The 129710-nt window shown below is 39.2% G+C and overlaps 5 protein-coding genes across 10 annotated transcripts; 1 reads left to right on the top strand and 4 right to left on the bottom strand.

Moving 5' to 3' along the window:
• The first annotated feature begins 20291 nt into the window (after nt 1–20291).
• tpk1 (thiamin pyrophosphokinase 1) lies at nt 20292–99390 on the top strand. 4 transcript variants are annotated; one of them, XM_006794676.3, is made up of 10 exons: nt 20307–20343; nt 20876–20906; nt 21680–21840; nt 27936–28010; nt 39914–39983; nt 51421–51493; nt 54834–54929; nt 63507–63653; nt 68751–68859; nt 98452–99390. In XM_006794676.3, exons 3-10 carry the CDS (start codon nt 21732–21734, stop codon nt 98595–98597), a joined length of 825 nt encoding a protein of 274 aa, XP_006794739.1. In that variant the 5' UTR covers nt 20307–20343; nt 20876–20906; nt 21680–21731; the 3' UTR covers nt 98598–99390. The 4 variants fall into 4 exon arrangements, with proteins under 4 accessions (XP_006794740.1, XP_006794739.1, XP_006794743.1 ...); XM_035909441.2 differs by having other exon boundaries at nt 20325–20343; nt 20876–20920; XM_006794677.3 differs by lacking the exon at nt 20876–20906 and having other exon boundaries at nt 20292–20343.
• On the bottom strand, nt 99183–100939 carry sec61g (SEC61 translocon subunit gamma). Of its 2 annotated transcripts, XM_035909442.2 has the most exons (4): nt 100816–100939; nt 100330–100433; nt 100035–100137; nt 99183–99354 (listed from the first exon to the last, which is right to left on the bottom strand). In XM_035909442.2, exons 2-4 carry the CDS (start codon nt 100421–100423, stop codon nt 99345–99347), a joined length of 207 nt encoding a protein of 68 aa, XP_035765335.1. In that variant the 5' UTR covers nt 100424–100433; nt 100816–100939; the 3' UTR covers nt 99183–99344. The 2 variants fall into 2 exon arrangements, with proteins under 2 accessions (XP_035765335.1, XP_087702215.1); XM_087846089.1 differs by lacking the exon at nt 99183–99354 and having other exon boundaries at nt 100031–100137.
• Nucleotides 100940–101196: 257 nt separating this feature from the next.
• Nucleotides 101197–107860, bottom strand: LOC102788822 (retinol dehydrogenase 12). Of its 2 annotated transcripts, XM_087846086.1 has the most exons (7): nt 107625–107860; nt 107106–107221; nt 104974–105129; nt 104580–104684; nt 103219–103428; nt 102431–102623; nt 101197–102240 (listed from the first exon to the last, which is right to left on the bottom strand). In XM_087846086.1, the coding sequence occupies exons 1-7, from the start codon at nt 107633–107635 to the stop codon at nt 102138–102140; spliced, it is 894 nt and encodes a 297-aa protein (XP_087702212.1). In that variant the 5' UTR covers nt 107636–107860; the 3' UTR covers nt 101197–102137. The 2 variants fall into 2 exon arrangements, with proteins under 2 accessions (XP_087702212.1, XP_087702213.1); XM_087846087.1 differs by lacking the exon at nt 107106–107221.
• Nucleotides 107861–108086: 226 nt separating this feature from the next.
• si:dkey-73n8.3 (retinol dehydrogenase 12) lies at nt 108087–111114 on the bottom strand. The gene is made up of 7 exons (XM_006794681.3): nt 110984–111114; nt 110755–110870; nt 110211–110366; nt 110003–110107; nt 109617–109826; nt 109024–109216; nt 108087–108257 (listed from the first exon to the last, which is right to left on the bottom strand). The coding sequence occupies exons 1-7, from the start codon at nt 110995–110997 to the stop codon at nt 108155–108157; spliced, it is 897 nt and encodes a 298-aa protein (XP_006794744.2). The 5' UTR covers nt 110998–111114; the 3' UTR covers nt 108087–108154.
• Nucleotides 111115–113732: 2618 nt separating this feature from the next.
• On the bottom strand, nt 113733–126379 carry tnfrsf11a (tumor necrosis factor receptor superfamily, member 11a, NFKB activator). Its single transcript, XM_006794682.3, has 10 exons — nt 126176–126379; nt 122356–122431; nt 121828–121953; nt 120594–120740; nt 120416–120497; nt 119956–120023; nt 119685–119804; nt 119487–119536; nt 118355–119279; nt 113733–115727 (listed from the first exon to the last, which is right to left on the bottom strand). The coding sequence occupies exons 1-10, from the start codon at nt 126248–126250 to the stop codon at nt 115444–115446; spliced, it is 1953 nt and encodes a 650-aa protein (XP_006794745.2). The 5' UTR covers nt 126251–126379; the 3' UTR covers nt 113733–115443.
• Nucleotides 126380–129710: the final 3331 nt, after the last annotated feature.

The following is a 129710-nucleotide window of genomic DNA, read 5'->3' as shown; positions in this document are numbered from 1 at the left end:
TACTAGAAAACATCTTCAATGCTCCACTTGCAACACCTCAACTGCTGATTTTAGATTTGACGTGTCCCAATTGCCATTCACTGAGGCGAGTCATAACTCTGCCTAAGAGCACTCATTGAGGGCTGGGGGATGGAAATGGGCTCATATATATGCAAAAGTCAAAGGTGTGAATAGCATTTAAATTACCAAACACATCAGATTTTGTCCTTGTAAACACAACAATCACGGGTGATTGCTAATAGAGTGAGTTTGTGGTCAGTGCTGGGAGGAGGAAGAGGCGATTTGTGGCTAAGCAGGTGTTAATCTCAGCTCTGCTCATGTTATCTGGTCCTGATTACTCAATTACAGCGGACACGGGTGCAGAAGTAACCTTTTGATGTATGTGAGAATAATCTGTTCCAAATGAGTTTGTGGGAGGGAGCACATAGCATGTAGCATCAAGATATGGCACATACCACCTTGTTAAGTTTACAGGGCACCTCACTTCTGCTGCACTGCCTGTGTTTCCCATCGTTTGATGGCAGAAGACTGCATCCTTAACTAAAGTTCAACTTCAACTCTGCTGGAAATTCCATTTTAAGCCTCACACACTTCTATGAATTTATTTTTCGTGATTAAACGCAATAATCCTAATTTGTGGTAATCAAAACTCTGCATGCTCTGTATTAGACTATTTTATCTTCATAACAATTTTGATACATGTCCACCTCCATCATGCCAGCCCCACTTTCACTAATCCCTTTCTCAGTGAAAAGCCTCAAAGATAGCTGTGCTGTATGTAAACCTTCATTTCTTATCGCCTACTATTCCCCCTCTCGCTTAATACTTTTTAATACGCTGCCATTTCCTCGTGGAGGGCTACATGCTGTCTCAGCAGCGGACAGACAAAAGCATCAAGAAACATGGAAAGACATTCAAGGGCTTAGTGTCTATGGAAGGATGACCCTATATTGTTCCAAATGCATAAGGGACTAAAACGAAAACCCTTAGACTTAGTGCGTAATGCATAAAATGAATTTCTAACCCACCTCTATCAGTTTGGCATTCAGTTTAATTCCTCCCTTTTCATTGCCTCCCTCACTTCCATATGTTGTCCCTCTTCATTTTGATTGCGCCGCTCAAAGAAAGATGAATGTCAAAGCAAGATCACATGCATATGATCAAAGTAGTGATAAATTAAAAAAGGAAAAAAAACTTGATTGTGAAAAAAGAGTCTAAGAGTAGAAAGAACAAATTTATAAGTGTGCATGATAGAGAGTAGGTAATTGTGTGTGTAAGGTCTTTGTGTGTGACAGAAAGAGATGGTGTCCCAGGTTTTAAAGGCAGGTATGGATGCAGAACGCTGAGCGCAGTTAGCTTTTCTCTCGGTAATTGCTCCTCGCTGTAAATGCTAATTTGGTGTCATGACTGCTTGACTGAGTCCCAGATGGGATTTTAAAAGTACCCAGCCTCTGTCTAATTTCATTCTGTTTAACCCGCCCATCCACAGGCTCTTTGTGCATGCAATTTAATGTGTGTATGAGCCTCAGCTTAAACCATCCTTTCTGTTTGTGATTTAACGGTTTGTAAAACGCCCGTGGTCCCCCTCACTTTTCTCTGTTTAAATGACTCTATTGTTGTTCTTTAAAGCCAAAACTCCCCAGAGTGTACAATCTGGAATTGAAAAATAAAATCTGAAATATAAGCAATGCAGGACACCATATTTTTTCTGTAAGGCCTAAAGGCTTAAAAGAGTCTGTGTGAATGTTGGAACTATAGGGAATCTGTTGGATATCTATTTCCCCCCAGTTCTTACAGTAAAAAAGAATGTGAAGATGTGAAGCACTGTATGATTGATGCCATGTTGCTGTACTGCTACTGAGTGCCTCAAAGCTAAGCAATTTAAATGAGTTATAAGCTTGAGTTGAAAAGAGAAATAGTTTTTCTTTGCTAATACAAGAGACTGAAAGAGGTTAAAGTAGAAACTGTTATTACTGGCTTAACCTGCAAATCAGGAGATATCATTTTTTAGATTTGTTCTGGGTGCATTGTGTGTGTGTGTGTGTGTGTGTGGGTGTGTGTGTGTGTGTGTGTGTGTGTGTGCATGATCAGACAACTTTGGAACTTTGAGTGTGTCAGAGAGATGTTTTCTTAGTTTTTCTTTCATAAAGTCAGCCTAACGGCTCTACTTTTTGCTCTTTCTCTCTCTGACACTCTCTGTCTTTACTCATTCATTTGCATTAAATGTATAGGCTTGTGCATGTCTGTGGATTTTCCTACATGTTCTCCTAGCTTGAACCTATTTTTACTGGCTGGGTTTCCACCCTTAGGGCGCATGCTGAGCACAGCAATGTTGCTTTGCAAATACACACCTTTGTGGTAACGGGGAAGTAATGGCATTAAGCCTAAAGAACTCCGTATGGATTAGGTTTGAAACTGACAAGTGACTGGTTCATAAACATCCTCTTCCCGTATCTGTTGATGTCATGAAGAGGTTATTAACACACTCCTCCAACGTTATAAAAAAAAAGCAGGGTTTAAACACTCTCCCTGGATGTTAAAAGTTGTGGTGCGAAACATATTTAAGGATGTAAAATTTGCCCCTCTTCTAAACTGTTGTTGAAAAAGTCCTCATCAAATATGAATATTAGTTTTTGCCTAAATCTGAATAACTGGAGAGTTGTGTGTTTATTTTGCAAACTGTAACAAGCTCTCTCCCACCAGAATATAACTGACACATGAAAAGAAAAGGGAAACGTGTTTTTATGCAAAACTAAAATCATCTAAATTACTACTGAAATGTATATGAGCACAAATTCACAAAATGACTCCGTTTCAACAACTATTTACAGTATACTAAAATCAATTCTCAACAATAGGTTTCTACTGTCACGTGATAAAAATTGTATGAATTTTCTCCTTTTTCAGATATAATAAAACATCTACACAGTAAATCTACTTAAACAAGTCTCAATGCAGATAACCTAAATAATGATTTTAAACCCTTTAGATCTCATTTGAACCAGATTGTCTAAAGAACTGCAACATGTTTCAGTTTGAGCTTCTTTCTATATTCAACTATAACAGGCCTGTGGTTAAGGAAATGCTTGTTAACAAACAAGAGGTCAGCTAACCACCTGATCACCTGAAAAACAGTCAGTCAGTGGGTGGGTATTTAAAACATCAAGTGCAATCGTGGCCTCTGAAAAACCTGAACATGAAGATGAACTTGTTTCAGATCATGCTGAATGTCAGATGGCAAAAGAGAAGAGTCCTCTGACAAAAAATGAATCAACTGTTCTGATTCTTTCTTTTTCCATTTTCCAGAAAAATGCAGGAGGCTGTAACGCATCATTAGCTCAAGGATGTACATGGATGACCCAAGTAAGCAAGTGGACTACAGAAAAGATGGAAGACTTCCCAGAGAGAGAGAGAGAGATGGTGGATTGAAAGATTAGGTTTTGGTGCATCAGTGCAGGGGGGTTTGGGGAAATTGTCTTCTGATATCTATCTATCTATCTATCTATCTATCTATCTATCTATCTATCTATCTATCTATCTATCTCCACCTTATGTGCCATTGCGGGTAGACATTGTAGACTTTTCTGCAGGAAATAGTACTATCTATATTGAGACAAAAAAATCCTTCTGACTTCTGTCTTTGCAGTGAAGGGTATGGGTTCATATATATGTCATTCAGCAGGATGGGCTATATTATTAAGATTGGCATTAGAGGTTTTCTATGACAAGATTTGTTTCCAGGGAGAAGGAACTGTGCACTCTGAGGGAGACTTCTCAGATCAGCTACTGCTATTATCCCTGGGATCATATGCACATAGTCTGCTGAATATCACCATATCAAGTCTTGTCATTTCAGTTTTTTCTCCCTGCTTACTTACTTTCCATCTTCACTTTCTTCCACATCTCTTTTACATCTGATAAATGGAAATCTGGCAAACTGTTATCTTGTGAGTGCTCTCAAATGTTTTCTGGGGCCAATTTTTAGAGGCAAAAAAGTCATGAAATGGTTTTGAAAAGGGCTTAAATAACTGTTGTCAGCGTTAAACATTTATATTTCTATGAGAATACATTAACTTGTAGCAAGATATAGGTTTAGCGTATCCTAAATGGGGCAATGCTTTGTGTTTTAAACTCTCTAAATCATGCATGCATATTGTATATTTTGCTCTATAATTGCATATTGAATTCTCCATATGTGGAGTCAGAGGAGAGCAACCATCCCGTGCTTTTATCTTTCATCTTCCAAGTATTCTAATGATCTCCCACTATTTTCGCTACTGGGCAACGATGATGATGCATATCAAGTTTAGAGCTTTGCAGAAATGCAAAAACCCCAAGTAAATTATAAGGCGCTGCAGAAATGATCATTTTGTGTGTGGGGAGTCAATATCTCAGCAGTAGGCAATGAGAAACTATACAGTTGCTGAGAGACTAGAATGATGTAGCTTCTCATGCAGAGATATTGTTCTTTTGAATTGAACCCATGGAATCTCACTATCGCTTTTTTCTGCATAATTCCCATCCCGTAGCAATGATTTGTGTGCACACTAAAACAAACAGATTAACATTCACTTGCTCTCACTTACTTGTATTACGCTGTGCTGCTGCTGCCTTGCTCCTTAGCTGGAAAGAATCAATAAATGTGTTGGCTGGCAGGCAGACTTTCAGGCAGACTAGCTGAGGAATTCAGCATGATAAGGCCAAGATGTTCCACCCCAAAGGTCTTCAATAATATTTATTGACCACATGAGAGCAAGGCAGCAGCGACTTTGCACGATCAACCTGAAAAACCTCCTACATTGTTCATTTCCCTTTTCAAAAAATAGATAAATGTATTTTCTTGTGAACTTTTTACAACCGCCTGTACAAAGTTTGTGGCTCTTGGCATCGGGGTCAGGAGAAGAACAGATTTTTTTGAGTTCTCACAGTTGATCATCAAATGACTTCTTCTTTCTAACAGCTAGCCAGCCTTCAAACTAAACAATGATTTAACCAGCGCAGGTTGTCCAAACCTGTGTATCCCATTGGCATGTTCAGTTATTCTTTTTACACCTGCTGGCTGACTCCCGTCATTCTTTTTATTTCAAAAGACTGTTGGAAGAAAAAAAATCTGCCTCTACTTCATTAATGCTGGCACAGGCATCTCAGTCTCAGTACCATCTAATCCAAAGCACTGGCAAATTCTTCTCATATTTATTTGTGTGTGTGTGTGTAGGGGGGGGGGCTTTTCTCTAAGAATAACCAAATAAAGCAAAAACAAAAAAGAGGTGATGTTTTTAATCACATTACAGCCACATATCAAGTTTAATAGTAGTTCTAAAATATATTCTTTATCATTAAAGTGAACAGGGCTGTATAGCTAACGGTGCAGGTGACTGACAGATCAAACCATATCAACCTGAAACCCTGCACAGGGTTGCTAGAAGGAAGATTTTAATATTTAACAAGATATCATCTGATATCTGCCCTTTCAATACAACATCAACTAATAAATTGGTTAAAGTGACATTTCTTTCTCCCACAAACAAACATGGATATGCGTCTGTGTGATTAAAACTTGTTCATGAAAATATTAATCAGATGTTACGTTTACACAAAGTGAACTAGAAATTAAAAAACAAGAGGTACTGCAATAATTCTAAAAGCAGTTACCCTCAAAATTACAGCAGGTCAGGTCACTAGCTCACTAGCTCTGAATTCCTTCTGAATGCATATAAATGACTCCCGAAAACTGACTATTAGCCTCCGGGCTAAAGAGTACCTTAGATGGCACAGTGGTAGCATCATAGCTTTGAGTGCCCAAGCTCATAGTTTTGTGTCTCATCCCTGCTAAGTCCTTCTCTTTGACATTGCATCACTACTTTGTCATGGTGCCTCTTTTCAGGAAGATCTTTTCATTATCGCTCTCATAGTTTTATGTTTAATTATTCTTGTAAGTGTAACATGACTCAAGAGAAGAAAGAGAAAAAAACCAATCCATACCTGTTATAATACTTTAAAACCTACCTTTTATTCACACCTCTCCATAGCTATTGATTTTTCTCCCAGTAGAGGCCATTGTAATTCTTTTGCTGCTGGCACATCGCCTCAGCAGTCAGTCGGTCAGCAATGCAGGCAAGCCTGTCAATCAAGACGATCTGCCAGCCAACGAAGCTTCCCACCTGCAAATCAGTCAATCACCAGCTATGCCAGGAGTCTGAAAACCAGACAGCTATCCGCTCAAACGCTTTCTCGCATCATTGTTTTTCTAATTAATATCATATAGCAGACATTCGACGGCATCTGTTGCACTACAGGAAAGAAAATCCTGTGTGATCTGGTGTGTGTATGTGCGTGTGTGAGAGTGAGAGTGCATGATGTTGTTCTAAACACCTTCACAGTGAAGTCATGAAATACGTGCTGAAAGGATGCTGAAACAAGTAACTGTAATGCAGCATGGCATTACATTTCACTAAAAATGCCAGTTTTTTCTATTTCTTTTTCTAGGTAGAAGAAAAGAAAAACACTTTTGACATATTCCAATAGTAAGTCCAAAAAAAATTTAAATTAAATGTTGTATAAATCCTGAGTGTCCTTAGAATTCCACAGTGGACAACAAAGCATCTGTTCGTAGCAGCCATATATTTCTCTCTAAGAAAGGACTGCAACATTATACTAACAAGGGCAAAAAGCAAAATGCAGGTGAAAAATCAATAGCTGAATATGGGGTTCAGCAACATTAACAAAAAATCCATAGGTATTACATTTCCTTTATGTACAATAGAAAAAAGATGTCAAGATGGGCTGAAAAATAGGTAAGATTTATGTGTCTTATTTGACTTGGACCAAGCTTTAGTTGGAAGCCTCTTGGGAAAATGCTTACTGACAGGGGGAATCATGGTCCTAAAATGATAGTCTTATCATGTTTGGTGCTTCAGTTTCTATTGATTCTCACAGAAAGTGCCCAGATATCACCACTCTGTTACAGTGTCAGAATTCATCCCAGTATTACTATGTTTTCAGCTCCAACAAGACAGCGATAAGCACATGTAATCATGCTGTAAACATTTGAACAGCGAAGAATGTGTTTTAACCCATAAAAACCAGCAGTGACACAACTGTCACCGCTCCTTTACACATGGAAAAAAGTTCCTGTTAAAGTTTTAAAACTGACTCCCCCAAAGATTTCCAAATGCTATTAGACAACTTTAGGCGTAAAAGCCAGCAAAATTACATAGTACCAACATCTGCAAAGGCTGATTAGTCTAAATAAGTTTTTTTAAATGTTTTTTTTAACTGTTTTACAAAACATCTGTCCAGTGACGTCCCTTCTGATGTAGGAACTGAAAGAGGGCAGTTCATATTATAAGATCAGAAAATAATATGTGAGCCCTAAGGTCTTATTCCACAAGATGTACTGTCTTTAAGAGAGAATGTGAGAATATGTGTAAGTGTAATATGAGAAGTTGGAAGGCAGCCGAGTGAATGAGGGTGTATGTGTGAGTTTTTGCATTTGTGAGATCGAAAGCATACAAGAGAGAAGCGAAAGACCGAGAGCAGAGACTGTGTGTGGTATGTTGTTCTGAGGGATGAAAGGCTTGCCCCAAGAGACTGCAGAGCAGCATACCACACACACACAGAATGCAGACACTCTCCAGGAAGATTGCTTGTAGGTTAAATCTAGCCCCAACAGCAGCTCTTGAGGGATAATGTATTCCACTCTGTATCTGACAAAAGAAATCTTTTTTCTTCTCTCCTTCCGTTCCTTTCTCCCTTTCTTCCATCTTTTCTTAATCTCTATTTTTCCCCTCTTATCTGCTACAAAAACATGAATTGAACTAAAAGAAAATTCCAATTTTAGCTCTGAACTTCAGTGTAAAGTTCAGGACAAGCAAAACAACATCACTTCAAGTATCTTGGTTGTGTCCTGAATCAAGGCTCTTGCGTCTTTTCTGCATCTTTTCTACCATCTGTTCTATGCTTGACTTTTTAAACTGCCCCGATGCTTGTCTGAAAAAAGCTGATTAGTCTGAATATTGCTAGTTTTCAAATTTACTCCCCCAAGCTTTTCAAACCAGATCTTTTTTTAAAAAAACCTTGGATATCAACAAATCCAATAAAATTCCTTGCGTGTTATTTCCTTTGTGCTTTACCCTGTAAATACCTGTTATTACCGGGTTAAGCGTGGACCTCGAACCAGCACAGCCAACTAAAAAGCAAATCTGAATTGCCTCCCCTACCGATGCTGACAAAGCACTGCTGAGGTGAACACACTGAATAAACCCAAGTAATCCTTTGCTCTCTGTAATGATGTCATCAAGAGTCCCGATTTAAGCCAGAGGGTCTTATTGAGTAGAGGAAGAAATAACCTTTATATCCTTTTCAAACAACGGCAGATTAAAAATTTCAGTATGTGGCTCTGTGCATCTTCCAGCTTGCACAAATGCTTTCTCTAGAGTGTATGCGCATCGCCAAAAAGAGGCACGCAGTTATTTAATGAGTGCATGACGGTGAAATAAATACTTTTTTTTTTGCTTTATCATAAATACCATAGACATTGCAGACGTACTTTTTTTCCTGAAAAGACAAACGTTCATTGCCTGCGTCTTAAACTCTTTAAATTTAGGCTCAAAACACTTCTTTCTTTTTTTCTCTCTCTGACAGTATATTTAGTTTGCAGCAAAAGCCACATCCAACATACCACTAGCAGTGTTGGGAAGGTTACTTTTAAAATGTATTCCATTACAGAATACAGAATACATGCCCCAAAATGTATTCTGTAACGTATTCCGTTACGTTACTCAATGAGAGTAACGTATTCTGAATACTTTGGATTACTTAATATATTATCATGCTGTTTACAACTACATGAATGTACTATTGCTGTGATTTATTACTGTTACTGAAGGTCCGCGGCTCTGAACCGTAGTAAAGGGACCTCTGGCTAATACGGTGGGTTCTGTGTCGGGCTCGTAGCCGAAAACTAGCTTTACTTTGTTGTGTGGGTCAACTTTGCTAGTGAGAGACAGAGAGAGGCTTTAAAAGGCTGCTCCAACGGAACTTATTGTTTTTGGAGGAAAACACGAACAAAGTGTACAGTCGAGTCTTAATAGCTTACTTACAACTGGGCTCGTCAGGCACTCTTGTTGGCTGCAGTGGTTATTATTATATTTACATGCTTCCAGCTCCCGTTTTTGCTCGATGACAGCTCCTACTTTTCCTTTTTCTCCCTCCCTCGCTCACAGACACATAACGTGTATGGCAGTCCATTCTCCCTGCAGCACGGACTACACTGCCTATGATGCTACATTCTTTAGAGCTATACCGGTAGCATTCTGCCTATTAGCTTAGCACAACAACAACAAAAAGGCCTCTCTCACCCAGGAAACACGCAGAGCGAGAGCGTCACCCTGTAACCATGGCAACCGTAACGCTGCCACCTGGAACAACAGAACATAGCTGTCAAACAAAACCCAAACAGGCCTGACCCGCGACAATATGAAACAGGGAAGTACCGCCGTGTAATCCATTTATTTCAACAAAGTAACTGTATTCTAAATACCACCTTTTTAAACGGTAACTGTAACGGAATACAGTTACTCATATTTTGTATTTTAAATACGTAACGGTGGTACATGTATTCCGTTACTCCCCAACACTGACCACTAGTATAATATTTTACCAGCAAGAGGTGGGGTGCAGGTAAATTCGATTTAAGGCTCCATAGAAGCTGAGATTCAAACCAACGTAATCACAGGCACCTCCTACACTTAAACTAGAAAGTCTTCAAATTATACTTTGCTGAGTTTGGAGCTGAAGCTGTGTGTCCACATACCAATTGAAGATTTATGCCATAGCTGGAGGAAATATTTTATGATGAGAAGTTATTCCATTGCTGTTCTGTCACAAGTTCTTCCTTGCTGGGATGGAAAGAGGATTTCTCAGGTCCCCGCTCTTTTACCCTGACACTTTCTCCACATAAATTCAGGCAGCACTAACCAGAAGATTAGAGACCCGAGCTCAGGACCACAAGATTACCCATTTGAATCCCTGAACAAGCTGTGAAAATCTGGACAGGGAAGAGGAGAGGCATTTCTTTATTCTACCTTGAAAAAGGTGTCATTTAAAGAGTCTCCTTGGGCAAGGTACTTGATCCTCATCTGTTCCACTCAGGTTCGAATAGTAAAAGTCTGTTCTGTGTGTATACTTAACACCCTCTTGTATGACTGGGTGGAATGAGTGTGAGTATGCAGCAGAGCAAAGTTTCACACACTGTGTGAAAAAGAAGGATTTTCAGAGTTTCAGCTAACAGACTCAGAGATCCGTCTATCCCGTGTTCTGAAATGTAATCCAGACCTGGAACTGTTGGAAAATCTTTTAATTAACTTTTACTTAAGGTTTCCTGGTGCGCAACTGTGACTGAGGATTTGGTTTTAGGGAAATCAAATGGTTCCATTATGCCACAGAAAATCATCTTGCTTTGGGAACCCAGCTAATAAGAACAGTGTAACCCAGATCCAACCCAGAATAGATACCAATATGAGAGTGAAGAACGCAACATCTCAGTAAACTGAGACAAAAAGTTGATAGGCCAAGTCAGCGTTTTATTTTATGAGTCTCGCTTTCACATGAGGTCTACATTTCTTTAGTCCTCTCTTTCTTTTGTCTTTTTAGTGATTTTATTGTACATCTACAGCGACTATGTTATAAGATCTGAAAGGGAAGCAACATGTAAGTGTCTTTTTTTCTCTCTCTCTCTCAAATACTTGTGAATTTCCCACAGAGCATTAATACAAACGCATACAAATAATAAAAAAGCAGCCTCTCCTGAGATTATAGTGCTTCACTCAGTGTGACAGGAAAGAAATAATGATCTTTTATGCTCCCTTCACCCATGAAAGAGGGCAGAAAAGTTAAGAAAAATAAGAAACTCATCCTCCCTGGAGGACAGAAACATGGTGTCAGGAGGTTTGTTGTCACATTTTTGTTTGACTATTTGAATACTTGATAATGAAGATGCCAAAGCGATACACTCCACGGTAATTATCCATCACTCAAGCTTTGACTAAGATGACAAATTTAGTTCAATAGTGATAAGCAGACAGGCAACAGTGAGTAATTTCATGGCTTTGAAAGTAAAAAACTTTTTTTCCTTTTCCAGGCCGCTGGGGAAATAGAGCCGTCAACAATGGGTGTTGTTGATGAAGTCAATTGTTGCTAATAACCAAATAATGTTGATGGCTAAATTTAACCAGACAGTCAGTGACAAGAAAACATCAGTCAGTGTGTAAAAATAATGGTCCAGCAATGAACCCGGCGTGCATCGCTGCCACCTCCTCCTCCTCCTAGGGTGGACTCTGTGACTCAAACTAGAAGCCCTACAGTTCGTGTCCATGAACACAACTAGATTTAACTTTATGAATATTTAACAAACTGCCGTGAGGTTGTATTGCAGATGCATTTTGTGACTGTGTAAATGAAAAAAAGGAAAACTAGTGTCCCTAGAGACCAATCAGTTGGTTAAATGTTCTTAGAATTTCACAAACTTTGTTGACTCTGTTGGCATTCACTTCAAATGTTGTCATCTAACCTCCAGCTGAGTTTGTGCTGTCAGCAACAATCTCTAATGTCAGGGTATACCCTTTATGTGTATGTTCACCGTCCCACAAATGCACCCTCCTACGGGGACACAAACTGTATAGTTTCCCATAGTCTTCCTCGATACCTTGCTGTGCTTTCCAGTGAAATCACTGAGGATTTCTGAAGTGGATCTTTCTCACACTTTTAGACATGACCTCCATCTGAAGTCTGGGCTTATAGTTTGCATTTTGTATTTCTTATTTGTTTTACATGACCATACTAGAGCTGCCGAGTAAAATGCAGTAAAGAACTGCTTAACGTCCTCTAATAACTAGTAGATTATCAGAATTCACACAAATCTTTAAATAACTTTATATATTTGATCCTGCTTAGATGGATGGAAGTGTTTGTACATGAAAAACAAACAATGTGGTCTTCTTCTTTTCTTCCTGCATGGCAGCTCCATCTTTAGCATCCTTTTTCTAGTATATCCGCTAACCCGTTTCTGCACATGTCCAAACTGCTTCATCCCTGCCTCTCTGACTTTGTCTCCAAACCGCTCAACCTGTCCGTCTAATATACACATTTCAAATCCTGTCCCTCCTGGCACTCCCAAAGAAAACCTTAGATTCTTCAACTCTGCCACCTCCAGCTCAGCCTCCTGTCAATTTGCCACTGCCACTGTCTTCAAATTATAAATTACAGCAGGTCTTGCTACCATGCTGTATACCTTCCTTTTCACTCTTGCTGCCATCCTTCTGTTGGAAATCACCCGACACTTGTCTCCATCCACTCATTTGTGCACTGACCATTGCTTTGGATAGGCGGCCCAAGGTTTTTGAACTCATCCACCTTCATTACCTCTGCTCCTCGCATCTTCCTCTTTCCACTTGCCCCCTCTAATTCACTCACATGTAATCTTTCTTGCTTCTACTGACTTTCTTCTTTCCTCCCTCCAACTCTCCAGGGTTTCTTCTCCCTACTCTCAATACAGATCACAGTGTCATCTGCAAATATTGTTCATAGAGATTCCTGCCTGACTTCACCCGTTTGCCAGTGCACCAAAAACATTTCCTATGATTGCTGAAGATTGCAACTAGCAGGTTGCCATGGCCACACATAATTTGCATGAAAGATGCTGACTTTTTTGAAAAGACTGCGGAGAATGGCCTTGTCTGGTCAACACACATTTTGAAGGATGTAACTTTTACTTTGAAAGGAAACAATCTCCTTTCCCACTGCTAGCAGAGTAGCTGGCAAAAGTCTGCAAACAAGTCAGCATCTTTCATACAGACTACAAGTAGCTGTAGCAATCAGCTAGCAACCAAAGCAATCACAAGGTTTTCAGTCCAGAAATGTATATCTTTTTGTGACCAGTTTCACTGGCAATATTCTTAAGCAACCACTTGGCAAACAGTCAGAAAATGCACGATTTTTTCCCAAGAGACCGGTGGTTCCTGACTGCTCTTGATGGCCTAATTTTCTACCTTCACTTACTGAACCCATAAGGTAAGTGGGCATTAGCAGTAAAAAAAAAATACTGTAGACCTACTTCAATATTTTCATACCACTTGTGGAGGTTTGTGTTGGTGAGAAATGTGCTCAAGGACAGGTGGTCTTTTCTCCTTAAAAAATGCATTTGTCTGAGGTATTTTTGGATCTGTTCAAAGAGAAGGTTGAAAATTAAGAAGGACAATGCCAGAGCAGGAAGGGTTGTGCAAATAGTCCTTCAGAAGAATGGCAACAGAGAGACGAGGACAGTTCATTCATTAAACTGATTGATTCATTGTCAGAGTTTCAGTTGGTCTGTGTGTTTAGACAACACAGAACCCAAGAGACTGGGCAGGCAAGAGAGAGAAAGATCAATTGTGCTATAGAGAAAGAATGAAGTAGGAAGGGGAAAAGAGAAAACACTACGGAAATAAGATAAATAGAGTGTGTGAGGGAAAGTGATATGGGTGGAAGCATCCATAGAGAAATACTGATGAATTTTTGTGAAATAAACAGCAAGAACACAATGAAACGTGTACACTTTGCATCAACTCAAAAATGCCTGTACAAATGTAAATCACATGGAGGGAAAAACAGTTTAACCAGATAAATCAAGCAAAATGCAAACACACACACAGAAAATGCCCCAAATCCACAATGTTAGAAGAAGCAGCACTGGCAATGAAATGTTGGACCTTGTCTCAGTATATATTATACATGAATTCATTTCACAACCTGCAAAAGTATTCTCCCTGTGACAGTATAATTTTAAGTGTAAAAAATATATCTTCACCCTTAGGGAAGCTGAGACCATCTCTTTGAGCACAGCCCCAGACCTAAACACTCATCCTTATCGTGTGCATCACCCAAGGGGGCAACTTGGCCTAGCAACAGAAAATTCAATAGAAGACTTTGGTCTTTTTACATGGAGAACACAGTACATGTGCCTGATGATGCCTACAAAGTTTACCTCCAGCCTATCACACTAAGCACTGAGCAAGTACAAATACATGTAACCTGCAGGCAGTCAAGCTACACAGTTAAACTGTGCAACACTTTTCAGCTATTTTCTGAAATTACAGCCGTGTGCAAGTTTTTTGACCTCCGAAGGAGAGCTGGTGCCCTCCTGCCACTGGTGGTCCATGCAAGGTGTTTAACTTATAACATATTGACAAACATTAACTTTACTTTCAGTTAGGGAAAATAATAAAGAAATGTCAATATTAGATATTTTGTATGTGTAGCAATTTTGACACAGTATTAAAAGGTGTTTGTTGCAAACACAGGTTTTGCTATGAACCTTTAATCAAGACCAATGTGCCTTCACAACCCTAACACATGCTGTGGAGAAACCCTGTCCTCTGCATCTGTCTGAAATAACCCATGCACTCAGAGTTTGCCTCCATTACCCTGTGCCAAACCCCAGTTTCAACTGGTATTTGCACTGCAGGGAGTTCAGAAATCTCCTCCCCCGTGGCATCGCCAGACACCATCTGCATCATTTCTCACAGCACCTGGCAAAGCCCTCAGAAGCTCCCCTGTGAGCACCTCCAGAAGTTTCTGGGAGGTCAGTCCAAACGTGGTCATCTCTGTTTTTTGTTTGTTTTCTAACCCTTAGGCGACAGATGATGTGCTCTGACTGTGATATCGACCTTTGCAGAAGTCTGTCTCAGTCTGTGTAAGTGAAAATATAAATTTTTCAGATGATAGACTTCTACTGCCCTTTTCCTCTTTAAACCTCACTGTACATATTACACCACGAGCTCATGTATACCTCAGTGGGTACCATCCCCTCAGGGCAGATGTGTAGAATCAGAGGCATGAGTTATTAATAACTCTGGGCGGTCATTTTTGGCTTTACATGTGGAAAAAAAATGTACACACTCAGACGTCAGTCCCAGTACTCACTAAGAGCACACATATTGGCTTGCTCAAAACATATGAGTTTATAGCTGCTGGAATGATGCCACCTCATGCTTGGTCTTTATCCGTGCTGCTTCTGAACAGGCAGGTGAGAGACACCAGCCCTTAGGCAATGATATTGTGACAAAAAAGATGGGGAAAAAGTCTTCCCCTGGATATATGATAGGAAGCCTCTGTGGGATTAAGTACAGCAAGGTGATGCCAGAGGGAAGAAGCTGCCAAGTAGTCGATAATACCCACCCTGCCCATGTAAGAGCAGCCAGTCACCTGTAATATGCCCTCCTTGTTCTCAGTGACCCATTCCTCAGAGCTCGGGTGTACCTCAAGTAATTTAGACTCAGTCTTTTTCCACTAGGGGATATTTATTAGCTTTAGGAGAGTAATTCATCCAAGAGAGATGCAGTGAACTGTGTTGTTTTTTCACCTTTGTTGACCATGGCATCAGATTCCACAATAGGCACAAGTGGAAAAAAAAGTCTGTCCTGCATCACTCTATCTTGTTCATTTCTAACAAAAAAAATGGGTCATCATAATTGGCAGATAAAGATGAAATATGGCCTACTTAGCCCTAATTCAGATGCACATTTCTCCTACAACTTCATCAACAGTAGCCAGTATGTGAGGAGTTGACCCCAAACTGAGCAAAGCTGTAATATCCCTTGAGTAACCTGAACTTTCTTGTTTGAGTTGTTATCTGCCATAAAAAAGAAATCATTATAGGTGAAGTAAAATGTTGCATGAGTACAAAACCCCACAGCAGGACAGAAAAGGAGCAGATAGGCACAATGAAGTGAAGTAAAGCTGAAAGCAAAGGAAGAGACAAAAGAGAGCCGGCAAAGGAAAAAGGCAGCTGGGATATGAGGTTAAGACAGATAAAAAGGAATAAAAGAGAGACAGAGAGAAAGCATATTATTGAAGAAAAAAGAACAAGCGAAAGAAAAATGACAGAAAGAAGTAAAGGTAATGATAGGGAATATTAAAGGAAGAGAGAGTGCCTGCGAGGGGGAGAGAGTCTGGATTTGCATGTCAGTTAGTGTCTCTCCTTTTCAGTTTCATTATCTGCTAGAATAACAGGTGTTTTCTGCCGAGGGGCAAAGGGGCATTATTATGACCCATGTATCCACTGATAAGAGATATTAAATTGAACTAAAGACAAACACAGTCTCTTCAGCATGATGTGACCTCGAGGAGAAAATGAAATCAGAAAGTCCACAGCAGTTCCTCACCATAATATCTGAAAGCAGGCAATAATTTGAGAGAAGAATGACAGAGCATGCTCGTTTCTGCTTCGGCAGCCATCACGGGCGTTTTACAACCAAACGTTGCCTCGCTCGGTTTTGCAGGTGAGAAACTGTCAACAGCGCTCTTTGCCGGATAGTTGGAAGAAAACCAATATGTTGTTAAAAAAAAAAAAAAAAAAAAAAAAACCACGCAAATGGGCTCAGCAAAGTGATGATTAAAATGCATGTGACACAAGATTTTGATATTCGCCTGCCTTACAAAGTAGCAGAAAGAAAATCATAGGGATTCTTAGCCAGTTGTGCCAGCTGTGAGCTTCGTGCTGTAAATGAATCAGTTATATCTTCATCTACAGCTAAAGGACTCTGTGATGTCACATGTCAACATATAGAAAACTACAGATTACTTAATCTGCATCCTTCTCCTATTTCCTACCCCTCCCCCAGAAATGGTGTAACATTTCATTCAGAAATCATTCATGTAATTTAAGTAAATAAATAAGATGTCCTCACATTTGATAATAATGATACTCAGAGGAGTTCATTGTTGACTCAATCACTATAAGGATCCCAGGTCCTTTGGCTACAAAACATGTTCAGATAATCAGCCCTCCACCAGCCTGCGTGACACTTGGCACATGCTGTTTATGCTGATATGAATTTTTTGGTCTCTAAGTGTGGGACTGTGCATTACACCCAAACATTTCCACTATATGGTCTCATTTGTCCAAAAGACATTGCTCCACAAGTCTTGTGGTTTGTTCAGATGCAAATTTGCCATCTTCTTTTAGAGCGAAGAGGCTTCTTGGCAACAGTCCCAAAAACACCATACTTGTTCAGTCTTTTCCTAATTTTACTGTCATGAACTTTAACATTTAACACGCTAACTGAGGCCTTTAGAGAGTGAAATGTAGCTCTTGGGTTTTTTACTGTTTCTCTGAGCATTGCTCAGAGAAAAGTCTGCCCTTGGTGTGAATGTGCTGGGGCATCCACTCCTGAGAAGATTAGCGACTGTTTTGAATGTTTTCCATTTGCGAATAATCTTTCCTACTATAAAATGATGAACTTCAAATGTGTGGACATGGTCTTATAACCCTCCCCAGACTGCTGGAGAGTAACAATCGCTTCTCTAAGATCTGTCTTTCCTCCTAAACACATTCAAACAAGCAATATAGTTAATCTGTGATCGTATTAACCCAACTTCAAGATCTGTGAAGGACTGGGTTATTATTATTTTTGAGTGATGTTTTGATGTGTAAAATCTCAGAATAGCAGGGACATCGGTCGGGAGCTGCATGTGAAATCTGTCTTACTTAAGTCATTCTCTTAAGTATTGAAAATTGGTTGCCATCATGCCAAGAGCTAAATAACCCTCTGGGACAAGTAAGAGATTTCAAAAGATATTTTTCTACAATAAAAAAAAAGATCTAAAAGAGCTCTCAATTTTAAGCAAATGCCAATTTGCCAAAGAATGGCTGTCCCAGGAAATTAACTCAAAGAGCTTCCTGTCAGATGCAACATAATTCTCCAAGAAACCCAAATCTTTAGGTCAGTTGTGCAGCTGTAGCCATTAAACTACTGGGGAATGCAGTTAGTTTGCTAATGAACAAAAGCATGGTTTTTGGAATAATGTGCTCTAAACAGTGTGTTTAGCCACACTAACAATAGAAAAGTGTGTTGCAAGCCAAATATAGCTTACACCAACTGTTAAGCATGGTGGTGGAAATTTTATGTTTCGGGGTTGCATTACTGCCTCGGGGACTGGGCAGCTTGCTGTCATTGGCTCAATAATGAATTTTTCATTGTATCAAAAAGTGTGTGAAGATAATGTGAGGCCATCTGTCCAAGAGCTGATGCTGAGCTGGAAGGAGACCTTTTCAGCAGAATAATGATCCTACAAGCGCTGGCACATTTACCAAGCATGCTTCAAAAAGAAGAAATTGAGGGTTACAAAATGGACTGGTCGAAGTCTAGATTAAAAATCTTATTAAATATTGTATATGAAACAAGAAGTACAAGGAAACCAAGAGATGAAATGATGAGGGTACTCAGAAGAATACATCTGTTCATATTTCTGTTGTATAAATTATAGATGGGGCTAATTTTCTTTGTATGTCGTTTTAAACTGTAGTCACTGAATGGAGTGTTTGCTCATTTAAAAATGTTTCATGAATTTTCTTACAATGCAGGTGGAGCTTCTCAATATTTACAATTTGCACAATGCAAAGGAAGCCATTGCATTAAACGTTTCTTCAAAATCCAGAAAAAAACTGATTTATTTGCCATCACTGGAAATCCTGAGATTGGCAGTCAACTTTGAAATACACTTTAAAGAATGCAATCCCTGCCTTCTTTACAACCTGAGCTAAGAGTGCCGGGTTGGTGACATGCTGAGTTTCTAATGACTGACAGAAAAGTTGTCAGTGTAGCGTCAGCTGTTAAATATTCAGCGTCCATCAATCACTTGTTTCATTATAGCCGCGCACCTCAACTGCTCATGAGAAAGTGGCTGCATTGTCATCTTTATCTAGTTCACCACTGACCCACATTTTGTTACTACCTACAAATAGTCAAGCTGAAAAAAATATCAGGGAATTCTAAGCAGTAAAAGTGTTTCAGAGGGGGAAGTGTAGGGTCAAAAAAAAAGTTTAAACAGGAAAAAAAAAAAAGCTAAACGAGAAAGGAAGGGAAATAGTAGTAAATATTGGAAAGACTGATGTCCAAGAACGAGGCGGATTGGTTAGATGGATGCACTGTGAAAGAGAAATCTGATCAAACATTCAGTGGGTGTAGGCTTGTAAAAGAAATCCTTTCCAATGAAGAATGCACTGAGCCAGGAATTTATTCATAGATGCATTTATAATGCATGCCCACAGAATGAATGACTTCCCGTAGCACATGTGTGCACGTGCGTGTGACTTACACATACATGTTTGTGCAAAACTTCGAGTGTGTACATTGCATGTGCAGCGTGTCAGGGAGATAGAACAACTGCTGATTGATGAGACAACGTTTGTTTTAACGAGCCTCTGGAGTGGCTTCACCTTGAGAAAGATTTGGTTGCTCACTTTACAGTGCTTCTACTGTCGTCTGGAGATATCTGAGGCATACACCATCAGTCTATTGCTCGCATTCGTGTGTGTATGTGTGCTTGTTTTGTGTGTTTACCTTTCTGTGTTTTGCTTGTGCATTTTTTTTGTACAGCAAGTGTGAGATTTGGTGCCCCTGTCTACGAGAACAGCAGAGGGAAAGCTAAGTGATAGGGTGTGGGTGTAACTGGGTGCTATAAATTAACGTTGAAGCATTATTTCAATTATCCTGACCTACTTAACCACTAAACCAATAAATCTACATGTCTAAGAAACCTTAACAGCCAAAAAACAACCGAAAAAACAGAAATGTTTTATCATATCTTGCTATACATCTCATAAAGACATGAGAACTGATGTAAATGTTTCAAATTTTCAAAATCATTCATATCTACCTTTGAATGGCAGCATGATAAAGACACTGGGATACGGGTTAATCCACCACCTTGCTGTACTTTCTTAAAGCAGGACCACACCTGCTAAATCAATGAAGCATGTAAATGTCAGACTATTAATGCTTCATTAAACTAAAGCACGGGTCATTGACAACAGTGCAGATTTGCTTCCTGACATTTTAACATTTTTAAATTTTACATATAACGCCACATGTAAACACAATATGACAGCACAGCAAGCTTTTGAATGTGATTTGTTTTGCCATCTTTAATGAAAAACACAGCTTTTTTGTTGCGTAGTTATTAAATTTGACATCTTTTCGCTGCCCTTATAGCATGGATAGTGCAGGTAAACTTAAAGGAGAGAGAACAGCAGTTATTTCCTCTTATATAGTAAAAAAAAAAGAAAAAAAAAAGAAATAAATCAAACTGTCAGGTTAAATTATTTATAATTGTTCAGATTTCCTTAAGAAACCCTGGGACTACCTTGGAGAATTCCCATTTGGGAGCACAAAGAAGCGCCATTTCCACGCTTGGCCTCTAGGGGTCACCATAACAAACACGAGCCGCTGATCATTCCCCTCTCTGCACGCATCCTTCCCTCTCGTTGACTGTTTACTCCATCAATGGCGGAAGCGGCTTAAGTCTGTGAGTGTATAAAGGATTTCTTTCAAAGTAAAGCACTGATAGCTTCACAGTGTGAAGTCAGAGTGTTTATGTGTCGCTTTTGTTGAAGTCGGACTGTTGTGTCTGTGACGGGAGGACTTCTCTTCGTCACGTGTTGCACGTGAAGTGGGAGAAATGCTTGTGAAAATGAATGAACGATCTTTAGGTCGAGCACTTAAGAGAAGGGCTGTGTTAATATGTGACAAGAGCTAATTTTCTTTGTCGGTTAGTATTAAAGAAGCAACGAGACGATGCAATGTACTTTCATTCAGTCCAGAGTGTGTATGGAGTATTAAAGAGAGAGAGAAATGAGGGAGAAAGACAGGAAAACTTCCCACTATTAAACAACAAATCTATTTTAGAAAGAGAAAATAAAAAACTGCCTGCACTATATCTTTGAGAGTCCACCGTGAGGGGAGGGTCTGATCGTTATCGAGGGCTAGCTGTTAAAGGTTCAGCTGAGTTCAGAGTACTATAATGATCATTAAACCCTGCTGCACTTTTTTTTTCGTAGTTTGCTCTGCTTCGGTTGCTAAAGCTGGAAGGTGAGCAGATTCAGGTGAAGTATGTATTTGTTTTAGTGCTGTCATCAGCTGGTTCGTGAGGTTTTAGGAGTATTTAGCCTTTTTGGGCTTTTATATGCCCTGGTTATCTACAGGGTTGTTACTTTCTTTTTTCATATAAGGTACGGTTTACAGAGTCACAGCTTTTAATTTTCCTTTAATGAATCTGTCATATATTATGACCTTCAAACATTCCAGCCTGCCCAAAAGATATTCAGTTTGCTGTCACATCAGATATGCAAAAGCCACACATTTGAGAAAAAAGGTTGGGTGTTAAGATTTCTGTTAACAGATTAGTCAATCAATAACTACCTGGGCTCCATTTTTAACTTTAGTTCCTCTTTAGTACAGATGGTGTTATATTTTTCACAGGTATTGTGCTTGATTAATTGATTAAATTAATCAGAAAGTGAATTAAAAAAAAATTCACATCAGTTTGTCATTGTTGCTAAACCAGAAGATTATTGACATAAACAAGAAGACTGAGGCAAATTTGCTGAAATGCAGCCAAGTCCACATGACCCATCAGTCAAAGAAGACAGATATATTAGCAAAGAAAAATAATTATTAGTTGCAACCCTGTTGTGTCGGTATTGTGTGTTGAAACATGCGTGTAAACCTTGAAGTTGCATAGCTTCCATGTGGATGTTTGTATTTTTAATCAGTTTGCTTGTTTTAGGGAGAATTAATAGTTCAGTACAAGCCTGGTCAGAGGTAGACATTTAAATGACTTTCTTTCTTTGTTGGCTTACAAGCAAAGAATAAAAGTAGAAAACAGACGGACAAAAGGAAGAATAGCAGCAACATATGCCCTGTTCTCCTCAAGTCCAAGTGAGTCGACTGATTGAAGACAGGCTGCTGTGGATCCTAGCCATGGATGAAAAGATGACACCTTTGGACTGCCTGCTGCCCTCAGGTACTGCCTTTCAAACTCACATTCCCTCACCAGAAAAACACATGCACACAATCAATCAAATCTGAAGGTTCATGCACAGATGCATACGTCTTTTTTTTTTTCCAGTTGTTGTTGTTTTGTCATACACAAACTATACTCTTGTGTGGGGCACCCACCCACACACAGACGATCGCAATGCATCTGATCAAAATTCACGCTTACTCGCATCACTGTCACACTTGTCTTCCTCCCTCTGCTTCTCCCACTCACTCCGACACACCGTCTTTGGGGAATTAGAACTCAAAAACAAATCACTTGCACTTTCATGACAACAGTGTACATATGTATGAGACATGCCTTCCCTTCTCTTTTGCTGAAAGGGGTTTTTGATGTTTTTGCTTTAAAGGGGTGGTTTAATTAAGTTTGATCTTTCTAAAATCGAATAATCTTTCTTGCGTCTGAATGAAATGCCTGACATCACATAAATTCTCCTTGTTCCAACAAAACATTTTAGATCCATATTAAATATGTCTAAGTTCAGTACATAGCACATTTATTATCTCATTTCCAAAGGCATGCTAACACGTTACAATAGAATCCATTACCCTAATGATAATCTGACACATTCTGTGCCCAGTGATGCTCCTAAAAAAGAAACTCTCCAGATGGCTGGCTGCCCTACAGACCTGAGAAGGAAGCTGGTTATATCTGCCTTTAGCCACTGCTCTCAGGTCAAGGTTTATGTGAGCTCTCTGGTGGTATGAGCTTCGAGGAAGGAAAGCTGATGTGAGCCGAAGGGCAGGTTATTACCAGACCTGTAAAGGTCAACGGGATCGTACAACAATTTGGCCTGTAGAACAGACAGCAGACACTTGTACTTTCCTCAGGCTCGAGTTACATTTATTAGTTCCATGTAATTCCTGACAACTGTACTCATTTTATTAGCTAAAATCTAATGCAGTCAGCTGCAACAGCTCTACCGTGAATTCCACTGTTAATACCGTGCTTTGACCTAACCAGGAACACAAAGTAGAATAATCCACCTTACTGACCACATGAACAGAAATGGAAAAGAAGCTTTGCAAAAGTTCGGTACTGTGCAAAAGTCTCGAGGGTTCCCCTCATTTCTTCATGTTTTGCATCCAAGGAGCCAACCATTTTTTTTTGTTACCTACCTAAAGAATGAATCAGTGTTGTGTCTACACATAACACACACATTTGTTTCCATTTGTTTAGTTCAGTCCATGAAAAATGCCAAAGATAACTCAGTTTGACAGACATAAAATAATATTTTTGCCTTAACAAGGTGAATTCCAAAAAGCTATGGAACATAAACTTGGCATATTACAGCATGGTGTGCGGTTTGCTCTTAAAAAGTTTAAGGAAACTGAACAACTGAAAGCCAAAATTAAGAATTGTCATGGCTCTGTCATGGTTTGAGCTGCCTTTCAGTCAGTAGTGTTGAAGATCTTGTCGAAACTGATGGAAATAGGGATGTACAGTCAGATAACATACAATACCCAATGGAAAATATGTTATGAAGAAGCCGGGACCTCAAAATTATTGGAGCAGTGTGGGATCACCTTGACAGAGCAGAATAAAAGCCTTTTGAAACAACCTTCAAGAAGCCTGGAGAAAGATTCACGAAGACTACTTAAAGAAGAAAGCTTGCCTAAGAGAGTTCAGGCTGTTTTGAAGAATAAAAGTCATCATGGCAAATATCAACTTTCAAGTTAGTTTGAGTTGTATTCACCTTATACTGTGTTTCAATAAATGTTTGCTGCATCTGTTTCAGTGAACCACCGATTACTTTATAAAGCAACGTATAACATAATGGAGTAGAAGAGTATATTTCAGGTCATTGGTGGTGAGTTAATACATTTTATGAAAATTTGACCCAGGTTAGAAATATTATTCTTCAACTAAAAGATATGATAAAATGTTAAATCCACGGTATGCTGAGCACTGTCTGAGGTCTGGCTTTTCTCACGCTTTCTGGATTCCTTGGCATCTAACTATCACAGGTACACACTGTGTGTAGTTTTACTGATAAGATATAGATGAATCTGAGGTCTGAGTCCTAGAAAAATTGTCCTTTTAATCAGTCTTGGTGCTCTGTGGCATTCGTTGCATTCTTGAAGTCATTTCTTGAAGTGTTGTCATTTTTTTATAACCACCCTACTTCAACCTGCTACTGTTTGGATAGCTATACTGCTGATCTCTCTTCTTGTGTATGCCTCACAGTTCCTAGAGTGGAATGTTACTGGGTTTATTTTGTATGAACGTGAAATTCTTAGCAATAAAGTAAGAAACAGAAGGAAATGAAGGTTTAACTGAAAATGGGAACATTTTGGGAACAGTTTGCTATAAATAGGCTGATATTAATTGAATAAAGCAACAACAACAACAACAACAACAAACTTGTTTGCTTGCCTCTGTTCATCAGTTAATGTGTTGGCTCTAGGCTGAGCATTTATTAATGCTAATGTTACGATTAAGCTGCATGCTTATAGTTTGTCTCTCAGTTATATTGAGAGTGAGCTAAATATAGGGATTTAAATCAGATCATAAAGTATAATCACAATCTAAAGCTTGTACTCAATTGAGCTAAAGTAATTAGTAAATTAACTTTAATTGACTTGAGTATGACTGAAAACAACAATTATGATATTTACAGAAGTTGTTTTAAAAGTGTCTTATGATAAAGAGCTGTGCACTCACAAGCCACTTCATTAGGTACACCTCACTAGTACCAGATTGGACCCCCTTTTGGATTCAGAAATGCTTTAATTTTTCAGATTTCTCATCCTTGATGTCAATCTCCTGTTCCACCACATCCCTTAGGTGCTCTATTCGACTGAGATATGGTAAATGGCCTGTATTTGTATAGCGCTTTTACTAGTCCCCCCTAGGGACCCCAAAGCGCTTTACACACCCAGTCATCCACCCATTCACACACACATTCACACACTGGTGGAGGCAAGCTACAGTTGTAGCCACAGCTGCCCTGGGGCAGACTGACAGAAGCGAGGCTGCCATATCGCACCAGATCTGATGATTGTGGAGGCCATTTGAGTAGAGTTGAGTTTTGTGACAGGATGTCTTATCCTGTTGGAAGCATCCATCAGAAGATCGGTATACACTGGTTATTAAGGGATGGACTTGGTCGGCAACAATATGAGTCTGTGGTGTTTAAACAATGTTTGCTTGATACTAAGGAGTGATCAGGCGTCTCATCAGACCCAGACCAGGCAGTGTTTTTCTGAACTTCTACTGTCCAAACTCCCTTCAGTCACCTTTCTTCTTTATTCTGATGTTCAGTTTGAACTTCTGCAGGTCATCACGAATGCCTGACTTGATTAGCTGATTCAATATTCATGTTAAGAAGCTAATATAGTGGGCAATGAGTGCATATTCTCAGCTTTCTGCCTTTCAGCACATACTCGCTGTTTCTCTCCATTAAACTGACCCAGTTTGTAGTTTTGCCATTGACATACGAAATAAATAATTTGAAGGCACTCTTTCAACTTGTGATGGTCTCCAATGAATTATCTAGCATATTTTATCAAAAATATTTATTACATTAAAGCACATTTGAGTCACATCTCATTTATTGTTGTCTAAAGCACTACAATCATCTTGTTCAACTGCAGAGGCGTACTTTTGCTGCATGCTTGTGTGCACAGGGTATGTTTGTATGTACTTGACATTCTCACACACGTGCATTATTTGTCCATAGATAGAACTGCTGTTGATTTTCTATTTGTGTACAGCTTGAAAGTCAGTAACGCACGGAGACCGACATCAGTCAAGAGACACTCACTCATGTCAGGAAGCTATCAGCAGTTTTGAAGCATTCATTGAAACAAATGTTTACTCAAGCATGTTAGATCAGCGTTACAGGCTGCAATGTTGCATTTGCTCACTGTACAAATCCAAGATTTACGCTAGAGATTCTCCGGGTGTGCAAATAATCCGCAGAATGATGCAGAAGCAACCAAATCACATACACTCCCGGTGTTATAATTTTGTGGATAAATTTGTCACTTGCTATTAAAGGTGTAAGTTTTTTTTACCCAAGTGCACAGTATAGCGATACACTTTTAGAATATATTTATATGGCTTCCTTAGTTTAATCTCTTGGAGGAAATACTTATCTAGACTCTCTGAGGAGGATATAAGAACAGCCCCTGGATGTCTGCATTTTAAAATCCCTAGTGTGCACAGTTAGCCTTTTAAATTTCATCATTTTAATTATAAATACTTATTTCTGGAATATCTTTGTGCCAGCTTATGTGTTTTGGATACTCCGTACGTGTGTGCGCGCGTGTGCACGCGTGTTTGTAGTATTTATGCTGTCTGGCACTTTTAAGAGAATCCCAAGGTGACATTTCTTTGAAACGGAGTGCAGGAAAGGCCACGCGCCTCCTCTTGTGTGTGTCTGTTTGTGTGTGGGGGGTGGGGTGGGAAGGTGAGTGTTTGTGTGTCGAAGGGTTATCTGAAAAGTCACGGCTGGTTGAGTTTGCCTTTTGTTCTCTGTACACCTCCAGCCAATTAAGAGACAAGACTGACAAATCTTCTCCTCCTCTTTCTCCACCTCACCTACCCCCGCCCGTGCATCGTGCTCTCTTTTCCCCCTCCTTTGTGTCGCCTCTTTATCCTCTCTTCCTTTCCTCGACTTTTTTACCACAGCCGGCTGGGGTTTGGCTTTTGGATTGGAAATGACCTTCTAGTGATGTGAACTTTTTAACAACATCAAGCCCACTGCTGCAACAAAGTCACAAACCCAAAGGACATTTTATTTCTCCACACTTTCTCAGCCAAGCCTAAATGCACTTTTTACACCCGAGGGTCCAAAATCCCCCCCCAAAAAAGAGCTTTTTTTCCCCAGGTGATGCACATTTTGCTGTGAGAAATTGATGATGAAACCTGAAGTATATATTTTTTTTCTTTCTATGCTTTTGCATTTTTTCCTCCATACTGGGGAAACTGGGAGGGATACAGGCTTTACTGGATATTTCTTGTTTCGCAGTTATGGAATTTACATAAATTTGCTTTAGGAGAGAGTAATCGCAAGGTGGTGTTTCAAGTTGCAGATAGCATTTTGGATTTGTTATAAAAGAAAGCCTTAAACATTGATGGGAAAGCATTTATAAGAGCAGACATGAGAGCGAAAGATAAATGAGCATGAAAAGTGCGATGGTGAGGGGAAGAAAGGTTGTGCTTTAGTCTTTGGTCCATTAAAGCTTTTCTAGCAGCTCTGTTTTTACATTGTCAATGAATGTTTCCATTTTTTCCCATTTCCTGCAGATAGATAAATGACAATTCTAAAGTATTAGTCAGGGGATCTGCATTAGCAGCAGAGCAAAGAAAAGCTAAAAGCGAGATTGATGGGAGCTTCAGGGAAGAAATGGGTTTATGAAAAGCAGCACCATGAGAGAGACTTTGACAAAGAAACGCAGAGGTACACTGATAAGAAAGAGATGAGGATGACAGAAAAGGTTTAGCTTTGTTTTCATGTGTGATATGTAACTAAGGTTAAAGATTTTAAATGGCAAAAAATGAAATGCGTGCAAGTGTGGGTACTGATTTTCTTTATTTTTCTTTAACAAATGGTAGGTATCCAGACATTGATTGTGACCCTGATTAAAGAGATTAAAGGCAGTATAATCAAGGGAAATCACTGTCTGAGCTGGATGCACACTGTCCATAGTGGTGTTAGGCTTTGTTATCTTCTACTGTTGCAAACAAACCCTTTGCAGCTTAATTGGATCGAGTGGGAACCAATTTTGATTTCTCAAGAAACCAAGACTTGCTTGAAATGAATTCATTTTTTAATCTTCTCTCTTATTTTCTTCTTTCCTTTGTGGAGCCTTATAATAACCTTGTTATTGCTGCTTTGTTTTTTATTCTTTTTTTTAAAAAATATATTCCATGCGACAAACAGTCTCCAGTCTGGATTTAAAGGTATTAATTTGAACTTGCAAGTAATGACATGTTCTAGCGTTGCCATTTTGCTACGTGTTACTGATTATGCTCCATCAGTCGTCTGTGTTTTCTATCTGATTGTTTATTATTTACACATTTCCCCTTTTCCTTGTGTCTGTTCCTTTCAGGCAAACAGAGGATCTGTCTGATCATACTGAACCAGCCGCTGGATAAGGACCACCTACATATCCTCTGGAGTAAAGGTACATTTCTCACACATGACAAATATAGATCAGACAACAGACAAGCCCCTTTTACAGCACTTATATCACATTTGCATTGATTTGCACCGAACATGTATTCCCCAGTTGTTTTTTGTCATACTGTGCTCTCTAGTCTGTGTGGCCTTCACTCTGCCATGTCACTGAAAGTGCTCCTTCCCCACTCTCTGCCTACCTTTTCCTTTTCCTTTCTGCTTTCTGCATTGGTACAAATTTTATTTATTGTTTTGATTGCTTCTTTAGCTGAATGAGTTTAACAGTTATTACAATCAAAACAAAATTTGTTTTTTAAAAAAGGGCATTTCCATTATGAATGAACTGGTGGACGGTAAATTATTAAAAAATAAATTAAAATATTGTTAATTTCAGTAATGTAATTTCTGGTTTCTTGATTTGTGTCTGACTGCCTTTGTGTCTGCTGTTCTCGCCTGTCTCGCTGTCTGTTTGCATTAGAGTGAGGCTGTGCTCTTCAGACACACACAGGGTAACTTGAGAGCAGAAAAGCAATACAGACTTTACCGTATAACTTCCTTGAGCTGAAGACTATTATGCTCACTATCGCTAAGTACTACAATGGCTGTCATTTCTTAAATACCTGTGGTCAAACAAGAACATATGCGCATCAGCCACAACACCTGCCTAACCTTGTGATGGTATCTAGCTTGGTCTGGTGGAGCCCTCAAATTTGGTGGCTGGCTTGATAATGCCTTGGACTCTGGCATGGATTTTTGTCTGGTGCTCTATGCAAGATCTTGCATAGAGGTGGTAGATCAGCCCAAAACAGGCAGAGCTTGGAAGCAGTTGGGACCAGAGTCACCAAGAACATCACTGATCATAAACAATGCTAATGGATTGAAACCATTGACTGTAGAAAACATGGATGAAGCGACAGCACCCCAAAAATGAAGCCAAAACGTCTCTATCGCCCCCTGGTGTCTGGCTGCAGTATAGGTCATAAACTACTGGGACTGGAGTCAGACTAAAATAAATTTATTCTCCTCAGATAATTTTTTTCCAAAGATTCTTTCTTTTATTTTCAATAGTTCTCATCACATTGATTGCTGTCCAAGAGGTCTCCTTTCCCATAAGTTTGATTCTAATTCCTACCAATTCCTGCTGAAGATTTCCCTGTGAGGGAGCTGCTGGTGAAGATCATGAGTCCTGCTTGATCAATGCCATGAGCTTCAGTCTTCCTGGTGTTTCTTAAATGATGCCTCTTGCAGTGGGTCAACAGAACTTCTGGCACAGGACAGATGATGAAAGAAAGGCAAGAAGTTTCTCCAAACCTCTGGACCCAGGAAACCCAGCTTGGTCCTGATGGTCTCCCTCACTAGTTTCTCTCCAGGGTGAATGTAGCTGTTGATATAATATGGACTCTATTATTAAATGAAAAGAACAAATTAGACTACACTACTGAAACCTTGTGCTGCTGTTTTTAAAGTCTCCATGTTACCAGGGTGTAGAGATTTAAACAGTTTTAGATCCATTACACTCACAGTCTTAAATGTTAAAATCTCAAAGGACAGCATTATATTTTTGATATTAACAGTAACTCTGGGCCACTGTGGAGTGTGCAGATGATCTCATCGCTGTCTAAAAATGGATAAAAAAACATAAGGAGTGCTGAATCCTTCAATAATACAGACTATTAGAGTAACAAGTGTGTAGCATCGCTAACTAGCTAGCAACAAGCCTCCAACACAGTGCGTATGCTAGCGGCTAATCTAGCAAAAGATTTAATAACAGAGTGATTTTAGATGTTTTAGATAAGATAAGATGATAAGCTGCGTGTTTTTTTTTTTTTTTTATTTTATAACAGTGACATGGTTGTATTTACCTTAATTAAACGAGTCGTCAGTCGCTGTAAACCAGCAAAAAACTCGAGCTGGCAGGCTAAGTAAAAAGTGTAAAGGGGCGTGTTTGCGGTCATGTCCAGCGGGTGTGTGGGTGGGAGCGTTACACAGTCGCTCCACCTCAAGTCACTACTGCGCAGACTCTGGCTCCAAATTTGCAAGATGGCAGCCTCCACAAGCGGGATATTTTGGCTTCATTTTTGCACAATGGTAGGAGGCACTGTCGCGTCGTCCATCTTTTCTACAGTCAATGATTGAAACTTACAGCACCTGGAAGTCCCCCCTGCTCAAGAAGTCTTTGGAGCAGGAGAAATGCCAAGTATGACTCAAAGAGCACAATCCCCAATTTTAACTGTATGCTTCAACCTTCTACGTAACCTGAAGTGCTCCTCTGATAAAATGTAACTACACATCAGGTCCACGGATACCTTGTCTTGAATGGGGTGGAAGATTGCAGTGTAGGGATGGCAGGAGTTTCTGGTTAATACAGTGGCTTGCAAAAGTCCCCCTTGAACTTTGCCACTTTATTGGACTTCCACGTGAAAGACCAATACAAAGTGGTGTACACACAATCGAGAATCTGTGGCAAGATCTGAAAACTGCTGTTCACAAACGCTGTCCATCTAATCTGACTGAGCTGGAGCTGTTCTGCAAAGAAGAATGGGCAAGGATTTCAGTCTCTAGATGTGCAAAGCTGGTAGAGACATACTCTAAAAGACTGGCAGCTGTAATTGGAGCAAAAGGTGGTTCCACAAAGTATTGATTCAGGGAGCTGAATAATTATGCACACCCCACTTTTCAGTTATTTATTTGTGAAAAATGTTTGGAATCATGTATGATTTTTGTTCCACTTCTCACGTGTGCACCACTTTTTATTGGTCTTTCACGTGGAATTCCAATAAAATTGATTCATGTTTGTGGCTGTAATGTGACAAAATGTGGAAAAGTTCAAGGGGGCCGAATACTTTTACAAGCCACTGTATGCAAGTCAGGACGTAAATTTCCCTTAGAAGTCTAAATCAAACTTTACAATGACCCAAAAGCCACACAACAAAGGAGTGACTAAAGAAGTGCAATTAGATCATAGAGTGGCCTAGCCAGTCTCCAGACATCAGTCCTGTAGAAAACCTGTGGAGATACCAAGAACTTCAAATTGCCAAGCAGCAGCCAAGAAACCTAAAAGATTTAGAGAAATTATGCAAAGAGGAGTGGGCCTAAATCCATCCTGAAATTGAGACAGTTACCAACTGCAAGAAACATCTCACATCTGTTTGCCAACAAAGGGTTTTCCACCAAGTACTAAGACTTGTTTTTCTTGGGGATAAAATCTTTTTTTCAGTCACATGCAAATCCATTTGTAACTTATATGTAATGTATTTTTTCCCCCTGGATTCTCGGTTGATATTCCATATGCCTCCATTAAAATTAAACTACAGTAAAAATTAGAGATCGTGTCTTTGGAAGTAAGCAAACATAGAAAGTCAGCAGAGGAATAAATAAGTATTTCCCAACTACATACTCATAACCAAAGACCAGGATACCACTTGGAAACTCCAAGTAGGCTAGATACTCTGAAGTGTTGCTTGGTGCATACGTACACATACAGCCAGAGCCTTACCCTGTACATTATACGGGCTTATTAAAAGGCAAATAAGCTCTGGGTATTTGTCTGTACAGTCCAGACTCTAAATTACAAAGAAATGGGTGAAAGGCAGGTACACCCTGGATTGGTCGCCAGTCTATCAGAAAATTTAATGCAGAATTGGCTGTACAATCGTAGTTGCACAGTACAAGCTCACTGAATGGCTCCACTTTAGCACACTCAGAAAAGCAGTTATGGCCAAGGGCATTTTGATCGTTGTTGTTGAAGATGAGTAGAATTGTGCTCAGTCACTTTCACATCAGCAACCTGCTGGTCACAAGTTTGCTGGTAGTTTATGGACCAAGGAAATCTCTTAGATTCTAGGCACTTCCTTGTGGTAACTAGGGGGCATGCAAGAACTCCATGAATAGTCTGAGTCACTTTATCAGAGTATAAAACAAAAAGAAACTCAGAAAATATGTGTGTAAGACTAGTTGTTAAAAGATTAAAAATAGATTAAAAATAGATTTTTGAACAAAAGTAGAGCTTCAGACTCCCTAAGGTGTTGTTTATTAGATGCATTGATGCATGGAGTTATGCTAGCTGACTGTGATGTATTAAATATATAAACCAGGCAGTGTCATGATAACCTACATTCTATAGCTTTGTTTATTTATTTTTCTTTTTAATCACTGATCAAAAACAGCACCGCTCTGAACTAGAATAACTTTAAAATTCTCATTTATTTGACCTGGATCACTGGTTTTCCCTCAGTTTTGATGATCACCTGAAAATACAATAAAACTGTACGCTAATATATGAAATATGATGTATGTAATTAGCAAACTTATCCAGTCATGGAGGAAGGTTAGTAAACAAAATAACTTTGAAGGCAAACGTGGGATTGAAACCACTTCAGGTGGAATTTTAATGAATGTGGCTTTGATATTCTTATCAACTTAGCAAAAAAGAGGCACCTCCGCTTTATCCATCGCACAGCAGCTGTATAGTAACAAATATGTTGCTCACTTGATTTTTGCTTTTGCATAAGAGAACCAGTGAAAAGTGTTTAATAACACAAGACAAACCAATCTTCCTGATGAGATTTCACACCAAAACCTGCCTGCTACCCAACATGATGAAGATTGCTTTTCTTTTCTTTTTGTTATGTCTATAGTTCTATATAATTGTATAAAGAAAAAATATACATATGAGTGCATATATACCCAAAAAGCTGTCTGTCCCATTAAATTTTCATTAATCCGTTGAATGTCTTGAGAGAATTTTCTTCACACTTCTGATTACATTTTGATGGCCAGAGTTTTTTAATTACTGGAAAATGTAACACAAATAGAGGGATTAAATAGTATAGCAATGACCGCATCTTCACTGCACTCTGTTTTCCTGTAACCTAGGAGAACATGCTGACACTAATCTTTGGTGTCCATCTAATAGGTAGGTTCAGGGTCTTGACTATATAAGTCATTAGACTGACTGACATGTGTTTAAACTACAGCCTCACCTGGTGGGGCACACAGCTGCAATGTGACAATTTTGTTAGTTATCACGTTCAATTCGCTGCTGTATGACGGACGCAAGAATCATAAAAATCATCAAACAGAGCAAGTGCACCATTTGGCAGCAGCTGAAAACATGATGCGGCTTGATTGTGTCATGCGATGATTTGTGCATTTGGCTGTGCTAAGACAGTGTTACTTTGATGAAAAAAGTGATTTTGGCTGCTTTCTGAAGTGCCAAAACAATGCTGTGGTTTTGATGTCAAATTGCGAGGCTCTCTTGAACACAAAAAGAGTTTTGATCAGTTTTGGTCTTGGCAGCAGTGCACACTGGGACTTCAAGAAGTTTTGACAAGATGATGATTGTGTGTGAGTGGCGCTTCTCAGATCTCTCATGGTTCAATGGTAAACACAGTTGTGGCAAGTTTATCATCCCATGCTTGATGTGCGATGCATTTTTAATTTTGTTTTTGGCTAAGCAGATGCCTGCGTGTGCATGAGCGTGTCTGAGTGCGAGCCACTCTCCAAATGGTTGTTCACCTGGAGGCATCATAGCCAGGTCTCCACCCTTACATAGACAAACATCTGGAGTATCTCACAAACATGCACACACTTTCAGGTCCTCTGATCTGGTGCCCCTGGGGCCCCCCACCCCTCATTACCTGTGGGAGAGGTAGAGCAGCAGGGAGCACAGCGGTGATGGAGGCTACAAGAGCGCAAAGCTGATCAAAGGGGAAACTCATTTACTGGTGCCAAGTGTAATGTTGTGAAGTGAGATCAACCTGCTTATCTCACCAACCCAACCTTTCACTCATCATCAGTCACCCGCTCACTCATTCACTCAGTCACGCATTTACTTGCTTTGAGATTCCTCACTTGCTCATTGAACAGCAACACAAACAAGCAGTTTAGCAAATCAAGGTGATTCAGTGAAGGTGACCCTGTCTGCAAAACAAAACTGACCTGAGTTGGCTACAAGTGCATCAATCAGTCATTTGATGACGTTGAGCAGCTTGCTAAAGTTGAAGGTTGCAAACATCACCCATCAGGAATATCAGCCTTGCCAGTAAGAAGCATTTATGAACACATCAGATGGAGCTAATAGGTATGTGGAGAATTCAAAGAGAGAAGCCATTAGCAAGGTTGGAGCTCCAAAAATTCCAACAAGACTTTCAAAGACGGATGGGGAGAAAAAGATTTGAAAATTTACCACCTAGAGTAATAAAGGGAAGGCTAGAGTAGTGTAAGAAGTATCAGAGTTGAGTTATAGAAAATGAGATGGTTGTGCAGGGAATCAATCATATTTGAGGAAAGGTGTGGGGTGCGTAGTGGATCTGAGGACAGGGTGAAATATGGAGGGGGGAGGTGGTATGATAGATGAAGTGAGGGTGTCGAGGCATCATAATAAGGATAATAATCTTTTCACCACTCGTCGTGACCGTTTGCCCTCTCCTGTACAGAGCTAAAGCCCCAACCTGACAGGTATTAATCTTCCTAGCAAAAACCCATCAATACAGGCTTTCTGTATGTACAATATAACAATATATAAATATACATTTATAGCACAGTCACACATGAGCATATGTGGGTGTTTCCACATCATACCTAAAGCAGCATCACAGTTTGTCAAAAACTGGTAAAATTACAGGTTTAGTTACGTGTGTGTGGAAGTGCAGAGTGAATGACAAGTCAGGATGTCTTGGAAGCCTGCAGGGAGGGATTAGAGTCAGTAGTTTATTTACAAGGTCATCTCCTCTTCATTTCTTCTGCTGTCCCCACTCAGCTCACATCATATTGCCATCAGGAATGATGAGAGATCTACAGTGGCATCCAGACGTTTGGGTCCCTAGCATTTTTCTTACTGCGAGTCTGAGCGAGTCAAAGGTGGCCTGATTTCCAAATGGAATTCTTTAATATTTTAATTGTTCTTATTTTTTTTCTTCATATTTTTTTTTTATTTCTGGCTTTCACAGTTTGAAATAATAAAAAATACAAAGAATCCCCCCCCCCAAAAAAACCTTAAAGCAAACGTTTTTTCACAGCACATTGCGAGTATACAATAACTTCCTTTTTGGTAAGCTTGTAAGTACTTTTTGTAGAGATAAGAGTCTTTTGATTCTTTTTGAAGGATTTTCTATTATTATTATTCACTACAAAAGGCTTCAGGTCATGCTTGTTCCCCTGATGCCCTGCTTTTTGGATGTCTATCCACAGACTTTCAGTCATGTCTTACCTAAAGAGGTCACCCTACCTAGTCGATTGGTGGGCTTTAGAGGATGATTTTCCTGTTATAGAAGCCATCCTCTTCATCCTTTTTTCAGCATTTTTAGACAATATGAAGTTTGATTACAAAATTTGCTGATTTTGATTGAATCCATTCATTGCTCTGCCAATGAACTCTTTCCTGTGCCACTGACTGGACTAAACACAAGCTCAAAGGATGATTAATTTATCCATATGTCTGTGAAGGTTGTCAGTCATCCAGGTCATCGTAGTCTAAGGAGCTTGGAAAGAAAAGCGTCTGGACTTGTTTAAGTTGCTTGAAGACGTTTCACCTCTCATCCAAGAAGCTTCAGTTCTAAGGGTAAAATGGTGGAGAGTCCCAGATTTAAACCCAGTGGAAGTTTCCCTCCAAAGAGGGACAAAGGACCCCCTGATGATCCTCTACCTAATCACATGAGCCGAGGTGTGAAAATGGGTGTGGGTCACAATCAGCCAGGGTTTCAGGTGAGCTCATTGTGAAACCTGGCCCCTCCCTATCATGTGATTTCCTGAGGTCAGGTGGCCCAGGATGTGAGTGGGTGTTAAGGCGTCTGGGAAGGGTTCTCAAAACTGGATTATAGATGGCAGACAGTTGGTGTCGTAAACCAACTGTTAAAGTCTTTTATTTCCAAGCTCCTTAGACAAGTTATCCATATGCTTCCACCAAACTTCTTCAGCCTTTTCTTAAAATCCAAATGTGTTTCTGCTTCAAAAATACAGAAAAAACAAAACTGTTATAACTTTGTCAGTCCACAGACCCTGTTTCCAAGATACATTAAGATTGTTACACCACCACTACAGAGGCTTCAAAATCTTCTTCAAGGCCTCTTTTGGAGAAATAAGTGATTTGCCACTCTGCTCATCCTGTGAACAATTTTCTTGGAAAGTTCTCTTATAGATCTTAGCATGACCTCCACATACTTGTTAATTTCTATTTCTTAACTGTATTATTAAATGAGCAAGTGGCTACCCCAAAACCATTTTTCGTCTGTTCTCTATGGGCATCAATTATTTTCAGAATGCTAGGCAGCTGCTTATGCTTACCCATGACTGCTGATTGATAGGACAAGGTCTAAGCACTATGTATAACATTGAAATTTGCATCCTATGCCCTTTTAGCTTTTGAACAGGCTAAAAGGACACTCTGTGAAGCCATAGCCTTAACAGAGTAATAAAGGTCTGAGACCTTGGTAAAAGTTATGAAAGTTTGAACTCTGTCCGAACTTTAGCATAGCACTCCTTCACTCTTTCCTTTGAAAATATACAAAATAAAATTAATAATGTAGAAAGTAATATTTAATATTTAACATCATGCCTTTTGGACATCAGTTTAACAGTGACATAAATTCTGGGTTCCCAAAACCTTTATGCCGCTGTGTTTGTATGTATGTGAATGAGCTTGTTAGGCTCAAATGCCCTAATGTGAAGGAGAAGATGAGTTAATTGTTGTATTTGGGGTCTTCTTCAAACAACAGAATAACAGTAATTAGATTTTACTGCCTGTGGATAGAGTACAGATGGAGAGATAATCTTTCTCAAGTTCGGTTTACCCACTTGAGCCATTTACTGTGATGAAGACAAATGGGACATTGAGAAATCTGTTGTGTGCACATTTCTGACTCTAAAGGATTTGTGTCAAGAATAGCAATGTTAAAGCAGGAGAACTCACTTTCTGAGTATTTGACATGCAGAAATGAAGCAAAGGCCTTCACAGTGACAATTTAGAGGGGAAAAAATACAAGTAACCATAGAAAATTAGCCAGTGAGTCACAGGCATTTGATCCAACCTGGTCCCAAGGGCTGACGCTAATTCAGTTTACTTCAGCATGGCCACACCGTATCATGTATAAAATGTCTTTAAATGGGGATTATCAGTCACATGTCAGCTGACTGTCTGACCAAATAAATGCTCCTCAAGCAATTTTCTGACCACTGGCAAAGCTATGGAGAAATATATTTCAGGCCTCTACATCAGTTGACATTTAACATGCAAACATTCTCGCTATAATACACCAAATCACTGTCTGTGTGTCTGCAAACGCCACTTGCAAGATGATCATTCGCCAAGAAATCATTGTATTTGCAGCAAAATGTTATAGGACACTTTCTTAACCCATTTACTCGAAATAAACTGTAAATATAACAAATTAATTGGTCGCCTATTGAGCAGAGTCATGCTAACACTTGTTAAGAACAGGTAGTTTCTTGCTTGCTTAACAAATACATAGCTTTTGGTTTTGTGCTGTTACACAACTGCTCAATAATTATTATCTTATGAGATTGCTTTTTTTTAACTCATTGCTGTAAACTGTCCTTATTTTAAGTCAGGCAGGAGGTTGTACTGTAAAAACAATCTTTTATAAAATTTTCTATTTGCATTTTAAAGTCATGTAAAGTTAAAATGGTCTTTTAGACACTACTGGAAGTACTGCACATCTAAACAAGTATTGTCTAGGAGAAGTCTCCGGCTCTAAAGTGTTACTGAGTGACGGACTAGCAGCTCTTTTTCTTACAACTTGAATGTGTCGAGATTACCAGATCACTACAAGTAAAATAAATATAGCCACGCTATTGCATGTAATAATCATGGCTACAAATGACAATACATCATTTTGAAACATTTTTCTGATGTTGGTAAGGCTTTTAGATTTACTGTAACCACATGTGTTTGTACGCTTAAACGGAATGCAATATAGACAGAGCTGCAAAAAAAACAACTGACAGACAGAAGTTACTGTTCTCAAATTTGTGTGAAGTCTGAAAATTATTCAGTGTCTGTGTGTGTGTGCACACTTATACACAGATAATGACTGATAGCTTCACAGTCTGTCACCGGTCTTAAAGGAAAGTTCTGTTTTTTGAGGAGTTGTCATTTGAAAAGTTTCTCAGCCTTTGCTCTCTGTCAGAGATAATGAGTCATTTACATTCCAATCATTTCTTGACGTGAAACATCGGCAGCAGGTGGTGGAGGTTATGAATAAAAGCAGTACCTTCCGTATAAGTGTCTTATTTACATCAGTGCAAATGCATCTGCGTTGTCACTCTTTAAGAGCTAAGGGTGAGGAGAGTTAGACTCAGAATGTGAGAATAATCATTCTTCTCCTTTTATCTCGCTAATTGCGTCCAATTTAGCATACGTTTAAATGTGATTTACAGTATGTAGGTGTGATGTACATTGTTAAGTCCTTCACATATTTTTAGAAGCCACGGTGCTGCTGATGTGTTAAAAGTTGTGCCATATGTAAAAGTAATGGAAGTCGGTTTTAGCACCTATTTCAAGTTGACACTGTTGTACATCTGTTGTATTTCTTGTCACAGTTCACTCAGTATGTGCATGTATGAGGTGTGAAAATCAGTGCGTCTTTCTCCAGGAGTGTGAGTTTTTTTTCCTTTTTTTTTTTTTTTTTTTATACCACAGCCAAACATCTTTTCAGCATTGTTTAGTTAATAATGAAACACCTAGGAATGCAAAGTAATATTCAAACGCTAAATACCACTTTATTTAGACTAATGTCGTCTTTTCTAAGTTCACATTAAATCTGAAGTAAACTTTGGGGGGTTCCGTGTTCCAAACACAACACAGAGTTATATCAAGCGTATGAAAAGTACTGGGTTGGGGGAATGGACACAGTTCTTGAAAAGAAAGCTTTAGAGACATAAAAATGCACGAGTGTTGCCCGTCTCTGTGGTGCAGGCTTTAGTTAGTTTTAAACAAGGTGAAAGTAAAACTTTGGCTGATCCTTTGAAGTTTTCCCTTGTGTGAACACGGCAGCCCTAAACAGAAAAGGGCTCTTAAAAAATAGGTTGCGTGTTAAATTTGAATAGAATAGAAGCAGAGAGAGAGAGAGCATACATTTGCAAATGGTTTGCATCTAATTTAGTGCAACTTGAATAATATTTTAAGAATGGCAAATAATCCCATCATTTGAGTGTTACTTAAAGCTAAAAAGATAAGTGCTCTTTCGCTGCCTTTCCCTTTTAAAGGGTCAAATAGCTTTAACCATAATGCTTTGCTGGCACTGTGGAACGCGCCGCTTGTAATGTTTTCATTGGGAGAAAGTGGTTTCTTTCTAACTAATTTGGACCTTATTCAAACTTTGTACATTTCTGCAGTGATTGAAGTAAATCCATTTATCAAAAAACCTTTGGAATGCTGATGTTGGCGTTCAAAGTACTTTGTTAAAAATAACACATTGTTAATGTTATATAAGTCCCTTGTATAAATGTGTTTTTTGAAAAAAAAAACAACAACACTTGACACATTTTGAAAGGAAACTTTTCGGGGATAAAAAGAGCGAGTGTGAATTACATTTATTAGAAGTGACAGTGGAAAGCTGTCGCGTGTGAGCTGGTTCATAATGATAGCATATCTAAATATACACGCTCCTTAATTATTTTATTTTTCGCACTCATAATGGCACATTTCTTAATTATGGTAATGAGGCATATGGAAAAAAAATTAAAGTTATGGTATATGGTAAAATAAAAATTGACTCAAGAAATCCTGAAGTGACTGTATCCAGGTTACCGATCCATAAGAGACTTGATCAACACTACATGTGTGTTTGTAAAGGTTTGAAGAGAATCTTGTTGCACCTTTAGAGGAAATTGTAGAAATATGCACCATTTATTTCAAACAAACTGGATAAATATGCGTCTTTCTTTCTATAGCTCTCTTGAGGGCATGTGCTGATGGAGCTGCTAATCACCTTCATAACATCACAGCTGGGGACCGCGACAGGTGAGACGACCTCGCGTCACATTTGCATTAGTTAATATGTGCTTTCTCTAAAGTGCCTTTGTTTTTGTGCTTACTTGTATGATTTGGAGAATTTTAATTACACAAAGGAATTGTTTAGATATTTTACTCCAAGTGCTATGTTTTGGGTTCAGCAACTGTGTGTCTGGTTTCTGTGACTTCTGTGCATGACTCTACGCCTGCTCTCCAGCTCAGATCTATCCTGTATGTGTGCCACATGTGTGTTTGACAGAGTATTTTAGGAGTGCATTCTGTTGCAGCATTTGTGTGTGCGTGTGCGTGTGAGGCTAATGGAGGACTGCTGTCAGGTCAGAGATGGATCTGGGGATCACTGGGTCCCTGAAGTGTTCAGGCTTTCACATTAACACCCAGCATGTGAGCACGAGCCTGTGTTTTGTCAGGGTGTGAATGGGATGTTGTGTGTGTTTGTCTGTCGACGTGCATGTTCTTTCTCTTCTTTCAATGTAACAAACTTTCAAGTTGTAGACATCTCTTTAATGTCTTTGAGGCCCATTAACTTCCTCACAAGAAAAACTTATATTAGTCCTTAAAAAGAGAAAATACATCAATCATGTTTTTTTTTTAAATTTTCAAGCCAAAATATTATTGCCTGAAAGTATGTAGTTATGCTGGGCATATTATTTATTTATCTTTATTTACTTTTGTTCGATCAAATATGTCAAGTTTGGTAAAAGCAAGCTAGTTAGAGTTAAAGCATGAGGTCATGAATTGTACACTTTTCAGCCACCTTATTAGTTACACGTTATTAGTGCCAGGTTGGATTGTTTTTTGCTTTCAGAACTGAATGTTTCATCAGAAATTGAGACTCATGAGACCAGGAGATGGTTTTTCAATGTTCTGCTTATCTTTTTTGGTGAACCCATACAAGTTTTAGCCTCCGTTTCCTGTTCTTAGCTGACAGGAAGCATACCAGGTGACGTCTTCTGCTGCTGTAGCCCATCTCCTTCATTGTTAGCTGTGTTGTGCATTCATAGATGCTCTTCTGCATATCTTGTGACAAGTGGTCCCTACTTTAAGTTAATATCTAGGTAACATATTTATATTATTATTATTTTTCTTTTTCAGACCATTCCAGAGATATGTGCAGTAAAATATGTGTGAATCAGCACTTTCTAAAATACATGTTCAGAACCACTTGACCATATCGACATGCCTGGATGTGTTTGGTTGTTTGCGTATTTGCGTTAATGAGTAACTGAACAGATGTACCTAATAAAGTGGCTGTGTGTAGTGTTGTAAATTCTAGCAGTTTTTTCAAAAACAACAGCTTACCTGGATTATCTGTAACTCTGCAAAACAGACTAAGAACAAGAAAAATATGAGTGGAATAAAAGAAGAGTAAAAGTATAATTGGATTGATTAAAAATGTTAATTTATGGCCAGTGCACTGTTACATGATCAAGACAAATGTGAGCTGAAAACCAATAAAATGTTATTTTCCAGCCACAGTAATAGCTAAAAAATTATAGTTACAAATGACTGCTGCAAATATGAAACAACAAAACTGCCATTTCAGTTCAGTGTTATAACAAAGTGTTTTGAGCAAGACAGTTTCATCTGATCAATACTATAAACAGGGTGAGGTAAAGCCCTGCATGCTGCAGGTTGACTGCAGTGCACTTTACCATATATTATGACAATGCTCAAACAGCAACTATCATTTCTAATAAGCTAGTAAGACTGTCTTTTGTGTGTTTTTTGCTCTGCTTTAAAAATAAAGCAAGCTATATATATAGATATATAGATCTATGTTGTGTGTCTGTCACATACGCCATGTGAGTCTTGATGGCAGAAGCATTACACTTAGTTCTGTGTAGTTGTGTGACACAGCAGATTCATCATCTGACCCCTCAGCTCGAGCTCTGTCAGCAGGCTGTACAGTGGAGCTGTCAGCTATGCCCGCCTTTTAGCCTGAGTGCTCCAAACACTAACAGCATCTGTCCTCAAAAGTTATGCATTACACTGCTGGGAGAGTGCGGGAGAGGAGGGAAGAAAGGGAGGGGATGCTTATGGGTGTGGAAGTGTAAATCAATCACCAGCAAGTTAAGATGTATTTAACCCAACATTACCATAACTAATGGACTAGAGAGAGGGATAGAAAAGGAGGAAGGGATAGAGAAATGCAGGTAATCAATCAAAGCCAAATTTTATGAGAGCATAACGGTGCTGGAACACAGACAAGAGCAGCAACTTTCCCATGAATCAAATATAATTCAGCAGTGTGAGGTATGAGGGAGATAAATAGGAAGAGAAAAGCAGAAGAAATGTATTAAAAACAAAGAGAAGTTGAAGATAAAGATGTAGTACATCCAGTGGGCATGCTCTTCTATACTAATGTGGGAGTGCACGTTGAGCTTTCCCCGAATTATGTATAAACGCATTATAGAATTTCTTTTCTTTTCTTTTTTAATATTCATTTACATACAGAGCAAATTGTACTCAAAAATAAAAAAGCTGTTAGTTCAGTGTTCTAAACTCTCACTTGGAGATCAGCAGACTCATAAAATGATTAATCCCTTCAAATTCCTGCAAGTAATCCAGAAAAATTGCAGTGCTTCACTACGGGGGCACATTCATACTCGTGCCCCCATAGTGAAGAACGATAGGACTAGGACTGCACAGTCGAATTTGAATCTTGATCATAATTTTGTTTTCCTACAATTAAATTAACATTATTAAGTAATATTAAAAAATGCCTGCTGAGCCAATTAAAATGCAAAGCAAAAGCAACCCTAGAACAATGCCTGATGATGTGCCTGCATGTGCCAGTCAAAACTGTGCACTGTAACTATGCTGCTTGATGTTTCCTGGATGAGTAACACTACATCACAAGACAAATCCATCCATTCATCAATCCATCCTCTTCCACTTATGCATTTCACGGTCGGGCATACAACAATCATCGATTCAAATGTCTGTAACAGCAGAAGGTGAAGAGCTTTTTTCTCAAAGCAAATACTTCCGATTTAGTGATCAACCAAAGATATGTTATCCCCTCACGCAATGATTTACTCTAATTGGCAATACCTCCACTGTACAGTATGCAAAACATCACATGGAAGGAAAAACGGATCTCACAGATGTTGAATACTTTTCTCTGGATTTTTTCTTCATATCCATTATGCAGGTACGAAGTGAAACACTTTCTATTGTCCTTCTAAGAGAGGGACTTAATAAACGGGAATGTAGAACAAGGTTAATGAGAAAGCCGAGCGATTTTTCTTTTTCTTTATTTTTTAGAGATGCACTGAATTTAGTTGACTTTGGAGGACCAATTTTAGTTTGCTGTAGTAAGAATGTAGAACAACATGGATGTGAAAGCAGTGTTCAAATGACAGTCCATTAAAAACAGTTTTGTCACTAAAATCAAGGTAAGGTTGTGAGAAATAGTAGTGATCTCAATATTGATTAAAGTAATTGTGAGTATCCTTTTGGCCATAATTAGTGTCTGGTGGTGGGATGTCGGGGGTAAGTCTTTGAGTTGCAGAATGGGGTTTTCATGGATTTTCTTGTCCTTCAGTTTGACCATAGTTTCTGCTTTGTTTGCCAGTGAAGACAAAAGACATTCAAAATTGAAATTTTCCAACAATGCGATTTTATTAATGCTTTCTTTCAAATGTGGACGATGTCAAACCATAAAAAGTGAAGTGAGACTTTGCGGGGTTTTTTCCACATATGTGGCTGTGACTATGATTTCCATCAAAGAATAATGAGAATAATGTTTCTGGTCAACCTTCACATTCTTCTGTACTGCCACAAGAGCAGAGTGGGTGGACGGCCTCCTACAGTTAAAAGAAAGGCGCCACGTAATCTTCTGTCAAAACAGGCTTAATGGTAGACATTAGGGATGTAGAGAGGAGGGGGTGCTTCAGGCTAAGGCTCTCTGCCTCTCATGATGAGTCAAACAACAATGATTCTACTCGGTGAGAGAAGGCAAATGGTGCATATTTTTGATTTCTCCATGATATATATATATATATATATATATATATATATATATATATATATATATATATATATATATATATATATATATATATATATATATGTGTGTTCAATCTTATGTAAGACATAGAAACATTCTGATATCATGCATTATTGAGTTTATATATTCCTCTAACTCTGTTTTCAAACCTAAATACATTTCTTTCTGATGTGCACGCCCTGAATCATACTATTTGACCAACTGCTAATTTCTTAGAAATTTGGGTCAGCTGTTTGTTCTTTTCTTGGTATTGCATCTCCAATTCTCCTTTTACATATTTAAGTGCAGCATGCTTAGATCCTCTAAATATTCCTGACAGTGTTGTTTATGCATACGTGCTTTTTACTCTGTCCATGTTACGTTTTTAAGTTGTCCTCTATCTTGCTCCACCTTAGGTTGGGATTATACTCTCCAAGTCTCTTAGTCTGTTGGGGTCCACTCCTGAGAATTTAGTTTAAAAATAATCTTTTTTATTGTAACAACAAGTTGTGGATTACTGCTATGCGCTCAGCCCTGCTCTCCTTAAATCAAAAGAACCTTTTGTATTAGTACCTAGTTGGATCAACTCGCCATGGATCACCACGACTTCACAGGGTTTACTACCTAATGTACATTGTTGTCGTCCCGTGATGAAATTAGTATGTAAAACAAACACTACAACAAAGGTAGGTGTCAAGGCAACGCAATACCTGGTGCTAGGTCTCTGGTTTTCATAAACGAGACGCTCTCATGACTCATCGAGTAACCCTACTGACCAGCCAATTGGTGGCGTGCAGTCTGACAACATCACATTTTAGTACCTGCTTGGATCACTTGGAACACTGGGCAAGTAGGCTAAGGGAAAACCCTGAAAACTATGGCTAGTTAAATATATACATACTATGTATAAGAAATATATATTCATATATATAAGGAAACACTGCACTTACTTATAAGGCAGTGCTTTGTAGACAGCTGTAATCAGTTACAAAAAGTCAGGACAGTGTGTATAATGTGAATAAAAACAGAATGCAATGATTTGCAAATCTCATAAACCTGTATTTTATTCACAGTAGAGTGGAAGAAACTCAATGTAAAGCAAAGGCGGAAAAACAGGAAAAAAGGTCATTTTCTACTATGAAGCCATGCTGTTGTAATAGACGCAGGTATCTATGTATGTGGTTTAGTGTTGTCTTTCTGAAAGTTTTGTCAGGCAAGAATTTGCCTCAAAAAACATGTCATCTGCTATATGTTGCTATATGTACCTTTCAGCATTGATGGTGCCAATTTCATAGGCAGTAATGTATCAGAGATTCATGCTTTTTAACTGAGGACTGATATTGTAAAAAACCTGATGGTCCCTCTCCTCTTTAATCTGGTTGATGCAGTTTTCCAAAAGAAAAAAATCAAATTTTTATTAATCTGATCACAGAACAGTTTCTGCTTTGCCTCAGTCCATTTTACATGAGCTTTCTCCAAGTGAAGCTAGAACTTTAGGCTACACTTGTAGATGTCATGGCAAACAGTGATTCACAGACAATGACTTCTGAGCCCTGTTTTTTATATTATTATCCTATTGATTATTGGCCTTGTCCACTGCACAGAGATTTCTCCAAATTTCCTGTAATTCTGTACTGTAGATGAAATATTCACTTCACAATTTTACAGTGACCAAAATTATTTTTTTTTCCTGCGATTTTTCTTTCAGAGAAGCTCTGCCTCTCTAAAATGCTCTTTTTATACCCAGTAATGTTACTCACCTGTTGACAATTAATCTAATTAGATGCTAAATGTTCAAAGTGTCCCTCCAGCCGTTTCTTTTTAGTACCACTTACTTTTCCAGCCTTCCACAGATGTGCTGCAGCCATCAAATTCAAAATGCGATATTTTTCCCTCCAGTTTGGAATTGGGATTGTGCAATTAAAATATTGATCACAATAATTATAATATTTGAGGCTTTAGTTATATCATCCTGCATTATGATATTGTGTACTATAATATTGTTAATGATATTGTTAATTGTCTTTGGGCACTAACACTAACTATTAACCATCTGACTTCATATAAATAAACTTTTACAAGAAGAGCATTCATGGGTTTTTTTGCCTTTCCATCAGGTCTGACACGTCTCAGTTTTCTTGCATAATAATAAATAATAAATAAATAAATTACCTCTTTCAAATAAATTGATTTTGTTTATAATGTCTGCATCAAATCTAACACTGTGAGACAAGATGATGTCAAGAGCTGGATGAACAGCTTGAGGAGTATGGCTAAATGTGGATGGAGGTAATTGAACACAAGCAGTTTATAACATTTGCAGCTAGTGGTGTATGTGATGTTAATAAAATATGAGGACATGTGCTTGTGTTATTGTGTCTCTGTTTGACTAGTCTGTATGTAAAAGTGAATTTTATAGCGTAGTTATATCACCATATCAAGGTCTATTCATTTTGGTTTGTTGAAGATAATGCTGTCCGCCTCAGCAAATGAAGTTGTCAAAAGCAGAAGTACTTTTTTATAAGCCTGAGTGCTGGATAGATATCTTTGACAGCCTCTCTTTTTATTTCTCTCATTTTCATATATTCTACATTCCACCGATGCCTCGCGATTTTTATTCTTTATGTGTGCCTGACAGGAAAGTACCTGCATGTGTGATGTAGACAGAACCACATGTTGGTTGAATTCTAATACAGATGTGATCAGAAAGGATTTAAAAGACAAATATGTTGATATTATATAGTCCCTTTTCTGTTTTTTTTTAATGTAGGTTGTATTCATACATTTGGAAACTGTTTAGTTGAGTTTCAGGTATTCTGTGACCAAATCAGGCTCAAATGGCAGCAATTTATTTAGCAGGACTACGTATAACTCTTAATGCAAAACTGGCTCTGTCTTCACCTGCGATTCTGCTATACTCCTGATGGAGTTTGTCTATTACAGACTGATTGAAAATTCTCCCCAGTCTTTATTGCTCTGTGTTGGAAATTGACATGCTGAGTCGAGTTGATGAGCACAGGGAACTGGGCTTTGCCTTTTAATATGAGAGCTTTGCACTTCTGTTTCTACATAATGTGGTGTGCTACATTTTGTTAAGTTTATTGTATTAGAATTGTAGCAATTAAGGATAATTAAAATTACAACTGTCCTGTTTTATAGTACAGCTAGTAGCCCTAAGAGTAATACAGAGAGTTAATAAACCTAGAAGATGTGGTTTGGGTATGACAGGTATGTGGTTATTAGAAGCCTGCAGATGTTTAACTTGTTAACTTTGGGATCAGACACAATTGAATCACATGAAGAAATCTAATTTTACAGATGTACACATGCATGCTTTCAGCATCATGCCACGTCGAGACAGGAGGGTTTGCGGTGTGTCGATATAGACATGCGTAGACGTGTTAGACACACATGTACACCAACATGCAAGTAAGATCACACTCATGTGCTTTGAGGTTTTGATAATTAGAATCTTTGCTGCAGTGGGATAATAAGAACTCTATTAACACTGATTGATTTTTTTAAGGCCTGTGCTTGCATAACTACCCATTATGAAACCAGATAGTTATTGACCTCATAAAGATGAATTATGCAACTGATCTTTATTAACTAATAATTTATATCTTCACAATAAGCCATCTTTGTTTATGCACTTAGGTATATACACAAGAAACTAGTTCATGATGATTTAAACTTTGTGACATGGTGCATTATCCTGCCGGAAGCAGCCATCAAAAGATGGGGTCATGAAGGGATGAACATAGTCAGCATCAGTACTATTGTAGGTAGTATAATGTATTTATAGGTAGGTTGTGGTATTTAAAAGATGCTCAGCTATGTTCAGTTGATACTAAGGGGCCCAACTGTGCCAAGAAAATTTTCCACCACGCCATTATACCACCAGCACCCTGAGCCATTGGTACAAGGCAGGATGGATCCATGCTTTATGTTGTTCACATCAAATTCTGACCCTGTAATCCAAATGTTGCAACAGAAACAGAGTCTCATCAGATCAGGCAACATTTTTATGATTTTCTATTTTCCAGTTTCGAGCTCATGCAAACTGTAAGGTGCCCCTCCTTTTAGCTGACAGGCGTGGCACCTGGTGTAGTCTTCTGCTGCTATCGCCCATCTGCTTCAAGGTTTAACATGTGTTCAGAGATGCTCTTCTGTATACCTTGCCTTCCTAGGTTGTTGCTTTCCTGTCGCCATAAGGCAGTGTATCTTAACAAATATTATACCATATCATAGTAAAAAAAGCCTTTCACCAGTCTGGTTAAGGTAATTAAAACAATGCAAAAAACCTGTTGTCATATTTAAAAGCAGCTAATAGCACTGTGCCTATATCGTCCACTATCTGTCCCTCCTGTCTTCTAAGCAAAGAGTCATTTTTGAGGTTCCCTTTTAACACTTGACCAAAAAATGTCATGTGATTTGTTGTCAATGTTTTTTGTCACGTGTCCACATTTGTATACAAGTGTGTGTGTGTGTGTGTGTGTAAGAGAGTGTACTGTTCACATCAGCTCTTGTGAGTCTATCTAGTGCCATGCATATCATACCGCTTTGGTTTTGGTTGTTTATGTGTACGGCATGTAATGATGTCATCCAAAGCAATTCCTCCACCTCTTCATCATCTGTTCTACTCTGATTGTGAGATGCAATGGATGAGAGGAGTAATCAGAGCCACATCTCCTCAAGTGATGAAAAGGACCTGAAAAAGGGAGAAGAGTGTTTATCATGTTGTGATTCACGAGAGGGTGAAAGCTACAAGAAAATAAAAGAACATATACAACATTTGGTTGTAATTAAGTGGTCATATGGAAGCAATGAGACCCAGTTTGAAGAAAACAAAGACAGAAACAGAAAGGTGGAAAATATAACACATCTATCCAAAAAGAAGGAGTTTCTTCTGTCCTTAGATGTTGATTCTAAGGACAGTGTTTAGATTGAAGAGTCGCTTTAATTATGTGGAAAAGTTAAAACTGCAGTGCAAAAGTGTGAGATGATTTGAAGAGATCATAAAAGAGAAGAGCATTATGTGAGAACTTGTTCATGATAAAAAACAGGCAGACGATGCAGAGAGAGAGGGACGCACAAGCTGCCTGACAGACAAAGAGATACACACACACACACACACACACACACACACACACACACACACACACACACACACACACACACATACAAAGACACGCACACAAACACAGGCAAAGGTCACACAGCCATTCCTGCCACTCGGTGCTCAGACAAACTGGTGGTAAAATGCTCTATTTCCCATCCAAATTAAAGTGTCAGTTAACATTAATGTGGAAGTGAAGACTGTCAGGCGCACAACATGCAGACACACAAACACGCAAACAGCATTTACCCTCATGTGCACGGACACAAATACAGAATTTAGAATCTTGGCTGGTCAATTACTCTCCGCCGATGGTGTCATGCACACAGGTCACAAAGGAATGTGTGTGTGGTTGTGTGTGTGCGTGTGTGTGTGTGTATGCGTTTGTATAAAGCTCTGATCAGACCCAGTGTCACAGCTCATTCCATCTGTCACATGAAGGTTATTTCTGAATGAAGATGCAATTGTGGCGTTCTGTATAATAAGAAGGAGGCAAAATAGCCTTTGGTTGTGTGTACCTGCATATTTGCTGCTATTTATGCATATTTTGTGTGTTTATCTCAAGATGAAAAATTTGTTCCTTGATCATATTTTTTGACTTATTCAGTTGGAATTGTGCTTGTTTGTCTTTAAACCTGTGTGTGTGTGTGTGTGTGTGTGTGTGTGCGCAGCAGCAGATTGCAAACATTTCCTGTGTTTGTCTTCCTGTATCTTGTTGGTGTAAATGGGAATCCTGAAGGGGGAGGGAATAATCCTTATGTATCTCTTTCTTCAACCAACTGGAACATCGCTCTCGCCTCTTGCTAGAGGAGCACACGCACACAAACAAACACAAACACGCTACCCAACCAACCATGAAATCGTAATGTCAGACCTGTTAATGCCTCTAGATAGCAGCCACTGCATCCCTGCGTGGTTTTGCCCGATACACATAAACACACACATACACACGAATGAATAAACAGAGAGCTATCTGTTACTCTCCGGCAGGAATCTTCTATTCAGTAGTGGCTGGTTGTTAATTCCTACACTCTGGGGATTGCAGGTTGCCTCGGAAAACAGTTCAGTTCGTATGAATGAAATACATATAAAAGTTTACTTTGAGCACGCTCATATTTCCCCAAAACTCCTGACCAGTTTTATTTGCGCTAATCATTTTAATTGCATGCATCAACATGCTATTTCTGCATCCTGTTAGTTTAGAGTTATTGTGCCTATTTTCCGGGAGGCAGTTCTTGGTTATGTAAGTCTCGTAAAATAAAACCTAAGTCTCATACCTTTGTGCATTTTTGACATGTATCCACATTTATAAGCGGCTATATAGAAAGTGTTCTTCTTTAACCAAACCATAAACTTTGGCAAAAGTAGCTCAGGTTTATTTTCATTCATTTTATATGTATTTTATACATAATAAATGCAGAATAATAAGCTGTCAGCATTAATACAAGTTGGAAGTCGAGGTGATTATTCTTCAAGCTTAATTGAAAAATTTTAAAACAAAGCTTAACTTATGGTTCAATTCATTCATTCAGTGCTTTTTTTGTTGATACTTTCCTTAAAAGAGAAACTCAACTAGACTTAAATGATTTGCAAAGGAAGTTTAGTTGAAAGGAACTTTTGAGCAATTTATTTGTGTGCTCTGTCAGATTCCTGTCATTAGTCCACATACATTTCTAAAATATAACTGATGTCAGTTCAGAGCAGCTTTTCCTCGTGCAACATAGTCTTTACTTGATCCTATGCGTCAAAACATCCAATCACACTGTGACCTCTGTTTATTCAAACTGATGCACAGTTCTAATGGAGAATCTACTCATTCCGTGTGCTGGAATATTTCAAGATCTGAACACCGTGTACATGATGCTCTGTTTGCTTGCGCGCGTGAGAAGGACACCAACTCAGTGATCTATTTATTAGACGTGACTAATGAGTAGTTTGCATCCAATCTGTTGTTGATGCGTTTGCATTTATGCACCTAACTATCACAGTATCAACGTGAACTTTTGCTTCTGTATTCTGCCACGTTTGTTTGGGTGTACTTTCCCATCAATCTATGTATATCTTCTGTCAGCCGTGTGTGTGTGTGACAGGGCCAGACTCGGTGCCACAGAGATTCACCCTGTCAGTTTCCATGTCTCTTCGTCTGTCCCGGCGGCGTCACTCTTCTCCCTCGCTGCACAGATCAAAGAGCTGACACATGCCCCAGTGTCCTTTCTCTTTTCCATCTCTAACTCTCACTTCTTGGCTCTGTCTTTCTTGCAATCTTAACCCTCTGTCTTTTTCACTAACTCCCATCTTTCTGTCCTTATATCCAGCTTTCTCCCCGACTATATCAGTGGGGATTTTGATTCCATTACAGCAGAGGTCAAAGCTTTCTATGCAGACAAGGTAAGTGGAACAAAACTTGCACACACTCTTATACCTACAGGTGTTCATACAGAAGCAGTAGGATTGTAGGGAGAGTCCCTAACACATGTTGTAGCATCTGGAGATACGAACAAAAAAAGTAGTTGCTTAGAAATTATAGTGGATTAGTCCAAGAAACAAAGGGTAGCATAGTTCAACATCTGGAGCAGCTGGTTTGTCTAAAAAGCCTAGTAAGGTAATTTGTATATGGTAAATGTTAAATGCATTTTTCTTCTTACTGAGCACTCAAATCACCACACCTATCCATTAACACACAGGGAGACACTCAGCAGTTTATTCTGTATTTTAAGCATTGTATCTGTCACTTCTGAAAACAGGCTTGTAGAAGTGAAGATAGAAAGAAATGTATCACTCTGTGAAAAAAACGAATGTTCTTAAGAGTAAGAAAAAGAGAAACAAAATCATTTTTCAAGAGTAATGCAAAATTACATAGGCTGTGAAGATCGTCAGCTTAACTACATGATAGTAATCGATTCAGAGAATCTTGAGATCATGCAGGAGACGAGGTCACTGAATGGCTGCGCTTTTGGGCCTGGCATTAGATGTGACAGTCGTAATTCTGTAGTGAAAATATCCGATAGGGTTCAGGAACAGCTTCAAAGCCAATTTTCACTGAACACAATTCGTGCCTGCATCAGATAAACTGAGGCAAAGTGGAAAACCATCCTGTCACCTGGCAAGTCAAAATTTAGAATTCTGCTTGTGCCTCCTGGGCTAAAGAGAGGATCAACCTCCTGGCTTAGTGCACAGCTGAAAGTCTACTCTCTGTGATGATATAGGTGTGCACGACACAGGTGACCTATATTTGAAGGAAAATGAAATCATTTCTATGAGCACTTGCCTCTTAGCATTTATAAATACAAATTTATCTTTGGGTTGAATCTCACACTCTCCCATTTACTAAATATTTTCGGAGTCATACATCACATCCCACACAAATGTTTTCAAAATTAACCAGTGGGTGTTCCACACCTCTTGCCCAGTCTCAGTACCGATAGTCTCCAGTCCCTTCACGACCCTGAATTTGATAACACTTGGGTCACACAAGCTTGGAGAATGATTTCAGCAATGTCCTGTCTCATGGGAAAAATGTGTATTCCCTGAATGCTTGGAAAGTGACTCTTGGAGGTTGTCAACTGTTGCTAGTTGAAATCAGTCGCAAATAGGGTGCTTGTATTTGTTTGGGTCGCTAGCACAATGCCACGGTTAGCCATAGTCTGCATGGAAAATGCCAACTTGTCTGCAAATACTTAAAAAATTAGCACTGAGCAATAGTGAAACTCGAAGAAATGCAACACAAACGTGAAATAGAGCCCGTTTGCCTTCAGAGTAAATATTAGATCTTTTGAAACATGTTGGTTTCAGCAGTAAGAAAAACAATCTAAACTACCAGTTTGCAGTCTTCACAGTTTCACAACCACCTAGCGAATAGTTGCCAAATGTTTGCAGACACATCGGCATCTTTCCAAGAGGCTACAGCTGTGCAGCTGTGGCAATCTGCTACAGACCTAAACAATTACAGGGAAGTTTTTAGTGCAGCACCGTACACCTCTTTGTTATTAATTCCACGTTGTGACAGCAAACAACTTACTCACCATCCAGTCAGGTAATATACATTTTTCCCTAGCAACGGGTGGTTACCAGGGTCACTGACTGGCCTTTGAGCCTGGATGTGTGGGGCTTATCAAGTGATTTCACTGCAACTACCAGCAACCACTCACAACCATTCAGGGGAACACTCAAGTAACCGGTGATTGCAAGGCAGCCAATCAGTCCTAACTGAGGCCTTAACAGTTAAGAGGATGGATTCTTGGATGGAGGAGCATCTTCTTCACTTTTTCAAATTAATCATTGCTAAAAATCAACACTATATTTTGAAAAGTCTTCATTAATCAGTGATCATGAAATATTATAATACTAATGATAAAAAAAATCCATACAAAACTACTAGAAACTGGATAAATGCACAAAAATAAAATTTGAAAAGGGTTAGCTACACATAAAGATTAAACTTTGGATGAGGATATTGGAAATGGACAAAGCAATCTGCATTTTTTGTAGGTGACTAAGTTTGCAGATTTAACATAACACGGTCCAGGTACAAGAAGGTGCTTCTCCAGAGTCCCCCTTTGACATTCTTCGTTGTAGCCTTTACTCCCTGTGTACCTCACTGTGCAAGAAATTTGTACATGTAGGCATATTTAGATTCAACTATTCAAGGTCATAAAAATAAAATGCAAATGATTTCATGAAGGGGACTTTCCATTGTTTATAGCAAGCAAAATGTCAACCCACAAGCGCTGTTCAATAAATAATTAATACAGGGCAAGTCAGACATGCATACACACACCCACACCTTAGAGAAAACAAAATACAGTGCCTGTGCGATCTTTGTGCTGTGTCACTTTGATCAGATGCTACTGATGCACACTGTTTACAGTTTGAAATGCAGATTCAGTATCATCACACGTACACACAACACACACATGATTAGGCACCCATCACAGATTATTTGATGTCTTCAGCTGTTTCTCTCTCCTTTTTTCTCTTCTCACGATTTCCCCAGCTCTCTCTGTAGCTATCTGTAATATTAGACCCTTTTCACAAAAATCACACAGGTTGTCTGAAAAAAAGAAGAAGAGAGAAATGCCTTTTTTTGAGGGGGGGTGAGAGAAAAACAGTCTGTTATGGTAATGCCTTTGAAGCAGAAATATGGGAAAATGCGAGCTGTTCCTTCAGAGATTTCTTGCAAACGGTGAATAATTCTGCATAAATGGAAGGGAGAAAACAGGAAAGCATCAGCAAGGGAGGGAGGGAGAGATGGGGGGTGGAGGGTTGGTGGAAGAGTAGGGGAGGAGAGGGAGGATGGATGGGATCAAACAGAGCACAGCGAACAAGTTTGTGATATGACTGCGTGTGTGTGTGTGTGCGTGCGTGTGTGTGTGTGTCAGTGAAGTAGCAAAGTCGCTGTGTTTTGGAGGAAAGTGACACTGTGGAGAGAGTGAGAAAGAGACAGAAGGAAAGTAAGCCGGAGCATGGTTGTTGTAGTTTAGGGCCACTGACTGGAACCTCTACATTATTCAACAACACAAGCCAAAAACAGCCAGACAACAGTAAAACACTGATTTATACCTCTCTCCATCTCCCTATCGCTTTCAGTTTTTCTCTTATCCACCTATCCCTTATCTTAGGTATTTGTTACACTATCTATGTTTATGTACATCTGTTGGATTGTGTTTTGTTGCCTGCTTGTTTTTTTGTGATTTGTTTTTAATATATTGATATTTGCGTGTGTGTGTAGGGGTGCAAGCTGATAGAAACAGCTGACCAGGATCTTACGGACTACACCAAATGTCTCACAATCATGCTGGAGGAGATTCAGAAGCGACAACTACAGGTAAATGCCACACAACTCATATATGGTTCTGACTTACTTCTGATATTTATGGTTTATATTTTAAAGGAATTCTTTGACATTTTTGGAAAACACTTTCTTCTGAATTTATCAAAATGACTGTTAAACTCCAGTCCTATAAGACAGCATGAAGTCCTGGATGCAGGTGGCAAAAGCTTATCCAAATACCCCTAATGCCAAGGTCAAAGTCCGTGTTGGGCAGATGTATTGGGCAGTGTTACAGACATAAAATCCTAATCTGTTGTTTGCAGTGATCAGATTAGCAAACTATAGTATTATTTGGTGATTATTTGGTGATAATTGGGCTTGATAGGTACCCCTGTGTTAAACATGTACATATGAGCATAACGCATATGCTTTAGTCCATATTGCTTTATTAAAGTCACATTTCATCTACATATCACTTTCAGAAACAATTGTTTTTTTTATTTTATTTCACTTTATAACAGCTTTTATGACAGTAACTGGCTGCAGATGTAGCACCGGGTAAAAGAAATAAGCAAAGCTCACGTCTCCCTCAGTTTTGTGCCCTTAAGTAAGGCATTCAGTCTTCAGGTACTTAAGATGAGGTGCTCAGAGGTCAGTAGTGTTTTACTGTCGGTTTTCTTGTGGCAAATCCCTGTAGTGAATGCGTGTGGGTGTATGGATATGAAACAATCTCTTTGCCTGAAAAGACCATCCGTGCTCACTCAACGTCCCCTGAAGAAATAGCTGCTGAAAAATATCATTGGAACAGCATTACACCTACACAGAAAATGCAAAGTGAGATTTGGCTGTCTTAAAAATATGAAATACTTCACTTTTGTTGTGATCTTTTTCAAAGTGTAAAAAGATTTCCCAACAAGCTGATATGCACTACTCTGAAATGAGCTAAACAGGCTGCTCAGCGCCTCATGCCCAGTTCGCTGCTGCAGAGCCAGACACGCAGACAATAACACGATCCAGAGATTCATTCAGTTTCCAGCCCGACTCCCAAAATGCCAACAGAATGTCCATAATGTTAGTAATTTAGTAAACAGCACAGTTTTTAATTTAAAAATGCTAATAGTGATGATTGTTAAGACGAGCACTGTCCTAGAACATTATCTTTTGACTCTGCCTTCCTCTCGACCTTTCTCTGTTTCTTTTTGTCCTTTTACTAGAATTTTTGACAGCATAATAAGTGTTGCTCCAATCACACACTAGCGTCCCAATCACTTCACATTGCTAAGCTACAGAAACCCATTCATCTCATATTCACATGTTGCCACATTTTTACTCTGTTGCTCACTGCCAGGCTTTAAGAGGAGCTATACTTTTGTCCTTCCTTTCCGTGGGCTCTTTTTTTTCTCCCCCAGCTAATATGTAATCTGCCTTTGAACCGGCACACACTGTTTGTCCGTCTGTTTGCCTGCAAGAGATAGGAGCCTGGCAATCAGTTTTTGGCTCTCTGTAAGAGTTGCTGGTGATGACTTTTTCTGTTTGTTTCCCAAGGCTTTTCCATCTTTCTTTACCCACTATAACTCTTACTTGACCTTTTGTTCTTTTCAGCACTTAGAATAGGCATGGGTTATATAAAATACTTTTTTATGATAGTTTTATACGTATTCTTTTGTTTTCAGATTCACCGATTTTCATTTAAATGAATTAGATATGTAGATGAAGTAATAACATATGCAGATTACTGGGCATTGTGATGTTTGGGCTTTGAAGAGTCGCCCTATCAGCCCCCGTATGGTTTTTCCTCCATACAGCTTAGCACTCAATTGATCTCATATTGTGTTGGTTGAAATCCTCCCTTAAAAAAAAATGTTACCATGGGATTATGCTGGGTAGATTAGTGTTTGTTTATTTACACACATATATATATTTATATATGTGTAGTTATGTTTGTGTGTTAGTGCTTTGAAAAGTGTGTATCTCTGTGAATGTGTTTGTGGGCAGCTAGTTCTTTTGTGTGTGAATTCAATTGCTGTTTACATGTGTTTTCCTCTCTAAGAAGCGCACATGTGTATGTGTGTCCCAAAGTCTGATCGGTCTGTTTATCCTCTCACAGCTCTGTTTATTTAGCTCATTTCTTCTCAATCCCCCATTTTTACTTTCTTTAGTCTTTCTTTTGTTTTTATCCTTAATAAATGGAAGTGGGGTTTTTTTGTGTTTGTGTAAAGAGAAGTGACCAAATGTATAAAATCAGCTTGTGAAGTTTTATTGAGCCATGCGAGTTTCCTTGCTCTGCTTACTGGTTTGTTTTTAGTAAACAAACATGAAATATGAACAAATAAAAATTCATACAGTTGTGTAGTGTTTGATATGCGTAGCTGCCACAACAGAAGTGATGATGGAAAGCGAAGATTGAGCAAGCCGGTGTGTCATTGGACGCTGAAACACAATACAGTGTTTTGTTTTGTTTCTTTCATCCTCTTCTCATTGTTCTGCATTCTTTTTTCAGTATTTGTTATTTTTTTAAGATTTCGTGTCCTGTATTTTTGTCACAGTGTCAAGAATGTAGAACTAACCCTGATTTTGTCAGAGCACTCTTGTACATAACAATTATAAAGGCACGTGTTCTTACTAAGCTATAACACAGGTATGGAGGACATCACAGATGAATTTGGGGCTTTACTGTTGCACGTAAGAGGTCACACTTAAATAAGAAAATACATAAGTGTTCTGTGGATTCATTATTGAATAATAATTTGCACTAAAAGTGACAGGTGGTAATGACAGATTGTCTCACATCTCCAAATCCCCTTACTTTGTCCTGCAGACCTCCACTGTTGTTCAAAAACACACGTGCTCTTTGGCCACCTTGTCAGATACACCTAATTACACATTGCAGAAACTCTATGTATTTAGGTAAAGACTGAAGTTGCTGAAGTTGAAACCAAGCATCAGAATGGGGAGGAAACAGGCTGGTCTGAGTATTTTAGAGAAACTGCTGATCTACTGGGATTTTGCAGAGAATAGTGTGAAAGAGAGAAAATATCCAGTGAGCAGCAGTTCTCTGAGTGAAAATGCCTTATTGATGCCAGAGGTCAGACGAGAATATTCAGACTGCTAGAAGTTGATATTAAGGCAACAGTAACTCAAATAACCACTTTCTAAAAGATATGCAGAAGCACATCTACGAAGGCAAAACACATCTAACTTTGAAGGAAATCGGCTACAACAGCAGGTACCATTCTAAAACTCTGAATTAAGGCAGTTCTACAGGCAAAAGCGGGCCTAACCCGGTACTAGCAAGGTATACCTTGAGTGTAGATGATCCACTCTGACACACAGGTTGACACGGGCGTAGTGCTATAAAACATTAAATGTGTAGGCTGTTGGTATGTAGATAAAAACAGCCCTTTTTTGACTCTGGTTTGAGTAACGGTTGCTAAACGCTAACTTGCTCAGCAGTTTCATTCTTGCGATATGTTAACACAAAGAAAAATCACAGAGTAACAATATCTGTATCATGTTAAGAGTGGAGTTTGTTTACCAAGTGTTGTTTACAGTTAGGTGATGTCTCTGCATGTGGGGGCGTCTGCCAGATGTTGAAATAACCTCAATCGCAGCACTTTGTTTTGTTTTAACTGCAACTCTTGAGGGAGAAAGTCAGTTATGACATATTTGGTTTGGCAATTTGTGCTCCTGTTATGAACTAAAGCACAAGTTATGGCTTAGTTCCTTTAAGTGATGAAGAACAATGAATACACTGAAGTAATAGTGCACTGTTGTCAAGTAAACAAGGTAATAAAAAAAAGGCTGACAAAGGCACACTGCAGTAGTTTTCTGCAGTGTAATTACAAATGGGCAAAGCATGCACGCACATAGGGCTGTGTGATATGACCAAAATTTCTCATGCTTCTCATCCGTAAACACTCTGCATACTCTTTCACATGATTCAGTTTATTTTGAAAAGTTTCAACAGGATCTTGATTGATTGATTGATTGATCATACTTTATTCATCCCGAGGGAAATTGGTTTAAGGCTGCCAACCGTGCCAGCGCCATCTTACCCTTCCGACCATACAACATTACACAAACATCACATGGGGAAGACAGGTCAGAGGGGTATAACATGGAAAATGCACAACATGAGGAAAGATAAGGAGAAAAAAATAACTCCCCCCAGACTGAGCTCCAACAGGGAGATCAGTTTGAGAACAGAAAAAAACACCTCTGCACATAGCACATGAAAAAACTCTTAATACACCAAAGAAACACATGACAAGCAACAGGGGTGGGTAAAGGGTGAGAGACAGCCAGTGTAGACAGTGCATCCATGCCTACAGCATAAGCGCTGGTCTCCTTGATCCATCGCAGGGGAATAAGCGTCAAAGGCGTTTGGAGGGGGAGGGGGGGATGAGTGTATATCTGCACGTGTATATATATATGTCTCTGTGTGTGTGTGTATGTGCATGTATCCATCTTGAGCTTTATTGTGAAAGGTTTATGTGGAAAATAAACAAGCGGACACGCGATGATTTTATCGTCATTGTCGCTAACGACAACGCATAAAAACAGTCGCTTGTCCGTCCGTAGTGTGGTTATATTAAATATAAGAGAAAGAGTGAACTTCAAGAAATTAATATAGCCACTGCAGTGACCATCAAAACAATGAAAAAATATTGCCCTAAACAGTTTAATGTGCAACACCACAAAACAAACGATAGTCTAAAATGAAACGATAGACGTTTTTATATCGTCATCCAATATATGTCGTTATATCGAACAGCCCTACACGCACATATAAAAAATAAGCCTATAATCGTATCTACAGTACTTACACAAATGCACATTTTTAGTAGCTGTGCTTCTGTACGCTACTACAGTGGATTTAACAAAAAAAACCCAAAGATGTCATTGAAGTTCTGACTCTCAGCTTTAATTTTATACATACTACCCCAATTTTTGAAGACTTACAAGTCAATGACAGCCTGAAGTCTAGAACCCATGGATATTACTAAATGCTGTGTTTCCTCCCTTGAATGTTCTGCTTGGCCTTTACTGCAGCTACCTTCATTTGTTGCTTGTTTGTGTGTCTTTGTTGCATTCAGTTGTGTATTTTATAATTGAAAAGCATGCTGCATTGGGTGGAACATTTGTCAGGTCTTCAATGGCCAAGTCAGTCAATCTAGTTTCTTTTCTTTGAGCAACTCTTGGGTTGCTTTTGCAGTATGCTTTGGGTCATTATCCATCTGATCAGAGATTTCTATCAAAAGTCTGCAAGTTCTATCAATAGTTGTATCATGAGGAAAAATAAGTGACCTGGTTTAATTGTTATCATTTGCTTTAGTTGTCTCCCTTGGTCTTTCAAACCTCTTGGTGCTGCTGAGATGACCATTGCAATTCTTTTTTTCCTAAGAATGTAACAGATTGTTGATTTGGCCATTGTTGTGGCCAAATCATGTGTTTGCTATAACTCTGGTGGGTTTATTTAGGTTTTTCAAGGTAATGATGACCTTTAATTACATCAATATATCAAAGTTGGTCTCAAATGTGCGTGTTTCTGCAACTGGGAAAAGACTATAAAAAAATTAACCTGCATTTATAAAAATTATATTGGAAAAAATAAAATAGTTAGGAAATTAAAACAAAGCCAAAGAGCAGGCCCTTTGAAATAATAACCTGTGGATAGATGAATCACAGATATAATGGCAGTTGATACGTTGGGCACAAACCAAAGGCAGCCTTTTAGGATAATTTCATGGCAGTTGGGACACATGGTGGTGGAAATGTTGTAGTTTGGGCTTGTTTCACCGCCTCAGGGACTGGTCTTTGATCATCTATGAATTCTGCTTCATATCCAAAACTACTTGAAGATAATAGGCCATCTGTCTCCATGCTGAAGTTGAACAAGAAGTGGATAGGATAATGATTCTATGCACACTTTCATATCCGCTAAGGAATAGTTTGAAAAGAAAAAAAGAAAGAAGGGTTATGGAACAGCCTAGTTAAAGCCCGAATTTGAATTTAAAATAAATATTGCAGGGAATATAAGGGACAGGGCATTTAAGTAGGGGTGGGTTTTGATTATCGATGTATCGATTAAAATCGATTCTGGCTTGGATAACGTGATATCGATTCATTAAAATCCTGAATCGATTTTTAAATATAAATGTGTTTTGCCCGAAATCCCAGAATCTCAGGTGAAACCTCACAAAATTTCAACAACCACCAAACAGCTAAAACAGTAAATGAGAGCAGGAACACAGATTCTGCACAAAGATGTAAACACAAAGCGCGGAGCCTCCGACGGTTCAGAATCAGTGAGATGTCGCCTTTCTCACCTGACGGCACGGACACGGTCGGGGCTGAAAGCCGACAGCTCACTGATTCTGATGTTTCAGCGGGTCCGCGCTTTGTGTTTACGCCCTTTTGAAGCTGCGAGTTTTTATCTCTCTCCAAACAATATTGACTGAACCAGCAGCAAAAGAAGATCCAAAATTCGCTTCACATAAACATTGTCATGGACTCCCTCTTACTTTTCCTGTTTTGCTTCCACCACGATAAAATCACATTTCATGCAGAGCTAGCTGTTTCTCTCTCTCTCTGTGTACTTCAAGAACAGTTTCCCGTCTAAAAATCTGTTTTCTGCATTTTTCGCTTGCTTATTACGCACAAGTTGTTTACAGCGCTGTCGACCGCTGTGTTTTTTCCTTTTACTTACTTCCGAAAAGAAAGCCTCATTTCTGCTGTTCAATACTGAACAAGTTTAAACGTTTTAAAATTATGCAAAATTGCAAACGCGTATAATGTCTAATAATGTTTGTCTCTAATGTCTCTAATTGTCTCAGAGCGTGTCTCTAATAAAACCGCTGTAACTTTGCTCTGCTTCACTTCAGCAGCATAATGTTCATATGTTGATTAATGGTTTTCTTTTGTTTTTGATCTACTGCAGAATATTTTTTATAAAATCCCAGGCCAAGAAAGTTGCCTTCATGTTTTTCTATGTTTTATCCTCAGTTACTTTGACACAAAGGCATCTGCTGTGATGCTTACACCTTTGATAACGTCTCGAAAGTCTCAGCTTTCTTTTTATAGAAATAAAAATATGGAAATGCACTGATACGTGATCAGAATTATAATATTTCTGACTGTCTGAGGCTAAATTTACCCGATTCAAATCGAATAGAATCGGATTGAATTGAATCGTGGATCTAATCGATTCTAGAAATCAGTGACGATACCCAGCCCTACATTTAAGGCAACCATTAATCATCTTGAAGCTGAACATATTTTGTATGGAAAAGTGGCCAAATATTTCAACATGACTTTGCCTGACACTGGTGGACAGTTATGCAACTGTATATTTATATATATTTTTTCTCTTGTTAAACAAATGTGCACCTTGTTAAGGCTAAAGGTGCGAAGTGTGTGCTTGTTGGAAGGTGTTGAAAAGTTTTCTTTTCACTTCACTGTAAATTCTCAAAGTCAGAAATTGTTAAACAGAGAAATAACCTTTTCATTATTCGGTTTTGGATGTCACAAATGTTCTGCAGCCCAAGCTATCCGCTGGTGGTGAAAAATGAAAATAGTAATAGCTCGTATTACCTAGTATTTCTATGCTGTATGTGGCTGAAGTGCAAACATCAAAGAGTGTATGATTGATGGTTCATTGGAACATTTTTCATGTTGGTGTGACGGTCAGTCAGGATGTGACAGCACCTTTGCCCCTTAGACTCTGTCTGATGTTAAGGCTGGCAGCACTGGTGCTTGACTGCTTGGAGACTTTGTATGAGGATATAGCTGCTCAGAGCCATATACATTGTTCTATAACAAAGTCCTGCCCCAAAGTTAAGAAAAACGTTTTTTGAAGTTACTTTGAAGTTCCAGGAAATAGCAATTTATTTGCTTTTAACAAGTTCCTGATACTAATTTTGTCTACTTTTGGTTTAATTCTTCACATTTCTACACAGATAGTGCAGCTCAGTTGTTTTTTTTAATCTGTTCTCCATCTTATTTCTTTGGAGTTCCTTGGTGTTTGTTTCTCTGCCAAGGTGAAAGCCTTGTTGTTCTCTTTATTGTTTGTGTGTCTGTCTATCAGTAGAATTATATAAAGCCAAGATTGTTAAAGTGTTTTGCTCTCCAAGTGCCCTTCTTTTGTTTCTTTGACTTAACGTATACTGCTTGACAAATTTAATGGCATTTGTTGGGAAAGTAGAATATGTGTAGAACCAGAGGGAAGACGAGTCCTTACAGTTTTCTTTCTTGTTCCCATCGTTCATTCTTGAAAATAGCTGGGTATTACTCTAAGAAGTTCTTTGAAATTTGTTGGTTAGCAGACAAATTACAGTCATTCTAACTAACATGATAATTTGTACAAGTCCTCCATTTACAACATTTCATAATATCTTCATGATTCATATCTTTTCCCCAAATCACATAGCATCAGTCAGGAAGTGTGATTTATTTTGATCAAAATGCATGCACTGTAGTTGGTTTTAATCATATTTTGTTTTCTACAGCTACATCTGTCGTTTTGCTGATGGCATGTTAATTGAAGCAAAGCAAACACTAACATCATGCCACAGACTGCTTTATCAAACACTAACATTTTTCAGTTTTCTTAACCTCTCGTCGCTCTTCCAGGTGGATACAATAGTGACACTGGGTGGTCTGGCAGGCAGATTTGACCAGGCCATGGCATCTGTGGAAACCCTCTACCACGCTCTGTCAATGACACAACTCCCACTGTTGATCATACAGGGAAAAAGCTTGGCATATCTACTCAGACCTGTGAGTATATACAAACCCACAAAACACCCACAATTCGTTTAGGTATTGTAGGTAAATAAAGTTACCGGTTCAGCTACTTGCCCTTAACATCCACATGCTAATGTAAAATGTAACATTTACCCTCCACTTTTTCTATTTTTTTTCTTTTGTTTTTCTTTCTTTCTTTCTTTTTTTCATTTTTGAACTACAAAGCACATTTTCCTTTCATTTTTCATAAAGCTGAAGGGTGGACTCTAGCTTTTCTTAAGCTGCATTATAAACACTACACACACAAGGAGACCACACTATGCTAGCAGGGGAGCACAATGTCTCCCAGTTCTTCTAATCACCCCTCGCCCAGCCCTTCATTTTCTGTTCTTTCTCAAAAATGTTCTTTTCCTTGGTCTGCTTCCACCTTGATTGGAGTGTTGAACACTTTGTTTCTTTGTTAAGTAATCACTTCAAGAGGACACACATACGTGCGCGCACACACACACTTCTCTGCTCTTATGGTGCCCCAATTTGCTGTTGTGAATGAGAGTGAGCGAATCTCTTTTGATGCTCCTAAATTGTTTTCCCTCAATGCTAACCACTTTCTCATGCTCTTCTCACATGATTGAGTTTACAAGTAGGCTGAATGACCGCCATTTGGGACATGTGTTAACCCCCTCCCCCACTCTCTCCGTAGTCCCCAGTGTTGTTTATTTGAGAGGTCCTCGGGACAAACAACTAACAGTCACTCACTTCCTGATGACACCTTGTAACACCTTAAGTAAACCTCTCTCTCATACACACTCTCCCTACTTCTTGTCATTATTCCAAAGGCGTGTTGTCATTTGCTGCTTCATACCTCGACACCTCCAATTAATCTTACTTCAGTGAAGGTAAATTAAGCTCGTTTGTCAACGCAGCTCCAATTCGCCAGCGACTGATGAACGCAAACGCCTGTACATGAAGGTGAACGCAACCTTCGAAAAGCCCAGTGCTATTTGTTCAAGTTACATCTGTAATTGAAGTGTTTACAACTTTTGCCAAATATCCTCACCACACATATTTCGTGCAATCGCAGGTTCGTTAAGTGCTTCGTTTCAGCGTTTGGCACAATCAGCACATACGGAGTTCACGTTTTGTATGCAAGCTACACACCAAAAACAAATGATGACCAGAACTAAATTACATTTTTTTTCTGTTTCACAAATTTGGGGATTATGTCACCAGAGCCAGCACATACCATTCAAGCTGCTCATAACTCAGTGGTTCTTAACCTTGTTGGAGGTACCGAACCCCACCAGTTTCATTTGCGCATTCACTGAACCCCTCTTTACTGAAAAATAAAATGTGATTTTTTTCAAATTCAAGACATATATATGTTTTTTACTGGTGCACAAAATGAGCCGTGCATGTCACGGCGGAGGCTCTGCCGAACCCCTGAGACCGACTCACCGAACCCCTAGGGTTCGATCGAACTCAGGTTAAGAACCACTGTCATAACTGCAGTATCCCATTAAACGTGCACACTGTATGAAATGTATGAGGCATGCCTCTTCGTCTTGATTAAATCAGTGTATATCTGTGACTCAGGGATGAACTGATTTAATCAGGGTTGTGTCTGTTTGTTTTACTTTTTGTCTCCCAAATGAAGTGTCAAAGTTTTATTATGCTGTCTTTGGGAAATGTGCACAAGTCATGTGGTTTCTATAGCTGGCTCAGGGTGTCGCATAATTATGGTGTCTTTTATTAAGTTATGGATAGGGACACTGTGAGGGCTGCTTACAAGCTTTTGATTCTGTGTCCCTAAACACTAAGAGGATGTTTTAATCAGTCTAGGTCCCAATGTAGAGCTAAATTTACTCAGTTTCGATCTTTAAAAAAAAGAGAGGAAAGTTACATTGACTGCGTCTGCTTTATTTGTTTTTCTCTTAGTATCTGCTTTATTGAATCTCAGTTGGAGGACCAACCAGAGCCACATTTACTCAAATTAGCATCCCAGCCTATGAAGATGCTTGAGAAATCTGTCTCTCTGTGTTGTGGGACATTCAATGCACAACACTGTGTCAGCCAAATTCATGCTATAAATCATTCTAGCACACACACTCGAGGTCAGAACTACAGGCCTGTTTACCTGATGCCCTTTCAAGGAGTGAAACTTGTCAGTGCAGTAGCTGATTTAAATGATAAAGTGTGATACCTGAGGTAACTTGTCTACCTTCTGTGCCAGAGCAAGTTCTGTACTTATATTAATAATTTAGTTTAATAAATATGAGACAGAAAATGGCTTCAACTGTTCATTGAAGTAATGAAGGGAGGGTAAGAAAGCTCCTTAAATAAATCTAATAGTATTCTTATTACTAATTTTCCCTCATGAGCATTTTCCTTCTGCTTCAACAGTTTTGTAATTTCCTGACCTTATACATCTGTAGAGTAGCTAATAAGTGGGAGGTGGGAGACTGCAAAGAAAACAGGCATCTAATATCTGTCAATCAGCGGTTAAATCTCAGAGCTAATGTGCAGACACAAGTGAGTAATACTTAAAATAGTAAATTATTTTAATTGATGACTTTACCCAGTCATTAGATGTACTCACCAGCCGCTTTCTTAAGTCTACCTGCTCAACTCCTTGTTTAGCGCATATATCTAATTAGCAAATGGCATGGCAGGAACTCCATGCATTTAAGGATGCAGACATGGTCAGGACAACCTGCTGAAATTCAAGCCAAGCATTAGAAAGGGAAAGAAAGGTGATTTAAGTGTTTCATAGACTGATGATCTACTGGGATTTTCCCACACAACCACTACAAAGAACGGTCCAAAAAAAGAGAAGGAAGAAAATATCCACTGAGCATTTGGTCTCTAGATGAATGTCTTGTTGATGCCAGAGGTCAGAGCACAATGGCCACACTGCTTTAAGCTGATAGGAAGGCAGCAGTATCTTAAATAACCGCTTGTTTCAACCAAAGTACTGAATACAGAAGAGGATTTCTGAACATGCAGCATGTTGAACATTGAAGCAGATGGTCTACAGCAGCAGAAGAACATACCAGGTGCCACTGCTGTTAGGTAGGAATAGGAAACTGAGGCGTAGACTCACCGAAATTGAACAATAGATGATGTGAAACAGATTGACTACAATGAAGTTTTTTTTTCTTCTGTGATGTGGCATAAAGAACATGGATGCATGGATCCATCTTACCTTCTACTGAAGGTTCACACTGGTGACCACAAGATAGCCATGATCTGATGGCTGCTTCCAGCAGGGTAACAGACCACATTGTCAAATCATCTCAAACTGGTTTCTTGAACATGACGATGACACTCAAATGGCTTCTGCAGTCACTTTTGGATGTGGGGGAATTGCAGATTCATATGGATGTGCAGCTCACAAATCTGCAGCTGCTGTGTGATGCTGTCATGTCAATATAGACCAAAATCTCTGACTAGTGTTTCCAGCATGTTGTTGAATATATTTCTTGAAGAATTAAGGCTGTTCTGAAGGTGAAAGGAGATCCAACCTGGTACCAGCAAGTTAAGTCTAAAAAAGTCCCTGATGTTATACCAAAAAAAATTATTTTATTTAAAGCAGAGATGTTGGCCGGAATTAGTAAAACAAAGTATTTTGGTCAAAAAAATCTATCTTGTAGTTTGTACAGAATGTCACAGTTTCTTTGTACTGTGTGAAAAGCTTCTCTTTCTTTTCATTAAATTCAAGCAGCATCAGAAAATATGCACCATCTGATTTAAAAAAGCGCAAAATTACAGTACCATTATACACGGCCGACCACTGTGTTTATCTTTATTGAATTATCTGAAAATTACACCAGGCTGCTAAAAAGTAAGCACATGCGTTTTGCCTTGCTTTGATTTTCCTCTGTTCCTTATTTACTGTGTCACTTTGACAAGTTTACACAAAGATACTGTGTTTAAGTATAGAAAACATCCTCGGGGTTGTTTCCTAAACACCAAAAGCTCCAAAGCTCAGGATTTCCCCATCATTCCTTCCCTCTGGCTCTGCAACTCCAGGAAGCCAAGCGAAGAAAACTTTAAACACGTCAAAAGAAGGATTTCAAACTCTTAATTGAATATCGTGCTGTCTTTGCACTTCTACTTCTATCTTTTAGATGACTGGTGCAAGCTGTAGCTGTCAACACTTTTTGTGTTGGCATTAAACATACCAACTCAAGTGTTACGAGTGGATGATGAATTCAACGTACACGGCAACGGTAGCCCCGAAACGTATCGCGTTGATGGCACGTAATTGCTCACTCTGAGGCTTGTTATACTTTCCTGCAGCCACAGAATTGTTTATCAAATATGTATCTGTGTGCTAGAATGAAACTAGGGTATTTCTTTTTATATTTGGTGTACACCGTGGATGTGAGAAACTTTATTTCTTGACCTTTTGTGTCCCAGCACCAGGCTTTAATATAACCAGTGCACTGAGACCAAAGTCATTATTTAGCCTGAAAAGTTGGAAACTAGCTTGCACCTACACTGTGTGACTCCCTTGCTTTTTTTTGTTACCCAGCTCGAGTTTTTCAAAGGGATACTGTGACATTTCAGAATTTTGTTTATGTTTGTTGGCTTTGTAAAGCGCTACATGAAATGTCACCGTGGCTCAGAAAAATTTCTTTATCCATCTTTTAGACACAATGAGGAAATAGAAAATTTACATTAGATTCTCTGCTTTCAAAGGCATTAAGACACATTCCAGCAGAAAGAACCTTTTTTTTTCTTGCTTCAAGTGAGGTATCTGTAACTCTGTAATTATTTTTGACTTTAAAGTTGCTTGTGAGTACAGTTATAGGTGTGATTAACAAAAATGTCGTGCCCCCCTGCAATGCAAAGTAAAGAAGATTATAATTCAAAAAGGCTAGGTCTTTTTTCTTTTTTTTTTACTCTAGAGTAAGAACCGACAATTGGTTACAGCTTTGACAAGAGCAATATTTTATTTTAATGAGCCTTGGTGAAGAGGTTTCTCTGTTGGGGCTCAAAATCTTTAAGAAGTCTTTCTCCAGATTTAATTTCCGCTTTCATGTTTGTTTGTCTCAGTGATTTTTCACACACACACACAAAGTCACATAGACACTAATTCATGTTCACACTAATGCTGTGTGCCATCAGGGCAGCCACAGACTGGAGGTGAATACAGGTCTGGAGGGAGACTGGTGCAGCCTGATTCCAGTAGGTGGACCCTGCCAGACACTCACCACTGGGCTCAAATGGAACCTGAGTGAGTCCTTTTTTGTCTATTTTTTTTAATTATTTTGATGATTATTATTATAATTGCTGGCATTTGAATAGCAATCAGTCTTCCACTTTTATTGCTGCCAAACTTTTAGGGCTCCGTACAATCTACAGTATATTTGTATAATGTGTTTTATTATGTCTGCAGTAAATGAGAATACAATCGTAATTTATTTATTGCTTGCAGAGAATTTAAATTTAATTTGAAGTATGAAATGTTAAGTGCAGTTGTGTTTATGTAGAGCCAATTCGCTACAAAACCATCCCCATGACTTCCATATAAAGCACTTTTCATCATACACACTATGAAGTACAGATGTTTAATTTGCTTCAGTCAAATCAAGCTGCAGTTTTAACTATTTTTAAGTGTTACACGTATGTTCTAATATGTGACAGAGAGCCTTTTATATTCTTAAATATTTTGTTGAAATCCAATCAGACACTCATCTGAGGACCCATGTGGTCTTACCCCAGTCCAACTCTTTTGGCCAGCTGTGTACTTAATGAGTTGGCACAGAACAAACAGCCACCCGTAGGAGGGAAACCTGAACCTTCTGTCAGGGGGTTGCGTAATATGTCTGCAACTCGGTTGATGTCCACTCTCGTTGTTTCCATGTCCATGTGTATGTTTCTGCGAGTCTATACACTCGAGTGAGCAGGCGCATGTGTCTCCACTTGTTTTAAAATGTCCCTGTGTTTGAATATGCGAGCGTGAATGCGGACCGTGTGTAAACTTGTTTGTTTGCACGTGTGTGCATGTGTGTGCGTGTGTTTTTTTTAATCAGCTACTGTGTGTTGTATATTTACTCAGCACACCTGTGAGATGGCCTTCTGAATGGTAATGAGAGGGACTTTAAACATGAGAGTATGCAGATTAGCCAGTGATAACAAGATGCATAATTAACAACATGCATATTTAGAAGGATAGAAGTAATGATTTCCCTGTGGGGTCGGAAGGAAGGACCTGAATATGAAACAAAAAATTATGATTTTTTTTCCCCGTCCTCACATGTTTTCCTTTTGCATGTGTGAGTTTTCATATAGCAACAGTCAGCGTTGGGGAAGCTACTTTGAAATCATAGCTTTGGAACCTTCCAATTACTTCACTTGAAGACGCTGAACTTCAGCAAAGCTACTCTAGGGAGATGTCTGCTTTGGTTATCTAAAGCTACTTGGAAAAAGTAGTTCAAACTGTTTTGTAAAGAAATAAACACTCTTTGCAGTAGAGACTGTATTTACTCTTGGTTAGTAAAAATGTTGGTGCTTTTTAGTGGATGTGATTAAGCGTGGATATCTTTTTTAGGCTTAGATCAGGGATCTTGATCCTTGATGACATTGGGGATGCATGCTTGTTCTTTTCTGGGTGGCTGTGGCTCAGAAGGTAGAGCAGGCCATCTACTGATTGGAAGTTTTGTGATTCGGTCCCTTGCAGCTCCAGTCTGCACGCCCAGGTATCTTTGGGCAAGATACTGAACCCCAAGTCGCTCCTGATGTGTTCATTGGAGTGTTAATGTGTGTGAATGTTAGATAGAAAGCATTTTGGCATAGAGTGCTTGTATGAATATGTTTGAATGAAGCTCATAGTGTAGAGGACTTGTGCTACGTGAATAACTGCTGTATGGAAATGTGAATGCAGCTAAGCTATCACATATAGCTAAATGCTGCTTCTTAACACTGGCAACAGTGAGTCTTATATTACCCTTTTTCTTTCGGTTTGTGTGTTTGTATTTTCTGTATAAATTTGTGCACAATTTTCATTGCAACTTGCTCGGGGAAGTCCAAGCCACCACATTGCCAGCCTCTGGTGACACTATGACTCTTTAGAAGTCCATTGAAATGATACGCCACACTTTGGTTCAAAGCATTTCTATGATGAAAAATATATGATCATTCAATAAAGACAGAGTTTTAGGCTGTCAGCCACTGCAGCTTTGCTGGCCCAAAAGAGACTCTTTTTTTCTTTGTATCCGGGGGTTATTTTTTCTGTTTCTTTAAAGAATCCAATTGTTATTAATGTTATGTTGTAGAGAGAAACATTTGAATAACCATTCAATTATTCGGCAAACATATTTCTGGTTATTGTGCTCCATGGCAAGGAACGGATTGAGCCGAAATACCCTTGGCCCAAATTAATACGATCGCATGCTAGTTTATCAATAATTGGTATTGTTCTGATGTCAGATAAGACACAGTACATGTGCAACCTCATATAATTGGGGGGCAGATATCTTGAAACACCAAGAAAATACATGAGTAGATACCAGACAGGGTTATGAAAAAAGCTATACTTCTGTTGTTTTCCTCAGCTGACCCTTTAAGATACAAGGGTCAGCTGACACCAGACTGTCAACAGTGGAACTTAGGAGCACATGGGTCAGTGCCCCATGGTACAAGCAGGAGGGAGATACTGATGGCAGCAAAGTCAGCTTCTGAAGGTCATGCAGAAGTGTTTTGAGATTTCTGCAGGCAGTTTGCAGATAATCAGTAATCAACCTATAGCTTATTAGCTTACCCACACTTATTCAGGCATTTTAAAGGAAAGTCAAAAGTAGTGGTTAGTAAATGTGATGAGGTGCTTGTCTGCAGACTTCAAACTATCATACGGAGTAAGTTCCATTGAGAAAACATACGCTATATGGACAAAAAGTCTCATTGCCGCAAGCATTTAAAATCTTGCACCTAGCCATGCAAGTCTGCCTTTTACAAACATTTGTAAAGAATTGGTCTTACTGTAATAGGATCCATGTTCCAGCAAGTCAGTTTGTGGATTTTTTTTCCCTCCAGGTGCTCCAGGATCCAGCATCTACTATTGCAAAGTGGAAGCATTACATACCAATGGCACTGTTGAGACACACACTCCGTAAAAACGTCCTCTGACATTAACATCAGCAGAAAAGTGCACACAGGGAGCTTCTTGGCATGGGTAGTGCTTGCTATAATTTGACATTTTGTACATTGAATTGATTTTCTGCATATTTAAAATAGAATATTTTTACACTGATCATATCATATATACACTGAAGGGTAAGATGCCGCTGGCACGGCTGGCAGCCTTAACCCAATTTCCCTCGGGATGAATAAAGTATTATCAATCAATCAATCAATCAATAAGGCGGACTTTTACTATAGATGTCTGAGAACTTAAAACTAGTATTACCACTTTGCAGTTGTATGCCTCTATGACCAAATTCCCATCATTTCTATCTTGGGTTTAAGAGGACTTTTTTTTATTTTTTTGAGAAATTTCCATTTTTTCAGCCGTTACTGAGATATCACAATCACAAGATTGGAATGGAGGGAACCTGAAAATACAATAATTTCAGCCATGACTGTGGTCAGCACGGAAGAGTAAAAATGCTCAGTTTGAGCTTACCGTATAAATTTTATACATGTCCATTCATTCAGCTTTTCATAGTGTAGCTTTTGAAGTGTGGAATGGCAGAAGATTAACTGTGTCCTCTGAGGCAGTTAATGTCTTTTGCCACTGTTGTGATATAAACTTTTAGTCCGATCAACTAGAATTTCAATAGAAAGAGTTTGAATGCACAAGCTTTCCATAAAGTTTCTCTGAGCCTGTTGCACAAGGAGGGGGAAAGGAGAAAGGTGAAACAACTATCTGCAATATCACTAAGGCAGAGGAAAAAGCCTTCAGATTTCTGTGGCTCAGAGAGTCTGTCTAATGAGAGGACTGCACTGCGGTAATGATATTAAAGGAGGGTTTTGGCTGCTAAATAAAAAAGTGACTGCAGTGTACTAAATCTAACAATATAGGGCCAAGTGTACAATTTTATAATGAATTAAATTAATTTGTGTATGTTGTGTACTTTGGCATGAATATATAAAATAGGAAGAGAATGGAAACGAGAGATAGATGAGATGACTGGTGTGTCTACCAATAGTCTACTTAACATTCTTAGCTGTTGTAGTGCATATTGGCTCTCGTTTACCTATTCGCTACTTTCTTCCCCTTCACCTTCCAGCTTGCTCTCATTCTCCTCTTTTCAGTCCCTCTCACACTCCCTACTATCTATTTCCCCTCATTACTAGATACTCTGACAGCTGAGCTCCTCATCACCTTCTGTATGTTACATTAATTTTCAATCATCAACTCTAAAATCCCCCCAGGGAAACTGTCAGTAAATACCATCAGTGTGTGTGCGCAAATATGCTGTCGTATTGCTGGCTGTGTCTGTGCATCACGCCGTACGAGCTTGTATTCGTGCTTCTGTGTGTACATTAAGATGGGTTGTGGGATTTAGATGATGGCTAGAGGCAATATTCTGTAATGATATCGTTTCTCCTGAATGATTTTTAAAATTCATGTTCATATGTCACATGCACCGACACAGTTACAACGCACCCATAGAGTCTGATGTGATAGGCAGGATTCCTGTTCGTGTTCATCCAGCCGGGCAGAAACGTGGAACGAAAACATCTTTTTATTATGACATGTATTTTTAGTTAAATGTGATTTTTATCACCCGATAAAGGGGAAGCTATTATTTATTGTCTCTGTACACCATCAAGATATAATGGAAGTCCAGGGGTTTGGCCTGAATTTAAGGGGTTTGATAGAGGTATTGCATTGTAAATGTTTAGGAATTACAACAATTTTATTAAAAGTCTCCCATTTTTATTGATTCAAAGATATTTAGACAAACTAACATATCAGAGGTTTTTTCATACTTTGATGAAAATCCAAGGTCTAAGGCCTTTACTGCAGCTGCCTCCAGCTGCTGCTTGCTTGCTGGTCTCTGTGTCCACAGTTTTGACCTTTAGTAACCTAAAAGAAAAGGTTTGGCTGGGTTGAAATCAGATGATTGACCGGCCTTGATTTAATCTGTCCAGAGATTTTATTTTTCCAGAACTGTACAGGCTCTTTTACATAACTTCTAACAAAGTCTAAGCTGGCTTTCTTGTGATTATGGACAATGCTGACAATTATATTTATATGCCCTCTTAAGAATTTTCTGTAACTGGCTAGTTTTGAAAAGCGATTTTCTTAATCAAGGAAGGAATTCTGTAGTTAACTGCTTTGATTGCTGTCTGTGGCCTTTCAGGCCTTTTGGTGTTGCTGAGCTGGTCAGTGCATTCCCTGCCTTTAACTACGTTTCTCTCTGATAGGTTTATTTTGTTTTTTCAATCTAATGATGACCTCCTTCACTTTCTTCAGACCTCATATTGAAAGTTCCAGTGAACAAATTCAAGTTCAGCACTTTGAAGAAGGAAATAGGACCATTTTTGACTAAAAATGAATAAAATGACTTCTTAATAAGTTGTAAAACTTTTTTGAATCACTGAAAATGGGGGACAATGCATAAAAGTGATTGCAACAGTTAATGTAATACTTCAACACTTACTTTTTGGTTTAAAAATATGCTGCAGTGGTTTACAAGGTAATATTATGAAAACTGCGTAATTGTCCATATACCTATATATCCAACTTTATGGTGCTTAGGGAGTTTCTTTATGGAAGGTGTTTACAGTGCTGAGAAAAATTACATTGGTAAAGGTATTGCAGTAATAAATGTTATGTATATTACACTGACTATTTCCACAGATTAAAAATACATTTTTTTTTTAGAAATATATATAAACATAAACATATTTGGTCAGAAACAGCCCTGTTGTGGTTTGTGTCTTTCTTCCACTCTTGCTTGTCTGCTCATCTTCTGTAGAAATGCCGTTCTCATCGCTACATTTGTCCAACTCTGGCTGCTTGCTTTATTTGTTCAGTGTTTAGAAAAATACTCCTTGCATATGTTGTACATTACAAGCCTCTCAGGAGATGAAATGGTATTGTATATTTGAAGATGAGGGGAAAGAAATAAGGATTTACTGTACTTCTGTCTGGTGGGTTTACATACAGCCAAGAGATGAGAAAAAACAACAAAATTATACTGCAAAACTCTTAGTAAGGTGTTGTGCCACCATGTGTTGCTAAAACAGCTTACTGGCACCGGCACCAACACTCATGGAGGTCGAGCACAAAAATAATTCTTATAAATCTTCTGATGGTGTTGAAATGCATCCAACCTGACTCTAATGGCAGTAGTTGAGCATGCTCAAAACTCTCTTGCTGTTAAATTTATGTTAAATGATTATGACACATTGTGTCTAATAATCGAGTTAAGGCTCCATTAACATAGATTATGCCTGTGCTTATTTTCATTCATAAAAGTGCAGCTATCAGAATGATCTGCTGAAGGGAAATGTGAAGAGGCTGTGGTAGGAAGAGAGACAAAGAGGGTTACGGTAGAGTAAGAGTGGCTGAGTCAGAAGAAATGCAAAGAGATGAAAGAGAAATTTTGGGAAAGAAGCAAAGGCAGGATGGAAAAAAGGCGATGAGGAGATGACATATGAGAGGAAGAGAAGGAGACCTGTCAAACATCTCATTCGTTTGATGTTTTAGGACGCTGATGCAGCAGAAAATGTCAGATTATGGAAACTGCAGGGAAGCTTAACAGGAGCTTGCAACTGTGCAGCCACTCATACGTACACACACACACACACACACACACACACACACACAATTTCAACCCCACTTCCAAAACTGTTGGCATGGTGTGTGAAATGTAATTTAAAAACAGAATGCAGTGATCAAACTGAGAATGCAGCATATTAACAGAAATATTAGCTCATTTTGAATTTGATGGTAGCAGTGCATTATATTGTTTATCTAGCAGCCTTTCTTCTTTTAATCGCAGTCCAAACTCATCTCCTCTTGTAACTGAGGAGATTAATATTGGGAGTTTTGGGAGAGGAATGTTGTGCCATGTTGTACAATTCTTTTTTAGGATTCTAGCTTCACAATAGTCCCAGGTGTTCTTACAAGGTTTTTAGTCTCCTGATGTATTGAAGGTTTACAGTTATGAATAGGTCTGAACTGCAGGCAGGCCACTTCAGCACCCGGGCTCTTCCACTTTAAAGCCACGTTTTTGTAATGCTGCAGTATGTGGTTGAACATTGCCTTGCTGAAATATGCAAGGACTTTCCTGAAAAGGTGGATGAGAGCTTGTGTTGCTCTAAAGCTTTCAGCATTGATGGCGCCTTTTCAGCCAATTCTACAGGCACTAATGCAACCACCATACCATCAGAGATGCAGGCTTTTGAACTGAGTGCTGATAACATGATGGATGTTTCCTCTCCTCTAAAGTTCAGACAATTCCACGCCTGCATTTACCAAAAAGAATTTAAAACTTTGATTCATCTGACCACACAACATTTTTCCGCTTTCCCTCGGTGCATTTGAAATGAGCTTTGGCCACGAGAAGACAGCTGTGTTTCTGGATCATGTTCACATATGGCTTCTTTTTTGCATAAAAGAGCTTCAACCTGCATTTATGAATGTTATAATGAACTATTTAATTGAGACATCCTGAAGATTAGAGACATCCAACACTGATTTTTAGTCTTGTTCCTTGCACACAGAGATTTCTCCAGAATCTCCTGAGTGATGATATTATGTACTGTAGAGGATGGGATATTTAAAGTCCTTGCAATTTTTTATTGAGGAACGTTACTCTGGAATTGTCCCACAATTTGTAGATGCAGTTTTTTGCAGATTGGTGAACCTGTGCCCATCTTTACTTCTGAAAAGCTTTTTATACCCAGTCGTGTTACTGACCTGATGCCAGCTAAGCTAATTAATTACAAAATATTACCTCGAGCTGTTTATTACCACTACCTTTTCAGCCGTTTCTTCCCCTTGCCCGAATTTTGAGATGTGTTGCTGCCAAAAAATTATGGAATAGTAAAATGTCTCAGTTTTAACATTTGATACATTTTTGATGTTCTCCTGTGAATAAAATCTGGGTTTGTGAGATTTGTATTTATTTACATTTCCCCAGCGTCCAGATGTTTTAAAATTTGTTTGTTGTTAATTTGCAAAGAAAAAGTGCTCTTGCCCTTTTTTCTTATTTTTTTGCTCCGATCCATTTTGTGCATCTTCTTTTATTGTTTCAGTTATTTGATGTCAGATTACAAAAGATATCGCAGATTGTGCACTAGAGTAAGCTTGCACAGCAGAATTGTGTTCTTTTCTTCAGGACATTTCATCACAGCAGATGCTTGGCAATATGGTGAATAACCCGCCTGTGTATTTATTCCTCCCAGTTATTTATGTTAAATCACCAACTGTTATTTACCAGTTTTCTTGTTGGACTTTTGACAAGCTTCTGAGTAAACCGTATCACCAAATGTGTACGTCTCTACACAGTCACAGCCCCTGCCTTACGTTTGTACTTTTGTGTTGTCCTGGATGACATTTTTGTCATACACACGGCAACCTTTCCAAATTAAGCAACCCGTTTGTCACATGAAGTGATTCCTTTTGTGCAGAATGTGCAGCAGCAGTCTTTATTGCAATCTGCCCCCGGGCTCACAATTCTTCAGGCAATCCAGACAATCAGACAAAGGATACATAGAGGATATAAAGATGCAAGGAAATAATCAAAGCAGATGCCTGATCATTTGAGAATATAATTAGAACTCTTCATCCAAGATAACTGTAATTGTTGGCATGTCCTAGTATTGACTTTTCCAGCTATGTTATGAACAACATTAACAACAATATTAGCCCTGATGTCGCTTAGATTGTGTTCAGCAGTGCAGTGATAATTATCAAAAGAAAATCTCTTTTACAAACACATTTTATGAGATACAATAATTTCAGTTCATAATTTAAGTCTTTTTTTGGGAATGTCCCAAGTGTCCACCTTCTTGGAAATAAGACATTTGAAACAACTGATACAAATGAAATGATTGCTTTTCTTTTCTGCCTACACTTACTATGGCAGCCATTTCCTCATATGCCTGTACACGCTTAAGGGCTAAAGCTTTGCTGCTTTGTAGCCTTCTGCTGATAGTATGCAATAATTTTAACCTGGAGGTGGGAAGTGAGACATTCTCCTCTCTTCTACTGATGACTACTTTCCTGCTGAGAAAATATGCAAATCATAGTTCAGACAGGCCAGCAGTTTGAATATGCTAATTCTACTTCTTCATCTTCTTCACTGTAGTGTTTTTTCTATTATTGGACACCAACAGGAAGTTGAAGGTTTTCTTTGAATGTGCTCTACTCCCCTTGCTCGTTTTAACTCTTCTGATCTGCTGCTGCTCTGCAAGATTGTACGCCGTGTCTAATTTTGTTTGTCCAAATTGTCCTACTTCTAAATGTCAAGCAGTACATCTGTTCCTTCATGGACCAAATACTTTAGCAACCATCTGTGGAAGCTGTCCTGATGCTTGTTTTTAATGTCATATGTTTTTTTTTTCCACCTGCACAAAATTCAGTCTTAATATTTATTACTGTAGATGAGGTGGATTGGGGTCCTTGACGTACACATTGCTCAATGCCGTTGAGACTTAAAAATGAACCTAAGTATAAGTTAGGCTTGTTTCAAAGGCATAGTGCAGCATTTTGCTTGATCATATATACATACAGAATTGTTTAGCTGTAATGAGAGGTTGAAATGTGTGAAACCTGAAACATAAAGCTTTTTAAATATTTTACTCCACTTTGTATAAAAAGTGTCTGAATTCAGTGTGATGTCAGCCACTGGTTTGCTTCTTGGGAGGGAATGTTTTTGATTTTTTTGGCACCAGCAGTCACTATATTTGAACGAGAGGGTTGACTATCAAGATATCAGCTAAAACTATCATTTCTGGTAAACACAAACACACACATACACATGATTTTGCTGTGAACAGGCAACATGTGGTCAAATAAGCTCTCCATGCAGGTGAAACAAGCCATCCTTAAGCTGCAAAACCAGAAAAAACCCATGCAAGAAATTGCTACAACATTAGGAGTGGCAAAGTCTACAGTTTGGTACATCATGAGAAGTCAGGAATGCAAAAAGACCTGGATATCCACAGAAGACAACAGTGGTGCATGATTGCAGAATAATTTCCATGGTGAAGAGAAACCTCTTTACAGCAACCAACCAAGTGAACAACACCCTCCAGGAGGTAGGCGTATCAAAGTCTACCATAAAGAGAAGACTGCATGAAAATAAATACAGAGGGTTCACTGCAAGGTGCAAGCCACTCATAAGCCTCAAGAATAGAAAAGCTTAGGACTTTGCTAAAAAAGCCAGCATAAAGGTATTGTGTTTAAAAAAAAAATGCTTTCATTCCTCACATCTTTATGCAGTCTTTTTGTTCAACCCATTGAATTAAAATTTGCACTTCAACTACATCTGACTTGTTTCGTTTAAAATTCATTGTGGTAACGTACAGAACCAAAATTAGAAAAAAGTTGTCTCTGTCCAAATATTTATTGAGCTAAATGTATCTGTTCGACCAAAGATTTGGTACATGGTGAGTGGACAGCACTTCACAGTACACATGTTCCAAAGCACAGTGTGAACACAGCCCAGGAGTTTCCACTGGTCAAGCTGTGGAATATGGCCAAGTATCAATCTAATTAAGAAAGCATTTCACTTCCTGAATAGAAAACTGAAGGCAGGCCTATGAGCATCCATCTACTGAAGACAGCAGCAGCAGCTGCAACTAAAAAGTATCAGAAGGGTGATACCCATGGGTCCCAGATTTTAGGCAGCTATTGCCTATAAGACAAATGATTCTCAACAGAGTGTTAAAAATGAAATGATTATGATTTCTTAAATGGAACCAATGCCATATGAGCCCCTGAAAACAGGTGACTATGAGTAATAGTTGCAGTTTTTAAAGTTTTCTTATGATGATTTATTTTCAGTTAATAATGCATTACTAAGTCTTGCAATATGTTGCACTTTGTTACAGGCTTAAATATTTCTCACATAAGGAACAGCATACATAGAGTGGAGACCATTTTTTTTTATATCCTTTGCAAACCCCAAGCTGGGTTGCTGATACCAGCGATTATGCAAAATAAGGGTGAGTGCTTTGCACTCTTTATTGGTCATGCCCAGACACATAAATACAGACCAACTTCTTGCTGGCCAACCTCTGATTGTTGATGATGTTGCCTGCAGTAATACTTTAAGCTCCCACCAATTTGTTTGCATTAAGTAGCCCCACATTTTACATTTCTTGCTTATTTTCTTTGCTGCAGTGCATTCCTTTGCCCTTGCTCTACCCTACTGAAAATGAGTGGCATTGAACCACCCATAGCAAATAACTGGTGTAACATTTATTTGACATAGAGGGGTGTCATTGAGGCTCCACAGCTAAGAAAGGAGAATAGCAGTTACTGAACGAAAACCACCGCCATCCTCTGCTCAAGCACAGCAACCTGGAGATCACACTGTGCTTCTGTGTGTGTGTGTATGTGTGTGTGTGTTTGTGCAAATGTTGAAACATTAATTCTCACAGTTATTTGGTGTATGCTTTGCACTCTGTGGATTTATTTACACTGATTATAATCTTTAGCAGTGTTTGGCATTAAACCTTGCAGAGCTGGAAGCATATTCAGCTTGCCAAGCCTCATACACATACTGATATTGCATACTGAAGTCATTGAGTACTAGGGCTGTGCGACCAAAATCTCATATCCCGATATTAAGACATCTATCGTCCGATAACAATATAAATCACAAAAATGTAACATTTTCTGTAAATTCTGTGAATCTCAGGCAGCTTGACTTGCGTGAAGTGTTTCCAGCTGCGCGTCATGGACCTAGAGTTGAGTGTTTTAACCGATGCATGAAACTATACATTTTTAGACATAAGTTGTAACGGTCGCCGTTTTCTTTGTGAGTATTTATTACACAGCGTGCTGCGGGGAAAAGCCTGTTCTAACGTTTGAGTCTAAGGTTTATTTTTTAGCACCTGGCGGCTCTTTTTTGCTTCTCATCCGTAAATAATCTGCTCTTTCACGTGATTCAGTTTATTTTGAAAAGTCTCAACAGGATCTTGAGCTTTATTGTGAAAGGTTTATGTGGAAAATAAACAAGCGGACACACCGTGGTTTTACCGTCATTGTTGCTAACGACGACGCATAAAAACAAGCGCTTGTCTGTCCGTAGTGTGGTTATATTAAATATAAGAGAAAGAGAGAACTATATATTAAGACATTAATATAGCCACTACAGTGACCGTCAAAACGATGAAAAAATATTGCCGTAAACAGTTTATTTTGCGACACGAAACAAACGATAGCGTAAAATGAAACGATAGACGTTTTTATATCGTCATCCAATATATATCGTTATATCGAACAGCCCTATTGAGTACTATTGTTGGGATGTTAATAGCCTGCTTTGTTTTCTACATTTCTCGGCCCTGTTTAGTTACCATTGGAAACAAGTATGTCAAATACACAAAAATCAAGGTAATACAAGTACTTTTGTTGCTTCCTTTGTTCTCTTTGCGGCCTGCGCATCATGTGGACACCTGGTCAACAGGCTGTGCAGGTGCTCTAAATATGCAGAAAATATCATTTGTTTTCAAATAATGACACATTATCCTCCTGTCAAAATATGCAAATATACACTGATGAGCCTCAACATTAATGCCACTGACAAGTATCACTGATTGATCGTTCCATTACAACAAAATGTTCTTCTGGGAAACTTTCGATCATGGCATGTCATGTGGCTGGTACAAATAGCACTCACCTACGTCACCCCACTGTAAACACAACAGAGCACTGATGGTAGCTGCCTCCCTCAGCAGGACAGTTTGGAATGGCTCAGTGACACAAAGCCCAAGGCATTGATTCAACATCCATTTTCCCCAGATCCCATATGATGTGAGTGTACTACAGTGGCTCAAAAACACAACCCACAAAACACAAAGCAACCATCTGGTGCCAGACACCAACTTTACTCCAGAAGTGTTCTACTGGCCTGACAAGACCTAACACAGTATTAGTCCAGTGCTTTTAATGTTTTGTCAAACACTAAAGCTAAATCTTGCAAAATAACATTTTTAAATGCATAATGAACTTGTGTGTAATTAACCCACCAACACCTTAATGTAGCTAAAGCCAGCTGATGTGTGTTTATGCACTGTGTTAGTTTTTAAAACTGTACTAGAGGAAGATATATATATATTTGTGTTTCAAAGTTCAAGTTGACATTACCCTGCCATATGAGGGAAGCTGAGCTGGCATGCTGTGACTGCACTTTAGTGAAAAACCTTATGGAGAAATAATGGGTTTTATATAAGGGTTGTTTGCCTTAATAATGCAGTGACTGAAAAGCACGGGTATAAGAACGCAATTTGCACAATAACTATTTATTGATGAGATGTACTAAAATTCTTAAATATTTTAAAACCCAGAAGATCTGAAAAGGTTACGTATTGGCTTAATTTTTCATTTTCTACTTTACCTTTGCTTTTCGGATATTGCTTTTGTTCAGTGCATTTACATTAATCATAAGATATGAAGGCTACTTTGACCTTTCCTTGGCAGCCATTAAAATGATTAAATTTTCATGCATTCATTTACTAAAATACTCAAGCCGAAACAGACTTATGAACTGTGAACAAAATTTAGGATAAAAACTGTGTAGATGTGAGAAGACGACCGAGTCTCTTTAAATAACGCACACGGTTTTAATGTGTGACACATTAAATCTGTTGCCTTTAGCTTAAGATTGCGTCTTTGAGAAGAGCTGTCTTCCACAGCTTTGTGTATATTTAAAGTAAAAATGAGATTTTTGAAGTCACTACAGTCATATGATCTTTGACATATAAGTAAATAAAGCTCCTCTCGCCTGGGGATTGCCACCAGGGGACACGTTTGGGTTTTTTTGTGACGTTAAGGTATGATTTTTTATTAGTCCTTTATTTATCCAGGTAAAAAATCTAATTTCCAAGAGAGACCTGGCATCATGGCAACAAAAGTGATGATGTTTTATATCGAAATAATACTAAGTCAGGCAACTATCTACAGATATGGCAATATCAAGCTTAATTCTGACTTTCATATGCATCTCCATGTTACCCATGTGATCAGCTGGCAAACAGAGTGTACTACTACTACTCTTATATGTAGACAGTAATCAATATGAACCATAAATGATCTAATAGAACTAACAGATTTCTATCATTTAAGACTGTCTAATAGAAATGGCATTTATATACAATTTTAAAGCAAAAGTTTAAGGTTTGGTTTGGAGCGGTGTAGTGTTCAGAATTGGAAATAAACAAGCTCTTTGTCTAAATACATGCACACAGTTTTCGAAATACAGTGTAGACGTTTGTCAGAAATGCTGCTGTGGTTTTGACAAAGTTCTATACAGTCATGCCTCTGGGTTTATGCTTTGTTTTGAAGCATTTCCCATTATGCTTCTCACGGGTTGCCATCTATTATGCTTCTTTACAAGCAAATAGAGAGGTCAAAGGTTACTGCCTGTAGATGAAACTCCACCAAAAGTGACTTTTTAACCTCCTTTAAATCACACAAAAAAATTAGTAAATCCTCCATAGATAATTATAGTTACGAAGGTCAGTGAGACAATGGGTCTGAATCTATGACTGACTTACTGTTATACTGTATGTATGCGTGTTTCTGAATATGCATGTTATGTACTGGTGTGCAGAAAACCTCCTTAGTCATTTCTTTGTGACTCAGCCCTCTCCCATCTGACAGCTTAATATTAAAAAGCTTTCATGCCGCAGCAACACGGTCTGAGTTATGGCTTTTGGCACGGTGTGATTGTGTGTGTTAAAACCTGCTTGGTCATGATGTTTTTGGCTTAGCTTGGATCATAATGAACAGCAAATTTGAATAGCTGTCATCCACAAACCAACTCTTCCCTGCGTAGTGTGTGGGTGGGTGGGTGGATATGAATGTGTCTTTTCTATGCTTGTGTTTTGTATTAGGAGGCATGCATGTGCCTGTGAGCACACCTTATTGTGCTACTGGTTGTGTTTCCCTGCACACTGGACTTCTTTTTATCTTTGGGTATGTAAATATATATATATATATGAGTGTGTGTGTGTGTGTGTGAGTTTGTGTTATGCAGGCGAGCGAAAGTGAGAGAAACTTTCATGGACAATAAACAATAGCTGTCAGCCCAATGATGACAGACTGGCTGAGGTGGCTTTTTACTGTAAGGTTTCCATTCAAGTTGATATGCAAATAAGCTCCTCGTACTCCACCATACTACTTCTTTAGAACTCCTCAACAGCTCATGCACACACACACAGCATACCAGAGCTGGGTATTAAATCAATATAAAATCTCTGTTGCGGCAGAAAATTTACTAGAATTGAATTTGATTCTTATAATATTGAGATGTATAATATTTTATAAGATTTATCTCATTATGCTGGTTCTTCAAGGTCTTTAAAGTTCTAAATGTCACATCTGTGGGCACACAAACCCACTACCACTGTAGTTATGTGTATTAAAGGAAAGAAGATACTGTATTCTTAAAATGGCATGGTGGGGCAGTAGTTAGTACTTTTGCATCTCTGTGCATAAGCAATTCTGAAATAATTTTACCTGTTTTGGTTTAAATGAAAGCACCAAAAGAAGTGAAATTTCACATATTTCAGACCAAAAAAAGAGGTACCCCTCTTGTTTTCCTTTTTTGTTAGTGTACCTGTCTCTACCGATATAATAGGATAGCACGTTCAGCCCATTCGGGTTCCACGGGTAGAGTAGTTCAGCACCCACATGTTGGCACATCCATAAATACGAAGTTTGAAGTGCGTCCCTGCACAGACTCTTTTGGTCTTTTATCTTATCTCATGAGCTTCGCATTAGTAAAGGACCATTGATAATTTCATCTTCCGCACAGGTACTGGTTTTTAAATGACAGCCATAGCTGAATAGTTTTATCTGTATTCATTTTATTTAAAGGAGCTTTTGTCAAATTAGATTTCAGAAAATGCTCAATGTCACAGTATTTTACAGTCATAGTAAAAACAAAATACACCTGCTATTAATTTAAAGCTTTTACCTATCGGGACATAAGATGTCTTTATATATATTTCTATTTATAAGATGTCCTTTTTCTTCATAAGCTGATGTCTTTGCTTCTCGACGTTAATGTTAAAACACGAGGATGTGAACTACCAAAATTTCTGCTTTTAGTCAAATGCATTTGATTAGCAGTTCCTGGCTGTTGCCTATCCTCTTAATTCCAGTGAAAGGAGTGAGGATGTACTTTTTCCCTCCACATACTGGTTCTCCATTTTAGCCTAATTTTTAGTAAACAAATAATGAAAAAGTGTAATATGTGTTGTTCATCTGAGGTTGTATTTACCTTATTTTAATACCATCTAAGCACCCGATATACCATGACTACGTGTGTTGTATACCATAGTATTACAGGCAGTGTATATACTGTAATTAGGACTTCGCGTGATGTATTTACAGAATATAGTTAGCATTTGCTATGATTAAATGCACTGTGACTTGTTAGCTCAGCTGGCCAAAGGACTGATGAGTTTGTGCCATGGTGAGGGATGCATTGTCCATGCTTCCATTCACTGTTCACAGGAATAGCTGCTCCTCCGAAATTATCAGTCTGATTTTAGTGAAACTTACACTCAGTGATCACCTGTATAACTGTATATCTCAGATTTCTGTATAGTTTTTTTTATTTTCTTATTTTCATATTTATATCCTGTTCATAGCCTGTACATAGCTTGTACTCACTACAGCCTGTACATACTTATAGTTATAGAATATTCCTAACATACTTCATACCGTGTACATTATAACATACCATAATAGACCCATTTCTGTAATATACTCACATATCTATATTATTGCTAATATATATTGTAATATATCTATATCACTAAAGCACTTCTGGATGGATGCAAACTGCATTTCGTTGCCCTGTACCTGTGCATGTGCAATGACAATAAAGTTGAATTCTATTCTAATTCTATTCTACCTAATGAGACCCAACTTGTGCTCAATGTTTTAACCTCTTATAAAAAAAAAAAAAAGATTTATTGAGATTTAAAAGTGGATTCTGTTCAACTGGATGTAGTGTTTTCAGTGGGAGAAACATTTTGTCACTCATCCAGAAAAGTCATTTGGATGAGTGACAAAACGTTTCTCCCACTGAAAACTCTAAATCCAGTTGAACAGAATCCACTTTTTGGGATTGCCTTACCTGGATGATTGAGCATGCATCAAGATGTTATTGAGATTTACATCCAGTGTACATGTCATTAAAAATCCATGAATGACTTAAAACGTGTAAATATGTTGACTTATTAAAATAGCTTTGAATTAATTAAATAAGATCAGGTGCTTAATAGTCAATTAAATTTTCTTCCAGAAACAGGGAGCATCATATTAAACGTTCTTTTCCCAGTTCAGTGTGAGCTCTGGGAGTAGCAGTAGAAGCAGACCAAACATGGTTTGATTAGAAATCTTAATCGAGCACATAGCAGGTAATGGTGCTATTTAAAATTTGCATTGATCAGTAATTTGTCTCCCATAAAATAGAAAAGTAAATTTGAGATGGGTTTACACAAACCTCACCCCTCAACAAAACCTCCATGGATCTCTTTCTCTCTTCCTCCCACTAGTTTCTGAGCCCTGATTTGAAGGAAGTATGACACAGATAAACCTTTACAATAACACATTTGATTTAAAAGGTCACCAGAATAGGTAAAAAACCTTCAAATGACTGGCCAATTCGCGTTTCTTAAATCACAGGGACAAAACCAACATTTCAAAGCACCTGTATGCCCACACTTAAACTCGTAACACGAGACACATGAACACACGTTCAAGACAGACAGGTGGTGAGTTTGATAAAAAACAAACACATGAACACAGATGGAGTTCAGTGGCGAAGTCTCTCGGAGAGCTCGAGCAATTGAGAAAACTTAATTAAAAGTAAACTTTGGGCAAGATTAGAAAGCTTGCCCTCACTGTTAATGAGAGCATGCTGTTTATGAAATGTACGCCTTCAAAAACACATTGGAATGCAAATGAGACAGTTTTAATAAGGATTTCACTACATGCCCCATATTTTTTGTTGTTACACTGTGAACATGAAGAATAGTATTTTGACCATTTAGACATGCAGAATGAGTTGCATGTAGACTAATTAATATCTGCTGCCATGGATTTGGTTATTATGTGAGCATAATTAATCATACCTTCAGCACTTTATGGGGACTTTTCAACAATAACTTTTGATTTACATGAGACATTGGTGATGAGGACAGACTTACACAGCCTTCCTGCTGCACAGTTTGCCTGAAGAGAGGAAAACAGACTTCACTAATACTCCATTGATAAAAGCAGCGGGGATTTTTGTTGTGTCGAGGTTTTAAGTGAGGATTTGAAATGCGGTGTCTGGCTCAGACTCGTCAAAAACATTCAGCAACGTTATTAAAAGAAGAAAAAAAAGCAGGAAGGCATTTGGTTCCCTGATAAAATGTGTGAAACAGCAGGAGGGGGATATTTTGATATGAATTCAGAAACAATAAATCTACGGATAGTATGTTGACAGGACTGTCTTTAAAGTTTTGCTTGACTGGCTAAGATGAAGTCATGCAGCTTAAGCCTTTGGCATTTTGTGTAGCCGGAGATATCAGTATTCAGGAAGCATTCTAAATACTGGGAAGGATTGTTTTCAAAGAAGGGCAAAGCAGTGTACTTTATCTTGTAGCCGAACGGATAGATATGTCTGACAAACTTGGTTCAGCAAGGTCTAACCCAGTGTCCCTGCCAGAGGCAAACATCTTTACTGTAACATTGTTCCTTTTCCTTTTGTTTCTCAAGATGCAAACATGCACCCTGACCTTCTTCTATTCTTTTATCTTTTTTTTTTCCTCCCGTCCCTGTCTGTGTTTTTCTGCTTGTGCTCGCCGTGTGCTTTTGTCTCGCTTTCAGGGATTCAGTCTAAAGAAATTCATCTGGTCTCCCTTTATCTTTCCGTGTTTCTTTTTTATTCGTATGCATTTTCGACACATGTTCTCTTTCCTCTCTTACATTGCTACACCTTCCTACATAATGGCGTCTCCTCTCTTTGCCCTTCCACTTCCCCATCCCACTTCGAACTTATTCCCTTCCCTCGCATTTCTTCCCCCTCTCATCCATGCCGGCTCACCCAGCGCTAGGCAGAGGAAATGAAAAGTGTATGTATTCTGTAGCAGCAGCACAGTGTGGCAGCAGGAGGGAAAACTGCTGTTTTATGGTTTTATTTATGGATCTGTAGATTTCTGACGCTCTGCAGATCACACACAGGGGCAGAAATGAAGAGCAGCCCGATCTGAACTGCTGCTAGTACCCCCAGTGGAGCTGCAGACTAGCAAAGGAGGCAGGGGAGTAAAGAGGCTCACTTTTTACATATTTTAGACCAAATATCCATTAGCTACACCCCACTGTGTAGACAAACACACAGGTACGCTCATACGCAATATGGAAATGCTTATGCTCAACTATTCATGGCAGCATATTAATCTACACAAATGCATCGGCCCTATTAATTCATCTGCTCAACTTCTCCATCAGGCAAAACACATAGCCAGTGACTTATCCCCCACAATCACATTCTAATAACAAAATATATAATTTGCTCTGCTTTCCGTGGGTTTTTTTCTGTCGACTGATTGCTTATACATTCTCAGCGGAGATGAGTTTTCTTATCTGAAGGTCAACTGAAGCCATAACAGTGTTTGTCACCTCACACTCTTAAAACCCAGCAGCATTTAATAGAAGCGGCTATCATTGCACAGCAGATGGTGCTAAGAGTGCTAGTGCACATATTTGCTCATGTCACGGCCAATAAATAACCTTAAATGTAAGGAGAATTTTCAGGTGGATAGAACGAACGGCAGCGCTGCAATGAAATCAAGGCTCGATGTAATGTGCGGTGCCTAAACCCAATGCAGTCACGTTTTTCATGTCAGTGATTTTTGAAATCCTGTCTTATTGATGCCGTGAGCTTGCTACCACTGGCAAAACTGAAACGACTTGCACTTTTTTTAGTTTTCTGATTATTTTTTTTTCCGCTCTTTCATGCAGAGTGATCATTGCTCACACTCCAAAGGATTTGAATCAACTGTACAAACAAAACTCTGAGAAGCTCTTGTGTAGTTTTGCATCTGAATGGTTTTCTTCCAGTAAACCTGAAAAGTTGTTCTCTCCGAGAAAATAAAATAGAGAAAATACAAATCCGGATTTTCTTGTATTCTGTTTGAGTAAGATACAGCTTTCTTCTTCTCTTTGCCTCAACGATCTCCAGACTTTAGTTACTGTGCAAAAATATTTAACTTTATTTAACTTTATATTTATTGCTTCTAAGGAGCCTCTTGCAATTTTTACCCCTCAGCCATAAAAGCCTGATGGGGTGTTGCCATCACCCTGCTGGGCAGGCTGGCAGGACGAACACCCAAATTTGAACTTGATAACTCGAGAATGAGGCAGTGTAGAATTTATGCCATAGGGTGTATCTACTGTAGTTTGAGTCTCAGTGACCTCAAAATCAAGGTCAAGGTCAGAGGTCAAATTTTCTGAAAATCTTGGTAATGTAATAACTGAAGAAGGAAGTCACCTAGGACTTTCAGATTCTTACCATCTGCTAAAAATCTCAGATGAGTTCCGGTGACTTTGACCTCAAGACCATCAATCCAAATGTAAATCCAATCCATCCGTCAATTGTGTACCTCCATTAGGAGGTCTGGAGAGGAGGTACAACTTTGTCTACAGCTATTTCTAAAACATGGTGGGGGCTCTGTCATGGTTTTTCAGCTCAATTTCATCCAGTGGTGTTGGAGATCTAATCCAAATTGCTGGGGGTCACGAACCCAAAAAAGTACCCTCAGATTTTTTTAATCAACAGCTTCATTTTTCAGCACGGCAATGATCCTAAACACACTACCAATGAAATAAAAGTATACCTGGATAGAAAAACATTCCGGGGAACATTATCATGTCATGGATTTGCTTCCATAGAGCCTGAACCTCAACATCTTGACAGAGATCAGAACAAAAGGCAGCTAACATCCAAAGAAGAGCTTTGAATTTCCTTTAAGAAGCCTTGAGAAATATTCTTGAGGACTAATTAAAGAAACTACAAGAAAGCTTCAATAATACGGTTCAGCCTGTGTTGAAGAATAAAGGTGGTCATAGCAGATATTTTCTAAAAAGCTTATATTAATGTATCTATCTCTTTGGTTTCACCTTAAACAGGTAAAGCATCTTCACAGTCAAATGCAATGACATATTGTATGATGCTGTTCTCAGTGTGGTGAGTGAGCTGCAGCATTGTGTGAAACGCGGTCATACATTGACCTCATTTTAGTAATTTGGACAGCTCAGTATCGGGTAAACCTAATTTATACAAAATGACTTTCTCTCGCGCCGTGAAGCGCGAGGAAATTTGATAGCACACTGTTCTGAGGGAGTGGAGGATCTACCCCCCCGAGAGAATGACTTTAATTTGCCTCGCGCTGACGTTTCATGTTAAAAAGGGGGACACCCGTGCATCGCTAAATGCATTTATACGTAATGCGTTCCATTTTTTCTGCCAGTGACAAATCCTGCTCTTTATCATGAGCGATTAGCAAAATGATCACGAATAAACACAATCATTAATGATAAGACTCACCCTGACCCTGATCAGCATCTCCGTTGTTCAAAATGATGATGAAGTGTTTTCTTTCTTGCTCACAATGACTGAAAATTAAAAATGATTTCTAACAAGTGCTGCACCTGCAGTAAAAAGACTCAAATTTGAGTGTAATCTTTTAGTTTTTACATAAATTGCAGCTTTAGATAGAGGGCGGTAACCTTGACCACTGCGCTGTCTGTGGTTAGTTTGCGTCAAACCTAATTCGATTCCATATTTTAGCGTTTATAAGCCTGTTTTATAGAAAAGACTACAGAGAAGAAAAAAATATAAACCAGCGACAGTTTCTCCTCTCACTCCCTCTATCGCTCTCAAAAATGGCCCCCAAACACAAAAATGGCCCCAGAAACTGGGAATCGCTCCTCTCGCCCAGCCTCTCTCTAAGGCAATTTGTTGTGTAAATACGGTCTACTTACAGCTGACGGGTCCTTTCAGCTGTGGCGCTGGAAATGCAATTACAGGCAGCAAACATCTCCATTGTTATCACTGGAGGATGCAGCGCTCATTTCGGTCCCCTCTGCAAAGGGGGCCGTTATTGATCGGTATCAGCTTTGAGGAGGGGATTACTAATGAAGCCATCTGAAAGCTTTTTGTGCTCAGTAAAGTTTGCACGCGCATAAGAGTATCTGTAAGTGTGTGTGTGTATGTGTGTAGGTCTGTGAATGGATGTGTGTAGGAGACACAAACATAGATAATGTGTGTCAGTAGATGTAGGTGCCACTCTGACATCCTGTTTGGTAATGACTCCTAATTCTTCCTCATGTGGTGCTCTGGTGCCTCTGGTGGTACTTTTGTTAATTACTTCCACGATTATTTCCCCCAGAAAAACACTTCACATTGACTGTAGTCTAATGGCAGTGCGCTGAGGTAGAAATATTGTGATAATTGCATATTTGTAAAGCTTTGGAAGCCTGTTTTTGAGCAGTGCCTCATGCCATTTTTATTTATCAAAGTGTTGGCATATTTCATAGATGTAGTGCATATTTTTTTGCAGCCTTACGCCAACGTTTTAGAGAAAGCCATAGAGCCCCTAAAAACTTGCCTTTTTTTTACATTATGTAATAAACAAATTCAAATTTCAAATATTTTATAAAAACATCCCAAGAAAACTGTTCCCTCTTTGGGAGTAACCCCCGTATTCATTTACTGTCACAGCGCTGTTAATGCCTTTTATGCTCAGTGAAGTTCACATGAGCATAAGTGTGTCTGTAGGTAAGTGTGTGTGGGTGTAGGTCTGTAAATGGATGTGTGTTGGAGAGACAAACAGAGATAATGTGTGTCAGTAGATGCAGGTGCCACTCTGACACCCTGTTTGGTAATGACTCCTAATTCTTGTGGTGCTCTGCTGCCTCTAGTGGTACTTTTAAGAACAGCTTCCACTTCTATTTACAACAGAAAAAGGCTTCACAGTGATTGTAGTTTAATGGCAGTATGCAGAGGTAGGTGTTTTATGATCATTGCATTTGGATGATGATTGATAATTATGATAATTGGCCTTGGAACCCTGTTGGGTTAAGGCTATTACGATTTATCAAAGTTCAAATCAAATCACTTTTATTGTCACATCACATTACCGGTACACTGGTATGAATCTTGTTTCACTGATTTAGTGCACACTTTTTGTAACCCTGCTCCAAAATTTATTCAAAGCCTTGAGGCCTCAAACATTTAGATGTAAACACTCCATATTCTTGTACATAATGTAATAGATAAATAAATGTTATAAAAGCAAACAAGATAGTTAGAGAAATCTGAAATGTAAAGTAAGAGAACTGTTCCTCCCGTGGCAGTAACCCCCCTCATGTGCATTAATAAGAATGTGAGGAAAGTATTTTTAAAGCCTTTTGATTTCACATTTTTAAGAGAGTCCAGAACTCATAATCCGACAGTATCTGCCTTGACTTCACCCTCTTTTCCCAGTTGCTAAGAACATGGTGGAAACACATTATCCTACAGAGAGAAACCTTAAAGCCGGCACTTAAACGCAGTCAGACATTGTTCTCGTACACCCAGGGTATAGCGAGCCTGACTCTGTGCTCGCTCAATTATTAAGTAACGCAACTTCACATACAACTCATTTCCCCACCACCCTTATTCTGAGTCAAGCTGCTCTAATACCATGCTTGTTTGGCAGTCTTTGAAGCAGAATAGGATTTTTCTTTGTCCCTGTTTGATGTGCGTGCAGGCGCCTGTGGACAAATGATTTGCTTCATTCTCTGCTGGCTTTGTTCTTTTGTGTTCATTTTTTTTTTACCCTTGTGTGATGTGATTGCACCAAAACCATTTTTGCATATTTATAAAATTCTTAATATCTAATGCTATTCACATTTTGCATCTTCACATGTGTGCCAAGGCAATGCAAGGTGGTGCTTTGAGGTTACTACTGTGCAATAGTAGTATGACTAATGTGTGTGTGTGTGTGTGTGTGTGTGTGTGTGTGTGTGTATACATATAAAATATAAAGCTACTTCACATTTATAAGATTCCAAATATGCATGTCTAAGTGTCGACCATTAAAGACGTATCGAAAAGCAAAAAGCCTCAAAAAAAGAAAAAAGAAAAAGCCCCGATTATATAAGATATTTTTGCACTAATGATGCATAGTAGTTGTCCTGGCACCCAATTTACCGAGGCTGGAGGAAAAATGTCCCTTAAAATATTCAGAGACTTGCAGCCTAATGATTAATTTACACTTTTGCTAAAGTTATGCTTTTGAAATATGATTCGGTTTATTAAAACTAACTATATTCTGTTTATGTAAGAAACACGACACGCACATATTTTTTTAAAAGGTTAATGACGTACGATGTTTTTGTTCTTTGCTTTGCATGACTGCACACTTGATTTCATACATTATTAACTATATTCTGTTAAGATTTTACATATAAAGATGTAGTACTCGGCTCTACCCACCTGTGTACAAAACAGCTTTTTGCTGTTGCGAGCTCTGGGGGGAAGCATGTGCTCTTTGAACACTTTATTAGGAGCACCATGCTACATACTGAGCAGGACCTCCCTTTGCTGTGCAGCTTCTACAAAATGTTAACACGATTGCATCAGTTAATGTCGGCAGAATGTTTTATTTCTTATTTTTTTTTGTAGCTGCACTTTAATCGTGCAAATCATCCACTCTTCCGCGTTCCAGATGTTTGATGTTGGATCCAGATGTTAGCCTCTGTGGCCATTTGCTTTAGGATACGGAGCATTATCATCCTGAAAGTAGCCATTAGACAATAGGTTGTAAATTGTGGGTGTAAAGGGATAGACTGCACTTAGCCAGCTGCAGTGGTGTGGAATTGAATCCTTGATTGACTGGTGTTGCCATGAAAACATTCCCACACCATTACAGCTCCACCGCCAGCCTGGACTGTTGACACAGGGCACTTTGGTGCTGATGTGAATTTCTGACCCTACCATCTGCGTCACTCTGCAGGCTGTGTTTTTCTGTTCTTCGGTTTCTTGTGAGCTTGTGCCAGCTGCCGCTCCATATTTCTATTTATGTGCGCTCCCGCTGTTGCAGCTCACCCGCTTCGAGGTTGGATGTTTGTGAACTCTGAGATCCTTTTTGTGCTCACAATAGTCATAAAGATTTGTTATCTGAGTTACCTCAGCCCTTCTGTCAGCTCCAACCAGTCTGACCATTCTCCTTTGACCTCTCATCAACAAGACATTTTCTTCAGCAAAACTATTGCTCACTGGATGTTACTTTTTTTTTTTGTCGTGGTTTCATACGTTTCACACAATTCTGAGCAAAGTCTGACTGCTGTACTTGGAAATCCAAGGAGAGGAACAGTACTCCAGTACATCTGGCGCCAACAATATCATTATCATCGAAGTCATCGATGTTCAGTTTGTCCCTCTTCCTGATGTTTCATGTGAACATTAACTGAGATTTACTATGCACATCACTGCTGCCACACAATTGGTTAACTGGATAATTGATCAATTGATGACTGATTGAATGCACAAGTGCCTGCAGCCCCCAGTAATTGTAATATTGGCCTCCTTTAAATTCAAAGGAAATTCAAAGGTAGGAAATCTTAAATAACATATTTTGGCTACTTAAACTTATCAATGTGGTTTGCAAGGTTTTATTTACCCTTGCTGTGCTGTTTAGCTCTTTCACTTAAGTAAATCATGTTTGCATGTTTTCTTGTCAGCGAGACTTTGGAGGTTGGTGCTTTTTGAAGTTAAGGCAGTTTTGCTTCCACAAAATTCTAAAATTGATATTTTAATAGAGCAGAAATAATTTCCCAAGGAAAAAAGAAAGACCTGCTTGCAGTGTGATTTATAGTACTAATGAGAACTCATCCTCCAACTTACTCTTAAACACTGATCATAGCACACTGACACCGAGCAGGCAAACCAGAGAATTAAATAAAGATGGATTTAAGAAGCCAAAAACAAATGGAAATTTTAAAAAAGAGAGGCTGTTGTGTCTTGCTTTGTGAACGTGTTCAGACATGAACGGGTCAAAGCTTTCCAAAAGAAAAAAAAAAACCTTCCTCCATTCAGATCTGAAAACCACATTAACTGTTTTTCCTCCATTAACACAACTGAAGTAGATTTTTGCAAATTTACTAAACTGAAGGTTCAGAAATTTCTTAAGTACTTAATTTGCTGCAGATGTTAAGGACACAGTATCAGATAAAAGTGAGGAAATAACAAAAAGCCCCAGGTGTAAATCTCCTACCGTGAGCGTAGCCTTTTCATATTAGACACGACTGAATAGCTCCATTCTCTCAGTGTTTGTCAGCTCAGCTTGTTTAGAGCTAATGCAGCGTAAATAAATGTAACGCTTAATGGAAAAAGTGACGTGCAAATGTACATTTTTTGTCATTCGGGGCTATTGAAGCATGATCAGTGATTTGTTATTTTGCCTAGATTAATATTCACAGTACTGTGCAAAAGTCTTGAGCCACCCCTCACATTTTCTTTCCAGTGAGACAGACTGTTGTTATTTATTCATTTATTGTAAAAGCGGTCTGGATCCAGTAGTTATCCAGGCTTTCTTGGGGTCTTTTAAAAGTTTTTTTGTTTTGTTTTTTGACATGGGCTGCTTTTTCTCTCATTTTCAGTCCAGTCCTTTTACCTGACCATTTTCGAAGGAGTGCTTTTTTTCTGCTCTCATCTAAACCTAAGAAAAGCACCTAACTCTATTTAATAACCAATTTTATGTTCACATGTAACAGACAAGTTAGCAAAGAACCAATTTAAACATTTATCTTTAGACATTTTATTACTAGCCTGCTTAAACACACAATTTGTTTGGATTTCTGTAGCTGAATCTGTGAAAAAAATTACCAAAGATGACAGTTTGATAGGCATAAAATAATTTTTTTTTTGCACTAGCAAGGTGATTCACAAAGAGCCCTTAGCAGAAAACCTTTATATATCTCGTGGTGGTGTGCAGTACATTCTTTTTTTTTTTTAAAAAAAAGGTAGGAATCTGGACAATTGGAGGACAAAAGAAGAATTGGTAAGACTAAAAAACTATCTACAGCAGATGAGCAGTGTCTGACAGCCATGTCCTTAAGAGACAGGAAATTATCCAGCAAAGTTCTGACACAGGACCTGAAAGACCCATCAGGACCTTCTACTGTTTGTCGAAAACATCATTAGACATGGTCTCAGTGGAAGGGTGGCTTAAGCCATTCTTAATGAATTGAAACGCAGAGAGAAGGCTGAGGTATGCCAAATTACACAGAAATTGGACTGAAAATCATGGCAACAGGTCCAAATTTGATGATTTGTTTGGCTCAAATCATTGGCAGCATGTGGAGGAGGTCACAAGAGAGGTGAACAGTGAGTGTCTAGGGCCATCAGTAAAACACAGAGGCAGCATTGTCATGGTTTGGTGCTGCATTTCATACAGTGGTGTTGGAGATCTTGTTAAAACTGATGGAGTTAACACACCATTCAGTACCATTTGAAAAGTATCTGCTTCATTTTTCAGCATAATAATGTTGAAAAAATGACAATCCCGAACCAACCTGGAGAGAAAAACACAGTGGACCGCTATCACTGATTAAATGGCCTCCTCAGAGCCCAGGCCGCAAAATGTTTGAAGCTCTGTGGGATCATCTCCACAGAAAAATAAACAAAAGTCAGCCAACATCCAAGGAAGAGCATCCAATGCCATCAAGGTCGAGGTAACTTTATTTATACCCATAGGCAAGGTAAATTTGCTTTACAGAAAAAATGATAGCATTTGGCATCCCTTCAAAAACACACATACCTAATAAAGATATAAACCTCCCTGTAGCACATATATAGTAATTTAATATTTCAAATCAAAAACAGTTCTTATTTAATTCAGTGACAGCAACGGGGACAAAGCTATTTTTATAACGCTTTGTCCTGCATCTCGGAAATAGAAACCTCCGTCCCGAGGAAAGAAGCTGAAATTCACCCCTTAGAGGATGGGAACCATTTTTAAGGATTGATAAAGCCATCCTCTGTACCTGCTTGGAGTACAGGGAGGCTAAACAAGACTGTGGCTCACCTATCAGACGACTGGACCATCTCACTATCTGATTTAGAGAGTTTTTCTCTGTGACAGAGGTCTGACCAAACCATGCCACCAAACAAAAGGATAAAACAGACTCAATAAAAGAACGATAAAACAAAGTTAAAATTTTTTGGTCAATGTGGAAATGAGCAAGTTTCCTAAGGCAATAAAGGTGCTGTTGACCCTTTTTACAAACTGATTTGCAATTTTGATCAAAGTTCAGTTTTTCATTGATTATGGTCCCAAGATATTTATATTATACTTGCTCTATTTTCTGACCTTTAATTAAAGTGACTCCGTGCCCATTTTGTTGTTTCCTAAAATCAACAACCATATCTTTTGTTTTCGATATGTTCAGCTGGAGATAAGACTCCTCACACCACTGAACAAAGTCATCAATGACTGGACCGTGGTTAGTTTCACCCTCTTTCAGTGAGCTGACAATAACAGAGTCATCTGCATATTTAATGATGGCCCTGTTTTCATATCTGCTCTGACACATGTTTTTGTAGAGAATGAATAATAAGGGTGATAAGACACACCCTTGAGGAGAACCTGTGGAGGAGAACACTGGGTCAGACAGAATCCCATTTATTTTCCCTCTCTGTGACCTGTCAGTTAAAAAATGTAAAACCCAGCCCACCAGGTTTTTCCTGATTTAAGAAGCCTGGAGAACTATTCCTAAAGACTATGTAAACAAAGCAAGAAAGGTGGTCCTAGCAGATGGTGACTTTGAAGCTTGTCAGAATTAAACACTCTGTTTTTGCCTTATGTATTGTATTTCCATCTATGTTTGTCATGTTTCAGTAAATTACTGTATGTATTATTTTAAAGCAAAATATAAAGATGTACTGTAAAAAGTGGTATTATGTTCTTAACAATGTGATTGGTTTTGCACCAGTCCTCTTCATACCCTGCTGTGTTCTTAAGATCAGGTCTAAAGCTTAGTGGGAGTCAGTGTAAGGAGGCTAAAATGAATTTAGTTCTCTACAGCAAAAGGCTAAATAAGTTCCCAATAAAGGACCAGCAGATGGCAAAATTTGTCTTACAGTGGGTGGCATGGATACTACTGAGTTTCCTAGTTTGACCACTTGAGGACACTGTTGGACAGCTGCTTTAGTCAAATCATTTGCATTTGTTGGGAAAGTACTGAAGGCTTGTTGTGTATAAAATCACAAAACAAAAGAAAATGTGGTATGTGACTTGTATACCCTAGTGGTTACCTTCCCTGCTACTGGCAATTAAAATGAGGACATAACTGTAATGACTGTGATTACTGAAGTAATCACAAAGTAGGAATATTCAAGACCCTTTGTGGATTTGGCTGTAAAACCACGTGTGGCCTCACACGGCTTTACACAATCCAAAGTCATGCGGACCACCCTGCCTCACAATTGTTATCCAAGACCATGTTGATCCAGACCACTTCTCAAAAAGAAAAAAAGACTCTGGCATGCAGCAATATAATGAACAGCCAAAGAGCATTAAGTGTGGTGTCACTTGGTCTGCCATTAGTATTGTGTGTAATTGTTATATTTCTGTCTCCTCTGTCCAGATAATGAGGTCCTGCAGTTTGGCAAGCTAGTAAGCACCTCCAACACTTATGAGCCCACTGACCCCGGAAAGCCCAGGAAGGCCGTAACCGTGACCACAGACCAGCCTCTTCTTTGGAGCATGGGCATCGGTAAAAACGGGGAATGACAAAGAAGAGAAATCCTTCTTAATGGAAGTGAAAAATGTGGAATTGTGACCTAGTTTCTCCAGATCACCTACGGGAAAAAAAAATCTCAGGTTTTACACTTACATTTGAACAGGCTTTTTAATTTTTGTTCGCTCAGATATAAATGAAAAATCTAATGCTGAAAAGCTAATTTCTTTGCTGTAACCATGGTGACCACTGTCTTTTGAATAACATACTCAAACCACAATAGTCATGAATGCCAAATTATTACTACTCTGATAGTAACGTGAAGTGGCACTATACAGTTAAACTCTATTCCTACCTTGAGCTTCTACACTGTAGTGTTAAATTCAAAATGAACAATTGTTTTAATATCTGCACATTATTGCCTACGTGTGTCCAGATATCCACTATGCATAGCAGCATCCTGCGTGTGCCTTTGAGGTCAAGACGATGGGCCTGCCTTCTGTGGCTGTTAGCAATCTCTATTGATTAAATCGAATTGAGAACGCCTAATTAAAAGTGCCTTTTGATGGCAGATTTACAGAAGGTAAAAACCAAGCTACTGTAAAAAGGTGCTGTGTTGATAGAGTAGACGGGACATATCAGATTTCCAATTATTTTTATTTACACAGTGACATATAAATGTTGAGCACAGAATGTAAAAATGCCATCCCGACAATCCCCCCTCCCCCCCAATCACACCAGCTGTTAACACTGCACCGCCATCTCCTGTCCCCACATGATGAAGTCTGATTGATCAGGACCTAACCGCCACTAGAAGGAAAAACACAGAAGGGGATGTTAAGTTGGACAACAGCCTAAGCAGTATAATTATGCGGTCTTCTACTGTACACAAACAATTGCCAACGGTACCGGTGTGACTTTTTAAATCCTGTGTTTTGTGTAATAAAAATGATTAATCACTGGAAGAGTTTGTGTCATTTTATCATCCATTTAATGAAATTTATATACAAGAGAAACTTGATCAGAGACTTAAATAAAAGATGCAATCATGTTAAATTTGTCTGTGGAAATATAGTATTAGTAGGAGCTATAACATATGACTGTAACAATTAATGGTAGAGCCATAGTGATTCACAAGATTCAAGGGTGATGGCAAAAGTTCTGGATCAAAGTGCAGTATTTTTTCATTATAAAATTAAGACATTACAGGAGTTTTAAAATAAAAATACATATATATTGTACTGAGTAAAATTGGGGATGAACTTAGATAACAACAAGTAAAGGCAGATGATAATGAGAAGTGGGTCTGGATCAGTAAGTTACCCTCTTTGTCTGTAGAGTCATCACTAACTTCAATTTTGAATGACCAGCCCTACTGAGTTCGAGAGGAATACAGAGCAAAACCCTAACCCCCCACATTATCAGTGAGCCAGATTAGAGCACGTTTTAAACGATGTTATCTAAAAATTGTTCGTAAATTGTTTACTTACACAATGATGTTGTTGATGGGGATGTGAATGAGCTTGACAAAGAAACCAATGAATCCCATGATGGCAAACCCAATCGCTGTGGCCATTGCAATCTTCTGAAATTCTGGGTGAGGGCAAAAATAATCATTGTTAAAAATACTGGAAATAATACAATGTCCCTATTAAAGAAAAAGATCATAATAATTGAGCTCTTTGGATCCGGAATTTGCTAGTCAATTGGTTCAAATTTATATATTCGTTTTCATTTCCAGCAAACAAAGGCTAGCTGATATAAATAAAAAGAAACAACACCCACCTTTTCTGTCGGGTTTTGTGCACCTCTTAACGAGCCTGATGGAGTCTTTCACGAACTGCCGGCCGGGCTCAACAAACTGCATAACCTGATCCATGGTGCTTAGTCTGAAGATAGAAACAACACAAGTCAATATTAAGGCTGGGACTGGTTTCAGTGCTGACGTTGACTTTAGCTGGCCGAGCTTTAACAACTTTGTCATTATAAATATACTGTATATATTCTCATTTTCTAAGAAATAAACAAAAATACGATAAAAACAAGTATGCGAAGCTGATTTTAAGTCAGTTATGTTACGTTAATTTAATTAAAACTCGACCTTAGCTAACGTTATCCTAAGATATGCTAACTATTATGGCGACGTAGCGTTATGTTGGCAATAACCCTCGACATGTAAAATAAAATCAAAAGGTTCCAACCCAACTATAGTTGGATACATTTATCTGATGAAAAAGACACATGTGTATTTAAAAGCGGCCGTTAGCTTACCTATTTCCTACGTAATGTTTAGTAAGAAAGTCAGAGAAGTGAGAGCCACGTAGCTACGACACAGATCACCCCCTTGTAGAGAAAGAGCTGACGTAGACTTTAGGAGCGCATGCGTGTTGTATTCTATGTGCTGTTATTATTCTCTGCACCGCCCCCTGCAGGCGGGGAGGTGTTCTTAACGATTACACTTTCTGGAGTTGAAAGGCAGAAAGAAGAAAGACCTCAAAGAAGATCCATGAATGTAATGGAGCTGGCGATAAAGAGGATTGGTGTGATACTGTAAGATCATATATCCCATCGAAGTTGTGCTTTATTGACATATTTGGGCAAGGAAACATTTGCAGCCATCATCCCAGAAACGCATTAATAGCAGACTGAAAAATGAAAAACAATCAAGATAATAAACAAGTCTTTAGACGAGGACTAGAATTAGGTATAGGAAAACGAGTTTATCCCCTTTAATAAAGATGAAACACTAGCAGACAGCAAACTGGCAATGGTTTAGTCATTTTCACAATTAAAATAAATAAGAAAACTAAATAGTTACAAAGGAATGTAGGGCCCCTAAATTTATCACATATTTAAATCCATAAAATTACAATCAGGGGTTCTAGATCTTTTTTTTCAGAGACTGTATATCTAAATCAGAATGCACACACTGTTCAGACAGATTACTGGTCATGGGCTTATCTTATTCCACATTCCTTAGGCACTAAATCCTCCCTCATGTGATGTAGATTAAGATGTGATTTCTAAACAGCATTCTGGCGTTTGCTTTATAATGACTTTTCTTTCTTTACTTCATTATACTTAGTGTACTCATCTCAGTGTCATAGTGTCAAAGCACACATGTCACATCACATAACATGTCTATAGGTTACAAACGAGCAAAATTTTGCAATGTAGTTGTTACTCTTACATGCTGACACTTACAACCATATGTGTCCATGCTGTAAATAGTGCCACATTGTTCTTTCTACTGTTAGGAGGAAAGGTAGAACTGCAAGCAATTATGATCTGAGTTTTACTGATCAGAACCAGATCCATACTTTGCTCTATCTCGCTGTTCAAGACTGGAATGAACAAGATATGCCCTCACAGAAATAAGCATCATGCACTTTTTAATAACACTTTTTCCCACCAAAACATACAATGTGCAGCTTTTTTAGATCATTTACAAAATAAAATGGTCTTTGGAGCAATCCTGTTACTTTTGTTTTAAACAGTAACATTAATACATGTATAAAAGTGCTTAGCAGTGCTGTTTAAAGTATGATGTTTTCACACACAGCGTCTTCACTGCACAGGTGTTTTAATCCCATTCACTGCCAGGTGATGCCGAGCATGTTACAGCTGACTTCCCACAGTTTCTGCGCCAAGTCATCATCAGAGGCGGATCTTGAGCACCTTGCAGGGGCGCAGTCACTGCACACACAAAGAAACAGAAAATGAGAATTACACACTATGCACTGCATTTATGTAACTTGTAAAAACATGGGGAAAAAACATTACATCAAGTGTAACTTTTTCTTTATCACCAGGTAGAAACACTGGGCATGGTAACAGCGGCACTCTAAAAGCTCTTGCTGTTAACTGAAATACTGGGTCTGTGTACCTGAAGTACCCTCCGCTCAGGCTCTCTAGACCTGGCTCTGCAGCACAGTAAATGGTAGTCTGCGCTCCCTCCACTGTGGTCTTGGTGAAAACCTTGAAGATTTTCACCGCAACTTGGATACATTGGTGCTGGTGCCTCCACAGGTCAGACTGAACCACCCCTGGGTGCAGAGAGAGGACGCTCACCCCTGTACCTGCAACACAAATGCAAGCACGTACAAATACTGCCAAATAACATGTGCTAACAATTGTCACCTGCTATTTATATGTGCATGTTGGGATTTTAAGCGAGGTTCGTAACATTTCTTCTTCTTTTTTTTTCTTTTTAATGAAAACAACAACAGACAGGTTGTTGTTATTTCTGAGTTAATGGACTGAGTTTTACTCCTGGAGGATTAAAGAGAGCATTCCAGTGGAAATGGGACTCAAATGTAACTGTTGGCAGATGGGTAGGTACAAAGGCAGATAGGTACTGACATAGGCAAGTATTTCTGCAAGTTATTCAGGGTGACGTTAATAGAAAGTTTAAGCTTGTTGCTGCCAAACTGTTGTTATGTAAAAATGTAAAAAAAAAAAAAAAAAACTACTTCCTTGACTCAACAGCACAACTTCATCCCATTAGTCAGATTCCATGACTCTGAGTCTCTCAGCAAAACCCGCCTACACGATGTCTGCACATGCTTCACTTTTACACATTTCTGTGGCCATATCATGGCTGTAAGATACCCATGTGTTATAGTCTTCATTCCTCATGATGCACATTTGGATATTCCTTTTCTAAAAGCTCACCTTGCAACCTTTTTGCGAGTGAGCGTGCAAAGAGGACGTTAGCCAGTTTGCTCTGTCCATAGGCCTTCATGGCATCGTAACTCTTCTCACTGTTGATATCATCCAGTTGAAGCCCAGTCCAGGTATGGGCCACCGATGCCACCACGACAATACGGGCCGGAGCAGAACACTTGATGAGGTCCAAGAGTAAGTAAGTCAGCAGGACGTGACCTGATGAAAACAATTAGAACACCTTTTCTTGTTAATTTATTAACAAAGCAAACCCAGCAATTAATGTGTAGTGTATGTATAATAACCCTTTTAACAAATATAATTAATTTTACTATTTTACAAAAAAGACACATAAGGAAACTGTACCAATCATATCAGTGACTAGCTGTGCTTCTTGTATACCTGTTGCTGAAATTTGTGTGGTTGTTTCTCATATGCAACATAGAGTAGCTCTTCCTATGGAAAAAAGCCAGCCACCTGACTGAGAACAATCTAAAATCTGACTCCATTTAGACGACCAAACCTGGCCACCCTCATGTTTTCAATTTACATGGCACTCTACAACCGCAGGAGTCGTAATCTCAAGCAAATCTCGTGTTTTTTTCCTACTCCTTCTTCCTTGCTGTGAGCTTTCTGCTTTGTTAGAAGTCAGAAAGTTTACATTATCACAGGATATTATTCCTGCTGGTGTGGTAAACAGTGTGTCACCCAATACAATGCATGCCAAGACGTTTTCTTTTTCTTTTTTTGTTTGCAAAACATTGAGGGACTCTTCTTGATCTTAATAAGAGCATTTTTCTTTACTATTTTTTCATTAATTCCCGTTTTGCGTAATATCACTGTTTAAAAGAGCATGTGAACACATAAAGAATGTGCCAAAGGGCACAGGTTTATTTCTGGATATTTGTACATGTCTGTGTGTTTGCATATGTGTGTGGGAGACCATGCTGGAGCACAGAGTGTTCCCGCTCCGTCAGCCTGAGACAAAAATAACATGGAGAAAAACATCACCTAGGAAGAATCCATGCTCCAATAAAGGGGGGAACACTGGCAGCAGCAACTCTAGTTCATTGTCCTAGCTTGGCGAGATGTGTTATTAATGCCAGATTTAAAATGACCTTTTTCACTATGAAAATACGCCTGTCACCAGGCAAACTTAGCATAAATTCAGTCAGAGGCACAATATGACTGTCAGCTGTTCACGTTAAAGTAAACCGACAAATCTAAGCTGTCAGAAAAAGTTGTAGCCAAGCAAACTGTGTAAACATATTTAATGACTGCTTCTAAATATGAAACATGAGCCTTAATATCAAAACAAAAAAGAGGCGTAAAAATGCAAATAGAACAATACAAAACTGAGAGTAACTTACCCAAGTGATTGACACCTAGCTGCATTTCATACCCATCAACTGTCTTGGAGTAGGGACACATCATAATGCCTGCGTTGTTTATCAGGATATTCACTTGTTTTTCCTCTGGAGAAAAAAACAAAAAAACCACACAAACTGATAAAGATTGGGTATAAAATTTCATATGTACCGAATACACTTCATATCTGATAAAACGGCTGGTTTTAAATTCAAATGCTTTTACAGTATGCCTCTAATTATCTGCAGCAGTGGCGGCGGAGGGGCTGAACAAACAGGGATTTATACATCAGCCCTGCAATTAGTGAGCCCTGTTTCCTTGAAGAGTCCATTACTCCTTAAGAGGCATACAAGTATGCTCTTGAAAGGAAAAGTGGATTTAAAAAAAAGCATATACCTTTGTTAACAACTTCAGCAAAGGCCCTAATGGACTTGGTGTCAGACAGATCAAGTTTCCTGATGACCACGTTCTCATTTCCTGTGTCTTCCAAAATGTCCGTCCGTGCCTCCTCCGCCCTCTCGAGGTCTCTGCACGCCATGATGATGCGTGCACCTAAAAAGTAAGATCCACAGAGCACGAGCTGCTGACAAATAGTATAATATAATACAGTCCCTCACAACACATCGCTTTCCTCACAGAGTATCAGTTTAGGTGAGCACAGGGACCTTAAATCACCCCAAGTTTCATTAGGAAAGACTTGACCCCCATCATATTCCCCCATCAAGTGTGAAATTTCACTCTGAGCTCACATCCTGTTTTTGGCAGCAAATGATTTTTATACACCCCATAACAGCCATTTTCACAGCAATTGTATTGTCCTACCCTAATACTTGAACAGTAAAGATTCCCAAACTTAAAACTACAAAAAAAAGCTTTGCTCATTTGCTGGCATACAAAAGCTCCCAGCATTAAATGAAGAACCTTAATCTTTCAGGGTTCTTCAGATTGTCCTCTAAAGCTCTCCCTCAGCATCTCATTTAGCCAACTGCTCCACTCGAACAAACACAAGACCCTCTCGATTGTGTCGTTCTCATTCGCTTCTGACACAAATTACCATGCATTCTTCTTAATGAGCACAGAAGGGGGGGGGGGGGGGGGGGGGGTTGGTTGAGGACACATGCACCCTTTCTTTCACCCATATGCAGGCACAAATATGCACACACACATACACACACGCTCTCCTGCAAACTCAGTCATTTTTACACACTCACACATATGCAAAATAGCTGTTGCGCCCAGTAATTACAGAAGATGGAAGCCATTAACTAGTTGTAATATAGCGTCTCCATCCTATTGCTGTTCTTTGTTTCCATCCCGAGGACCAAATTATTCCCACATCAACAGGGAAGCCGAGTTCACACAATTAAATAAAATAGTAAACAAACAGTGGGAGTCAAGTCCAAGAGGCGTGTACTGAGTCACGTCCAAGATCTTTCAGCAGATGATTTTTTTTTCACATGCGCAAATCATCTGACTATGTAATAAAAAAGAAAAAATGGCTTGAGTCAGTTTTGATCATAGACTGATTATTCACACTCAGTATGATATGTAATTGTAACAGTCTTTCCTGATTTCACTTCATAAACATTAAATTTCACATGGACAGCTTCCTTTGACAACTCATTACGTGGACCAAAAAGTAAAATAAATGAGTAAATGATAATCTTAATAATAATAAAATAAATTTAGATCAAAATCATAACAAACGATTGACAATGTTGAGATGCAGTGCCTGAAGGAATTGCTTCTCGTTATCAATCTTTCCAAATCCAATCATATTGTCATCACATTGTTGCATAATCCAGTTTACTGAAAGATGATGCTGTGCCTCCTTCTACTTTGTTTTAAGGCACGGAATCTAGTTTTATTATTATTGCTATGGGTTATTTTATACTGGTGCCAGTGTAGATTTTTTTTTTTAAAAATTACATGTTGGTTGTTCTTAAACTGAGGAAGGTGTATGTGGCATGCTGTGTCCGTCATGATGCAGATGGCTGAACAAACTGAGTCTTGTATGCAGAACCAGCTTTCATATTACTCACTCTGTGTGCATGTGTGTGTGTGTATGCATGTGTGTGTGTGTGCATGTGTGTGTGCGTGTGTGTGCACAACTGCTAGATGCACTGTCTTTGTTTCATGTCTGGCCCTGCAGGGGACCCTCACAATGCTCCCTCTGTCCCTGCGACGCCTCATCTGTCTTCAATTTCTGTCAGTCGTCTGGAATCGTTGAAACATTAACCAAGAAGCTCATTTAAAAAAAAAAAATATTAAAAGACAAAACAAAACAAAAAAAACCCACAAATCTTTTCTATATTTTTATTCAGATTCATGATAGACTTAGGTATGCTAAGCAAGCTGGACCTAGCCCAATCACATAAGTGTTCTTAGTGCTTAAATCACGAGGTCAGAGTGGGTACTGTACTGTAAGTCACAGCCTGCCAGTTAGTGTAAATTAAAGAGGCAGGCACATGTCTGAAAACCTGATAGACAGAGGCAGATGGAGAAAGACCCGCAGCTGGGCACAGTACCTCTTCTTGCCAGGTCCTTGGCAGTTTCTTTGCCTATACCAGTGTTGGCTCCAGTGATGACCACTGTTTTCCCATCTAACCTCTCCTCAGAAGACCAGTGGTTACAGCACACACCCCTGAACAAGAGGCAAGTAAAAGCATTGATTATATATTTTTTCCTCAAAGTTTTAAAGACCTGATCTTTATTTGGACACAAAAGAGTCTATAAATCAGCACATGCTCTCATACTAACTATTCAACATCAGAGTTACACATACTGCATCTGTAACAGAGTATATTACATCAGTTGGTTTCCAGAATAATTGCGCGAGTCGTTTAAACAGATTCATGCTCAAAGCTCCTTTTTCCGTTTTCAAAATTAGCATAAAAACACCAATAAAACTACGACGCAAATCACTCTGCAAAATCTGGTGACACAGTGGATAATCTTCAAATATCTCACACTGCTGGTATTATTAGAGCCAGCTACCTAACCTTTAACGTTTTCTGCAGGCTCTATTTTATGTATTTTTCTCCTACCTGCAGTACATTCTTCCTCAAAGAGCAACAGGTTTCCACCTTAGGACCTCTGCGACAATACAGCTCCTTTCTCCGCCACAACACTTTATCAGCGGGTTCCGTGCTTTTCATCTGTCAGCCACCTCTCCTCGTTTTCTTTTGCGTATAGGTGCCGGGGCCAATCAGGGGCGGGCTGACGCATAATTGATTCACAAGTTACAGGCTGTGGGAGCAGCCGGCTCTCCTGCCGCCTCCTGCTGTCGGAGAGACTCGAGTTATGGGGTTAGCTGAGGCGAGAGTGTGATAATTCACCACTGCGGTGTGTGATACCACCGAGAGCGTGGAAAAGCCAAAGTTAAAACATGCCTCACTTTTTTATGTAGCAGCATGCCAGTGCTAAAAATCCTAATGATGTAAGAGTCTAGTAAAAATGGGAAGTCTGTTTTTTTTCACTCACAAACGGACACACGAGGACACACAGTGTTATATCAGGGATGTTTCTTTATTGGAAGCGGTTACATTTGTCTTAGCCTTCAGATCAAAGGTGAAGTTTATCTCCAGCGGATGCCCAACAGGTGGCAGCTTACAGCCCACAGCTTCAGGGCTGTGCCGTCATCCTGGCCGGCATTGGAGCTCTCTGCTCTGGAGCAGTTACTGTAGAGAAATGGGTAAATGGACAATACATAAGCACATCGTTTAAGCGAGCTATACATTTCCATCGCTTTAACATAAAGTGCACTAAAACATGTGATAACTAAAATGTAATCAGCTGATAGTTAGAAGATAGTAGGTAAAATAGAGACACAATTGGATAACTGTAAGGTAATATTTGGTGCATTATTAAGTGTAAATTAATCAAACTCCACACTTTCTTCATTGATCATTACATTTCTAATTTATTCTTTTTTGTTACTTCAGGTAGTTACTCATTGCTTCAGGACTGAATGACCATCAATAGAGTCGGTTTAAAATGAATCAAATGTGAGCTTTAGCCATGGGTGGAGATACAGTATTTTCCGGTCATGCTGAGCGATTTGGAGACTGAAAAACAGATAACGCTGTTCTTTCTAAGAATATGCATATTATAAAATATTTATTATCTAACGAATCACTTATACAGAATGACTCATAGATCTTTAGTAATTACCCATTAATTAGTGTATTAAGAATTATTCGGATGATATCGATGAATGGCTCCTCTTGTCTTTCATGATTCTTTAATCACACCTGTTTTTATAGCGATTAAGCACGTTTTTGTCTGTAATTGTAAATACTTTGCTCAGTGGTCAAGTTTATGTCTTTTAAGGAAAATATTGCAGTTTATATTCCATCGTTTATAAATCATATAGCTTCATAGAAGCTGAGACTGGTCGTAGATTTAGTTGCGTCACAGGCAACTTCTTTTGTGTTTCACGCTGACCTGTAGTATCCTCCAGTGACCAGCTGATTCTCAGGAGTGACGGTACAGTAGATGGTGGTGTAGGCTCCCTCTGCTGGGGTCTTGATCAGAAACCCGAAGTTCTTGACTATATCCAGAAGAGGGCGCCTTATATGCCTTAAAATGTCAGTGTTCACGAAGCCGGGGTCAACTGAGTAGGCCGTGATACCTAGAACTGGAGGGATTGGTATAAAATATTATTTATCCAACCTGAAATTAAGCAGATCCTTGATAACAGCTTGTAGTCACACATAAGTGTACACATCAGGAAAGTAAAACATCCAGAATATATAGTTTCACTTGATTTAGGGGGAAAAAAAGGGTTATAGAAAGCCTTGACTCATATCTGGGAAGAATGACAGCATTATTAGTGAATGAGGAGTGATTTGCTGGGCAACAATTAAGTCTTTAACACAACTTGTGCTCTGATGTCGCCCAGAGCAGTTGTGGTTGAAGCATGGGACTCTCACACTGTTGAGATAAGATCCATTTTCTCCTTGCATAAGGAAGGCGAGGCAGACAGGCAAAAGACGACACATAATGACTAGATAATATTTCAGTCTCTGCGTCCCTACCCTCTGTCCTTTTGGCCAGCTCTCTGGTGAACAGGACATTAGCCAGCTTGCTCTGCGCGTAGGCCCTGATGTGATGGTAATCCTTCTCCCCTTTCAGATCATCAAAATTGATTTTGCCAAAGAAGTGAGCTGCTGATGACAGGTTGATGACCCGAGATGGGGCCGAGTGCTTCAGCAAGTCCAGCAGCAGAAAAGTCAAGAAGAAATGACCTAAATGGGTGGTATGAGAGAAAACGGCGAGGAGTTTTAAGCCATCACTGATCCCTGATCACATATTTAGCAGTAACAACAGGAGCTGACTGACAACTCATCTGCTCTTTTGCTAAAGTCTGTTTCAATCTAACATGTTTGTCATTAACTAAACCTTGTGTGTTTTTTCCTCCTACCCAAGTGATTGACTCCAAACTGCATCTCAATTCCATCCACTGTCCTGGCAGAAGGACACACAGCCACGCCTGCATTGTTGATCAGATAGTGAAGAGCTTTCTCGGCTGTGAAAACAGGACAATTGTTACCATCATCACAGTATTTAGAAGGAAAAAAGAATGCACGCACTACTCTGAAGTCCGCGTGTGTGTTGCGTGTGCCACCCACTGTTGTAGATATTCTCGGCAAACTGGCATATTGATTTGGTGTCAGCCAGATCCAGTTGCCTGGTGACAACCTTCGCTCCCTTCACCTCCCTCACGATGTCGCAAGCAGCTTGCTCTCCCTTCGCCATGTCTCTGCACGCCAAGATCACCCGGGCGCCTACGGGAGATTAATTCCTCTTGTTTGCGTGTACATGCATGTTTGACATTTGAACAAGATAGCACGATTTCAACACATATGTCTGGGCCAGTTTGGCAGTCTTTGTGTCGTGGCAGTATGCTCTGAACTTAATACTTAAGCCTGCCTTTGATTAACCAGTACTGATACATGAGTTCATTAGAAGTGTGCGTTATCATCAAATTCGACAGTTTATGTTTGAGTCACCTGATTGTATTTATTATATTTGCGGGAGCGGGAAGCTTCAAGTGCACAAGTTCAAAAGTACACTGAGTCACGCAGACGAGAAAGAATATGACAACAATTGTAAAGAAATTTGTTACTCATCATTGCATTTGCTGTCTTTACATATGCAGCGCTGTTTGCTTGCCTCTGCTAGCCAGGTCTTTAACTGTCTCTTTTCCTATTCCAGTGTTGCCCCCCGTCACTATAGCTGTCTTCCCATCTAGACGTGTATCTGAAGACCATGTGGGGATGAAGAGAGACCTGTGGAGTGAGGCACATAAAGCCTTTATCTCAGATGGATGAATGAAAAGCTACCGTCAGACTCCCCCCCCCCCCCCTTTTTTTTTTTCTGGTGATGATGTACAAAAACTTACCTGATTGCTTGCATTTCCAAAGTAAAATAAAACTGCGATATCCCTACCCAAAAATTGTTTTCGCTGATGTTGAAAAGTCCCAGAGATGTGGAGGCACAGGACTGAGAGAGAAAGCAAACATGTCCGCTTTTTAAATTGTAAGCTGTTGTCAGAAAGAAATACCCCTCTGTTGGAACTTATCACTGGTGCTAATCAATTAAGGTGGGATTTCAAAATGTATCCGAGATAAGCGTCATATGATTGGTGATGCAGTATTTTAAAGAATCAAAGAAACAGAGAAGTATTTGTTTGAGAGGTTTCAGCTCAATAATGCGTACCAAACTAAGTATTTGAAATGACTCAGCAAACTAGATTTAAGACACTGAATCTTTATTTACTGTAAAAGGAAAGTAAACCCTTTTCAATTCTAAGGCTTTATAAATCAGGGATCAATAAAAATCCCTGGTCCTTAGCATGTCTTAATATAAGGCTATTTAACGAGAACTAGCACTATCCCCTCACAGCAACAACATCCGGGGTTCGAATCCAGGCAGGACTCAGTGGAGTTTGCATTCACCTCTGTGTTATCCCTGTGACAGACACAGAAAACAGACTCATCACAACCCCAGCAGGATGCTGAGGTCCTGTGGGTGCAAAACAAGGCCAAATAATCGCTCCTCCACCACCATGCTTAACACTTGGTATGAGGCATTTGTGCTGATATGCTGTGTTTAGTTTTCAAAAAATGTGGCATTGTGGATTAAGGCCAAACACTCTACTTTGGTTTCATCTGGCCAAAGGACATTGTTTCAGAAGTTTTGTGGTTTGTTCAGATGCAGCCGTGCCAACCTAAGCTGTTCTGCTTTGTTCTTTTTAGAGAAAAGAACGTTTGTCCTGCAACCCTTCCAAAAAAGTCATACTTTCCTTTTGAACAATAATGGCCCGATCTGAGTGCGTTTGCTCTCAGCAAGATTGGCAACTGTCTAGAATGTTTTGCAGTTGCCAATCTAGCTCACTGTGCTCAGTGATGGCCTTATAACCCTTTCCAGACTGATAGACAGCCTCTTTTAATCATTCGTAATATCTTTCCGCTTTGGCATTGTGCTTCCACACAAACAGTCAAAAGCCCTGCTTTTAGAGTTGCTCGCACTTACTGTGTGATGCTGATGTATTAATTACAAGCACTTGATCAGCATCACCTGGCTGCTACTTACACTCTTAATTCCTATGGAAGCATTAAAGGGGTGTGTTTAGCGTTTCACACACTATTTCTGCATTTTGCCCTAGTTTTTGTTGACACAGCGTATGCTCATATTTGTAGTTCTTCGCGGTTGTATTTATCTGATCTTTTCACATGACTGTATGTAGCTGTATTTACTTTTTCTCTGAAAATTTTCTTCCTTTTCTGCATTAGAATTATTATTATTATTACTGTGTCGTTGATGTAACAAAATCACAACAGCAAATTTTTCAATTAAATTTATAAGACACTCATTAAAAAGATTCTTATGTATAAAAATGTAAAAGTCCCACACAGTTTCATTCATTCCTTATGTATTTATCAGCTACCATCTGCTGCTTCCATTCAAAGCAGTTCATCATATTTATATCCTCTCAAAAGCAAAATCATTATCTTTGAAGAAACTAGAAACTCCATCTGCTGTCAGTGCTGAGTAACGAATCTCAGCTGTAATGATCTTTTGCGAGTCTGCAGCTGGAATCCAAAACTTGCTTCCACAGGTGAGATGACTGTAATTTCAGCACATCAGCACTGTGGATTTTCTGGTGCTTTCCGCAGGTCTGCGCTGTCACCTGGTTACACCGACTGTCAGGTTATTAAACCAACAGCTGATTGGGCTTTTTCTCAGGCCTCGAAAGCGCTCCAGTATGAAAGACAAACCCTTTCTCAAGAGCCCATTTCCTCTTTTCCAGTGATCTCGATTCCTCTTTTAAAATTGTAATCAAATAAATAAGGTGGTACACAATAATATGTCTGTATGTCTGTTTAGAAATGCCTATACAAATGCAACAAACAGACGCATCTCGTTTCCTGTGTTGCTGAAACTGTAAACATGAACATTTATCCATGATTTGTTGTCTTGTTTATCATCTTAACCTGCACTTACCACTAGGAGGCACACTATAGCAACACAAGGTGGTTGCTACCCTACATATAAGTCAAATGAAAGGCTGTTCTCTCACACATGAAAAGAAAAGAAAAGGCTGAAATCATTTAAATGTGCAGTCGGGCTCTGTGTTGGCCAGCCAGCCAGTTCTCATGTAAACCATGTGAAAGCTAGTCATAACTTCCTGTTTTCACAAACAACCATAAAATAAGCTGAGACAAGACGCACTCTTACACACATGCACACACACATACACACACATATAAACATACTCCTGCTGACCCAAACCAGGCCCAAATGAGTGCTGCCAGTTCCTCTCATGTGGTCTCTCTGTGACGCTAGCTGGTCTGACTGCTAGATTAGTTTCTCCTCACAGCTGCTTGCCATCCCCGGGCCTGATGAAAGGCTGCCTGTCTGTCAACGCAGGGACAAAGGCACAGAGGCCTTGCCACATGTGTAATTAGCATTGCTTCACAAAGATTATAGATCATCTTGTGGAGATAAATGAAGCCTTGGTTGTGTTTTGTCAATCTCCCCCCCAAAATAGGAAAGTTGACCAAGAGTAACCACAGAATGCAGGATGGCAGCCATCCGTGAGAAAAATTAGATGCAAAACATATTTAATTTCGATCAAAATAGTCTTTCAGTAATTCATTGCAATAGATTTGATTTATATGTACATTTTTTTGTTTGTTTGTTTTTTGCAAAGCTGCATACATATGGCAGGGCTATAAATTAACAGTTCATTGAAACTCCTGTGTGCGCTTCGCTGTTAATGGCACCACTCGACTTCACAAAATCCACACAATAAATCAATTGACAGCGTATTCATTCGTCTTTGAGAAACAGATGAAATATATACAAGCACTGATCACATCTGAAACTTCTGAAATACACACAAACAATCTGCCTCGTAAAACCTTTTTTTTTTTTTTTAAACAAAACCATTATTATTAACAAACATCTGACTTTTCTTCATTAAGGCCTGGGCATTAAAATCGAATAAAAGAAATCACTAATAGAATAGCTTATCAAATGCATAGCATTTTGTTTCGAAGACAAAAACTGCACTTGTGTTGCAGTAGGGAGAAAATAAAGTCTACAAACAAGCTAAACAAGCATCGTACCAAAACTGGACGTGTCTCTTAAAAAATAAACAGATCCTGCAGGCAAGAAAGAAGAATTCACTCATTGATATGTTTAAAATTCTGTCCAGCCAGATCTTATTGTGGCTTGCATATTCAAAGTTCTATGATACAACAACTAAAACGTATGTTCCACACGGTGGATATTCCGTTACGCAAGTATCAAAATCATCCAGACTTACAAAAGTTAAAAACTAAGAGCTTACAGATGTTACCTAAAGCAAGTAATCAATAGAAATGTGTGGGACATTAAATATTTTGTAACTTCTTTGTATCGAGACCAAGCTGTAAGTTCCATGCAACGATAAAAATATTATGCACCTGCAGTATGAACCCTACTTCCACATTCATTTCACAACAAAATTCCCCATCACTGTCTGGAATGGAGGGAGTTTCCATCTGAAAAGGCCTGCAGCTTTTCTTCTTTTTTTTCTGGGAATAGATTCCCGTGGCAGGATTCAGTGACTAATGTCTGAAATAGGCCAGGTTATAGATGGTTCATTAGTAAGACAACTGTGGAGACACAGAGTCAGATTCCCAAAAGACTGATCTCCCAGTTATCTGACTGATCACTTTAAAATGACTTTACACCATCCTTTCCTTGTTTTTATCTGGAAAACAGACATGACAAGACACATTTGTTTTTCATTATTACAATAACTTATTTGATGTACACCTCTTAGCCATAACACTAAACCCACCATTCTGCCAAAAAAAACAAAAACAAAAACTTCTGCTGTGCATGCACATGAGCCCACTGAGGGTGTCCTGTGGTGTCTGGCCAGTGGGTCCTTTGGATCCTGTGCGTTGTGGAATGAAGCCTCTGCAGACCAGGCTTGTTCTTGCTAACTCAGCAGATGTTTGATTGGACTGCCATGTGTTATGCCAAGTTGTCGAGCAGTTTTTCTGTTGTGACAGGACGCTCTGTCCCGTTGGAGAAAATTCTGTTGTCAGGGGATGCCGTTGCCATGGAGGGATGTGACTGATCTTTAACGATGTTTAGGTGGGTGGTATGAGTCAATGGAAGAGGACCCAAGATTTCCCAGCAGAACATTGCATTGTAACAAGATAATCAACATGATTCATTTCAGCTGACAGCAGTTTTAATGTTGTGGCTGATTGGTGTAATCAAAAGATAACATAAGCACCCGGACTATGGCGATGATCTCTGAAGTGACATAAAACATAAAGCAAAGCCACCGGCCGCTTTTCACTTTCCCAGCGATTGCTCCTCCATCGCTTCCTGGACTGGCAGTGTCTCATCTTGCAAAGTACAGTGGGAAATGTAGTCCCCTTGTGATCTCAAGCTGCTCTGAAAAAACGGAGCAGTCTCAGTGGCTTCTTCCTGGACAGGGTTGCCGAAGCCATCATCCCGCTCCACCTCGTCGCTGCCGTGAGACGTCTGGCTGACGCAGACAACAATGACGTCACCGCTAAAGTTCATCACTTGACCGCTGGAGATGAAGGTGGTGTTGTGGTTCCCAGACACCTGACCTAAATAGAAAAGTAACACAGAGGAGGCGTAAATGGTTAGGAGGCTATTTATAGACGATGTCTGAGAAAATCTTTAGTTTCACGTGAAAATCATAAACGCTGTATCCCCAAACTGGTATAGAAAATGCCGATGCAATAACAGCCTATTGTGAAATTCAACGAGATGTGTTGCTATAATTGTAGGGTTGTGTAGGACTTTCATTTTTCCTGTACAAACAGGCTTCCAGAGCCCTATTTCATGACACAAGTGAAGAAGGGACTAACTGTTGGCTAACCTCATGTGACAAATGGACAGTGGGTGTAATGACTTTGCAGGATGACCACAAAAAGGCAACGGCTACAGAGACCGCCATATCATATCCTGCTCGACATAGCTCCGTCAGTATCCAGCACTTCTAACTAAGTGAAACTCAAGACCACTAAAGGGAAGCAATTCGTCACACGTTTTGGGGTTTTAAGGATTCAACTGAACAATTTTTTTAAAAATGTGCCGCTCCAGTGTCTAATCTCCATCCTACAGTTGCTTTCCTGCCAAACACAAACTTGCATCAATACCCTTTGTGCCAGTGCCTGTATATTGTTCACCTACAGAGTTAAACCAGCAGGTGAATTAGGAAATAAACAGTTTTGTTTTGTAAATCGCATTACACCCCATCAAACCTCTGGTTCCTATTTTCTCCAGCCTCCTGTCTGACTTTCCAGGCGACAGAAGAGGCCAAACCTCCATGACTCACAGCTTATGTTCCATCTGTTCACACATATGCACACGCACACACATACAGTAAATGTAAGAAAATCCACTAACAGGCATTTTCACACCTACACATACACGTTTGCGCTCAAAAGCACATGCAGCCAAAGGCAAACGCTACCACAGACTCTCAAAACGTGTGTGTCTCTGTTTCCGTATCCAATCGCATTTCCCGGAATACCAGTCTGAGAGGGCAAGCTTGAAAATATGCCATTTCACCACAGCTCTGAAAACAATGCTCTGAGGAATCTGCTTGGGTCTTCTGTTTATCCTCTCTCAGTTCCACGTTGATCTTTTTGGATACCCAAAAACTGCTCTGACAGGGGTAAAACTGACTTGTGCATATTCTCTATCAGAATCTGCCAATTTTTCATGGATAGATGCCAGCTTAAGTCTTTGATTGTCAGACTAAATGTGGGTCATTAGCCCTATTGAGCTGACGATCAACAAAGGCAGCCCCCAAATTGCCCTGAGCCGGTCAGTAGCTAATAAATAAAACTAATGTGCACCGGGACGGCTACTGTGGGTGAGACAAGGGAAACCTCTGAACCTTTAAATAGTATAGGCGGGAAGTCCTTGTAACAATTTTCATTACTGCATGATGGGAAACTGTGTTCACTTCAAGCCAGCAAATGTGTAATTAAAGTAACCAGTCATCAGTGAGAGTCAAAAAAATGCTTCACAAGTTAGTGTGTGTGTGTGTTTTTGTTGGGTTTGCGAGGTTATAAAAGCATTACTCAAGCTGAGCACATCTTGGTTCAATTAAAGCTGCGGTCACTTTGCGCAACCCTATGGAACTCTGGGTAAACAGGAGTTTTGTACTGTAGATGGCATACTCGACACTGGTGCACACATACACAAAGAGCAGTGTTTGTTAAGAGTGCGGTTCTGGTGGTTCACTAGCACATCAAACACACACACACACACACATATCTTTTTCCTGCTGCCTGTGTGGCCTCGCCAAAATCCAGGCTCAGATTATCAATACTGACTTTAATAAAAGCTATTTCTTGGAAACAATCACACAAACGCCATATTTTTACGCTGAGACCCATCCTCTGTCTATTCTGTGTTCGGCTAATAACGTTTGAGCTCAAGCTGACCACCGTCTCTATCAGACTGCTCAGATATTACTGCTTTTAGAACTAACCATAACCACTAGGAGCTCGAGGCACAGAGAATAAATGTTTCCCGTAGAGTTTTCTCTTTGGCACGACCATAAGGTCTGTGTGAGAACAATGCATGCTCAACCCCGTGACTGTAAAACTTTCCATTAAAACCAATCTAAATTTCATTCTGTTATTCTTGGTGGCTAGTCCCACCTATGCTGTGGAAAGAGAACACTGCTATGTGGTGTATCCAATCATGTATGGGTATGACCCTGTGGCAACACAATGGCGACTGCCTACACAAACAGTGAACACAGAAATCCACCTGGCAAACACAACTGTGGTCCTGCAACCTTTGTAATGAGCCATTATCCCCATAACGCACAACCACTGTGCTTTTAGTTTTTATTGACGCTGCTGAGCGGTCACAGCAAAAAATATCCAGGAAATAGCCAGCTCCAAATCAGGAGTAAAAATAGACTTGTGACTGTGCGACTCAACTGCTTAGGGAAAAAAAAGTACATATATAATATAATATAATATAATATAATATAATATAATATAATATAATAGACAAAAGTGTACATTAATTTTAAAAGCCATAATTCTGTCCTGTGAACACTTGATGATTACTATTAAGTTACTATTATTACTTAATATTTTACCTCCCTCACTAGTTTGGAGCTAGTACCTTATCACTGCTTTTTTTCCTTATCATTAACTTTTTTTGGGCTTCTTATTTGATCAGTTTTTGAAATTTCATGTACCTGAGGTAAGATTTGGATCAGCCAGCTGACTCTGAAGGCTCTCCGGTGAGCACTCCAATTCTGACTCCTGTGATGAGAGCTTGTTGTCTCTGCTGTCCCCACAGGGAACTCCCTGGTCTTGCTCTGGGCCTGTGGCCTCAGGGGGCTTGTCCATGTAGAGCTCTCCAACAGATGGGGATGGCAACAAGGGGGTGACCGAGGTCATCGCAGAGGTCGTGCTGTGTTCTGTTGATGTGGAGTCTGTGCTCATCAGTCTGTACAACCCCTCCCATTTTGTTGGCGATCTCTCTTTCAGGTGAAATTTGAACTCCGGCGACATCTGGGACAATGGCAGGTAGAGTTCAGGAAGCGGACTGGTTGACTGGATGGCGGTGGAGGTGTGGAGGAGAGGAGGAGAAAGAGAAACAAGCGGTGCGACACCTGACTGACTCGTGGACACTTTCTTGAGATTTCCATCTTTAGCCTCTTTCCCACTTCCACCTCCATCCCTCTCTCCATCTAGCCCTCCACATGAGCACGATCCCGGTGTTCCAGGGCTGACAGCCTGGCTACAGTCCTCATTCTCCCCTACTTCCAGGGGCTCGTGGACAGGAATGACACACATGCAAGAACCTGTCAAAAGCCGGGACACGCTCACGACCTCTTCTAACCCTTCTTCCGACACCTCTTCTGGTTCTCCAGATCTTTTGCTCTGATCCTCCATTGGTGTTTTCCTCTTAGTCCCTCCTTCTTCTGTCATCTCTTTTATGAAGGGCAGAGAGACCTTTACATCAGGAACAGAGATGGGCAAGGTGCACGAGGGGTTGTCAGTGGGGCTGGAGGGTGCTTGGTCGATAAGTTTGGTCACCTCACATGGCGTGCATTTTGAGGCACCAGAACCTCCTCCTATTCCTGCTCCGCTGTGGTAAAGAGGAGCCAGTGTCTCCTAGAGTGAAGAAAACGATAAAAGAAGAGAATTATTGCAAGTATGCATGTAAGACGATGTTAGATATATACAGGCTCTTTGCTTCAATGGAACAAAAAATAGTCACAAACAATAGGAAAAGTAGATGAAACAGCTTGTAACAAGTTTAGTTTCTATATGTATTCGGTTTTGTTTGAGTTTTTTATTCTAACAGAAATTCCACCTTACCTGTTGTATCCGGGTCCTCTTCAGATTCTGGACACAGGATCGCAGATTTACTGAGAAATGAAACAACAAGATGTAAGTACTGAAAAAAATGACAGTATTTATGAAAGTAAAGGTTCACGTTTTTGTGCCGACGTCTACATGTATGTTAAAGCAGTCATACAGGCAGAAGAGAAAGGTTCATAGAGGATTTCGACCTACCAGAGAGTAACTTCATTTTGTCCTTGTAGCAGAAGAGAAGCAGAATGAGGGGACACAGAATGATAATGATTGACAGGACTGAAACCATCACCCAGAAGGACATAGGAATGACCGGGTCACCTGTAAGACAGACAATTATTGAGCTTGCTTTTAGTCTACAGTTTTTTCCCTCTCCACATTTAGAGTCACATTTAAGCCTCTAATTAACAGAAACTATTTTGTCATATGGAAAAATATGACATTGTATATGTCCGTGTCTTTCCAAACTCACGTGGTCCACACCCTGCATCGGCTTCAGCACTGCCTTGCTTGATCTCCTTGCTGCCATCAGCCTTGCAACTGGGAAAGAGGAAGAAGAGGAATATTTAGACAATAAGAATGTAGTTAGTTTTTTTGTTTTTTTAGTTCTCCCTTCTACTCCACATTTTCCTATCAACGTGCTCGACTCGCAGTTCTGCAAAGATAACACAAAAAAGGCAGATGGATAGAGAGGAAAACTAAATTCTTTCTCTCTCCACCGTCATCATCATCGCCGATGATCTGTCAGGTCTGGCTGGCAGTGGAAGCTGATGTCTGCTCCAGCCAGGGTTCCAGAGGAAGTGGTGAATATATTACTCATAACCACTGCTGGCTGCCGGTAGGGACGGCTGCCCAACTGCATTTTCCCATCACAATATGTCAAAAGATTCCAGGCTAAAAACATGTGTGAGCACGTGCGAGTAAGCGCTTACTTTGTCCACGGTTTGCACGGTTCGTCATCGTCCTTATCAGAGAAGAATCCTTTTGGACACGGCTCACACACCTTCCTCTGATCTATAATTAACAACACAAATCGGAATCTGGGATTTACAACTTGTTTCTAGGGTCTTGTTATAAATGGGGGATGTTCTGTGTTGTGGACTTTCTCACCGTGCTTTGTCTCAAGTCCCTGTCCGGGTCGGCAGGTGGGTATCTTCTCACAGTACTCACAGTTGATGGGGTAACACTGGAAGCCTTCAACACAGCGACATGGCTCCTCTTCTATCGAGTTTTCATTATTTCTCATAAAACCCAAACCTGTAGATTTAAAAGAAAGGTACAAATGAAGTGAATGATTATGTGTGTTAAATGCAAATTCCCACTCCACAGTTCCATACAAAGGAAAAATAATTCCATGTTAAGAAGATCCGAACATTCTTGGCCACCACAACCCCGTTTGTATGAATATGGAGGTGTTGTGTAAAGAGTAAACAGAAAACTGAAGTGAAAATCATTTATTTGATTGAAAATAGCACACAAATAATGTATAAAAGTATGGAAAAGGTGGAAAATGTATTTATTGTGTTTCAAAAAAACATTTGGAGAGGAGGGCAAGGAGATGCCTGTACACAAGCTTGTAAAAAAAACAAAAAACAAAGCAGTCAGTGGATGGGCTCAGAAGCATTTCCAAACATCACTGTCAGTAAACACAGGAGAGGGTGATATCTACAAAGGCCATATTAAAGTTGAACGATAAAAGTTTTAGCCCTTTTTGGAGGAAGGCCTTCATTATTTCAGCAGGACATCAGGATACCAAACGACATGGGGGGGGGGGAAATCTGACCTACTAAAAATATCTGACCCATTATTAAATGAGGCAAACAAAGACCTTAACTGCTGAACAGCTTAAAACGTTTTTGAGAAAGAATTATGCAAAAACGTTCAGATTTTTTTCACCAATATGCTCCCCGAGTCCCCAAAGACATATGGGGAGTTTTAAAAAGACGAGGCGATCCAACGTGACAGTAAACCGTCTCAATCTCAACTTTTTAGAAACGGGATGGTGGCAAATGGTCTGCACTTTGTTAATGTTTACACAGCTTCATGATTTTTTGGAAAAGGGGTTGCAAAAGAGAAACTAAAACATTAAAAACATGAGTATAAAATTAAATACTGTTGACTGGAGAGTATTCTTTTATGGTGTAGCTGTGACTGTAGGGTATGTTTGGAAAGGTTGTTTGATCTTTGTCCTTCGAGTAACCAGAGGTTGCCAAATTAATAAACAAAACATTTTATATATTAATTCATTAATTTTTTAGAATTGAAATGAATGGTATTTGTCACAAGTAAGAAGTGAAAAATGGATTTAAATGTATGGAATTGATAAATAAATGAAGGTACTCACTCGGATCACAGAACTTCTGCTTAAGACAGCGATAGGCACTATTCAAGCTGGGTTGATATTCTCCGTGACTGCATTTACGACATATAGTCTGAGCGGTATCAGTGCAGTCTTTAAACACATAATAGCCTAGTGGCAAAAAGAAAGGACAATGGGTGTTAGGCAGAGGATTTGAGAACCCAGCATACATAATTACAATAACACAGAAAAGCCTAATTAAATAGAAGAAAACAAAAGAGAAACTGAACAAACTGGTGCTCCCTTCTTCTTTTTAAGCAGTTGATATATTTAGCAGTTTAAGTGTGTGTGTGTGTCTGTGTGTGTGTGTGTGTATCCATGCATTTGTGGAAACACATGCACATGTCTGTGCCACTTTAAGCCAAAAAGATCTGCTTTTAAACATCCTTCCTCTTTTATTTTTGAATATTTGTGAATGGAAAGCTATTTCTACTTTATGCTGACTCCACAGAGGAAACCAGATATGCATCCACTATCTGTGTCTGTGTGTGTGTGTGTGTGTGTGTTAGTTACCTGGTTGACACTTGTTGCAGCATTTGGAGTCTTTTAGGTAGTGTGTTTCTTTACATTGAGATCTGGAATCTGCGTTCTGTAATTAATGAAGACAAAAGATAAGTTTGTAACAGTTAGTAAGAGGTATAATGTTTGAGTCAGGACCAGGATGGTAAAAACATTTTCAAGACGTGCCCAGAAATTCTTTCCATGCTCTCAGAACACCTGAGCGCAGCTCTGAAGCCTCCAGAACAGAAAAAACAAAGTCCACAAGTACACAACAGGGAAGTAACAGGAATTATATAATATCCATTCTGGCTGACTTTGAATAATTAATCACTTGCAAATATTGTCCCAGCCATCAGTGCTGTGCTGTAAAATAAAAAAATAACAAATCTTGTGCAGTTGTTACACTAGATTTCTAAAGGCCTTCTGTTCTAAAAAACCACTATGCAAAGTTTCCTGCTGTCACGCAGCTAAACACAGCTCTCGTTCCAGAAAGCATGGAAAAAAAATACGAAACATCTTTGCATCTCTTCACAAACGATAAACGCTTTATTGAAAAGGTTACTTACTGTACTGACCTTCCAGCCGCTCTAAATTAAGGGCTGGAGAAGTCCTGGCCACACTGCTGAATTAGACAATTTGGCTGTTATAACAGAAATGATGCCAAAACCACGGTGTCTATATATAAATGTAGAAAAATACAACCTATAGGCCTGCCTTGACTCGGACCTTGAATTGACCGCCATCATTTTGTCATTCAGTCTAAGCTTCATCTTCCTCACTACTAAATACTGTAATTTGTACTGTCATTGAATTGCTGGTGTTGCAGAGGTTCAGAAAAGCTTCCCCAAAGTTTTCCTTTGGGAAGCATATTCACAATTTCTTTTTGGTCATTTGATTTTTAATGGAAAAAATCCCTGAGCTTACCCCAGCAGTTCAAATATACAGTACTGGACTCAACACTGTTTTCACACCCCCTGTCTTCTTTCTCACACCTCTGATTAGACTGTGTCAGTCTTTCCAACTTCAGACCATGACAGCGCAGCATGAACGCTCTCAAGCTTTTAATTACCTCCACTCAGACTCACACATCAGCCAATCTTTGTTTTATAATCTAACCAAAGGGATAATCATACACAGTGCTCATAGCTCAGACCGCAACACTAATGGACACCATATGCTGCAGGAGACAGAAGTGACAGAAGTAGGAAAGATTCCCATGCTATTAAAAGACTTGAATCTTTGTGTAGATAGATAGGTAGATATGGCTTTTAATATGCACAGCTGGACCAGAGCGCACAGGAAGCCAAAGGAATGCCGGGAATTGTGTTTTTGTTACCGCCACATCTAAACATTGGGTCTCAGTTATGTGAAACAATGTGTTTTGATTCACTAAATATATAATGGATGCAAAAGAAAAACAAGTGACCCACCCTATATGATTATAGGTTAACATAATGGTAAACATAGCACATCCGACCTCAGAGCTAACTTGATGTGCTGCATGTACTCAGATATGAAGTTATAGAATTGCTTGAAAAAGAAGATGTAGGGAAGTGGAAAGCATATGGATGGACAGAGCGGGCAGGACTTGGTGAAGCTTAAGAACAAAGAGGTATTAAGAGTTCCACCCCTTCAGCGACATGTCACAACTGCCCCCTAGCTTGTTTCCGAGCTGTTTTGTTTAACTTACAGAAACATTCACCGCCGTGTGTGACCCTATCAAATGCAGAGCGCATTCCATAAGCTTTCAGCGGACAAGGGAATTTGCATAACGGCCACAGCAGCAACAGGCTCAAAGCCAAGAGAAGCACACTACAGCTCATAGGCCTCTAGGGGCTTTACTGGTTCACGATAAGATGCTGTGAAAGCATATTGCACAACAACTGGATCTTTGTATAATGTTTGCACCTGTGATTAGTTTTTTTCTTAACAGCCATAAAAGCAAATCCCCTAAATGCCACCTGCATAAATCAAGACCTGATATCTCATACCTTTGATTATAACTCTTCAAAACAGAAAAAGAAGGGACTAAGTTGTCTTAAAAATTCATTTACAAGTAACAGAAGAAAAAAAAAAAACACACACACAAAGAACGGCTGTTAAATTGGTGGAAATTGGTGACAGCCAATGATGTAGAAACACAACCCAAAAATCAAGGAAGAGCAGGTGCTGCAAAAAGTAAAAGAATATGTGCTAATTGCTTTAATGAAACCTGATCCAGAGCTCATAGGCAGTGCACTGCTTTTTAAACCGGAGGTAGTCATAAATCTGATCTGGTACTTGATGGACGGAAGGAACTTGAACAGGTAACTAATTATTGGTCAAATATTAAATGAAAAAAGTCAGGGAAGAGGCAGCAAGATGTTGCTAATAGATAACAGGACAACACCAGTGCATACAAGCAGGAATGAATGCATGACTGACTTGAAAATCTGGCAAATAAAAAGTTCAGGAGCCTTGTTTGTGGGCATGCGAGCAATAAACCCAACAAAGCACAGTTCTTCATGATATATTGACTTTTAAGCTCTGAACATCTTGAAGCAATTGTGCATTGCTCAATGTCACAAAGACAGTTTGAAATGAACTCGGAATGTATTGGATGAAGTGGTTGCAAACCAAGAAAAAGAAGGGGAATTCTTTGGGAATAGTGTGAGTCAGTAATGGCAAGACCATGGTGAGAACAAACCAAAGCCAAGGGTTTGCAATGTCACCTTAAAACGTAGTTGAAAAATATTCCATCCCTCCTATCCAGACAACTGTCTGTATCACGTGTTTGCTTTGTATTGCCACTGCTGCTGGTAAAACTTTGACTTATTTCATAGACTTTTTGGGGGAAAGGAACAACTATATATTTATTTTGCGCAATTACCTCCCTGGATCACTGCATTGACAAGTAAAATGCCCCCACAAGCATTTTCTCTTGCAACACACCTCAGGAAAGAAGAGCGTGCGTTCCAGTCAAAGTTATGCCAATGCTGGCTTACGGTAATGCAGGCACACAAGCAATGATAGATCATTGGTGCCCAACAGTCCCACCACTTCAACCACATCTCATAAACTTCTCCACCTGGACAGCGTTAGCTGGTTGGACTAAACAACGGCGTGGACAACAACATGCCATCGACTATATTCACTCTCCCCTTCAAATTAACTGTGGCAGTGCATCAGCTGCGACATTAGGTCATTTTTCATCTCTGTAAATCTACTTAATAGGGTTTTTTTTAGTATGCGCTTCTTAGGTATATTACGAATAAGGCTACGATAAAAAAAGGAAACCAGGAAACAAAAAAATGTTTGTAAAAGTTGGTCGCAATATGCATAATAGAGATCCTGCTGTGACCCCTGCACCACCTTTTTAAACCTCGCCTCTGGCTGACCCAATGAGGTTCCTGATGAGCAACTTGGACGTGGAAAGAATACTTGGTGGAGGGAGAAGAACGTCCAGTTGCCAGCGGCTTTTCTGTGGTCAGAGCAGGGGAGAAGTGGCTTCGGCCCAAATACAGCTGTTTCTAGTCAGTGTCTGTGCGTAAAAAAAACCACTGTTCCCCAAATTTCCCTCGTCCCTCATCTGACCAGCTCATGCAAATCCTGGTGTGTTGACACATACTCGGGTTTAGTGTTACATATCTTTTGCCTAAAATAACCGAACAACTGTTAATCTCAGCACTTTTGCATTAACTTTCTCATTTAAAGGGACCCCGATAACCCAAGGGAAGCAGTAAACAAGAGACCTACAGGCTGCAAAGGTGACCGTCAACTCATTTGATATCAACGTCTTAGCTAATTAATGGGGTAAATGTTTATCATTAATAGTGGGGAAAACCCGTTTTACCTGTGCGTAAAAGGTGACAAGGACACACGTAATCCAGCCGCGGAAAATCCAGCTTGTAGAAAAGTTTAATCTCATCTCTACCGATTTACAAAGACGACTTCTGAGGCAAACTTTTCTTTATTAGCGAATAAACAAAGATCCGATCCCCGGACTCTTTAAATGTCCTCACTGCAAATCAATTCTTCTTGAGTGCGTAAATGTGGTTGAACCTCCAAACACCTCACAGGACATCGCGCCTTCATTCCCATCTGCCCTCTCCTCTCATCTTCCTTCTGCTTTTCACCCACGCGTAGTGAAGGGAGCTGCAATGCAACAGCTTGTAAAAAATGAGTGACTTACCGAGAGTGGACTCCTCCCACGTTCATACGCAAAGGACGGTTCCACGCCTCCATCTCAGCCCTCCCGATCAAGCCGGAGAAATTATGTGTGTGACATTTAGTGCGCCCGACTATGAACCACCCCTTATTTCTCAGGTGGATAGATTTATTTAAACATGTGCAAACCTAAATCTACATTCAGTGCCGGCATAAACAGAGTTTGTAGAAGTCTAACGAGCACGAAAGTCAATATTTGGTATGACCAGCTTTATTCTTGAACACAGCCTGAACTCTCATAGACAAGCCTTCTTCTGACGTCTTTAGGCAATCTTCAGGATTAGTTCTCCAGGCTTCATGAAGGACATTCAGAGCTCTTCTTTGTATGTTGGCTGCCTTTTGTTTCTTTTTCTGCTGCTTCAATGATCCATGACACTATTGTGTGTTTTTCTCTGAGGTATTCTTTAACTGCACTTTAACTGCATTGGCAGTATGTCTGTGATCACCGTCATGCAGAAAAATGAAGCTATTGCCAATTGGATGTCTTCCACATGGTTTAGCATGGTGGATAAAAATGTGACCGTACTTTTCTGTGCTCGCAAGTCCATCAGTTTTGACAAGATCCCTAACAGCACCAAATGAAAGGCAGCCACAAATCATAACAGAGCCTCCACCGTGCTTTACAGATGGCTGAAGACACTATTTATTTCAACCAGATGTTTAAAGTTTGTGTTCATCACTTCATAAGATCTGCTTTAGCTTTCCAGTCCAGTTCTTTTATATTTTGTCACATTTCAGCCTTTCCCCCCCCACTTTTTCTCTTCATAAAAAAAACGCTTATTGTAATTTACCCTTTCACTAAGACCATGACTGATTCGATTTTGGGCCAGATGTATCTCTCAGGTCCTGTATTTGGTTTTTGCAGGATATTTTTCCTATTTCTTAATAAAATGATTTTCAGATACTGTTCATCTGCTGCCCTGCTACTTCTTCTTATGATCTCCACTTCTCCAGTTTCATCATTTTGGGGAATCATGTTTGAGGAAACACCTTATTGGTGCAAAAATACTGTTTTGTGGTTGTCAAGCTGCATCTTTCTGTCTAAAGAACACAAATAGTGTTTTTTGTGACAGACTGCTAGTAACAAAGTGCCTAAAGATGCATCTTAAAATTGGAGTTTTTTGTTATATCTAGAGTTAGAACTTTTTTTATGCTCGAATGATTCATAGGTCAGTCTCAAGTAGCTTAACAAAGTTGAGAAAAGAAAAACATTCCTCTGAAATGGTCAGATAAAAACACTCGACTGAAAATGCGTAAAATAAATAAATAAATAAAATTAAAAAGCAGAGAATTCTAAAGCCAGGAGAACTATTGCTCAATGCCACTTTAAACAAAAGTCTGTCTCCTTGGAAATAAAATCTAGTTTTGCACAGTACTGTAGGTTGTCAGATGACACTTCCCACGTCATTGGTCAGACAGCATGAGCTATGACCTCATGGCAGAGATGAATTCATACATCATACACTGGAGCAGGAGTCAAAGCATGTGGTCACTTCTGTACACTTTGCTTCCTGCAGGAGCCATTCATCACTACACATGAGTAGGCTGCGCTTAACATAGTTCCTGGAGCGTGGGTCCTGGAACAACCATGATGGTGTCTTTTCTACAAAAACAAAAGTGTAGCGATTGCTTCCAGGAAACACTGCAGCAGTTGTCTTTGCCCAGGAAAGAATGAGAAAAAGCTGGAGTTGTTATTTTCCTGGGAATTTGCATGGCAGATCAGCTCAAGCCTACATTGGCAGGTCTAGCAAGGAAATGTTTTGGAGAAAAAAAAAAGAACATGTTCTCACAACGACAGTTATGCAAATATTAAATCAAATGTTTATGCCTTGGATGAATAGGGCAAAGGCTGGAGAGAAGAGAAGTAAACAGAAGAAGAGAGAGAATGCCCAGAGGGGGGAAAATGGCTGAGAAAATTTTAAAAAGAAACATAAATTACTCATTTATCTATGAGTGTACAGCACATATTGTCTACAAATAAACAAAAAAAAAAAAAAAAGGAGAAAGAAACATGCTGAGAGAAGCTGTTTTGTGGTGGGGCCTCTGCAGCTGTTACAGTAGCAATTAAGATTGGGCTCTTAGCAATCAAAGGCCTAAACTTGACTTTTAAAGCATCAAACATCCACATTAGGTTGACCCCGACAACAAAACTACATTATTATCACAGAAGTCCTTGTTAGTCCCCCCACTTCAAAAACACTTGCATTGCGGCTTGTTTTGATGTATAAAAATGGAGCTCTGCTTGCAGGCAAACACCACGCTGGTTTACAAGCATTATACTTCTAATGACCTGGGTCAGAGCACAGACTGTTCTGCAAGCATGTGGGCTGCGTTGCTTAGCATCACTTATAACAAGTCAAAGTTCACCGAGCAGAACTATTTTAGACGGCACAAAAAACAAAAATGCATCCTTAAACTCACATAAGTCACTGAAAGGTTTTCTTTAATGTAACACACACTTGTTCCACAGAACAAAACAGCCAGTCTTCTTTGAAACCAGGATTTTGGAGGAATCTTCATGGGTTAGGCATGGTCTCACTTGAAAACGGTGAAAAGTGCAACGGGCAAAAAAGGAAGTCAGTTTTAAAAACTAAAGCCATCGTGTTCCAGTGGTTTTAGGACTGGATCTACATCACTTCATCTGCCTTTGGAAACAGATGTGATCCGTGAGTCACCACTAATGTGAGTAAGAGCTCCTCTCAGACACAATTTCTACAAATACCAGGAGACTTTTCATGAACAGAAAATACTTGGCTGTGTGTAAGACTACACCTGTCTGGATACAGGAGTTGTTTGGACAACACTATTCACTCTGAATGCAAATCATAAATACCACAGCACGCACTTACCCACACACGTAGAACAACAGGCACGCCCACAAAGCCATGATGCCATGCTTTAACAGTGTGTAACAATTATTTATCCACCTGGCGAGTTATCAGTGATGGTGGTTGAATATTAGCTTGAATATGCAAATGCTCTTTATCAGAGTGTTGGCCAACTCGCTTTATGTTCAACCGCTAAATAAGACCTTGCAATCACAAATCAATGTACTGGACTCCACTACAGGGCTGTCAAAAACCCATTTGAAAGTTAGAGTCCACACTTCTTTGAGTTCAATCGTGTTCTTTTATGGATTAAGGCCAAAGTTGACCATATCA

The sequence above is a fragment of the Neolamprologus brichardi genome, chromosome 9, assembly GCF_056152115.1.
Source record: "Neolamprologus brichardi isolate AB-2024 chromosome 9, ASM5615211v1, whole genome shotgun sequence".
Classification (NCBI taxonomy): domain Eukaryota; kingdom Metazoa; phylum Chordata; class Actinopteri; order Cichliformes; family Cichlidae; genus Neolamprologus; species Neolamprologus brichardi.
This window is presented reverse-complemented; position numbering and strand designations above follow the sequence as displayed.

What these genes read in the sequence shown, in the direction of transcription:
- tpk1 (XM_006794677.3), top strand. Translation starts at nt 21,732, where the DNA reads ATGCCCTGTTCTCCTCAAGTCCAAGTGAGTCGACTGATTGAAGACAGG. An exon ending in GGACTGCCTGCTGCCCTCAG is followed by an intron (nt 21,841 to 27,935) that starts GTACTGCCTTTC and finishes TGTTCCTTTCAG; the next exon opens with GCAAACAGAGGATCTGTCTG. An exon ending in ACAGCTGGGGACCGCGACAG is followed by an intron (nt 39,984 to 51,420) that starts GTGAGACGACCT and finishes CCTTATATCCAG; the next exon opens with CTTTCTCCCCGACTATATCA.
- sec61g (XM_035909442.2), bottom strand. Translation starts at nt 100,423, where the DNA reads ATGGATCAGGTTATGCAGTTTGTTGAGCCCGGCCGGCAGTTCGTGAAA. An exon ending in CACAAAACCCGACAGAAAAG is followed by an intron (nt 100,138 to 100,329) that starts GTGGGTGTTGTT and finishes GCCCTCACCCAG; the next exon opens with AATTTCAGAAGATTGCAATG.
- LOC102788822 (XM_087846086.1), bottom strand. An exon ending in GCTAGGTGTCAATCACTTGG is followed by an intron (nt 103,429 to 104,579) that starts GTAAGTTACTCT and finishes TGTTTTCATCAG; the next exon opens with GTCACGTCCTGCTGACTTAC. An exon ending in CTGAGCGGAGGGTACTTCAG is followed by an intron (nt 102,241 to 102,430) that starts GTACACAGACCC and finishes TTGTGTGTGCAG; the next exon opens with TGACTGCGCCCCTGCAAGGT.
- tnfrsf11a (XM_006794682.3), bottom strand. Translation starts at nt 126,250, where the DNA reads ATGAGATTAAACTTTTCTACAAGCTGGATTTTCCGCGGCTGGATTACG. An exon ending in GGGACTTGAGACAAAGCACG is followed by an intron (nt 120,498 to 120,593) that starts GTGAGAAAGTCC and finishes TGTTAATTATAG; the next exon opens with ATCAGAGGAAGGTGTGTGAG. An exon ending in CGATGCAGGGTGTGGACCAC is followed by an intron (nt 119,805 to 119,955) that starts GTGAGTTTGGAA and finishes TCTGTCTTACAG; the next exon opens with GTGACCCGGTCATTCCTATG.
- si:dkey-73n8.3 (XM_006794681.3), bottom strand. An exon ending in TAAAGACCTGGCTAGCAGAG is followed by an intron (nt 110,367 to 110,754) that starts GCAAGCAAACAG and finishes AATCTCCCGTAG; the next exon opens with GCGCCCGGGTGATCTTGGCG. An exon ending in GCTGGCCAAAAGGACAGAGG is followed by an intron (nt 109,217 to 109,616) that starts GTAGGGACGCAG and finishes CAATCCCTCCAG; the next exon opens with TTCTAGGTATCACGGCCTAC.